This window comes from Lissotriton vulgaris, chromosome 12 (assembly GCF_964263255.1).
Source record: "Lissotriton vulgaris chromosome 12, aLisVul1.2, whole genome shotgun sequence".
Classification (NCBI taxonomy): Eukaryota; Metazoa; Chordata; class Amphibia; order Caudata; family Salamandridae; genus Lissotriton; species Lissotriton vulgaris.
In genome coordinates, this window is record NC_141700.1 from 716,823,977 (window position 1) to 716,968,155 (window position 144,179).

Here is a 144,179-nt window from a genome sequence, read left to right on the forward strand (position 1 = left end):
GGGACCCCTCCTACGGCCCACGCCGTTCCAGGGCTCGTGGACTCTCTCCTTTCCAATTGGGAGGGAGAAGCTGGGGAGTTCTTTGCGCGCCTTTTAGCTGCTGCTCAGAGGCCTTCCATCACAACAGCGTGGTTCCCTTTAAGACATTGCATGCTTTGCGATCTTAATTGGCATCCGTCAGAGAATGTTTGTATGTAGCACCTGGCACGCAGTGCCTATGCGATGCAGATGGACTGGAGGGTTACGCTGACCTGTTTGCGCAGTCAGGAGCCTATTTTTAATTGTAAAAACTAACTAAATAAGCAAGATAACCCACACAAAGGCGCACGCGCATTCCGGTAACAGATGAGATACGCAATGCACTTGAAATCGAACATGCTTGAAATAAAAAGCCAGGAAGAGCAGCTGTGCGGCCACAGAGCAGTACAAAACAAGGAAGTAGTCCCTATATAAAAAGATAACAGCCTAGCAGTGGACCTAAACTGTAGTTGGTCGGTGCTGCTTCCTACAAAACTGAAGCAAAACGGAAATAACAAATCGGACCACCAGCCAATCAATGAGCGACATAAGAACAGCAATTCCATATTTAACCAATGGCAAGTGACAAAACAAATAGAAATGCAATGGGTGGAGTTTACACCACTAATACTAATTACCTAATGCCTCGGACAGGCAGTGCATGCACTGCCTATGCGAGACCTAAAAATCACGATCCAAAATGTCTGACAGAAATCTACAGTGATGACCCAAGGCAAGCCTTCTTTCATGGGATTGAAACCAGTGTATTTGTAACACTTCATCACTGACATTAACTTGACAAGTAAACAAATCATTATCACGAGATCAAAGGTTCTTTAAAATTGGTTTTATTTGTTTAATTTGTGTTTTATGGCATGGTATCGTATCAATGAAAATTGAATGTTTATATAACATGCATTATTTTTCATTATTTTTCAAAATTAGGCTCAGGTTATGCTTCAGACATTTGCTGTTTTGCAGTGATAACCACATTGACATGAAAGTGAGCTATATATATATATATATATATATATACACACACACCACATACAATATCATATGGTCATATTACAAACATAAAACATAGAACCATATGCACCCCATCTTTGACTTTACAATAAACTACTTACCATTAAAGTCCAGGATTTTGAGATGGTTGTGATATCACATCTTGTGAGAAAGTGGCATCATTGTTCATAGTGATCTTTTTTCTTTTTTGGACCTAGTTAGGCCTGATATGTTGTTTTTAACCAAAACATGGCTGTCTCCTGATTCTTCACCTGATATCCTGGCGGCCGTCCCTGATTCTTATTACATCCTGCACTCTGATCGGCCAGCTGGGAAATCTGGAGGTGGTGTAGCGATTAATATTCACTCGAAATTCCATTTCCTGCCGATTTCTTCCTTAGTTATTCCATCAGTAGATTACATTATTATTAGATCGACCTCCACTACTGCTCCTTTAATTTGTGCCATTTTTTACCGTCCTCCGCAGAATATGCCCCTTTTCACCCATGCAATTGGGGAACTGCTGGCCTCTTTAGTTGTTAACAACTCTCGCCTCCTAGTGCTAGGCGACTTCAACTTTTGGCCTTCTACCCCCGGGAGGTTCCTCATTCTAAAGATTTTACTGACCTCCTTTGTAATTTGAATTTTGATCAGCACATACACTCCCCTACCGGTATCCATGGTCATATTTTAGACCAGGTTTGGTCGGCCAACTTAGACATTTCTACTCCAACTATTAGCCCCTGTCTTTGGTCCGACCACCATCTCATCTCCTTTACTTTTGACCTTAAGGAGATGGGCAAATCCTCGCTCCCTCTCAACACCTGGGTCCGCAATTGGGGACGTGTGGATAAGTCCCTTCTTTGTTCTTCTCTTCAGTCCTCTCGTCCTGATCTTGCTGGGTCTTCTCTCCATGACCAGGTCACGGCAGTTAACCATTGGCTTTCTTCTGCCTGTGACCAGCTGGGGCACCTCAAGTTACTGAAAACTCGACGCCTCCATGATTCTAACAGATGGTTTTCACCTGTGTTAAAATTAAAAAAAAAACTGTCTCTAAGGTAAGTGGAACGCCAATAGAAGCATGGCTACTGCCCCATTTTAAAATCTATTTATCACACCTTACTCAATGATTACAAAAAATCTATTCTTTATGCTAAATCAGACTACTTCACATCTAAAATTCTCCTCTCCTCTAATAAATCTAGGGACATCTTTTCTATTGTTCATGACCTTGCTACATCTACAAGGGCTACCCCTAAACCCTTCCCTTCACAAGCTCTTTGTAATTCCCTCAATGAGTATTTTATTGAGAAAATCATTACTATCAAAGCTAATATCCCCCCCTCTCCCAACTTTGTCTTCCCTGTTCCTCAGCCCAACCTCCAATCTTTGGACCAGTTTCCTCTCATCTCCAGGGAACATTTTTCTATTTTGCTTTCCAAAGTTAAATCGGGTTCCCCTACTGATAGTTGTCCAGCTTACTTACTGAAGGAGTTCTTCTCCACCTGTCCTGATCCCCCCCTTTCTTGCTAAACAACTCTCTCACATTAGGGGTGGTCCCTGACCTTTTCAAATCTGCTAAAGTTATACCCATTTTGAAGAAGACAGGAGCCGACCCCTATTTCTTCACTCCCCTTTTTGGGGAAGCTTCTAGAGAATGGATGTGTACGGGTGCTGCACTCACTTACTCAGTGTTTTAAACTGCGCTAGATTAGTGCCTGCCCACTAATTAATAACGAAGTATATGGCCTGGTACAAAAGTAACCAGGACTCTAGCACGCACAAACAAACAAATCAAATTCTCCAGTAATACATTCAAGTTTCGTTTTTATCACATCTTTAAAGGTGAAGCATCACAAATGCATTTGATAATTAATCAATATCACATGTTCAATACACAATTCCGCAAATCCAAGACCCTGTTGAAAGACTCACAGGTAAAACGTTGGCCCTACTTAAGGAGAGCCTAATCACTAAACTTTCGAAAAAGGATACACAAGGCTCACTAGTTCTTTCTTTAAATCTTGCAGGACAGTCTGCTCAGTTACATTTCCGATTAAGGTGAGCATGACGACATGCCTTTTAAGTTTCACACATAGTTTATCTTTCGGATTGGTTTTACCTAACCTTGGACTTTGTGCGTATTTCTCATTTCAGCTTGCGTTTTCAGCGAATATTCAGGTAAACACATTCACGCCTTAAGCTCTGGTAATTTACTACATTCACTCAATTATAAGCGGTTCTATGATGGCTTATTTATTTATTTACTTTCTTGTTGTTGCAGTTGTATGAAATACAACCACCCAGCCTTAATTTGGTTGAGAAATCTTATAAGCGCAGTAAGCGCTGATCATAATTCAACATGTAAAGCCCATACTTCCCTGTTAAGCATCGAAAGTAACTGAGTTTTCCTTTTTCCTTCCTTGTTTCCTTCTTTTTTTCTCTCTCCTAACAGACCCCTGACGAAGGGGCTTTTGCCCCGAAATGCATTGGGTTTTTTAGTTTTGATTGTGTTAACCGTTCAGTGTTGATTTATGTATATATTAATGCAATGAACATATGAATTGTGTATTGAACATGTGATATTGATTAATAATCATAAGCATTTGTGATGCTTCACCTTTAAAGATGTGATAAAAACGAAACTTGAATGTATTACTGGAGAATTTGATTTGTTTGTTTGTGCGTGCTAGAGTCCTGGTTACTTTTGTACCAGGCCATATACTTCGAAGCTTCTAGAGAGCCACGTTACATCTTGTCTGAGCCAGTTTATTGAGACCTCTAACTTTTTGGACTCTCATCAGGCGGGCTTTCGTCCTGCGCATTCAACTGAGTCTGTCATTCTTAGGGTTCTCGATGAACTCATACATGGCTCCGACGTGAATTCCTTCCAGGCCTTGGTCCTCCTGGATCTCTCGGCCGCATTTGACACGGTCGACCATGCTATTTTGGTCGACCGTGTCGAGAGTGCTGACCGTCTGGCTCTCGCATTCAGAGGTCGCTCCCACTCGCTCCTCCTCGAGCCCTGCCTTCCAGAGATAGTGCAGCTGCATAGCGCCTGGTATCACTTGTGCATAGCGCTCCTGTATAGCGCTTGGTATCGTTTTACTCTAATGAATTAATTTTAATCTGCATTTGCCTGGTATCGTTTTTCAGCGGAATAATTTAATTTATTAATTTGCTCAGTGCTCCTGCTTAGTGGCAACGTTAGCGCGTGTACTGCATTTTGGCAATTTTAAGATCGACTGTGCCCCTGCTTAGAATCGCGCTACCCCACCGTCATTTTGCTGTTGTTGTTTCTGTTTACCTGTACCCGTGTCTCCTCCCCGCTCCCGCCTCCAAAGCTGACCCTCCCACACACTAGCATCGACCTGCAGGCCCCGTCCCCCTCTGCCTCTGTGACCGTCTGGCTCTCGCATTCAGAGGTCGCTCCCACTCGCTCCTCCTCGAGCCCTGCCTTCCAGAGATAGTGCAGCTGCATAGCGCCTGGTATCACTTGTGCATAGCGCTCCTGTATAGCGCTTGGTATCGTTTTACTCTAATTAATTAATTTTAATCTGCATTTGCCTGCTATCGTTTTTCAGCGGAATAATTTAATTTATTAATTTGCTCAGTGCTCCTGCTTAGTGGCAACTTTAGCGCGTGTACTGCATTTTGGCAATTTTAAGATCGACTGTGCCCCTGCTTAGAATCACGCTACCCCACCGCCATTTTGCTGTTGTTGTTTCTGTTTACCTGTCCCCGTGTCTCCTCCCCGCTCCCGCCTCCCAAGCTGACCCTCCCACGCTCCGCCCCCCCCCCCACTATCCATTTATGGACAGATGGACCCACGCGCAGCGTCCACGCGCTGCGGCCGCGCCGAAGGTGCGCCAAAGGTAAGCCCGTCTACGCCCGTCCGCGCCAAGCCCGCGCCCAGCGCCATACCCCCTGGCCCTACCGCATCACATACGACGCCTCCGCCCTCTTAGCCCTTAACCCCGGCCGACTCCCCAACTGCGCCCAAGCCGCTCCTGGACACACCCATGGACCGTTCACATGCAACTCCTGCAAGTATGACAGCACCAACACCAACTCCTCATCCACTAATACCAAACAGAGATCCGACACCAACCACCTTAAATGCATCCTGCTCAACACCCGTTCGGTCCACGACACGCTATCGACCTGTGGAATCTACAAGACACCATCTCTCCGGACGTCGCCTTCCTAACAGAAACATGGATGAACACCTCCTCAGCCCCAGACATCACCATCGCCATCCCGGAAGGCTACAAGATCATCCGAAAAGACCACACCAAGCAAACAGGAGGAGGCATCGCCATCGTCCATAAGAATTCCATCCGCATGTGGTAAATTTTAATTACCTATACTTAATTTATGCGGTAAAGTTCAATAAGAATAACTCAGTCAAAATGAGAAGGCAGAGTCCGTGGGATTTGAGGTTTAAAGTGGGGTTTTATTCCTTAACAAAGGAATTGGCTCGAGCCAATGGTAGCATGACCCATCGCCACGAGGGTTCAGGGTGGGAATTGCAATGGACATGTACAATGATTTATTAACATGAAACCATATATATAGTCATTTCATATAGTAGCATTGAATGCAGAAGGCGTAACAGCTGAGAGAAACGAGATAAGAACAGAAATACGTAACAGAAGGCGTGCACTAGGGCGTACACGGAGGTGTGTGCTGGAAACGTCACATAAAGGTGTCATAAGTGGGTGGATCCCTAGAAGGATCCTGCAGAGTCAGCAAAAACATGTGGCAGAGATGCGCGCGCAGCAGCATGACGTATGATTGACGTGAAACTGGAGGGTGAAGGGGACTTGACATTTAGCCCTTCATGAGGAGACAGAAGTCTGGAGTGTCAGAACAACCTAAACCCAAATCATATCTATATCTTGTGTTTAAGGAACTGTATTATCTAGAAGGAAAGGTCTCTCGGGCAGAGGCTATTCTATACTGACTGCTAGTGCGTGCATATGCAACTACGTGTCTATGTGTAAGGCAAGGGGCATGGGCCTACCATGGTAACGGGAGCTATGAATTACTTGCATGGAGACAGTGAGGCCGGGCCCTTTGCTCAGCAGCTGGGAAGGATGTTTTCCTAAACTGCTAGACAGGAATGTATTTTCGAGGAGCGGAGCAGATAACTTGAAGGTTGAATACAGTCTTGGCAGGCAAGGCTGGCCGAGCCTGGCACAGCTCGCCGCGCAGGGAGTAAGTCAAGGGTCAGGAAGCAGCAGGCTGCGGCTCTCAGAGGCAGAAGGGAGAAAGAGGCTCGATGGCAGAAATCAGGGCCTAACTCGCCAGAGCTAGAAATCATGAAAAGTGCACCATATAAAGACGTTGGCAAGGCATACTTAGGAACGGAATATCCGACCCATTCATGGTGGATCTGAAAGAGGACATGTTAACGTTGGACGCAAATGTATTTGCGTCTTCATAGCTGGTTGTGGAGGGAACTTACATGTACTAGAAGCATGTACATGGAGCCGTTGGGGTCTACGTTAGGGGACACAATTGACCATAAAATTTATATTACCTCATTCCCTCCTTGTCCCCTACGGACCCTTCATGATATATCAATCCTCATTAATCTATCAATCTGTTCGTGTAACATCATTTGCTCTTCTTTCTTCTCATGGCGTTTCGAATGAGGACTCGAATGAGGAATACATGATGTGGCGCACAAGCCGCAAATCGCTGGCCCACATTGCAGACATAGGCAACAACTGAATACTATGAGAAGGCCAAGACCTAGGAAGGATAGGACTTTCCATCCCCAGGCTGACAACGTTGTCCAGAACCAACCGGACCAAGTCCAGGTGCCTGGATTCTGATGTATCAGACTTGCAATTTTATGTAGACGGGTAATAGCTTTATATGCTGAAGGTGCGTTTTGTGGAATGAAAACACAGCAGCTCGATCCGATGACTCTACAGGCTCCGCCCCTATCGGCCAGGATGACGTCAAGGACGAGACGATTTTGAAGAACAACAATCCGCATAGCAGACTGCTCCTCTGTTAAGTTACCTAGGGCGGATGTAGTTTCATTCACTACTGCTTCAAGGGTTCTAGTTAATTTTCGTATCAGTTTACTATTAAAGACAGTACCTAAGTAGGGAAAGAAACCTTTATTGAAATCTGTATACTGCTCCCATGCCGTTTCAGTATAGTCGACAATCGGGAGATCTCTCTGTGGTCTATTGTGTACTAGATGAGTGTCTCTATGATAATCAGGAGGGGCTAGGAAAACGGGTGGCAGAAGGAATGCAATGTAGCAGGTGCCATCCCAATCTAGAGGTAAACGTATATATGCGGTATGACCACAAACGAAGTAGGAATGACGTGAAGCTTTAAATGTGGACTTGCCCTTATCACTGAATTCGATCACAGTAGTACATTTACTATGACCCAGGTGTACTGAACCATTCTTTCTGACACATAATTCACCTTTAACTGGTAGTACGGACATGGCGGGCAAGACTGGTTCTACTTCGGATTCAACACTGAGAATCATGAGGTTAAGTGTAAAGTTACCTAATCCATATACTTCATTTTCTAGATCAGTTCCTGTCCTTTTGGGGAGACCCTCCTTGTCAGGGAAACATACTTTATGCAAAACAGTGTTCAGGTTTCCCCATACCCAGTTACCCTGGTAGACTACGGAGTCTGAATCCAAGGAATTAATCAAACTAAACCATGCACCACAGGACCCATTATGTGTGAACGGGTACGGAAAAAGAGGCAGAACTCCTTTGTATTTCTGATAGGGAGGGAGTCGGCCACATATCCAACAATTAGTAGCATTGCTGGTCTGATGAGAATGATGTAACATACTAATGAATGTGTTGTTGCGCAGCGCAAGTCGGTAAGAGAGTTCATGAGGGGGTAGTTCACTAAAAGAATGCTCAGCAGTGACGTTGAAGGAAGAATTTGCATATATAGGATAGTATATGTGTAGGAGCACACTTGCAGCAATAATTAGAAGGCTCAGAAAAAACATAACCAATAAAGTCACAATGCAATGGCTGCGAAGAGATTTGCAATATTCATGTTTCTTGAGCTGTTTCTGTCTATCTCTCTCTCTGTCGGGGTCTAGGGGATACATATCAGAAAACACGTTCAACCGATTCACCTAGGGGAGGACTTAAACAATTAAACTGTCTGACTTGCTAGACCTCAATTTAATTTTATATTCCTGTTGTGGAGTTTTCTCTATCAGGGGAAGTTTAGAGTCACTAGAATCTGGACAGTCCTTAGAGGGGGAGGGTGAGTCAGTCTCTGGCAATGCACAAAATTTCTTCACGTGACTGGAGTGCAGCCACCCTTTGCGGCCCTCGACCTTGATTGCAGTCCTCGTGGTGAGAAGTACCAACTTCGGCGCCTGCCACCTGGGCTCCAGCTGACTTTTCCTGTCGAAATTTCTTATAAGCACAGTATCTCCGGGAACGACGTCGTGCGGTTTCACCTCGGTGTTGTCGGGAAAAGCTGCAGCGACCTGTGAACGACATGATTGGAGTGCAGACATCAAGGAGGCAAGGTAATCTGTCAACATATTACAATCGACATCGGTAATTTTTCTGGGCAAAGGCGTCCCCCACATATTTGGTGGCCTACCGAAGACCACCTCATACGGGGATAGCCCTGTTCTGGAATGGGCGACCATCCTCATGTAAAAAAGGGCGACTGGCAAAGCTACGATCCAGTCGACACCCTTCTCCTTACAGATTTTTGCTAGACGAGTTTTCAGGGTTTGATTGTGTCTCTCTACGAGACCTGCTGCTTCAGGATGTCGGACACAGTGGAACTTCCATTGATAGCCTAGCAGGAGTGATACCTGCTTCATAAGCTCGGACGAGAATGGCTGACCGTTGTCTGAGTATACGACACGGGGCAAACCATATCGGGGGAAGAATTCACGAACCAGCTGCTTGGCAGTGGTCGGAGCAGTGTAATCTGGGACTGGATATGCTTCTGTCCAACGGGAAAGTGCACATACAATTACAAGGACATATTTGAAACCTCGACATCGTTCCATCTGAATATAATCCATCTGGAGGACTTCAAAAGGGTGATCGGGAGGATGAAAACCACCTTGTTCTACGGGAACACCTCTACCTGGGTTGAACTGACAACAAATCATGCAAGTACGCACTTTCTGTTTGGCTGCTGCTCGTAAGTGTTTATTGAACCAGAGATGTTGAATACTGTCTAACATGGCTTTTTCTCCTAAATGTGCTGGACTGTGTACTGTATTAATAATGACTTGAACCATAGAGTCGGGGAGAAACCATATAGACTTTCCCTTCGTCATCCATCCTTGTTCTGTCTGGGTCCCTCCTAGTTCGATCCATTTCTTGATTTCATCTGGTGTAGCATGTGTCTGTATGTCAATTACATCTAGGGCGGGATCCTTAACTGTCATGCAATGTGTCGGTGTCGAGACTATTATCTTTGTCAGGTCAGTGGCATGAATCTGATTCTGAGCTGTATGTTTTGCGGTTTGGTCTGCCAGGTCGTTACCCTGGGAAACAGTATCTGTAACCTTTGTATGTGCCTTACACTTCATGATGGATATTGCTGTAGGCAGATGTATTGCATCTAACAGAGTTTGAATGAGGGGACCGTGTTGAATTTTGGCACCGTGAGAAGTCAAAAACCCTCTCTCTCGCCACAGGACACCAAAGTCGTGAACAACTCCGAATGCATAACGGGAATCTGTGTATATGTTAACTCTTTTGCTCTCAGCTTGAATACAGGCTTGTGTCAGAGCAATGAGCTCTGCTGCTTGTGCTGACAGGATGTCAATACGATTTGTTTCTATGACTTCAGTTTCTGTTGTGACTGCGTAGGCGGCCACTAATTCTCCTGTACTTGTTCTCATACATGAACCATCCACATAAAGTGTCAGGTCTGGATCTGGTAATGGAGTGTCTGTCAAGTCTTGTCTGGGTTTCGTCGTGATAGTAATGACTTCAATGCAATCATGTGCCAATGGGTCTGTTTCAGTTAATGGCAAAAGCGTAGCAGGGTTCAATGTGTTGCAGCGTCTGATTTCTATGTGTGGCTGAAACAATGTCAATTCATAACCTGTCAATCTCGCTATAGTCAAGTGTTGAGTCTGTGTTCGATTTAAAAGAACTTCCACGGAGTGTGGAACTTGTACTGTCAATGGATGTCCTAACACTATTGAATCACTTTGTCTGATTGCTAGAGCTGTTGCTGCAACTGATTTCAAGCACGCAGGCAGAGCCTGGGCTACTGGATCCAATGTACTAGAAAAGTAGGCACACGGTTTGTATGAACCTGCTTGATCCTGAGTGAGTACTGACAATGCAGTACCTTCACGTTCTGTGACAAAAAGTGTAAAAGGCTTGCTGTAACATGGTGTCGCTAAAACTGGTGCTTGACATAAGGCTTTCTTTAAGTCCTCAAAAGCTTGTGTATGTTCCTGAGTCCAAGGGAGGACAGTCGATGTCGCTGCCTCCTGGGTTGTCAACTGTATGAGAGGTTTCGCTAAAAATGCATACTGAGGGATCCATTGTCTACAGTAAGAAGTGAGGCCTATAAAGGCCCGTACCTCCTTTTGGGTCTTGGGTGGTAACATGTTTGCAATTAACTGGATGCGATCGGGTGTTAGCTGTCTCCCCCATTTGGACAGCAAGTGGCCTAAGTAAACAACTTGCTGAACACAGAATTGCAGCTTCGAAGGGGATACCTTGTGTCCCTTGTCAGCCAGGAAATGCAAAACCATCAGTGACGCTTGCTCACATTCGGGTTCGCTTCGGGCGGTGATCAGTAGGTCATCGACATACTGGAGTAGGGCAGTGTTTTCAGGCATGTGTATACTGTCTAGTTGTCTTTTCAGTGCTTGGCTATAGATGCTGGGGCTTTCTGTGAATCCTTGAGGTGCGCGTGCAAATTTGAAGGTTCGTCCATTTAAACAGAATCCGAACAAGTATTGGCTTTCCGGATCAATAGGGACGCTAAAGAAAGCGTTCTTAAGATCAATAACAGTAAAGAACGCTGCCTCAGAATCAATGGCTGTCAATAGAGATGAGATATCTGGGACCACAGGATACTGTGGTACAATGCATTTATTCAATTCGCGCAAATCAATAACCAATCGGTAAACTGGTGGTGCATTGGGATCTGTACGTTTAAGAATTGGAATGATAGGAGAATTACATAAATTCGAGTTGGTTTCTACAACCACTCCTTGTGCAATGAGCTCTTCAATGATTTTCAGTAAAGCCACTACAGCATCGGGGGGTAACTTGTATTGTCGAATTCGTGGTAAAACGACACCTGACTTGAGTGTGACTCGATATGGTGTAATGTGCATACAACCTACATCAGTGGGGCCTTGCGCCCATAAATGTGCAGGTACATTCTGTAATCGGGGATCAATATCTCTCAACACATAGTGACCTTTAAAGTCACGTAGAAACAACCGTACTCCTTCCGGAGAACAGCAAATAACAGCTCCTAGAGCTTTCAGAGTCTTGATACCTAACAAGTTTTCTGGACATGACTTTGTGAGCAGTAAATCTGTAGTACGTGTTAAAGGACCAACTGCAAGGGGAAGTGGTTGCGATACTTCATTATTAATAGGCTTGCCTGAAAAACCAAGGGAAACATTCTGTGAGCCTGAGAGGGGTGCCCCTGGGACCTCGTCGTGACTTATCGTTGTTCGGCTTGCCCCTGTGTCAATTAAAAACTTTCTGTCTTTCCCTAATACTTGACTGTGTACATAAGGACCCTCTTGATCTACAGGAACCTCGATAAGAGGCAAGCCAACTTCCCTCTCTAGGCTGTTTCATGTGTATCGCTGATAATCGGGGTAATCAGTCTGGGCATACTGGTACATCTGCTGTGATGCATGTTGAGTTGCAGCAATCGGTTGGGGCTGTGGCACTGCTACTGTCTGTTGTGAGGCTTGCATAGGCTGAATATTCTGTGGTACTTGTTGTTGTACCTGGTCCTGTCTAGGAGGACGCGGTCTCTCTTTAGTTTTACCTGTAGCTATATTATGTTTCAAAACTGCACAATCATTTATATAGTGACCTGGCTGTTTACAATAGTTGCATGTCCCTTTAACGGGAACTGTTGTATTATTAGACTGTGTCGTGCCCTTTTTCTGACCGTCAGCTGGAACGGACTGAGCAACTAACATTTTCATTTTCGTGTCTTTCATACGTCTCTGTTCGTGATCATGTTCTTCTCTAATTCTATTCTGGTGGTACTGTAACATTTGTAACATTTGTGAAGGTGTATTTGCTTGCCATGTGCTCTCGACTTTCAGAACACGATTCTTAACTTGGGGCAGAGAATTTTCGACCAATTTAGATACAAAAAGATGTGGATATGACTCGCTACTTGGTTTCAGGCCACTATTAATACCAAAACATTTCTCAAAACGGGAATAAAAATCGCTAGTGTCTTCATCGGGTTTCTGTTTACAGGCTGAGATAGCATCCCAGTCCTCCTTTTTAGTTGCTAATAAACGTGGCAATACTTGCACTAACAATCCTGGTAACGCTTTAACTTTGTCTCCAAGCCCTAGGCCTGGAACTCGGGTGTTTTCTTCGTTTTCTAATGCAGCCCAATCAATCTTTGCATTTCCCACTTCCCATTCTTTTTCTTTGAGTTTCTCGTAAATACCAGCAGGCAGTAGTACTTTCAATATTTTCATAAGGTCAGGATAAGTGTAATCACCCATGAGTAACATGTCTTTTATTTCACGGTGGAAACCTGCTGGATCTTTGTCATGGCTGGGCACTAATTTTTTCATTTCCAATAATTCTATTTTAGTTATGGGCGTGTACACAAACACGCGTCTGAGCGTATTATCGGCATTCTGGACCGGATGCACTTCTCGCAAGGGGTTCTGTCTGTCTATGTAGTACGTTTTTCTGTCTATGGGTGGAGCTGGAACAAAACGTGTATTCAGAAAAGTATTGTACCTGTGTCGATGTTCTAGAATTACTTTAATCAAGTCAGTACCTAGACCTCTCCATTGTGGCGAGAGTAGTTCTATTAAAATATCAGGTAAGGGACCTGGATCAGAATGATGGCCTTTGAATAACGTAATGAGATGCTGAACCATGTATATACCAGCTAATTTCTGTTCGTCAGGAGAAAGGTTTAAAAAGGTCTGTACTAAACCATCATCACTATATGTATCAGGATCGTCAGTCCATTGTACGGCTGACCTGGCCAATTCTTGTTCATCCATGGAATTGAGTACATGGTACCCCATTCGTTCTTGTAGTATTCTGTCAGTGGCTTGGAATAGGTGTTCGGGGGTCTTTGGATTTGACATAGCAGTTCGAAAGACTCTTTTACTTTCCGGACGTACCGGACGCATTGAGTTATTATAGGGTCTTCCCTTACCTACATATGCTATCATTTCTCTGACTGGTAATTGTGCTTGTCCTCCTGTCTCTTCTGGTGCGTCCTCCTCCCCCGAGGATTCAAGTTTGTCTGAATCTACTTCTGGTGCTGGCTGTCTTTTTTCATGTATCTTTATTACTGCATTTCTGATCCTTCGGTACATATTTTCTATACAAGCTTGTTTATCATGATTCCCGTCTGCTATATTCTGACCCCATCTATGAAGTGCTTTTATTTCTTCCGGGTTTGCACCCGGCCTATCCTGTTCTCTTATTAGGCAGTTTATGAAAAACCGTAATATCTTGGCTTGGGTATCAACTTTTTGGTAAGCCATGGCCTCGCCAATACTTTCAGGGCCTACCCCTGTTTGGACAAAATGATATATTCTATCTAGATGATCAACCATTCCAGGTAGTGTCAATAAAAAGTTTGTAACTTGTCGCAATCGTACTGATGCGAGCATCATTCTATCGTCATTCTTTTTACCGGGTACTAGATCATATCTACAATCTGCAAGACGTTCTTTATATATGTCGAAATCGGCTGCTTGAGGTGTACGTTGTTGTGCTAGATCCCTATAAGTCCATCGATGTGTTGGTGGTGGGGTTTGAAAACCTATCGCCCCTCCTGACGCGCCTCCTGAGGCGCCGGATCCGAAGGGATTCGTTGGGTGTAAAGTAGGAGGAATGGGTGCGGGAAGAGGTGGAAGGACAGCCGGAACGGGAGGAGGAGTAACTTGTCGCGGAGGTGGAGGTTGACTATCTCGGGGTCGAGCGCCGCCCGTAGGGGGTGTGCGGGGCGGTGCGGTATTAACATATTCGGGGGCTACATCGTCTAGATAGGAAGAAAGGAAAATGTCCTTTGTGGTCTTGTGATATACTTTAGTCGGGAGCAAGGGAGGGGGCAGATCCTTCGGTATTTCTGGAGTGGCTTTAGGTAAACCGTCGGCCAGTAAAGGATACATACCATTCATAAGAGTGTTTCGCTGTCGGTCTACTTGTTCTGTTTTTACTCGTATCCCCTCCTCAACTAATACGTTTTCTTGGGCCTTGTCTGAATCCTCTTTATGTTTCTCTGCTTTTCTGAGTGCTTTCTCTGTACGTCTGTGCGATTCTTTACGCCATAGTTCAATGGCGTCTTTCTGAGACTGTCTGGCTTTCTTTTTCCATAATGCTTCTTCTACTCTCATGATGCACTCGGCATCCCATGTCCCAGTAGCGGGCCATCTTTGATTCTCTGCTAAATCTTTAGTATAGTCTACCCACAAATCGAGATATAATACAGCGTCTAGGCCGTGCTTGTGGTACATGAAGTGCCCTGGAGTGTCCCTAGGTGGAACAGGCACTGCTTCTTCTAGAATCCCTTTTCTAGTTCCTATCTGTCTTAGTTTGGAGAACAGCGGCATGTTTCAGCCGTGCTACTCTGGGCTTGATACTTACTCGAACTTGAACACAACTAATACAGTAAACACAATAATGCAGATCGAACAATCACTCATACCACGACATTAAAACATACTAAAACATTTCAGAGCGAACAATAATGATTAGAATAAAACTAGCTAATGGCATGATACTGGATGTACTGCTAAACAGTACAGATACACCGCTAAACAGTGCAGACAGGATATACTGCTGAACAGTACAGATACACTGCTAAACAGTGCAGACCAGGTCTGTGTACCCAAACCCGTCTTGACCGGCACAAATTAATGCGCTCGTCTAGATGCGTCCCCAGCAACGGTACTCACCGGGAAGCACGGAACGGAAAGCCTCGGAAACTTGACACTGGACTGGACTCGACTCGTGACATAAGCACTTCGGAACTTCGGAACCTCCGGATACCTCGGACTCTGCTCTCTCAGCTAGGCTCTGGTCGGGATCCTCCGCACTCCTCACCGCCTCGTCTGGGTGTCGATCGCAGCCTCAGTCACCTCCGCTGGCCTGAGGGAGATACAGGAAATCCTGCGGGTACGCGTAGTTGTCCGTCAGCGCTGGGGCAGGGGACCAGGCCTGCAACGCACCGCTGGCGCGTGAGGTGGGGGAGGGTCCCTATTCGGGCACCAATTATGTGGTAAATTTTAATTACCTATACTTAATTTATGCGGTAAAGTTCAATAAGAATAACTCAGTCAAAATGAGAAGGCAGAGTCCGTGGTATTTGAGGTTTAAAGTGGGGTTTTATTCCTTAACAAAGGAATTGGCTCGAGCCAATGGTAGCATGACCCATCGCCACGAGGGTTCAGGGTGGGAATTGCAATGGACATGTACAATGATTTATTAACATGAAACCATATATATAGTCATTTCATATAGTAGCATTGAATGCAGAAGGCGTAACAGCTGAGAGAAACGAGATAAGAACAGAAATACGTAACAGAAGGCGTGCACTAGGGCGTACACGGAGGTGTGTGCTGGAAACGTCACATAAAGGTGTCATAAGTGGGTGGATCCCTAGAAGGATCCTGCAGAGTCAGCAAAAACATGTGGCAGAGATGCGCGCGCAGCAGCATGACGTATGATTGACGTGAAACTGGAGGGTGAAGGGGACTTGACATTTAGCCCTTCATGAGGAGACAGAAGTCTGGAGTGTCAGAACAACCTAAACCCAAATCATATCTATATCTTGTGTTTAAGGAACTGTATTATCTAGAAGGAAAGGTCTCTCGGGCAGAGGCTATTCTATACTGACTGCTAGTGCGTGCATATGCAACTACGTGTCTACGTGTAAGGCAAGGGGCATGGGCCTACCATGGTAACGGGAGCTATGAATTACTTGCATGGAGACAGTGAGGCCGGGCCCTTTGCTCTGCAGCTGGGAAGGATGTTTTCCTAAACTGCTAGACAGGAATGTATTTTCGAGGAGCGGAGCAGATAACTTGAAGGTTGAATACAGTCTTGGCAGGCAAGGCTGGCCGAGCCTGGCACAGCTCGCCGCGCAGGGAGTAAGTCAAGGGTCAGGAAGCAGCAGGCTGCGGCTCTCAGAGGCAGAAGGGAGAAAGAGGCTCGATGGCAGAAATCAGGGCCTAACTCGCCAGAGCTAGAAATCATGAAAAGTGCACCATATAAAGACGTTGGCAAGGCATACTTAGGAACGGAATATCCGACCCATTCATGGTGGATCTGAAAGAGGACATTTTAACGTTGGACGCAAATGTATTTGCGTCTTCATAGCTGGTTGTGGAGGGAACTTACATGTACTAGAAGCATGTACATGGAGCCGTTGGGGTCTACGATAGGGGACACAATTGACCATAAAATTTATATTACCTCACGCATCTCAACCAGCTCAGACGTCAACCTCGCTAGCGCCGAGCACCTTCACTTCCAGATTCACACCGACCCCAAGACCACACTCAGAGGCACCCTACTCTACAGACCACCAGGACCCCGTGCACAATTCATTGAAGACATCACTGACTTCATCACCCCACACGCCCTCCCCTCCGAGGACTACATTCTACTGGGAGACCTCAATTTTCACCTAGATAATAGCAACGACAGCGACGCCACCACCCTCCTGGACAATCTCACCAACCTCGGACTCATACAACTTGTCAATACCCCCACTCACTACGCAGGCCACACACTCGACCCTATCTTCACCTCCAGCAAACATATCTCCTTCAGTCACACCACAGTTCTCCATTGGACGGACCACAGCTGCGTTCACTTTACCTACAAAAAGACCACAACCCACAACCATCCTCAACCCACTTTGCGAAGAAACTGGAACAAAATCACCATCGACCAGATCTCCTCATCGCTTCTTCAAAACCCCCCTGCCCACTCTTCGAACGCCAACCAAGCAGCCATCAACCTCACTCAATGGCTAACCAACAGCGCCGACAACCTAGCACCTTTGAAAAAACGTCAAATCAAATTAGGCAGCAAAAACGCCCCCTGGTTCAACGATGATCGTAAGAAATCCAAGAAACTCCGTCGCTCCCTTGAGAAGGCCTGGAAAAAAGACCCTAACACCAGCACCAGGGACGCCTTCAAAAACGCCACCCGCATACACCACCAACTGATCCGGACTGCCAAGAAAGCTGCATTCAAAGACCGACTAGACAACAACGCCCACAACAGCAAGGAATCATTCAACATCGTCAAAGAATTTACCAACCCCACTGCCAACTCCAACGACATCACTCCCTCTCAAACCCTTTGCGACTCCCTAAGTTCGTTTTTCTACAACAAAATCGCAGACATCCACAACAGCTTCGACAACCAACCCGGAGACCAACCCACCCAACCTTCTGCCGTACCTTCACCCCCCTTGAACATCCTTAACGACTGGAACCCAATCTCCACCGAGGACACCATCCGCCTGATGAATTCCATTCATTCAGGATCCCCCACAGACCCATGCCCTCACCACATCTTCAACAAAGCAGATTCCATCATAGCACCACACCTCCGAGACATCATCAACTGCTCCCTCAACTCCGCCACCTTCCCGGAAAGCTGGAAACACGCCAAACTCCGCGCCCTTCTGAAAAAACCCACAGCAGACCACACCGAACTCAAAAACTACCGCCCCATCTCGCTCCTACCATTCCCGGCCAAAGTCATCGAGAAAGCTGTCAACAACCAGCTCGCCGCCTTCCTCGAAACCAACAAATCCCTCGACTCCTCACAGTCCGGCTTCCGAGCCAAACACAGCACTGAGACCGCACTCATCGCAGCAACAGACGACATTCGAACTCTACTGGACAATGGAGACACAGTCGCCCTCATCCTCCTCGACCTCTCCGCAGCCTTCGACACAGTCTGTCATAGTACCCTATTACAACGCCTCAGAAACATCGGTATCCAAGGAAAAGCACTGGATTGGATCACCTCGTTTCTTACAGGAAGAACTCAGAGAGTCTGCCTCCCACCATTCAAGTCAGAGGCCACTGAAGTCATTTGTGGCGTGCCACAAGGATCTTCACTCAGCCCCACCCTCTTCAACGTATACATGAACCCCCTTGCGGCCATCGCTCGCCAACACAACCTCAACATCATCTCCTACGCTGATGACACCCAACTGATCCTCTCACTCACCAAAGACCCTAACATCGCCAAAACCAATCTACAGGAAGGAATGAAAGAAGTAGCCGAGTGGATGAAGCACAGCCGTCTGAAACTGAATTCAGACAAAACAGAAGTCCTTATCTTAGGTACCTCCCCCTCTGCCTGGGACGATTCTTGGTGGCCAGAGGCCCTTGGGAAAGCACCCATCCCGACGGACCACGCACGGAACCTGGGAGTCATCCTGGACTCCTCACTCTCGATGACCAGACAAGTCAACGCCGTCTCATCATCTTGCTTCAACATTCTTCGCATGCTCAAAAAAACATTTCGCTGGATCCCCACCGAAACTAGAAAAACGGTCACCCACGCACTGGTTACAAGCCGCCTGGACTACGGAAACACCCTTTACGCCGGTACCACCACAAAACTTCAGAAAAAACTCCAACGCATTCAGAACGCATCAGCCAGACTCATACTTGACATCCCGCGTAAAGACCACATTTCTGGTCACCTGAAAGACCTCCACTGGCTCCCCATCAATAAGAGGATAACATTCCGCCTCCTAACCCACGCACACAAAGCACTTTACGAACTTGGACCAGAATGCCTCAACACACGACTCTCCTTCTACACCCCCTCCCGCCAACTTCGCTCTTCCAACCAAGCCCTTGCTGCTGTACCTCGCATCAACAAAACCACCATGGGGGGGAAGATCCTTCTCCTACCTAGCAGCTAAAACCTGGAACACACTTCCCACTCACCTTCGCCTAACTCAGAACCACCCAGCATTCAGAAAGCAACTTAAAACCTGGATATTCGACAAGTAATTCCCCACCCTCTCCAAGCGCCTTGAGACCCTCTGGGTATGTAGCGCGCTATACAAATTATTTGACTTGACTTGACTTGACTACGGGGATCCGCCCTGGCTTGGATCTCCTCATTTCTGGAGAACCGTTATCTGGCGGTTCAGTTAGCTCGCTTTTCAGCCACAGCCTGCCCCGTCACTTGTGGGGTCCCTCAGGGTTCTTCTCTTTCTCCCCTTCTTTTCAATCTTTATATTCTTCCTCTTATCTTGGCCCTTCACAAACTGGACGTCACCGTATTTAATTACGCTGACAATCTCCAGCTTATCTTTAATATCTCTTCCTCCCCCTCTTCCATTCTCAATTTTCAATCTATCATGACCTTTATCAGCGACTGGATGAGCATGAACCATCTTAAGCTCAATCCAGATAAGACCGAGCCGGTGGTGTCCTTAGTCCTTGGTCTTCTACCTTCTGGCCCTCTTCCCTTGGTTCTCCCCCTTCCCCTTCTCACACTGTCAAAAGCTTAGGCATCAAAGTCCGCAGTGACCTCTCTATGCATCACCAAGTCAGTGCTGTGGTGTTCTCATGTTTTCTTAATTTGCGCATTATACGCAAGATTTCTCATTTCTTTTCCATTGAGGCGCTCAAATCGATTTTGTTAGATATGGTTATCTCGCTTCTGGATTACGCAAATGCTCTGTATGTCGGTACACCCGCCTACGAGCTTCGCTGTCTTCAACTTATTCAAAATCAAGTCGCAAGACTAGTTTTTAAGCTTCCTAAATCCCATCACATCACTACCCTTCTAAAATCCCTTCACTGGTTACCCCTCACTGAAGGCTCTTTGTTTAAGCTGGGTTGCCTGATTTTTAAGGCATTAGCTGGATCTGCTCCTTTATTTGTGTCTACCAAACTCAAGCCTTACATTCCCACCCGTGATCTTCGTTCCTCCACTAAAAATGTATTGCATGTCCCCCGCTTTAAATGGAAGAAACATGGTGGCCGGTGCTTTTCCTAACTGGCCCCTGCTTTTTGGAACTCCTTACCGTTCACTATTAGAACTACGGCATATTACATGGAGTTCCGTAAACTGTTGAAAACCTGGTTGTTTTCACAAGCCTTCGCTGAGTGAGCAGTTCTCCTTTTACCTCCGTCCTTTAGCGCCAAGAAACCGATTGGTCACTGTGCGCTCAATAAATTCCTTTCAATTTCAATTTCATAGTATATGCCAGCACATTACTTTATACCTTGTTCCTTGTTTCAGCATTCAGGGGAGTGCATACTGCAAGTTTGCACTTGATGGTTAGGACTGTACCAAATAAAAACCCATCGTTGATTTATGTATCCTTCAGGAGTCAGGAGCATGTGGCCTTTCCTGGGTCACTACCACTAGAAATTGGATACCTGAGTGAGAGCATCCCTTGGTCTGTGTATGGGGTCTGGCATTGATGGACTTACTAACATCACTTTGCCCAGCTGATAATTTGGTGAACCCGGCTCCCTGCTGGAGCCGTGGAGTTGGCTCCCTCCTGGGGATGTGGAGTGTCATCCGTCTGAGCCCCCAAGACGCATGTTATCTTGCAGGCCTCAGAAAAGCTGCAAGATGTCCACTGCTGTCTCACTCATATGGGGTTGCCATCCCTCATACGCCTGGTCGCTGCTCTTTTCTGCTCTTTTCTCCGGCAGTCCTAAAACGCAATCACCTGTCTAATGGTTTGCAGTTGCCTTTCAGAGCTACTCCAAAGATACTCCAGTTTGGATTTTTGCTCCTTTTTCTTTTTCATCTTGGCTGTTTTTTCCTTGGTTTCTTCCTGCTTTTCCTAGTTCATTATGTTTCCTGTCATGTGGTGTTAGACGTCATTTCATAATCCTGTTCTTTTGCCATATAAGCGCTTCAGTCTGGTTGGAGGGTGCATCAGACCGTAGCCATGTTCATTACCATAACGACCTCTACTGGATGGCCTGGACTCAATGCTCAAGAAAAAATTGCGTTGGGCTTTGATTCTTGATTTTCATCAGTTCTTTGAAGTCTTCATCCAGCAAGGAGTTTTTTTTACAGCTTTGGCTTTTTCCTTCTGAGAAGGTGGTAGCTTCTCAAGGGCACTTGCCAGCCACATTTTCTAGCATGTGGTGATATCATGGTATCCGGAAACAGTTGCTCTTACCACAGAAGACCCGGACCAGGACTGAGGGTAAGTATCCAGCGCTGAACAATCCCCTACAATGCACATGGAACACAGATAATATTGAAGTAAAAGACAAGAAAAAAGAGGAAACAAGAGTAAAGATGCTAAATAGAGACAGAAAAATTAAGGGGCAAAGAAAGAGAAGTTAATTATGTCAAAAGCAAGAAATACATACAATTAGTTTCCAGTTTTTTTGTGTTTGGTTAAAAGATAGTTATTGGCATCAATTAGGTTTTTAGGCATTCTTCCTTCTGAAAAAGCATTGACATTTTCATTTTAGATCTAACCATGGATATTTTCAGTCCTGGAATTTTGTTCAATAATCCTTAGTATAATTTTAAGCATCCATTTTCTTAAACAGAATGCCATATTTTGCTCTTAATCAAACCTTGTTACACTTCAAAGTAAAAATCTACACTGTGAAAATTGAATGAGTCATAATAAATCCACAAGTAAACAGCTGATAATCAACAATGCGGTAACGCCATTCAAAGAGTTGACAAATTATACATTCACACATTTCAATGAAGAATTTGCCTTTCAAATAGCCTAATACTGAGCACGGAAGTTTCCTATAAAAATACAAACGTAAGTGATATTTGTCCGAAATATTGATTGCCATCCTAATTTTAAAAATGTACACAGAAAATAGTCAACCCAAAACAGGATGAGAAATAGGGAAAATAGATGAGGAGCCTTTGTGTATCAGAACAGAATCACAGACAGAACAGTTTTTAACATAGGAGCCCATGGAGTAATAAAGGTACTCTAAGTTCCAAAACTGAATTTCTGTTTCTCGAGTTGAACCCGCTGCCACAAAGATTTTTTAAGTCAGTCAGTTTGAATAAATCTTGGTTTCAGAACACAACATTCTTATTCAAATTCTTTGTGTTTCTAGGGAACGGAGTTTAATTTTAAATACAGCAGGAAGGGTTTTTTAAGGTTTTTTTTTTTAAGAGAATTACATTCCTAATTGACCTCAGACCAAAATTAGATGAGTCGTCACACACACAAAAGATGTGAACATAGGTCTCTTTATTCAGGATTTCTGGCCTAAAATAATGAAAGGGGTAAGAGTCAGTAAGTAAGGCCAAGCATAACATCTTCAGAATAAATCAACTCCTACAAGTCACTCAAAGTTAGGAAACTAACACTCTAACCAGCGTGAGGGTGGGACTTCCAAGTTGCAATGTATTTCCAGGTCACTAGTGACAGAGAGGTATTTAACAGCCACACTGGTATGATACCTTTTCAAGACAATGACTCATGGTTGCATGGTCTTCCTGCATTTTGTTGTCCTGCACCGTTGTTACTGCTGTCTGTTTGGCCATCTCATTATCCCTGCCTTGTTACTTTGTTTGGTAATTGTAGGGCCAGGAGTTGGACTAACTGCTGTTACTATGCTCTCCGGTGCCAGGGTGACATGGGCGGCATTGCCAGTTTCCAGGTTGAAGTCTGCTTTCCCGACAGATACACCCACTCAAAGTTGAGGTAAGCACACTGGCCTGCGCAGTGCAAGGCTTGCAAAATCCACTCGCTTGCTCACATTTGCAAGCCAGATTTAATTAGGGCGAGATATTTTTTAGTTCCTACTCACCCTTTTCTGGCGAGTAGGAAGACAAACTGACTTTTGACCACTGTCTCTGAAAGCAGAGCAAATGTAACAAGAAAGCAAGATCTAAAGGCATTTGTATTGCTCACAAAGTGAACGAGCAATTAAAACGCTTTTAAATCTTGTCAACTTGTCACATTTGCTCACAGAGGTCAAGTGTATTACAGTTTGGTCAAGTAGATTTAAGTTACTAGACCTTGAGGTCTAGTAACAATTTTACATTTTTTTTAGCCCTGCAGTGGAATTAAACTCTGAAACTGATTGCCATTTTTTGGATGGATATTAGTGCAATTCCCTTCTGCAACATTCATACAGATTACTTCAGCCCACCTTCCAGAGTAAGAGTTGTGTCCAACCACCAGCTACCTACACTCCAGGCCAGGTTTTGCAACCTATACTACAGGCAAGACTTTGCCTTCTCCAGCCAGCAACAGCAAGTGCTCATGTCCTACAGTTTTCCTGGTATTTCCTCTTCTTTCTCTTGTAAGGTACCTCAACACACATAGTACTTACAGAGAGTGCAGCGAGAGCTAGAATTCTCAGTGAATCCGTCTCCACAGATGACTGACACAACTCCTGTTTTGCAGGACCAACAAGTATTAGTTTCCAGCAAACCACTGAGCTGCATCAAATTGGGTATGCAAAATAAGAAACAATTCTGTGGCAACTTAATTTTGTTTACTTTTTGGATGAGTTAAAAAAAAGTAACATACTTTCTTTATGAAGAGTGCCATATTTAGATTTTAAGTCTTTAAATGGCCCTCATTTTGTAATGCTTATTTTAGGCGATGGATGCCTGAAATAATCCACATTTTCTTTTAACATATTTACTTTATTGTTTTCATGAAACACATCATTTATGACGTAGAGTGTAAGGAATTATATGGTAGACAGGAGGCGGCTGCACCCAATAAGGGCTGAGTGGTGCCCCACCCCCACTGCTGGTGCAGCAAAAGTGAAAAATAAAATGGTAAACTGAGTTGATCACAATTTAATTTTTTTTCCCTGGCAGACCAAGCTGTGAGGACAGGGCGGTGCCATTGCTACAGATTGGCAGCAAAAAGGAGTGGTGCCAGTAGTTTAAAGTGCGCATGTCACTTTTGCCAGCTGAAGGCACAGGCACCCAGTACCTGAAAGAGTGCGGAGCCAGCCTCCTTCAACCAATCCTGGAGCTTCCCTCATGCTGATAAGCAGTGTCTGGGTTAGTTAGAACGTTTGTTTCAGGGCTCCAGAAGACTGGAGAAGAACGCCAGAAACCGAGGACGTGCAAGCAGTAGGTAAGTAAATATGTTACTTCAAATATTTAAACATGTATAAACACAAACTCAATTGCTAGCATGTATTGTATTAAAGTTAACTTTAAAATGCTAAAGTTTCTCTTTATGATGTTAGTGTAATGCATGACAGCAATTTAGTGACTGTTTATAGCATGCGTGACAAGCATTTTATTTAATATTGCTCAAGTCTGCAGTGGCACCCCTTTGGCCCTCTAATTGACACTGTGAGAAACTCGCAGTGCCTTCCGCCTCAACTCCAAACATCTCAGTCATGGTTCCTAATAAACACTGTTCATAACAATCCACGATCTAGAGCTCTGGCACACTAAGCCTAGAGGCATGGCTGGTTTCTCAGTGCCAGATTGCTCATCCACCACTTACTATTGGCGCTACTACCCAAGACTTAGCCATGACGATCTTTGGGTCGCAAGTGATTCTGAACATAATATCTGGATCATGGCTAGTTTATTGTAACTCACAAGCCTTTGGACTGGCCCATTTTGTCCGATGCTACTTTTTGTGTTCGATGACAAAGTTTAAAACCTTTTACATTTGAGAAAAAATAAGGTATTCTAAAAACCACTGTCTGATATGTTAAATGTATGCATAGAACAAAATACTTTAGCTTTACTACACTCCAGAGGAAGTCACTAAAAAATCTATACATTTAGCTCATTGTCTTTTGTAGGATTGAGGTATATACACATAAACAAAAAAAGTATAAGAGTTTGATAAAATTCCTATTTTAATTTTTGGCATTCACCACATAGTAAAAAAAATGCTTCATTCCTTCCAACACTGTTTCTCTATTACAACTGTTATTATAGAAGTTAATATCACACGTCAGGATGAGATGGAAACATGGCTGGGACCCTGGCTAGAGATTTAAAATTGCTTTAGAGTTGAGCAAAGTTTTACAAAACACAAACTACTAAAAAAGCACTACACATGGCCAACCATTGGCTATTGATAATATTGGCAAATATACATTTGATTCACTTTCTTTATAAATTGCACTGATTTTCAAGAACAACAGCAAAGTGCAGTCTTTCTTAATGCCTCCTCCAATTATGTTGTACCATGGCACAAGTTCTATTTATACACACCTATTTCTGCAATTGAATAGGTTTAGCCATTTAGTATTTTGGGCCTCATTCCAAACGGACATATGAACCCTTTCAACCCTAACAATGTTGCTAATTTGTGGGTAAATATAATCTTGCCCATGAAAGTTCCAGGACAATGTGTATTTGTACTTCCCAAATGCAGGGTTACAGGCCATTATGCCCTTTGCCAGTCCCAAAATTAGGGCTTTAGATTTTGTTTCCAACTACTTTTATTGAAATCAGTAGTATTATCAATTTTGCAACATTGTTTTTTTAATAACACATTTTAGGAACCTACGTTGTATTTAAAATTAATAGAACTATAAATGCTATCACAATTATGACATTTTGAATATTGCTGTACATCACTTTTACTAATTAATGCATATTCATTTTTTTCTTTAGGAGGGAACTTATTTTAAATTTAAACTTCGGAAAAATTATTTTAATGCATTTTAATATATTTCCAATAGAGTTTTATTTACAAATTAAGTTAATAGTACTGTGCCATTTATTATTTCAACATTTAAATTGAATATATATATATATATCGAATATTTTTATATGTATTTTCTAGTTAGATATCTTTTACATTGTTCTCTATACTTTGCCATAGTGAGACTCTACAGCTGGGGCACAGATCTCCGCATGGTAAAGTATGGGGAAAAAGAATAAATAGCTTATTTCACTCGAAATAAATGTTAAGATATGTTTCAGTTAAATATTAATGCCAATTCATTTTATACATTTTAACATTAGAACAAATATCAAAACTGCTACAATACATCCTAAATTTTTAATTAAAATGTTAATTAAAAAGGTAATATATTCAATTTATATTTTTCTGAAGTTTAAATTCAAAAATCAGTTTCCACCTAAAGTATACATATTTAATATGCATTATTAATAAAAGTGATGTAAAGAATTTATTAAAATGAAAGTATATATTTCAATACAATTTACTGCTACATTTTTAAAATTCAAAATAGGTTATCAAAATATTGTATAATCAAATAATACATATGTACTTTTTATATATTTTGTAACATTCATTTATATATATCTATATTTCAAATTTAAATAATGTAATATTTCCTATGGGGTTATATTTTAAATCCCTACCTCAATTATTTTCAATGGGCTGGTGATGCAGGATCAGTTGTTGCCATGTGTAGTGCTAGAATTACTCCTGTTTTCATTTGTTTTAGTAGTAACTTACACTCAATTTTTGCGACTAGCAAATAGGAATAAAGTACTCAAAAATATTATTTACTTTTGTGAAGCAGGCCCTTAGTCTTTAAATCACACAACATATACACAAAATATATACTGTATCCATTGCTATACCATTCATAAAGTAAATAGTAAAGTAATATAATATGGAAGTCACTAGTGAAATCAGATATGCCATTTGCAAAGCTATTTCTTGCATCATGAAAGAGGTAAAGCGCTTTGCATTTGGTGTCTGAATTATGGTTTACATGCCCAGCGATTGAGTCACGGTTTGTGAAACTCACCAGAACTGGGGAATTTCAAGGGTTTTTGGTTTCATTTCATAACCATAATTGAACACTAAATGTGGTTTTGTACAGATGAGCAAATTGCAATATGCTATTTATTATCATTACACAGTATACAGAGAAAATGACTCGAGAGATGACGCCTCTAATGGGTCACAGTGACCCCCTCCCCCAACAATGTTAAAAAATAGTATATTAATATCAGCATCTCTGTGATTAGTTAGATCGTGGGTTTGTTGGTGTGTATGATTTGCAAGCCGTGATATTTAAAAACACACAGTAAAAAAAGGAGTTAAACTCATGCACAGAGACACAGAGCCTGATTTAGAGGTTGGCAGATGGGCTACTAAGTCACAAAGCCGGTGGATATCTTGTCTGCTTCATTCAAAGTGCATTATATCCTATGGCACTACAATAAGGCTGACAGAATATCCGTCCCACTGTGATGGCGTATCTCACCATCATCTCCTTAAATATGCTTTGAGTATGAGCTCAGTCTATGCTGCCAAGTGTTACATGGGATATGCAAGAATTTAAATGATATTCAACAATGGTTATGACATGGAATTTGGCCTTTGAACTGTATTATTAAACATGTGAATATACCTTTATCAGTAGAGCATTTGTACAGTTTTCCCTCATGACATTTATGTGACTAAATGTCTACATCTCATGCACAAACATGCACTCTCACCATGAAATTGTTGTACTGCTTCAATTATTATGTTAAGGTAAGATGTCTTATAGAGCGCACAGCTGCCCCAGCAAATGGGCATCCCAGCGCTGATAGCAGACAGAACGGGAGGCAGCGACAGAAGGAGGCCTAAATTGAAGGTAAAAGGTGGGTCGATAGCCTTACGAAAAGCCAGGCAATTATGTAAACTCACTGATGTCGCATTGGACAGTTGAACTTCTGGTAAAAGATAACTGCAAGTGGATAAAGTTGCCCTGTGCAAGTTAAAAGCACCTGTGGATTGAGAATGATAATCTTTTGAGAAAACCCTGTAATCTGCAATGTCTTTACCTCCAGTTTAAACCTGGGTCTGTGTAGCCTTCAGCCTTTGGCTTAGCCACATAATTCCTCAAAGGTTTGACCTGAAATATCAACTCCATCATAGCCTTCCAGGGAGAAGGCTGATCCTTGAAACAGTGCTGGCTCAGGAGGATCAGCATCCTCTGTAGGACCTGAAATAGATCCATCATAGCCTTTCAGGGAGAAGGCTGATCCTTGAAAGAGTGCTGGCTCCAGAGCATCAGTATCCTCTTAAGTCTGTGCAACAGTTTTTGAGGACTTACCACATCTACTGTTACGCCACTCACCCCTGCTCAAAAGTCTTCTTTGCTTCTTGCCCAGGAGTCCTCATGTCAAGAGTGTTGACTGGGTAGACAACTTTGTTTAAACATACGTAACTTAGGTGCCCACATCTGCAGGGAGACCAATCCTGCTCAGTACAGGAATGGATCATACGAGACGCTGCTCTGAGAGTTTATAAGTCTGGAGTGTTATTCACAATCCATTAAAGGTGACACCACTGGGGTCTTGTGTATTTGGAATAACATGTTAAGGGAATAGTCCAGAAAATGTCACCTTGCACTTGATCAAACTACAGATTTGATATTTTCTTCTAGATCCATGTGTGTGTTCATTTCACTTGAATCCATTCATTAACGCGCTGGTATGAAACTATAACATTTCATAAGAATTGTCCTGAGAATGTGCTGCGTCCATTATCTTTCTTACGAATTCCATTCCACCTGAACATCGTAGGAGGATGATGCTGCTTCCTCACAGAATCACAGAATGCTGTTTGATGTCTGCTCAGTACATTTTATTGGCGATATAATAATTTGCCTAGTGAGGCATCTATTCTGGGCTATATAAAGTGTGACTCTCGCCTTCCCATTCCTGTAAGGCAGTAGCAAGAAATCCAACAAGTACGCCATTGCTTGTAGACGAACACGGAGTTGTATGAAAGAATCCAGAAACATTTAGCAGGTGAAGCGCAACAGTACTATACGAGAAAAAACAAAGGAAATAATGGGTTACATTGTGCAGGTGAAAGAGTAAAACAAACACTGTGTATGCTAAGCTTACAATCAACTAGCATGTAAAGGTGCGGGCAGTCTTTCCAAACTAGAGCCTTGGTTCTTGTGGATATAGGTATGCCTTTCTTAACTGGGTCCACTTTGAGTTCCTGGTATGGTCTTGCGGTGCAGGGGCTTACATTTCTTTAATGAGGTAGTCTTTCCCAGATCATGCTTTGGGTTTTATGTATAAGGGTTTTGCTGAGCTGGGACTTTGCTTTGCGTATATGGGATGACCTTTCTGGGCTATAGTGTTTTTTTCTAATATACTGTCTTATGAAGGTAAGCGCCTTGTCTTGTCTGTGTGAGATGGTCTTTATGTGATAAGGGGCCATGGGGTTGTATTAGTATGTTATTTAGGATTTGATATCTTTGCTGTATGTGAGAACATCACTGAGATCTGGACATACACATTTATGCATGGGATGGTTTAGAGGTCGATGACTTGGGTTTTTTATGGTCTTGATGAAATGCGGGCCGTAGGTTATGTGTATTGGCATCTAACCGAACTACAGCTCACAATGTATGTCTACACTATGGTCGTGAAAAGCTTGGTGCCCGGTTTGAATGTATTCTACGGAGTTTCAAGTAGGGATACTTGGGTATTGTGTTGGGATGTAGCATGTGAGGGAAACAACCTTTACAACACAGGCATTACATCGCATGCCATTATAATGCAGCCATTAAAGCACATGTTACTACAACGTATGTCATTACAACACAATACAAGGAATAATGAGGAATAGTAATTTTTATCCCTAAACTATCCAACACTTACCCTACTGTTGCACTCACTGGAATGGAAATGTAATTTTTACTTCTACACTATCCAACACTTACCCTACTGTTCCCCTAAGAGTAATATGCGTTGTAATGGTTTGCATTGTAATGGAATGCATAGTAAATGTAGATTCTAAAAATGAGTTGTGATGGCATGCGATGTAAAATCATGCGATGTAAAATCATGGGTTGTTAAAGATGTTGCGAAGCAAAAACTGCATTGTAAAGGCATGCGTTGTACAGGTTTGCATTATAACGTCATACATTCGCATGTGAGCTCAGGTGCTAGTTGGTATTATTGTGCCAGAGTCTTTGAACTTTGCCTACGTGATGGTCATACTGAGTGAGAGCGTCATTAATTTGTGTGTATGAAACGGTTTCTGGCACCTGTGTTCCTGGCTATTTGAGTAGGCAATAGTGCTGAACTTGATCCCTCCTGTGTATGTAAGTGGAATTATCAATTTACCCTGTTTTTTGGTCTCCAACTAGCAGCACCATTGCTAACAGCCTTTGTTTGTAGTGTGCGCAGATGCAAGGCATAGCGTAGGTTCGTAAAAGAAGATAGACTATATGAGCTAGTGAGTCTGCTGGTTGATAGATAGTATTGGCTTGCTTGTGGTGTTATTTCATTTGATTTTTTCAGTTATAAACAGACTGCTCCAGTACTGTGTGTGGGGTGGGGGAGGGAGGGAGGGAGGTGAGGGAGGACATCTGATCTGCGTCCTGGATACTGTTGGAACATTCTCTGAGCAGGAAGACTACCTATATGGGTGGTAGAGTCCTTGGCTTGTCTGGGTGGTGGTACTCCTCTCTGTACATTTGAGAACGGTCTATAGCCAAGTGGAAAAAGCTGAAAATGCAAAACAATATATAAACAAAACATTAGTAGAAATTATGATAATAAAAACGCCCAATAGTACAAAGACTAACAACCCAGGGTTGGGTTGTTAGTCTTTGTACTATTGGGCGTTTTATTATCATAATTTCTACTAATGTTCTGTTTATATATTGTTTTGCATTTTCGGCTTTTTCCACTTGGCTATAGACCGTTCTCAAATGTACTATATTTCCCTATGTATAGCAAGTGTATTACTAGTATATAGGGGTCCCCTTCTTCCAAAACTCCTCTCTGTAGGCAGTATTATTTTGCACTGTGCACCAGTATCTTTGATACTGTGCCTTTTTTGCAAGGTTATAAGAGACTCTCATAGTGCAAAGTATTATTGACAGTATTAAAGTCTGTTTTTTAATATAAAAATACATCCTCCACTTTGCATTATCTATGTGCCACCTACCGTATGCCCAGAGTAAAACTTGCCGGGGTCTAAACTTGTGACCTGCAAAATACTCTGTGCTTAAGTCAATGGGCTATCATCCAGCATATTGTAGACGGCTCTCTCACAGCTCTATACTACTGATTTGTACAGAGTGCCGGTCTCTGTCTTTGGGAGATTTTGCTTATTTGGTGGCAGATTCAATCTCAAGGAGCACTCAGTGCTTCCGAGCAGGTCATGTTGGTGATATATGATAGAAACATTGGTTAAAGATAGTAACAGTCTGTAAAGCAGAATGCTGCCTCTCAACTGGTCTACAAAGTAGACTATTCCTTCTCAAGAACAGACTTCCAGATCAAGCACTATGGGGCTTTATAACAAACCGGTCTTCAAGAAGTGACAGCATTTTATTGGTGTACAATTTTTCCCTTGAGCTGGCAAAATTGGATTGGCCGGATGGTGTCCCTAGGAAAGAGCCTTGTTCGGCTTGGTGGGGCAGTCCATCTAAGCTGATGGTATTGGTTATAGCTGGGTTAATGTAAAATCTTTCTAAGCTGTCTGTCTGGATAGTTCAACATTCTCCCATTGTAAGACCACTCGCCCTGGGTTGAAGTAAGAATCTGTATGATGGAACAATCCTTTTTTCTTAACAGTGTAGAGTAAATGAGAGGGCAGTTTCCTACAGCTGAACAGCCATTATGATGGGACAAGCAGTCTCTGAGCTTGCATTATTGATGTGTAGGGTATACCATATTCTCTGAGGTGGAAGTATGCTTTTATATGACTGGATAATCTCCCGGTGATGTCAGTCTTAGTTTGTGTGTTTAGACAATTTTCCTTGAGCTAGGAGTCCTGGTTTGAGATGGGAGGCTTAGTTTCTATTGCATAACAAGGTGTGTTAGATCTTTGACAAAGAAATCCTGTGTGCAAAGTTTTAATACACCACATCTGTGAATTAGCATCTAATTCACACAGCAATGTGAGACTGATCACAACAGTTGGTATGTCAATAAATAGCCAGATAATAGAAAAAAGATTAAAATATAACAGGACAAGCAGCACCCACTGTCATTGAAGGTGATGCATACATCTTCCAAGGCCAGCGCAGAGGCACTTTACTCCAGGGGACCGAATGGTGTTCGACTGCATTTAGTTATATACTTATTTATTGGGATGGTATATAGATTGGTCTAATTCTCCTCCTAGAGATCTGACGCTGCCATGGATTATCTTCTCTCATTTGTACTGATATTCAGATTCAAAACATAGCCAGACAGATTGAGATTAACCTGGTCAGAAAGCAGACATTTTCTCTGCCCAGTCAGAAAGCAGACATGTTATTTGCCCAGTCGGAAAGCAGACATGTTATCTGCCCAGTCAGAAAGCAGACATGTTATCTGCCCAGTCAGAAAGCAGACATGTTATCTGCCCAGTCAGAAAGCAGACATGTTATCTGCCCAGTCAGAAAGCAGACATGTTCTTTAACCAGTCAGAAAGCAGACATGTTCTTTACATGCTATGTCCAGTCAGAAAGTAGACGTGTTCTCTGTCTAGTTAGAAAGCAGGCATGTTCTCTGCCCAGTGAGAAAGCAGGCATGTTTTATACCCAGTTATAAAGCAGGCATTTTCTATACCCAGTTAGAAGGCACACATGTTCTATACACAGTTTGAAAGCAGACATGTTCGCTACCTAGTTAGAAAGTAGACATGTTTGCTATCCAGTCAGAAATGTTTTCTACCCAGTCAGAAAGCTGACGTTTTCACAGCTGCATCCTTGCAGTAATATTCCAAGCCTCACAGAGTGTTCTTTGCCTCTGGATACCCTGAGTGGTGCCAATTTGAGTTTGAAACAAGTGTAGGCAGGAAAAAAGGACACTTGTTTGGAAATTCATCCACAAACGTTTAAACAATGAAAATAAAGGACCGTTTTTAATGAACCCTCTGCTTGGCTGCGGCGGTAACTCTGCCGCGGCACGGGGGCGGCGCTGCCATGCTTGTGATGGAACCACTCCATCACGAGCGCGCTGTGCTCATGACGGAGTGGTCCCGTCACCGCCCGCTCATCAATTCTGCCGCGCAGGCGCGGAATTGATGCAGCGTGGGTGGAGCAGCCACGGCGTGACGGAACTACTCCGTCACTAGCACAGCCCGCTCGTGACGGAGTGGTTCCGTCACGAGCACGGAACGGGTTAAAATATATGTACTCTGGCCTCTGATGTGCGGTGAGCCCTTTAGTTGGGGAGAATTCCCCTATTTCAATGTTTTCACAGCACTATATAGGTTTGTCTAAACTAAACTTTTCATGGCAGCAGCAGATGGGGGCATCAGTAGTAGAACGTTGCATGTGCTCTGATTCAAATTTGAATGTGTTGAATCCATGTACTAGAAGACTCTGGTGTTTCTGAATTAAAGGCTGAAGTGCACCCTAACAGTACCTGGTGTGAGGCATGCTTTCATCAGCCATAGGTCGAGTTTCACGTTTTCTCAGGGTAAATCAGTGCTGTCACGCTGGTCACACTATCCTGGGTGTCTTTGTCCTGGATGTCGATCTGCTCATCCCGTTGTGCAGGTTCTCCAACATTTGGCCTGTCTGCACCTGTCAAAGAGACATAGACTCTCTCAACAAGAGTCACGATAAGGTCCACGACATAGAACAAGGAGTGCTGGAGGCATCCAGGACAACCATGAACAGTGTTAAGATTTTCATTGGTCCTATGTCTTTATCTTGAAACTCTTATACGCATACAACCAGCCATCTCGTACATTTATGGGACACCACTGCAACTTAGATTCACTTAGCTCTTGTACCTTAGGTCACACAATGATCATACAGCACACAAGAGCTGCAATTGATTGGACCACTGTGTCCACTTCCTGGGTACCGCATCAAACCCCGTTCACATGTGGGTAATTGGAACAACATGTAAATCACCAAAAATAGATTCACCCTAAAAATGACAGTCCGCAGAAAAAGAGCGAATTTATATTTATATTCTTTCTTACAATGCGCACCACAGCTCAACCAACACAATACGGGGCAGCTGATAATAGGGCTGGGGTGGGGGAGGGGGGGGGGGGGGGGAGGGGGGGGCAGTAGACCAGCGGGAGGCCTGCCCCTCCTGGGGGATTTTGGAGCAGGGGTGTAGCCAGAGCCCAATTGGGCTTGTTTGGCTTCACCTGGGCTAAGTTTGAGCTGGGGACTATATAGCTGGACATTTTGTGTCACAAGCCACCATTTCGGTGGTAGTGACACGAAAGCCGGCTGGGTGTGCAGGGGAGCGATTTTGTCCCACCGTCCCGTCCAGTCTTTAAGGGGATGGGGGGGGGGGGGGGACATCAAATACTGGCTGGGCTTGGTATAAGAAGTAATTTTCTCATGGTGGTCAAGTTGTTGGGAACAGGTGCACCGGGTGGGGAAGCATGTACTTTTTGGTTGTCGCTTGTAGCAGGTACTAGGGTTTGGCACATGTTTTGTTTGACAATTGGGGGCGTTTTTCCCTGGGTAATAGTTGGTAGGTCATTTTACAGTTACAGTTTATTGGTTAGGGTAGGTCACTCTGGGAGCATGTAGAAAGGGGAAGTAGCGCAGGAAGGAGAAGTAGCATAGGAACGTTACATAGATAACTAGGTTAGGAAAGGTTATAAAGTTGCAAGTTTTGGGGGTTTGTAAATGGTCGCAAAGGGGAAACTTTAGGGGAGGGGGTGGGGGGTAAGGTAGGCGGAAAATATTTAGTGAGGTTTAGTTTTGTACGACAGAGGCCAAGGAATCAGTTTTATAAGGTGCACCTGTATTCAATAAAGCAGTCTTTTTCACACTAACAAGCTGGTCTGTGGTCTGTGCTGCATCCCCCCTGTTGGCCCAAATGCCACAGGCAGTTCAAACAACCTGCGCTGGGATCTACCTAGCCATCCTTCTAAACACACTGCAAGACTCAGACTGATTTTCAGACTAAAGTGGAATCAACTCTGCATATTCAAGAACATGTTTTAGAGTGCATAAAGCGGTGCCCTAATAGCACTATTTTAAGCCTTAGTGAATTTGCTCTAAAATGGGAATAAAATGAGGGTATTCAGGGAAGAATGAATAGACTGTGGCCGATTCCTACATAAATGGAGTTTTGAAGCAGTTCATTTACGAATTGCTTCAAAACAGGTACTCCTAATCCTGGCAACAGGTCCGTTAACAAGTGCACTGCCTGCTACACAATAAAACAGACAGAATGCCATCGACATCAGTAATATTGTCCGATATATAATATGTTGTGCATCCTCAATGCAATGGTCTACTATTACTGATATGCCTCAATTACATATTTGTCCATCCTAAAATAAATCTGCTGCCATAACCATTCATTGCTCGACATTCGCTGCCCACTAAAAATCATCTCCTGACCCACAGGTAGATCGGTACCCGCACTTTGGAAAACACTGATCTAAACAGTTTTGGTTCTAAGCAGACCTATTGGCTTAGCCAATGCTGGTTATATGCATTTGGCAAGATGTGACACTCTGAGAATTTAGTGATCAACATTCTCCCTTTGAACTGTATCGCACGTTCCTTCTTTTCTCGCGAGCGCCAGCAGCTCTCGCAGGTCCAAAGAACGAAGCTGGATGGCATTTGACCAGTGAGCCATTCCTCACGATCTTAATACTCATCTGAATTTCAGAAAATCTATGCTGAGAGTAGGAAGACCCCAAGCCATTTAAGAGGCAGTATACTTTACGACCCAGTCTGACGGGGTTAAACCAAATACGAACAGATGCCTTCTACAAATTGATCAGAGTATAAAGTGGCACCATATCTGAAAAGCTCACCCGGACGCAGGTCTTTTCAGCAGTCTCCAGAGACCCGAATCCACTGCCACCGTCCATCTACTTTTGCACAGTAAACACCCTACACCGGGTTGGAATTATCACCAGTTACTTGGTGCCTGCTCTCCTACTGTGTACAGACACGGAGCAACCCTGAAGAGTCACAGGACCACTCCTTGTGAAGAAACACGTGTCGGCTGGTTGTTTTGATTTATTACAGTCGTTGCCTTGTGATAAATAACTTTTTCTAAAACTTACACCAGTGTCGACCTCCGCATTGTTAATACGTGATCACAATTGTACTAATTTTGAAATATCCCCACAACGTGTGCCCTGGACTGTGCTTATTCTACAGTGTGGATCTCTCGACTCACACACATCCGGGGGTTATCGGGTAAATCCCCCGACCTGGCAGCACCGTATTTGCTCAGATACCTACAGAACACTACGCACATCAGTTTGAGCGCCATTCTTCCTGTTTGACTAAAAACCCACTTCTAGCCTTCAATTCAAGAATTGCCTTTCCTCTATTCTCACGTTAAAGCTATGGGAAAGCCTCATTATCCCATGTCCCTTATGTCCTCGTCCCATTCATTTACAAAGTGGAGATAACCCTCCCCAGACTGAAATAGGGACCCTAATACTGCCCCTCCCACCAGGTGTACATAAGCAGTACTTACCCAGCATCCCGCCTGTTAATTTTTTCTGTCTGTCAACAGAATGGATGTGGATGTGCTGAAGCTGCTCCTGCTGGACTGGAGTGGCGGTGCTTCTTTCCTTCCCCCGCCCAGTTGCCTGGCTGTGTGGGCACAGGGTTACCTGGGTTGTCTCCCAGCCTGCCAGGCTTGCTGGGAGTCAGCAGCTGTTGGAGCCGGTTTCTTGCCTGACCTCCTGGCCTTTGAGGCTGGGGCTTGGTCTCCTGGTTTCTTCCGGGTCACGGGCTCATCTTCCCGAGCTTGGCTGGATGATGCTTGCAACATTTGGAGTGTGATAGAATTCACTTTTCAATGCCCCAATTACCCCATGATGATGTGCGAGTTAGCATCATATGACTAACTAATGCAGTTCGAATATGCACTTATACTGAATTTCTGTTCTCACTCATTGCTTATATTCAAATATATGTGTGACCATATTAGTTTCTTAGCTTAGCCTGTGTGCCACCATTTTGTGTAACCCTCTGTGCCTGCGGGCTCTGCTCGCTCATGCCCCTCCCGCAGGAATCCCGAAATATACTAAGACAGCAGTTTTCGTTTCTCGGCTTACTGTGGCCGAAACTAACAAGTCTCGTTATCAGTAATGTTCTCATGCTCTGAGACGCCGAAGCCTAGCTCCATGGCCCTGAGCAGAGATAATAATGTATCCCTTGCAGGTGCAGATGCCTGCTGTATGAGAGCATTGTTCACTGGTCTGAGGCTCGGTAACTTTCCACAAGGGGCGTACCCCTCGTTACTGTATTGCATTATAATGTATTGCTGTGATGTAGAGAGTCAGTCCTCTCGTTCGCACTCCTAGGAGTGAGGTCGGACAGGGCCCTCTCATATGAGTGTTGTTTGGCCTAATAAAGACTATTATTATTCTTCTCCACTGTCCGGCTGACTTCCTATATAGCAATTATAGGTGAGTGCGGTAAGTCACTCGGGTGGATTTGAGCCACGCTTATCAGATGGCGCCCGAATAGGGACCCCGCGATAAGGATCTTTCTCACCCGTAAGTGGGTAGCAGAAGACCGGGGACCCGCTGGTCGGCACGGTGGGCCCGGGTACCCATCTGGTGCCGAGCTTGGTTCTCGCAGCGCTGCCCCACCCTGCTGATCGGGAGAGGTCCCGGTTCGGATCTTACGCCGGGGTCCAGAAGGCGGAACTTGAAGCTGACCGTGTTGGTCCTGGCAGCCGGAGGTGGAGAACGGTAGAGGTCGGTGCCGCCTACAGAAGGTGAGTGGTCCACCTGTGATTGTTAAGGAACGGGAGTGTTCTGAGAGACTAGAGTGTCTCTAATGGTTTGAGGGGCCGGAGTGCTCCTGGGGCTAGTGTGCTCCGGGGAACTCAGAGTACGAGTTGGTGCTCTGACAGACTTAACGAGGTTGGGGACGTATTTAGATGTAATTGTTGGTAGCGATCCGACCGGGTGGCACTGTGGTGAAGGCGTGGCTCATTGCGGGCAGACTCCGATGCTTACCCCGAACTCCTAGTGTGGTGGTTCAGTGGAGGTGAGATCTGGGTTTCTCGCGGTAAAGTGCGCAGTGATCCATAGCGCCGCACGGGTGGCGGATCTGTTCCCCGTCCTCGGAACAGTTAGTACACTGTTCGGTCTGCGGTAGAGTCCAGGTTCCCCAGGACTTGGTCGACGGGCCTTGTCCCATTTGGTAACACGTGTTTGGAGGTATCGTATTTGTGTATGCGAAGAAGAAAATTCCTCTTCGATGTATGTCTAGATGTGTGTGTGTACGAGCTCGAGTTTGTGATTCAAGGTAACGTAGTCTGTGGAGAAACACCACTTTTACATCGAAATAAAGATGCCGTGTTTTAGAAAGTTACGATGTTTTGGATGCTGTTGTCGACCCTCAGATACTAGACTGGCCGAGAGCCAACCTGCACCCCCTGAAGGGACTCCGAGTTTTGATATGTATGTCAAACATGGACTGGTCCCAATTTTGTTTGGTACCTTGTGGCATCGGTACACTGCTGATAATGTGGATTTACAATGGCCTTTGACGGGTTCTTTTGATGAAGATAAGTTGGATTATTTGCAAGACAAACTGTTTGCTAGGCGTAGCCGTCAGAGTATGTTTGATTCTTTGCGAGTGTGGCAGAAAGAGGCCAGGAAGCGCAAGCTGAGAGATGAGAAAGAGGCTTATAAAAAGTCCACCCAGACTATGGCGCAGAAGGCGAGGGAGCAGGTGGGAAATGAGAACGCGCTACGCATGGAGCGCGCAGATCGACTTTGTAGGTTGAAAGAAAATAAAAGTTATGTAGTGCGAGAGGACGACCCAGATGAGATGGAGGACATTTTGAACACCCGGCCCCCTCCCCCTTATGCCCCACAGTCCTTGTACCCCTCCTTGCCACTTTCGGCCCCTAGTAGTGACGTTCCGGGTCCTTCAGCAAGTGCCCCCCAACTGTCCTCGCCCTCGACGCCCCTCATTTCTCTACTCCAGACAACTTCACCTACACCCTCACAATTTTCTTTAGCACTTCCTACTGTTTCAGCTAGTACCACTCCCAGTCAGGAGATGCTAACGCCGAGTCGAGGCGCAGGGAGCGGATTACTCTCGCAGGTACGGAAGTTGCTTACGCGTTCTACAGTTGGTTTGGATGAAAAGAGTATGGTGGCTAATCAGGCATGTCAGTGGGCCAGGAATAATATTTACTCGTTTGAAGATATTTGGTCCACTATGAAAGATTTTGAGCCCTTGATGCAGCAGCACGCTTTGTGGCACATGTCCAATGTATTGATACCGCTATGGGAGCAGGGATATGGAGGTGTGGCCCCGGCGGTTTTACGAGACATACAGGCTGGAGCATATAGAACGAACACAGGGGTGAAGGAAGTGATGAGTAGTTTGCGTGCACTATTGCAATACAGGAATGGATTACCCTCTGCCGGCGCACCTCATTTCCCAGGTCTCCACCCAATGCGTGAGGTGCACCCTATTTTTCACCCCGAGGTCCCCGAGTTGCTAGATCCAGTAACGAGGGCTGTTACCAGGAATAGGATAGATGCGCATTTCCAGGAGCAATGGGTGTATACGCCATGGAAGAGAAGTGAGGTATTATCATTGAAGGCCCAGCTACCGGATCCTAGAAAGAACCCGACTGCCTATTATAAAGAGCTTACAGAAGCGGCGTCTTCTACCGTGATGACGTTGGCTGATGTTGAATTGTTTTTCGGGCTTTTGGTCCCGGTTGATGTGTGGCGGCAAGTGAAAGGTACTGACCATACGGAAGAGTTAGGAGGTACGTGGCAGGAGTTACAGGACTGGGACAAGGAGCGTAAGCCAGGGGAGAAGCCGAAGGCTGAGATATTAGCTTTGCCAGGGCGCATTATAAAGTATATGCATTCTCTCATTCCCCCGAAAAAGGTCGATTGGGACAAGTTGACGGCTTGTAAGCAGAAAAAAGATGAGGCGGTCTCTGATTTCTTTACGAGGTTTGAGGAAACGTTTATAGATTTTAGTGGGCAGGATGTGTCACAAGATGGCGGATTGCGGCTTTTTGTTAATAGGTTCGTCATGAACTTATTGCCTGAAATTTCAGCTAGACTGCAAGCGTCGGAGAGCACGTGGACAACGTCCTCTCCTTCGGGGATACTCAGCATGGCGCAATATTATGAACACAGGGAAAATGAGTGTAAGGACAAGCAGGAAAAGAAGGCTAAGGATCTAAAGACAAGAGTTTTGTTGCAGCAAGTGGCTAGAGGTAGAGGAAGGGGTGCAGCGCCGAGTCGGGGCGGCGGCTTTGGGAGAGGTGAGAGTAGGGAGAGGCTGGGACCGAATCAGTGCGCAAAGTGTAAGCAGGAGGGGCATTGGTGGCGAGATTGCCCACTGTTTCAGTCAGGAGGCGGTCCAGGAAGAGGACGAGGACGAGGTAGTGGTGATTTTGGGAGACCGGCTGCGCGGTCAGAAGGAGGCGGGAGACCGGGAGGTAATTACTTTGACAATGGGGCGGACAGGCAACAATCGCAGAGGGGCGGTGGTCAGTACTACAACGATGATTACTCAGTGGACGATTTGACAGGGTTCTCCCACAACTAGGACAGCGTAGGACAGAGCATGGGACCGGTACTTATGGAAGTTGATCAGAGGGGACCTTATGTCGAAGCTGACTTAATGGGGTCTCAGCAGAAATTTCTAGTGGATACGGGTGCAATGAAAAGTTCAGTGGCTCGTTCTCGGGTCCCAGGGGCGGCTCTGTCTGGCAAGAATAACATCTCTGTGGGTTTTGCAGGAACTCCGGTGATTAGCCCCATTTCTAAACCTCTTTTGTTAACGATTGGTCCTTTTACTGTTGATTCACCGTTTCTATTGACATCAAATTGTGGAGAAAATTTGTTGGGTTTAGATCTATTGAAAAGATTGCATGCCACCATCTATTGTTCTCCGGATGGCGTGTACCTTACTTTGGGCCCGAATGTTGCCCGCCCATTGCAGTGTTTTTCGAAAGACGACCAATTACCACCTGAATTCCAGGGCATACCCGACAGCTTGTGGGCTGTCAATGATACAGATGTAGGTAAAATGGATATTGCCCCGGTGACCATAAGAGTGAAGGTGGGAGCGAAATTACCCAGGATCCCTCAGTATAAGATTCCTAGGGAGGGGGAGAAGGCCCTGTTACAAATAATACAAGATTTAATACGGTCTGGTGTAGTGGAAGAGACGGATTCGAACATATGTAACAGCCCTATTTTACCTATCCTTAAAAGACGATCACCCGAAGCTACTGTTAATACCCCTGATGTTTATAGATTCGTGATCGATTTGAGACATGTAAATAGAGTAGTGGAGCCACAGTACCCGGTGGTCTCGGACATCACCACAATATTGACTATGATCCCCCCCTCTGCGAAATATTTCTCTGTCCTGGATTTGAAAAATGCTTTCTTCAGTATTCCGGTACATGAAGACAGCCGTTATCTCTTCGGATTCTCATTGGCTGGCCGAAGCTTCCGCTTCAAGAGAATTCCTCAGGGGTACACTGAGAGTCCGAGCATATATAGTCAGGCTTTAAAGGCACAATTGGATGAACTGGAACTTCCACCTGGCAACGTCATGTTACAGTATGTGGATGATATCCTGATAGCATCGGACGACGAGCAGGGTTGTCGGGATGCTACTGTGAAATTACTGCATCATTTGGCCAAAAGAGGGCATAAAGTGTCCCTTCCAAAATTTCAATACTGTCGAACGGAGGTCACCTACCTCGGTCACCTCCTTTCGAAAGTGGGGAGGAGATTGACGCCAGAGCGCATAAAAGCGATCACTAAAATGCAGGTACCTAACACGCAGCGAGAGGTGCGCGCATTCTTAGGCATAACATCGTATTGTCGTCAGTGGATACCTAACTATGCGTTACTAACAAAACCCCTATTGTATCTGACTACTAAAGAAGTGCGCGAGCCCCTACCCTGGACCCCTGCATGTCAAGAAGCATTTGAGTCACTAAAAACGTCTTTGTGTTCTGCGCCAGTTCTTGGGGACACCTGATTACCAGAAGCCTTTTGTTCTTTACGTACATGAGGCGGAAGGTTGCGCGTTGTCTGTCCTAACTCAGTGTTTTGGGGGAAAGCAGAGACCTTGTGCTTATTTCTCTGCCACGCTCGATAACGTAGCGAGAGCGCTGCCGAGCTGTCTGAGAGCCACGGCGGCTGCTGCGGTCTCTATAAGACAATCGGCAGGGCTCGTGCTGGGATCAGACCTCACAGTAATGGTACCGCATGCTGTAGACATTTTGCTGAACAGGACACAGACGCAGCACTTAACTAGTGCTCGTCTTACGGGTTATGAGATGACTCTTTTTGCACCCCATGTTACGATCAAAAGGTGTGCTACACTGAATCCCGCCACCTTGTTACCTATCCCCACAGATACAGATACAAAAGACGATGACATACATGATTGTTTGTTCAGGACTGAAAAGGAGACAAAGGGGAGGGTGGACCTGACAGACAGGCCCTTGGATGAACCGGATGGGGAGTTGTATGTAGATGGGTCCTGTTTTAAATTACCAGACGGTACATCGACAGCAGCATATGCAATAACAACATTACAGACGGTGGTGGAGACTTCTAGGATACCTTACAATTCTGCCCAGGCGGCGGAGATTATTGCCTTACTGAGAGCATGTGAATTGAGTGAGGGGTTGGACGTGAACATTTATACTGACAGCCAATACGCCTTTGGCGTGGCTCATAATTATGGGCGACTTTGGGCAGAACGGGGATTTCTGACCTCTCACGGACAACGCATCCAACATGGTCCACTGGTATTACGACTGCTAACGGCACTGACACTACCCAAAAGATTGGCTGTGATAAAATGTAGCGCACACAAGACGATAGTGGATGATGTGGGAAGAGGCAATGCTTTTGCTGATGAGACAGCAAAGGAAACTGCTAGAGAAAAATTACCACGGATGTTTGTGGCAGGGCCAGCTAGATGGGTCCCAGATGTTCATATGTTCGCAGACACCGTACAGAGTGTCAAGAACATACAGGGAAAAGCGACAGACGAGGAATTGAGAGCATGGAAGGATGGGCAGGGACGACTGGATGCGGATGAATGTTGGACAGATGCGACAGACAAGAGACGATGGTTGCTACCGAATGCGTATGTTCTTCCAGTAGTGACGATGGCACATGGGCCTGCCCATGTGAGTGCCAAGGGCATCTGTAAGCTGTTAGACCCGGTATGGAGTAATAAAAATATCTCTAAATTGGCCACTAATTTGGTTCGCCAGTGCATGGTGTGTTTGAGACACAATCCTGGAAAAGGTACTCCTGTCCCAACTGGAAATTTTGCACCCCCTTCTTTCCCTTTCGAGGTGATCCAGATGGATTACATCGAAATGGAAAGGGTTAATAACTTGAAGTACGTCCTTGTAGTTGTATGTGCCTTTAGTAGGTGGGTGGAGGCGTATGCTACGAAAGACTGCACAGCCATTTCCACTGCAAAGATGTTGATAAAGGAGTATTTCTCCCGTTTCGGATTACCTAGGGTGATCTGGAGTGATAATGGTACGTCCTTTAATGCAGAATTAGTGAAACAAATATGTAAAGGTTTGCATATATCCCAGAAGTTCCACTCAGCCTTACATCCCCAGGCAGCAGGACTGGTGGAGCGGTTTAACAGCACGCTCAAGTTAAAGATGGCCAAAATATGTGAGAGTACAGGTCTCCGTTGGCCAGATGCACTTCCCTTAGCTTTGCTTTCAACGAGAGTCACTGTGAATGCAAAAATGGGCGTCTCCCCCCACGAAGTGGTATTTGGCCGTCCGGCCAATGTTTGGGGAGTGCCCAGGCCTAAATGTTTTTCTGAAGTGCCATACCCTCTGTTGACAGATTATCTGTATGCTTTGACTAAAGATCTCCGTTCTATTCATCAGCAGGTAGCAGACACTCTGAAGCCGTTGCCGGAGGGGCCTGGACATTCCATCCACCCAGGGGACTGGGTCGTCGTGCGAAGATACCAGCGGAAGTCTTGTCTGGAGCCAAGGTGGTCGGAGCCGCGCCAGGTGCTCCTCACCACGCGCACTGCACTTCGGATCGACGGCAGGAAGGCGTGGACTCACGCCTCACATGTAAAGAGAGTCCCGCTCCCGTTGCCCTATGATAAATGGGTACAGGATGGCATCGCTGACCAAGAGCATGAGTCTATCCCGAGGTATGTTCCTTTCTCGGATGCTTCACTGATTGGAGAAGAGCGTAGCGGAATAGAGAATTCGGTGAGCTCTACTACTCCTGTTGCTACTAGTGAAGAGACATCTGAAAGTCCAGCGTCTGCCGCAGATACACCTGTTTTGTTCATCGACCCCGAAGTGCCAGGGAGCACTCGCTATAATGTGAGGCCCCGAAAAGGAAATAATAAGTAACAGTGCTGAAAAAGATGGACTAGACACCGGAAGAAGGGCTTAGTGGATTTCCTGAATAAGAAGATTTAGTGGTAGGGATGGACTTATAAGAGCCCTGGTGTTTAGCCGAAGATTGTGTTCTTTGAGACTATAGAGTGGTGCGGGGCCCGAATTAAGTGCTTCCCTTGTTTAAATTGTTGAATAACATCGTTGGAGTAAGGTATGGACGGTAAAAGCCTGCCTGTGAGGCTTTGAAGGACACAGGGAGAAGATCCCTTTTAAGGGTTGAAGAACCCCTCTGGCCGGTTGAGGATTGTCTGGGACTATTTTTCTAGTAGTAGGGTGATTTTTATTTTTTGATCTTGATACTTCAAAGAGAAGAAGATTATTCAGAATGTATCCCTTTGGGCGGCCCATTCCTGATGAGGAGCAGCCCTTTGCAGCTCCCCCGAGACCTGAGCCCGATTCCCCCTGGTTGGCACTTTCCCGAAAAGGAAAGATAGTTGTTATAATTATTATTCTGATTGCCTTTCTAGTGACCCTTGGAATATTGTTTTTCCTGGATAAAGCTTACCCCGTTCATGTATTTGCACCTACACCCACTGCCGTTCCTGAACATAATATGATTACTGTTGATTATGGTGAAAGAATGTTGAGAAAGGGTTACAAGGATAATGTTTTTATTAAGACTTTGCACCATGCACACGCCACTACCAACTTGACAGATTGCTGGGTCTGTGGATTATTACCTTCTGCTGCCTATAAGAAAGACAGATTTCTTGCCCTCCCTTTGACGCCAGTGAATAGTTGTGTGGGGTGGTATACACTCATAGGCCTTGTTAAATATTTCCAGCAGCCAGATTCCCTGACCCCTCGACTGCAGAATAGGGGGTGGACTATGACAATGCGAGTACGCCCTCTGCCTTCATCATCCCTTGGACGAATATACACTGATGGACGTTTTGATCAGAAATTTATAGAGACATGTGAGAAAAAGTTGGGCCGGTTCCTGACCCCAAATGATACTGACAAACTTCGGGAAAGTTTCCTGAAATTAAATGCTTCTCTGTCCTACAGACATCCCCCGAAGGGTAACAACAGTTCCAAGTCTCTAATACCTTTAGCAGTGGTAGGTCCCTCTCCTTATTTCTGTATAGAGGGGAGGGGTCCCATCAAAGTCGGTAATAGCTCCTGCAATGTGACTGCTTCGATACGCTTGCCTCTCAGTCCCTCTTTGATTGCCCCACCTAGCATCTATTTCGTGTGCGGAGATAATGGATATTTATGGTTGCCCGAGGGTTGGGGTGGGGTGTGTTATCTAGCCTACATGATTCCTCCTGTATATGTGGCTCCCTCCGATTACCACAAAACTCATCGTCGATTCCCCAGTCCTCAGGAGCAGCCACCCGAGCAGCGCAAAAGGAGGGAACTTCAGGTAGATGACGTCGATCAGACAGACACCTCGTACCAACAATGGACTGATTTTTCTAAGGGTTTGCTTCCTTTCTGGGGTCCAATATTTAACAGTAGAGCTATTAGACGACTGTCTAGGGTAATGGAAAAGGTAGTCCTCACTGAAGCTGACATTACGACTAACATATCTGTTGAGATTCAGGCCATGAGATTATTTACGATCCAGAACAGGATGGTGCTTGATGTCATGCTGGCCGATAGGGGCGGGGCCTGTCGCGTCATCGGGACGTCTTGCTGTGTCTATATACCTGACTCAGCACCGACTGTTAACTTGGCAGTACAAAAATTACATAGATTAGCGACTGAACTACATCAGGATAATGGGACATGGTCCCTACAGGGGTGGCTCTGGGGTGCCTTCTCATCCTGGGGTTGGAAAATATTGATGGGTTTGGTTGGTGTGGTCAGTGTAATTCTGAGTTGCTGCCTTTGCATTTATTGCCTCCCTCCATGTTGCTCGATGTGTGCTGCAAATATACGTCCGAAAAAGAAGTTACATGGTCAATATGCCACTTCTATGATTACTGAAATTCCTGCTGATGCAAGTTGGTTAATGTTTATTGCAGAAGATGTTCTAGACTAAAGAAATACAGTCCTGCCCCTAGAATGGATGTCGGCACTACCTTTTGCAAATAAATGAGGCTATAGTTAGCCAATGATGCTAAAAGGAGGGTCTGATAGAATTCACTTTTCAATGCCCCAATTACCCCATGATGATGTGCGAGTTAGCATCATATGACTAACTAATGCAGTTCGAATATGCACTTATACTGAATTTCTGTTCTCACTCATTGCTTATATTCAAATATATGTGTGACCATATTAGTTTCTTAGCTTAGCCTGTGTGCCACCATTTTGTGTAACCCTCTGTGCCTGCGGGCTCTGCTCGCTCATGCCCCTCCCGCAGGAATCCCGAAATATACTAAGACAGCAGTTTTCGTTTCTCGGCTTACTGTGGCCGAAACTAACAAGTCTCGTTATCAGTAATGTTCTCATGCTCTGAGACGCCGAAGCCTAGCTCCATGGCCCTGAGCAGAGATAATAATGTATCCCTTGCAGGTGCAGATGCCTGCTGTATGAGAGCATTGTTCACTGGTCTGAGGCTCGGTAACTTTCCACAAGGGGCGTACCCCTCGTTACTGTATTGCATTATAATGTATTGCTGTGATGTAGAGTCAGTCCTCTCGTTCGCACTCCTAGGAGTGAGGTCGGACAGGGCCCTCTCATATGAGTGTTGTTTGGCCTAATAAAGACTATTATTATTCTTCTCCACTGTCCGGCTGACTTCCTATATAGCAATTATAGGTGAGTGCGGTAAGTCACTCGGGTGGATTTGAGCCACGCTTATCAAGTGTCTTGGCCGGTCTCCTGGAGTGTAGGCAATTGGGGTGGGGGCATTGTTCCTGGGGTTGGCCCCCATTCCAGCTGAGTGCTGCATGCCAGTTTTTTTCTTTTCACGTTTTTACTGTTGCTGCTGGCATCAGGGTGCCATGTCCGTGGTTTCCCTTTCAATGCCTCCGATGCGGTTCGCAGCCGTTGCCTGGCTGTTTCTTCTGGTGACAGGCTGCGGCATGAGGGCTGGTCTCTGCAGCTGCTTTCATTTGGAGCCTGGCGTCCCGGGTTTGTCTCCTGGACTGTGCGCTTGGCTCCATGTGTTTCTGGCCACGACTCACTGGAATAGGTGACTGTCTCATCCGGCGGGAGTGAGGAAGCTAATGTTGTATTGCAGAGGGTTCGGAAGGCCTGTGCTCACTGCTTCACAGACTGTTAGTGAAGGTGCTTATTTACTCCCCGAGCAGGATTGGGACCTCTCTTCCCTTGCTGTCCCAGTGATTCATACCCTCCCTGTGGCATGTTGGACAGGGATGGGTCGTGGTTGTGTCAGGGGCAGTGGCATCTTCTTGGAGTGGGAGCTGGTTTTCAGTTGCCGGTGCCCGGGGTGTTTCGGCGGGGCTGGTGCGGACGCAGTGCTATGTTATTCCGTGTGTCTCACTTCCTTCACGTTAGTCTGTGGGGTTGTCCGCTTACAGCGTGGCCCTGCTCCGCCTGCCCCTGTCCACAGTGGGGCAGCGGTTCTCTTTTTCCTGCACTTGGGGGTGTTCCTGGGGGGTAGCGCTCCCTGGTGCATTCCTTTGGCGGAGTGGTCCTGGTCATTTGGGTTTGCTGGCCTCCCTGCTGCTGGGGGTTCGCATGGCTACTCGTGCGTGCCTGGCGTGTTGGGGGGGTGCTGTGTTTGTGCCTCTGTTTTTGGCACTGGGGCCACAGCTCTGGTGGGCTGACAGTATGTTCCTGCGAGTTGCTTCTTGCCTCCCTCCCCGTCCTCCTGGGTTTGGTTCCCGGGGTGGGTGCCGTTTTTTTCCGGGGTATGGCGCCCCTGGGTGGTGCGGCTGGGTCCATGGTCCTCTTGTCCCTGGACGGTGCTAAAAAGCTTTGTCTTGTGTGGAAAGTTTTCATCTGCTGCGGTTGTGCCTCTCCGCCTCGCTGGTGCTTGCCCTCTCCGGGGTTTCTGGTTCTCCTGGGGTCTGCTCCGTGCTTTTTGGCTGGTCCGGCGCAGTCCTGGCCCTCGGGTTGTTGCTGGTGCAGTTGCTGTGGTCTGGTCTTGGGTGCGCTGGGTCTGCAGTGGGGTGTGGTTCCTCTCCTGGCTCCCAAGTGCCACACCTGGTTCCTCTTGGGGCTTCTGGGTGTCAGGCCTGGGGCTCTGTGCAGCACCCTGGCCCACTGTCTTCGGTCCGGTTTGTGGCTCAAGGCGGCCGTCGTCCCATTCTGGGGGCTGGCCTCCCTGTTTCTGGGGTTGGCGCTACGTTTTTCCCTGGTGCTGCCTCCTTTGCAGCTCTCCTGTTCTCATTCCGCCGGTCTGGGGCTGCTGGTGTTGTCCCAGTTCCTCTGGTGTGCTTGCTTTGCTTCCTGGGGGCTGGCGGGCTGTTGAGGTCTCCGGCTTCTGGCCTCTTCTGTGCTGGTTGCTGTTGTCTATGGTTGCTCCCAGCTCTGGTGCTCTCTTTGAGCGGTTCCTGGCTTCTGGGGTTTCCTTGGGGTCGTCCTTGTGTTCCACTGCTTCTGCTGCATCCCTGAAGTCTTTACGATGCTCGCTTCAGGGTTTTCTTTGTCCTTGCTGCCACTCCTGGTTTTATTCAAAAACAATTGGTTCATTGGGGAACACAAAATTACTTTTCTTATCTCATATAATTATGTAGATATTTGGAACACACAAGGCAGAATCCAGAGACCATCTACGTATTTATGTACTATTTTATCAATTATAGTCATTCATAAACACTGGTTTCGTAGATACTTTGCAAAAGAAGGCTGTACACAAATAGTGAATAGTGCAAAAGTGACTTAAAGTGCTCAGTGCTTACGGCGCAAAGGTGACTACTGTACAATTATTATATACAATGGAAGAAAGGAAAAAAGGAAAAAACTTGTGGTCTATGCGTATTACACAATTATCACAATGTACACTGTACTAGTCAGTAATGGTACATGATATGTATGCACGTAATCCACTTAATCGTCGACGTTTCGACCCTTAACTAGCAAGCATATGGAGTCAACAATGGGTCTTCATCAGGACTGTGGAGGACAGCAAAACAGCCTAGGGAATTTAAAAAAGATGGTTTGTTTAACTGTGGATTCTGCGAGGGAAAATTTTGGGCCACCTACTTAAATGCCCAAGTTACCACTCACCTTCATTTAACCACGCTGGGTTGAGGTGTGGATTAAACTGTGTTAATCTGTTCTGACGGGGTTGTTTGGAATTCTGCCCCGACAAAAAGTTTTATTATGGGGTTCAGCACTATTTAGGAGGACCATCTGTAAAAGAAGGGGCATCTAATTTATAATATGTCCGCTATGTTAAATATAAAAGCAACAGAGACCATTGACTATAGTTGCGGCTCACCTGGGAGTGGGTATGTTGATTGTACCCAATGGGATGTAAATTCTCAAGTTCTTATTCACGTTGAGCTGTGTTATTCTGCTCTAGTGGGGAATGTATGAAGCCTAAATTAGTAATGTCATATTTAGAGACGCACATATCCTTTAGAACGAAGCGTGCATACTCCATTTCTTACCTGTCGGCGTAATTACTTCTGCCCGACTCTGGTAGAAATGATAAAACTCCCTGGACTTGAATCGTAACTGAAAATGGAAATGGGCACTTATTTACTTATTTGCGTGGTCCATTTTAGCATCAGTTAAGAATAGCCCAGTCATTTTATGCTCACCTGGGTAAGGAAAGATGTCCCTACCAGTAGGATCCCGAAAGAATTGGGTTCTCCAATGAGATTGCCGGCAGTGGGGTGACTAACTCCGCACTATGAGAAGAATGAATAGTGAATTTTAAAATTTCGTTGGAAAACGAGGGGAAGGTCGCACGGTCTACTTAATTACAGCCAGCGAGCGGACCAAGGATCTTACCTTGTCTATACGATTAAATTGAAACAAAGGATACTACACGCAGGGGAGAAGGTTCTTCCTGGACGGCGTTGTTCCAAGCTTCCGGGTTGTGCGGCTTACTCTCTTTTACAACGTCATCCCGGTGGCAAATGCTAACAGGTACGCATGCGCAAGAAAAGCACCGAGCGTACGCGAGCACAAACTGTTGTTCGTTGTCATAGCAAAAGGACGCTATCTAAAAGAGATACGTCCTATCGGTCACAATTGTTGCGCATGCGCCAAAGGACCATTCGGACGTCAGCGAGCTCGTTCTGTGGCATGTTTTATGGGTAACGAACCCTTTCTTGTACACTATTTACATTATTTAAAAACATAAACCAAACTGAGTAGTAGATGGGACCTAGGCAAGCCATAATTTGGCTGACAATGACGGGATATTTTATAGTCAGTCATAAATATATAAACCAATCTTAATAAAATTTGTGTGATTGAACAATCAGTGTTTGCGATTCATCGCAAACATGCTGAAAATGTCATACCATCCACAACAGATGTGGTATATTATGCCATGAAGCATTGGGCAATAACTTTGCAATTTATAGTGAGGTGTTACACTATTACAATGTTTCTAGGAATTACAATGGAATACGTACCATCCGCGTTTAAATACAGCATATCATTTTCAGGGTACATCATGACATGACCATTTCCACAAGGGTTTCCTAGCACATCATTTTACAAAGTGTCTTATAAGTGCCACAGTCTACCCAGTGCCCCTGCGGATAACCATATATTACAGCTATATCACAATATATGGGAAGGGTGAAGGAGCTACAGGGTGGCCTTATCATATTCTACAACTGTCCCATTTGTCTGTTGGTTTCCTCAATTTCATTCAGACCATTTCTCACAGAGTCTAGCATATGTATCCATCAGCACTCCTTGTACTTCAAAGAGTGTGTGATAGAAAAAGTACACACCAACCCTAGGGGTGGGTCTAACACCCACCATTTTATCTCCTGTGGTGTATGGTTATGGAGGTTAAAATGTTCTACAAGGGGTGCCCCCTGTGTATTACACTTTACCCTGCTCATATGCTGTAAGATGCGTGTCTTTATTTTCTGTGTAGTTTGACCTACATATAGTTTGTCACATGGGCACATTATCGCATAAATGAGGTTCATACTATTGCAGTTACTGAAATCCTTTAACCTGTATGTTTTATCCATGTGAGTAAAGGTGTCGCCTTCTTTACAGTGTTCACAGGCCTTACATGCATGACATTTATAATGCCCGATGATGGGTGGCAAATTCAGCATCGTACGAAGATTTGGTTGTTTTTCTGGTTCCAGATAGGCTTGTACCACTTCATCTCTCACATTCTTTCCTCTCTTAAAGGCAAAAATTGGTTTTTCTGTAGTTTTCAATTCCCCTGCTACCAAATTCCAATACTTGGATATGATCTTCTTCACCTCATTGCTTTTGATGTTATAGGTGGTAACACACACAATATTGTTGGGATTTTCTTTCTTCTCTTTCACTTCAAGTAAGGTAGACCTAGGACTGTACCATGCCCTTTTCTTTGCACGCTTCAGTAGGTTCATTGGATATCCTCTTTCTTTTAAGCGACTTGCCAGTTCATCTGCTTCCCGAAAGAAGTCCTTTCTCTGGCAACAATTTCTCCGTATACGAAGGTATTGGCCCAGTGGGAGATTATCCCGTAGATTGCGTGGGTGGTGGGACTTATACATCAGCAAGGTATTTCGTTCTAATGGCTTGCGGTATAAGTCACAGTACAGTTTCCCCTCATGGACTTTGAAGGTTAAATCCAGGAAATTTAATGAGACAGAGCTACTTGAGAATGTAAACTGTATATCTTCAAAAGTTTGTAAGTGACTCCTGGTCCCCGTTCCAGATCATAATGACATCGTCAATATATCTTTTCCATATCTCGATGTTATTGAGGTATGGATTAAAATCTGACTACAGATGTTCCTCTTCATACTGGTCCATAAAGATGTTCGCCAGACTAGGGGCATAAGTGGCCCCCATCGCTACCCCTTTGCATTGGAAATAAAATTGATTTTCAAAAATGAAGTAATTTTTCTTCATCGCTATCTCCAGCAATTCAATTAGAAATGATGTGGGTATCCAATGTGGTCTTGTTCTTCGGTCCAGGACGTCCTTCATTGTCTGGATGGCTTTATCTTGAGGAATCGAGGTGTACAATGAAGATACGTCCAGGGTTACCAGTATGTTCTTCTCTTGATCAAATGGAAAATCTTCGAGGAATTCAATGATATGCATGCTGTCCCGTACATATGATTTGGTAAGTATAAACAGCATACTATCTTCAATCTTCACTTATACGAGTTATATGGTTCTGTGTCTCCTCAATTCTGTTGTTCTAAATGTAAGTATTTTAGTGAAACTTTTAGTGTTCTATCGCAGAGTCTATTGGGATCCAAGAACACTGACCAAAATCTTTCAATGTTAATGGAAAATAAGACTTTACATTTGTAGGGCAACCTGCTCAACCTATTTGCAGCCAGATTCATGAACGAAAAATCTGCTCGCAAAGGGCCAGACCCTTTGCGAGCACAATTTTTGCATTTGGGATTCATCATCCCAAATGCAAAAATCGCTAATTGCGAAATCGCATATTTGCGAGGAATTGCATTTAAGGAATCTCTATTAGAGATTCCTTAAATGCAATTCACTAACCAATTTTAAATTGTGAATTCGCAATATTTGGCCGCTATTTACCACGAAGTCTGACTTTGTGGTAAATAGCGAAAAAATAGAAAAAAGCACTTTAGTGCATTTTTCTCTGTTGCATGTTACACACACACACACACGTCCTTTGGACATGTGTGTGCGCAACACCTGTGTAAATTTGCATTTCAGGGGTGCTACAGGGTGTCCTTTGGACACCCCTGGCACCCTTGAAATCGCTATCTTATTTGCGATTAGCTAATTGCTAATCGCAAATAAGGAATGTGTAGGAATCGCAATTTATTTAGCAATTCCTACATGAATCCCGTTTTGCAAGTCCTTAATAGCGATTCCTTAATTATCTCTATTAAGGACTTGCAAAAAGGCTCTTTCATGAATCTAGCTGTTGGTCCCATTCTCACAAGGTGTAACTCCTCTCCAGCCAAAGTCTCTGCCTGGGTGGCAGCAGTCATTACAGAGTAGGTTTGAGTCCTTCAAAAGGTAAACATTACCAGGAACTCAACATAATTTTTCAAAAGTATTTTACTTACTTCTGACAGGCAAGGAGATTTTAGTAGTCTTAGAAGAAGGGATGTACTCTCTCTCACAAACTACCAACATATGCAGCAGCTCTCAATGGCAGAAAATGCAGCTTTCATCTGTAGAAGAGTTACTTAGGCATGCTTTTCTTCCTGACTGGTCGGATAAGCTGATCTATGATTCTCCTTCTTCCACTGTTTTAGAAACAGATCAGTACCAACTGATCTACATTATGAGTTAGTCAGTTTATTAGGAACCATAGAGTTAGAGCTGCCCGGAAGTACATTTATCTGACAATTGTTTCCTTAAGACAAGAGGATTAAGTCGCCCCTTTCAATGAGACAAGACCTCATGCATTGGGGGGGGGTGTGATGGGGAGGGGATTGCTTGATTGTTAATTCTTAAACTCATTTTCTCAATTTGAAAGCTTTATCCCAGTGTTGATGTCCACAAAAAACCCTCATCCATGGTTAATGTTTAATCATTGAACTCTGGAGCCACTCTTTTGGCTTCTGTTATTCATTCAGTGATGGCATTTACCCATTATAGTGGAGCCAAGTTCAAAAACCTTACAACCCAAGAGGCAGCCATTTGTGCTGACATTTTCCTTACTGGCAAATTCTAATCCTTGCTATGCATGGTAGCAACTAATGTACTTAAAAGAGCTAGTTATTACTTTTTTGGCCATTGCTGGTTGAAGCCTCACCCAAAATAACATGCTAAAATAATGCTTTTTGACACAAACGGCCCGATTACGATGTCGGTCGGAGGCCGTCGTGGTCTCCGGACCAACCAACTTCCGATCGGTGGTGCCGATACCGCAATTACAATGTGACCGCACATGGTGTGGTTGTACACTCCCAATTCTGTATGGGAGATTCTGTTAATCCCTCAAGGTGCCTGCCACATGCCGCAGGGATTAACAGGGGTCAACATAGATGCCCCCTCAGCCTCCAACCAGAGGCCGCAGGGAGAAGGGTGCCCTGCTAGGTGCCCCCAAACTCACTTTCCGACAAGCTTTCCATGTCAGAAAGCCTGGCATGGAAAGCCTGTCGGAAACCGAGCTTCATAATCCCAACAGCGGAAACGCCATCCATTGGGATTACGTGCCGGTCTCCGACTGGCCAATGTGCTCCTTGAGCCTATTGGAATCTAGCCAGAGTGACAGAGCGTTCAGATTTCAGTTTCGACTGCCTGCATTGTAATACCACGATGAGGCTCTTAAAGCCTATGACCTGCGTGCAAAGGCTTTCCGAGCCTCATCGGAATCAGGCCCATAGTGTTTATATACCATTTTGTTTCAAACTGCTATAATCAATGCTATTTATTTCTTCCTTTAACAATTTAATTAAGCATTACAGTATAATTATAAATGGAATGCAGCAATTTCAATTCATATAAAGTAAAATAGGTTACCAGTTTTGACACTGTCCCAGTTTTTTTTTTCCGGTCCTCGACGTAAGCGCCAGAAAATTGCTACACAAGAGCGAAATTACAATAAGAACAAATTAAAAAAACATTTGTTTTAAATGTACAAAACATACAGAATATTTAAATAACTTAAAAATATTTGTAAAATGTAACATTTTGTGAAAGGTCTGTAAATTAGACACAATGTTCTTGTCTGTACATTGATTTATTAGTCATTCTTTGCGGTCTCAATGGGATGGAACACTGTGGTTCCAAGATTTTTTATGTCAGTCTCAAATGGATGATGTTACGGTAATGTTAATGTTTTTTTACTTCCTTTTCATTGGTTGCAGTTTTAAGTTATTTGATTGCACTTTACTGAACATCGAGATGAATTGTTAAACTCAAGTTACGTTCTAGATACTCAAATGTACTCAGCGACGCCTTGGTTTGTTTTACATTAAAAAAAACATTTTTAACTTTAATTTGCATTTTATGGGATTTTGGAATACGAGATGTTCTAATCATTCGAAAGCTCATTATATTGGATTCCAGTGATTGGTAGGGAGCAAAGTCCATTTTCTCCAAAATGATCTTCATTTAATTTTTTATTTTTTTAACTAAAGGAATGCACGAGGTATGTCATGGATTTATTTTTTACTATGATGCAGGATGAGTGCTTTGAAAAGTGGGTTTGTGTAGATAGGAAGGTCCCCACAAAACAGACTATGCAAAGATATTGGTTAATTTCAAATTTTAAATATAATTCATTGATAACATCTGAAATGTCTATCTTTACTTTAGCGGCCTTGCATGAAGAATCGGGAGTTTTGAAAATCATCTTACACAAAGTAAAATTTCATAACATAAATTGCCAAGTTCAATTTTAATGAGTGCATATAACAAATTTGCAGGAGTAAAACAAAATTGTGGTAATTAGTATCCCCATGATTTGTGAAAATAACAGCATATCATTATTCTTAAATGATATTGACGTATTATGCCACAGCCTCCTGCTAATCCTGTAAAATATATCAAAACGCTCTTGGGAAACCAATGCTGTAACTCCATATCTGAAAATATTTACAAAAAGCGATTATGTTCAAAGGCCTAGAGTCACATACTGGCGAAACTGAAGACAAGCTCTTCGGAATATGGTTACATCTTCTTAAGAAATTTGAGGTTATAGAATTTTTAAAAAAGCCTGTACTCCCTGTGCTTGTGTTCCTCTGGTCTTCCAACAGTCTGTTGTAGCAAGCATTAGTCTGTTTATTGTATTCATGATACTATGAACAAAGTAAACCCATTATCATTTGTCTCTAAGCCAGGGGCCTTCAACGAGTAGCTTGGAGATACTGGTAGCTCACTAGCTGCCAAGAAATAGCTCTCAGAGGTGAATCCAGACCAATCCCTACATTCAAGTGGTCTGTGCTTCTTACAGAAGGTAACACAGCTCAACCCAAGACCACTAGATTGACAGCCACTCATACCAATTGGAGGGTCTTGTGATTCAGGCAAATACTGTGCAGACATACAGAGTCTGCCACATGACCATCTGCCTGCTATTTCATCTAGTCATAAGGTGATTGGACATGTAGTAGGCTTGATCCAGTTGTCACCCTATGCGTGTAAACAATGGGCCAGGAAAAAGGAGTGCCATCAGTAACCAATGCTGACCTACTGAAGAACGGAATGGAACAGAGATGGTTGCGATGGGTCGAAGCTTGTGTGAAAGACATCCAAAAGTATATAATGCCCTCCATTATAAGGAGTTCACCTCTCGCACAATTGTGGCAGATCATGGCATACTATCCCCCCTGATACATTGTGGGCATTTATGGTCTAGTTTTGGTATATTGCAGCCATCAGTGACATACTAAGAGCATGAAGGGCCTATTTGTATCCATCCTTCTCATACTGGTGTCCGCCTCTTGCTTAATGACGGTCATTACGGATATAGTGTGGGCATTCTGCATGTTATGGGTCCAGCCTTGTTTCAATGGTGACTCTGGTATAAGGGTGGGCTTTACTGGCATATTTGTGTCATCCTTGGTATTATGTTGAAAATATATGATCTATAAATTGCACTAAAATGGACATTAGAAGTATAAAATGTCCATGTGCCCCATTGATTACGCATTAGTACTCGATGAAAAGGACAGAGTGGTGTTTGAAAGCTGTATAGTTCCTAAAAAAGAACACTCAATTTGTGAGCAAATAAGTTTATAAAAAAAAAAAATAATAATAATTCTGGAAATCGGGCATATTTGTAGTATGTGATAGGTAAATGTTCGATTTTGGGAACCAATGTGGTGATAAAGGCAAAATGTTGTATTTAAAAAACCCACAATAGCAATGTCATAATTGGGGCTGAATTGGGGGTAACATATATCTGTGGTAATATTCCTAAAGCCAGAGGGCGCAAGCTGCTCTGGCTGGTATTCTAGCAGTATTAGGAGGTATTTCATATTGATACACTTATTTTGGCACTTCTGCTGCCTGAAATGCTTGGGTGGTCACTCTTGATTACTTTATCAAAGGTGGTCACTAGTGTAAGGCAAAACACGTGGTCCCTGTTCAACAGTGATACAAATGTATTATTTGCTCTGGTGGATTTTTCTTCAGCAGACAAAGCTCCCACTATAAAAATCGTTGGAGTTCCTCGTAATAAGACAGGGCTGCGGGCCAAAGGGACAATAGCATAGAGAGGGCAACCTTTCCTATTACAACATACAAAATACAAACACAGTCTGTCCTATGGTGGCCTGCACTCTACTTTAGGACTTAAGTATTGGGGATTCATTGGAACATCCTAAATTCTGGATTCGTTTAGGAAGTGACTATTTAGCTTCAATTTAACAGCGAATTCTCTCACTTTTTCTTGGTTAAAACTGCAAATATTTGCAGGCTATTAATAGGTGAGTTCACACGGACTAATATACCATAGAAATAAAAAGTAATGTGCTGTTAATGTTTGGTAAACCAGATAGGACTATATAAAATCAGTAGTATATTTTTAGCAAACACTGAGGCTTTTCTTGCATCAGGGTATTAACGAACAAGTTACTTACCTTCGGTAACGCTTTTTCTGGTAGATACTATATCTGCCTGTGGATTCCTCACCTTGTGAATATCCCCCTTGCGCCAGCAACATTCGGAAATTCTTTTTCGTAGCCTCGCGCCGACGTGGATAGGACGTCACAGAGACACGGCTCCGCTCGCGACTCCGCTGACGTCACCGACGCCTATAATAGGCCCACGCCGGCGTGATGACATCAGTTCCGCCTTTTTTCCGTGCCATCGAGGCACACGGACGGATCAATGACAGTAGATATATGCAAAGCCAATGAAGAGTTGATCATCCAAGCGACAGTCTTTAGTTCTGTCCAAATAAAAAGACACCGCCCTCTTAGGGTCCAGACGGTGCAACCTCTCCTCCTCCTTGGAAGGGTGTGGGGGAGGATAAAAGGTAGGGAGGGTAATGGATTGACCAAGGTGGAAAGGAGTCACCACCTTATGAAGAAAAGCAGCCCTGGTCCTTAGAACCATCCGATCAGCATGTATGGTCAGGAACGGGGGCTTGGAACTTAGAGCTTGAAGCTCACTCACCCTCCTTGCCGAGGTAATTGCAACTAGGAAAACTGCCTTAAAGGTTAAAAGCCTCATAGGACATTTATGAAGAGGCTCAAAGGGAGAGCCCATCAGAAAAGTCAGAACAAGATTCAAGTCCCACTGAGGTACAATAAAAGGAGTAGGAGGAAACTTGTTTACAAGACCCTTCAAAAACCTCAAGACTACAGGAGACTTAAAAAGAGAGGGCTGATCAGGCAAACAAATAAAAGCCGACAGCGCCGAAAGATAGCCCTTAACTGTGGCAACTGCCAGCCCCTGTTGCGCCAAAGAAAGAGCAAACTGGAGCACATCTGATAAATGGGCTCTCAACGGGTCAATATCATTCTCACCACACCAAATAACAAACCTAGACCATCTATAAGAATAGACAGTCTTAGTGGAGTCACGTCTGGCAGACAAAATGACATCCACGACATCAGGTGTAAGAGAATAGGAAATCAGGTTGCCCCGTTCAATCTCCAGGCATGAAGGTGCAATGTCTGGAGGTGGGGGTGTAGAACCTGCCCCTCCATCTGAGAGAGGAGGTCTGCCCTGAGAGGGAGACGGAGCGGCGGGTGAGAGGAGAGGTGGAGTAGATCTGTATACCACACCCTTCTTGGCCAATCCGGGGGCGACCAATATAACTTGGGCCCGGTCTTGGCGAATTTTCCTCAGAACCCGAGGAATCAAGGGTATGGGAGGAAACGCGTAAAGGAGTTGATTTCCCCAACTCAACTGAAACGCGTCCCCCAAGGCTCCTTGCATCGGATACTGGAGACTGCAGAATGACGGGCAGTAAGCATTCTCGCGAGTGGCAAATAGGTCCACCCGAGGGGTTCCCCCACGTCCGAAAGACGTGACGAACCACCTCCGGATGAAGCCTCCACTCGTGGTCGGCAGAGAACTGCCGGCTGAGACTGTCTGCACGCACGTTCAGAACTCCGGCCAGATGATTTGCAATCAGACAAATCTGGTGGTCCTGAACCCAGGACCAGAGGCGCAGAGCCTCTCTGCAGAGACACTGCGACCCCACTCCTCCCTGCTTGTTGATGTACCACATCGCGGTCGTGTTGTCCGTCAGGACTTGGATCGACTGGCCGCGAAGGGAAGGGAGGAAGGCCTTGAGCGCCAAACGTATCGCCCACAACTCTAGAAGGTTGATGTGAAGCAACCTTTCCTCTGGAGACCAAAGACCCTTGACCTCCAGATCCCCCAGATGAGCACCCCACCCTAGAGTGGATGCATCCGTCATCACCGTGGCCACCGATGGAGGTAGATGGAAAGGCTTCCCTTGCGACAGGTTGCCTTCCACGCTCCACCAAGACAGATCCGCTGCAGTTTCTCTGGAGATCTTCACCGACTCCCCGAGATCTCCGTTGTGCTGATACCACTGCCTGCGGAGACACCACTGGAGTGCCCTCATGTGCCAGCGTGCATGGTTGACCAGGAGAATGCAAGAAGCCATCAGACCGAGCAGGCGAAGGACCTTCAGGACTGGAACGACCGCTCCAGGGTAAAACAAAGGAATCATTTCCTGTATGTCGCGAATCCTTTGAGGTGGAGGGAATGCACGACAAACAGTAGTGTCCAGTACGGCACCTATGAACAGCTTGCGCTGGGAGGGCACCAGGTGAGACTTGGGTACATTTATCGAAAAACCCAACCTGAACAACAACTGAGTTGTCTCTTGCAGATGATGGAGCACCTTCTCTGACGACTCCGCTTTGATCAGCCAGTCGTCCAAATAAGGGAACACAGGTATCCCCGACCTCCTGAGATGAGCTGCCACCACCGCCATCACCTTGGTGAAGACTCGAGGCGCAGTAGTAAGACCAAACGCAAGGACCGCAAACTGGTAGTGCTGCGACCCAACTGTGAAACGGAGATATTTTCTGTGCGACTTCAGGATGGGTATATGGAAATACGCGTCCTGCAAGTCGAGCGACACCATCCAGTCTCCTTCCATCAACGCTTGAAGAACCTGAACAAGGGTGAGCATCTTGAATTTCTCCTGCTTCAGATAGAGATTCAAGATCCTGAGATCCAGGATTGGCTAAGCCTGCCATCCTTTTTGGGGATCAGGAAATACCGGGAGTAGCATCCCTAACCCCTTTCCTGCTCTGGGACCACCTCTTTCGTAACAGAGTTAGAACCTCCTCCTGCAGAAGAGACAGATGTTCCTCGGAGCAAAAACCTTGACAAGGAGGGTAAACAGGGGGAAATTCCCGAAAGGGAAGGGCATACCCATTTTCTACAAGATTGAGAACCCAAAGATCTGTCGTAACCGATTCCCAATCCTGTAGAAAATGGGTAAGCCGACCCCCAACCGGACCCACATGATCCTGAATGGCGGATCTAGGGCTGCTTTTCTGCGGCAGGGGGGTTGGAAGAGGTGGAGGAAGAGGAGGGCTGACGTCCACGAGGACGCGCTCTTTGCTTTCCCCTGTACGATCTGTACACTGAATTCTGCTGCTGCTGCTGTTGCTGCTGCTGCTGTTGGCCTTGCCGGAAATTCCGAAAGGAGCGACCAAAGCCCCTGAACCTTCTGCTGGAAGAAGTGCCCCTGATCTGGAGGCCCAAAGACTTCGCTGTTGCTCTGCAATCCGTGAATCTCTCAAGAGCCGCATCCGCCTTCTTCCCAAAGAGACCTGAGCCATCAAAAGGAAGATCAAGCAGAGTCGCCTGAACATCAGCCGAAAAGTCCGATGACTTCAACCAGGCTGACCTCCTAGTGGCAACAGCGGTGCCCATAATACGAGCCACAGAGTCAGCAGTGTCCAGACCACTTTGAATAACCTGGCGGGCTGCTGCCTGAGTGTCAGAAATCACCTCCTCAAAATCCTTTCGGTTGGCGTCAGGAATTTTTGGAGCCAGGATACGCAAGGAGTCCATTAAGGCATGCACATACCTTCCCATTAGACATGTGGCATTAGTTGACTTCAAGGCCATACTAGCCGATGAAAAGGTCTTTTTTGCCACCTGGTCCTGTTTCTTTGCTTCCTTCTCACAAGGAACCTGAGGAAAGGCACTAAGACTCTTCTTTGAACAAGCAGCCTGAATGACCAGGCTCTCTGGCGAAGGATGTGAAGACAGAAAAGCCGGGTCCTCAGGAGCGGCCCTGTACCTCCTCGCAACACTCTTTGAAACCGCAGGAGCCGACAAAGGTTTCTTCCACACTTCCATAATAGGATCAGTCAAGGCATCATTGAATGGAAGTAAAGGCTCAACCACAGAATTCGGTGAATGCAAGACTTCTGTGAGGATATTAGACTTGAACTCCACTGTAGGCAGAGTCAATTGAAGAAGCTCAGCAGCCTTCCTCATAACCAGATGGTAAGGCTGGATATCCTTAGAGGGAGCACCTGAGCCTGAGGGCAACTCCCACTCTGGAGAGAAATCAAGAGTCCCTGAATCCGCCAATTCCTCAAAACAGCTCTCCTCTAGTTCACCTTCTTCAACATCAGACTATGAGTCCATGTATCTCTGCTCCTCCAAAAGGCGTTGTGCTTCCCTTCTTGACCTCTCCTTTACACGCCTCGCAGCCGGATCCACCTGCGGCTTCGACGGATTCGGGGCCGGCGCCGGTATCGAATCCGACGGCACAGAAGAATGCCCTCGAGGATGATCAGGAGCAGGCGACGCCGGAATCGGCGTCGACGACTTCGGCGGAGCCGGGAATTGCCAATGCGGCGTCGGAGCCGGCATGTAAGTCATAAACGGAGCCGGAGGATATGAGTGAGGAACTCCCAGGCTGAATGCCAAAGGACCCGAAGGTGCACCAGAGGGGTACCACGCCCTTGAGAAGACACCATACATTGCGTTAAGAAACGCTGAAGGGTCCTGGCCTGGAGCAGGAAAGGGCGGCTGAAAACCATCAGGCCGGTCCTGAGGAGGGATCGGATTCGGCTCTTCGACAGGCGCAGAATCCACATCCTCCCGGGCCTCTTCCTCTTCTCGGGCCGGGGACGGCGCCGGAGACGGAGACGGATTCGGAACCGGAGAAGCATTCGGAGCCGGAGATGGAGACCGCCCACGCGACTCAGATGGCGAGGCCTCACCTTCATGCTCAGAGACTTCGAGGGTAACCACCTTCGAACGTACCTTCTTCGGTGACCTCGACCTCGACTCCTTACCAGACCGACGTCGGGACTCATGTCTCCTCTTCTTGTGCTTCTTCTTCGACTTCGAAACATGATCCGACGCCGACTTCGAAGACGACCTCTCTCGAGAAGCAGATCTCGACCTCGCCCTGGACTTCGACCTCGCCCTTCGAGAACGAGAACGAGACCTCGACGACTTCAGCTTTCACCTTAGCAACCAGAAGTTTGGCTTCTCTCTCCCTCAGGGCCTTCGGATTCATCTTCCGACATGAAGAACAATCCTCCACATCATGGTCGGAACTTAAACACCAGATGCAGTCTTCATGGGGGTCGGTAATGGACATCATTTTACCGCACTCCCTGCAGGGCTTGAAGCCAGTCTTCTTGGATGACATCTTCGAAGAGACAGGATACAGAGAAGCAGAATTAAGCAACAAAACGGCAACAATGTACCAGTAGGCTACAGAGATTCCCGATAACCGTTAGCGTCGACGACGCGGAAAAAAGGGAACTGATGTCATCACGCCGGCGTGGGCCTATTATAGGCGTCGGTGACGTCAGCGGAGTCGCGAGCGGAGCTGTGTCACTGTGACGTCCTATCCACGTCGGCGCGAGGCTACGAAAAAGAATTTCCGAATGTTGCTGGCGCAAGGGGGATATTCACAAGGTGAGGAATCCACACGGCAGATGTATCTATCAGAACCCTTAATACCAATGTATGTCTATTTGCTTATTAAGAAATGCTCCGAAGCAAGGAGAAACAAAGTGTCCAACCATCACAGTCACATCTACTAACTCACTGGACCTCAAGGGTATGAAAAAGATTATTTTTATAAAGTTACTTTTCCTCTAAGGTGATCAAATATCAGATGTCAGAATTAAATTAGATATTAAAATAACTTGAGAAAAAAAAAATCACTTTGATTTTTTTCTCTAAGCATTTTTCCCATGCTTAGATGAAAAATAAATATGTTAATCTCTGCTAAGCCCGTCCTATGAAGAATGTAGCTTATCTTTAACAATGGAAACAGCTTTTAGGCACTTACTTATTATGAGCAGACACTTTCTAAATATAGAGTGTGACACTTTTTTTTAAATATATTAAGTACAGGAAGGTCGTGGAAGAGAGACAAGCATACCACAAAGCTGCCTGGATATTTACAAATCAGGAAAGCTACTGGTGCAGACAAATTATAAAAAGAAGGTCCACATCCACCTACCAATACAGCCTCAAGTAATGAAATTGGATAATGACCTTCCTATTCAGATTTCAAGTTCCAAAAACCAAGTAGAAACTTGAGGAAGAGAATACTTGGACGTGGGAGAGTTTAGAACAAGAGGATACCATAATGATTATTGGAAAATATACCTCTACTATATCCTAATTCAGTTGGCAAGAATAATAAACACCAACCAAAAACAAGAAAATAAGAAAGCGGAGCATAGAACACATAAAAGATTCCGCTCTATATTATAACCAAGTAGCAGGAACTCCAACAGGCCTCCGGTACTGCAATTTAAAGCCAAATAATACAGGCTGCAATATAAAATAATACAAAAAATGTTTTTAATATAAGAAAGTATTGTCCTGAAGAAGGTGGCCAACGTTTCCACCGAACCGTCACATCAACAGTTTCTTTTTTTCCCAAATAGTTTTTATGAAATGTACTGTAATGTTTTAATAAATTGTATGATGTTTTTATGAAATAATGATGAACAACAGATCAGATCTCTTTCTTTATAATAAAATCTAATACAAAACGCAAATCTTCTTGTTAATCTCGCTTTGTCCATTTCTGCTGAATAGCTCGTATTGTTCAAAATCATCAGTATTTAAGAATTAAAAGTGAATTGTTTAATCCTAATGACACGTTTGTAAATTTGTTAATTTGTTTTTGGACTCCAAGAATTGACTAAACTTACAGGTCACCCCAGAATAAGGTTAAACAGGGAGACTACTTATCGTAGTCTTACCTGTTAGTCAAAACTAGGAAAAGGGATTTCTTTGCATTTGTTGATCACAAACCAATTCCCTTTTTCTTTAAAAGGGTGTCTCCCATTACTTTTTTACCGCATATACAGTGCAACCCACATATGACATTTAACTTCTATGCCTCTCTTGCAATATTTGATCCATTTACTACGGTCGCAAAGAAGAGTTAAATGGATCAAATGAGTGAAAATGATTTTATCAGGACGGTTGTAGGGCCAGAGCATGTCACTATGGCACGGTACTAAAATGTCACAAGACAGATAGTCATAATACCAGCAGAAATCGCATCCATAAAAAGGAATACCGAACTGAAATGGTGAATTTTCTACAACCTTGAATTGTGTCTTATGGACTATTTCACATCAGTTCTCTTCGCTACTTAGCTCTTGTGAATTCTAGGATGTAGAATGTTTTGAGGTGTACCATGCAGTGCTCTGGACTAAAATGCGCAAGCTTAGAGCATTACACCAACAGTGCGTTAACTGCTATTTAACATGTATGTTTCCTGAAGAGCCTACAAACCATGAACTGCCCTCCTGCTATTAAGTCTTGCCCTTAAAAAGATTGCCTGACTCTGTACCCCTGGAGCTTCTTCACAGGAAATGATCTTCGGATCAGCCAGCAAAGAGTTTTCTCAACTATGCTGCCTGAAATAGAGCACCCTCTGGTGCCAATGATAGGCATTGCAATTAACCTTTCAGGGCAGCTTGGAGAGGGAGAGCCAGGCTCCATGCTCCTTCACCCTGAGAGGAACAACATCATGCAACCTCGAACCTTAATATCACAGGAAGTGGAAATGACATCAGTCCGTGGATCATCAGTGTGAGATCTTTAAATCAAATAACATAATTTTATAATAAGGTGTTACAACAAGTCTCTCTTTAGAACTTGCAGAAAAATAAATACAGCATTAGCAATCTCTCTGGATAGAACATCAACCCTGTGTTCCTCAGAAGTGGCAATCATCTGGACCACAGGCTCCAGACATACCAGGGCTAGTTTCGACACACACCGACATTTGCTCGTTGTACCAGTGGTTCTTAGAAACAGTTCCTTTATACTCAAGGTCAGAGCTCTCACAAATTAACTTGAATGGACACAACGCTTTTCATTCAAAGATATTTTAAATGTAAAACAGCAGTACTGGATACTACAAACAGTTCACACCTCAATAGGTCAGGGTTTTAACACATTTATCGGTTTTATTACACACTATATTCTAATGGTCTGAATGACGTACTCATTTTGAAAACGTTGAAGCAAGAAAGTTGAAGATGGAGAAACAGCGTGGCAGATGGTCTCTCAATGCCATCAAATTGGAGAAGCCCCTTATACGTAAGGGTCAAGGAACCACATACTGGACTCTTAACTTCTACGAATGTAGTTGTACCGGTCATTGTGTGTGGGGAGATTGTCCTGCTGCTGCCTACACTGTATGAGGGTTAATGTGTGTGTGTGTGCGTGTGTGCGCGCTCATGTGTGGTTAACTGCACCTTTCCATTGAGTACTAGTCATGTGCATGTACTTTCTGTGTGTGTGCGCGCATGTGATTGCACTGCGGCCACCTATACTGTAGATGTTGTGCATATTCGAGACTACGATATATTGTTTTCACTATGTAAAAGCCTAAGGAATTTAGTTTTGTCAATGTTTGTTTTTACGTCATATGACGATGCTCAATTTGCATGGCTTGGCCAGGCAGAGACTAGATTGCAACTGCCAGGGCTGCGAACAAGACATGAAACGGTGGGGCTCATGAGACCGCACGGACAGTGCATAGGTTTGCGGTAGGTCGCAATGACTTTGTGGGTGAAGTGAACTCGGAGGCAGATTTCAGCAAAGACAAGGGTGGGTAGATTGTCAACCTCTAGCCACCCTCCCCTCCTTTCATTATCCATGCGGGGCCTTGAAGTATGCATGCATGCTACATGTCCTCACTGCCTCACCACTGACTTAACCCCTTTTACTCCAATTAGATGAATGGTTTCAAGGTCCCTAATTCAGTAACAATTTTCTGTAAGTAAACCAAACTTGAATTTCCAGGAGTAATTCACACCACTCAGAGGAAGTGTTATGATCAAGCCTCAAGTATGCTTGACTTTAATTTACTTGTGAGCAAGGAGCTGTAGTGCTGGAGACAGGACAGTTACTGCCTTGTTACTGTGGTTCTTCGGCATTGGAATATTCCATGTAGTCACACAAGACTCTCCCCACCTCACTTCAATTTCCAGCTAGAATTTCTGTTCTCTCAAATACCTCCTTCTGCTTTCAGTAGACTCTGATATATCTATACATCTGTAGCTCCAGTGATGCAAAAATGCCTTGTTCACATGTTTCCTTAAACAATGTTGGGCTATCAATAAATACATTTTTTTAAGGAGCCGTATTGTCAAGTTGCCTTGGCTCTCCTTACGTAACACAGAGGTAATATACAAAATTATGTGCACCAATGGAACAAGCACACTCTGGAAAATAATGTTTACACAACAGCAATGTTTCATTCTTTCCACGGATAATATATCACTTACCCACACCCACGCCCAAGCCCAATATCATGATTATTGGAAGTGCTACTGCCACAGGATTAGTCTCCAGCGTAGACGTTGGACCAAGGTCTTCTGTTGCCACATCTAGAAGAATGGTGAAGAAAGAGAACCGTGGTTAAAGTATGGTGTCGACCTTGAATAATGGAAATAAGACCAGAACTTTGCAACTTTTGCTCTACTTTCTCTGGCAAAAGTATTTCTGCATCAGCAGTCTTGCTCCTACTCTCAAGGTTGTTGCACCAAATGTCATGAACTCACACAAAACAGGGTGTAATGGGAGCACTGTGCCACCCAAATACCCGTACTGCTCATGAATGAATAGTCCCACACACCATGTACGAAGGGGGAATGTGTAAAACAAAAAAGAACAAAATCAATAGGGGGCACTGCTCTGTTAGGAGAATAATCCTCACTTACCAAAGGTGACATGCTTCATCATAGGGTTCCCTCCTCACACCAGGACCGCAAGGAACCCAGTGTGGGCTACAGCTCTCCAAAAGGGGCGGAGTAGATGCGTTTTAGAAAGAGATGAGCACTATTGATGTTTAGGAGCGAGGGACAGAATGCACATGTAAGTGCAAAAAGTGTAAATAAAACTATCTCCTGGTGGGCAAAAATTGTCTTTTATACTAGTGCCCCCAATGTATGGGATTCAATTTGTTAAGTGAATAGGGATTATGGATATTACCCTATAATATAAGGTCAAAATATTTCTGCCAGTAGGGAGGCATTCCTCAGGACCAAAATGTATATTTCACTCTGCTAATGTGAGAATTAAAAAAAATATAAAAAAATAACCATACAATCAGCTTGACGGCTATTCTCGTGGTCCCGCTGTCGTAGTTGGATCCACTAGATGCCTGACCGTGTATGAACGAATCAGCTCAACCATCTCAGTCACCTCTTAAATGGCAGCGCTTGTATGCTTCTAAGCACCTCCTTGTCTGAAGCACCAAATGTCATGACATAACTGGCTCCAAATCCATTCACTCATAGTGCTGACTACTGAACCACCACAGCCTCTTGCCCTTACTGCTAACCAACATATGGGATGAGGCGGAGTGCAATTAGTAGATTACCCAGTATTCCTATTGATGCTTTGGTGTACTTCTCTGTAACAGGAGGAAGCTGGGGTTCAAATGGTCTACTTCTCTCTTCTAAATAAGGGGAGACATCAAGGCCTAAGTAGGCCCACTGTGGACAAGGCAGGAGAGTGGACCATGCTAGAGACGTTCACAAGCTCCTAGGGTGTAACACTGTAGGAGCAGACCTTTTCCCAAGAGAGAGCAATTCATTGCGTAAGAAAAGAGAAGATAGAACAGAAACTGAAAAGTTAGGTGCAAGAACCTGGAATCAATTATCCAAGGAGAGAGTGAAGGTAAGACTATCAAGGATTGCTTTAATTGGACTGGAACAGAAAGAGGAGAGTGATTACCTTGAAAGGATAGAGAAGTAGATCAAGAAGGAAGTGCCTTTCAAACAAAGAAGGGAAAATGTAGACAGCTTGTGACTGGATCACGCACGGCTCACCGAAGACATGGAGATGGAATCCAGAACACATCTCTGGGCCTTTCAGATAGCAGCAGTAAGTTCCCGAGTCACTTGAAGAAACCTTCTGAAGGATCAAGGTGCCATTCGCCTTGACTGTAATTCTTCCGTCTTCAGCATTGGCCAGGCCTGGGAGCTTCTGCTCAGTCTTGGAATTGCTAGCTGTGAATCGCCAGTGTATTTCTCTCTTGTTGGGTGGCAGGCAGCACATGGGTCGCCGGAGGCATGGGAGCTGGACAGACTCTCCAGAAGCGATGGCCAGTGACTTGTTTGTGCCACAGATGAGAGAATCTAAATAGAGGAGCAGACAATTTGGAGAGCTGAACAATGCACAGTAGGTAAGAACGATATCAGAATAGTTCTAGTAGTACCAAACACTGCTGCTAAGATGGCATGCACACAGAGCAGTAACCGGTGTTAGTATCTCACCATACATCATGGCAATACTGAGCAACAGAGAGTTCCCCTGGCATCCAAGAGATGGCACTAAAGCAATGAAAGAACTAGGCCACTACCTGCCTTTTATAAACCCAGCTAAAAAACTGGAGACCCTACTGTCTCCATCTGCCCTCTTGCTGGCAGCAAGGATCCTTTATATCTGGCCCAGGATTTCTGACTCTCTTTTTGCCTCAACCATGCACACGGTTAGATCTTTAATACATCAAAGCTCTGTCTCATGCTTCAATCTCCCCTCACTATACCTTCAGTCTCAGATCATCCTTTTTGTACTGCAGCTTTCCTTTAACTGCAAAATGAATGTTCCCCTGTGCATTTTTATAACCCATGCTGTTTCCTTTCCTTGCAGAGGGTTACAGAGCTGGATCTTCTACCCCAGCAAGAATTCTAGAGCTTGTTTCCAGGGAAGGCCCTGGTCACCCTGATGTAGTACACTCTTTCTGGTCCCCACATGATATTCCAGAGTCTATTATGCCAGTAGTAAGTACTCAAAGCTCTGTAACTTGAAGTAAGCTGATAGGTTTACAAGTGTTCAGTTTACATTAAGTTCTAGGGCTGTGGAAAGGGTACACATTTCTCTGGTCTCCTGGAATCACTTCTCCGTGTTCAGTCCCTGTGAGTAAGTAAACCTGGGAAGCTACATCTTTTGGATTATTCTTAATAGCCTAAGATATTTTTGTGTACTCCCAGGGCCTCACGATTTCCACTTATATTTGTTACCTGGTTGATTTCCTTCCTGGAAGAGTTTGGAATAAAATTTCAATCCTTTGGTGTCAACTAAGAAGGTGCGTCATCTCTACCTATACCGCAAATGCATAGCACAAACTATACACATCAGGGCTCATTCGTGGTCAGTTTACACAAGCATTCCATCTCGATGAAGTCCAACAAATCAGCCAATATATCGTTTTTTTTATTACATGTGCAAGGGTTTCACTGTGAGAGCTCTGTTCTCACCTACCAATGCCTTAGCTCTGCTCACAGCCTCCTAAGACTCCCTCTACATTTCACCATACTCTTAACCTATGTGATTCCTTGTAGCAATGTAATAAAAACATTCAGATGCATTTCTTTTTAAAATGATCGTGCTATTTCTAATTCAAATCTTTCTGTTTGGAAGTGGGTACCATGTATCGCTATCTAGCTAGAGTAATCATACTCCCTATGTAGGGTTCCCTGACTTACCCACTAAACGTAAGAAAAAGACGGTGCCCTAAAGTCTAGGCGTTTGTCTCTAGGCACTTTGACATACCCACATTCTTCTGTTGGGTAGCAAAGTTCTTTGTTTATCTCATCCCTTATTCTGACAGTTATGGCCGCCACCAAGATTCAGTGCTCACGTTTCTTCTTTCAACAGACATGTGCTTTCTTTAACCAACCACACCCTGTTAGTCACCAGTTCCAAGCTGGCTTCACAGCCACAATATTGAATATTCACTGTAACCCCGCCTATCCGATTACTCATAGCAATGCTTTACTCAATTAAGTGCATGCAGTGTATATGCTTCTCACTCCTACCTGTATTCACGGTGAGCTGCACCTCTGTGCAGATCTTTCTGGCGAATGGCTCTGTGGTTAGTAGGTCACATGTATACAGTCCGTTGTCCCTTTCAGTGACATCCGTGATCTGCAGGGTAGCGTTGCCATGATTGGACCAGCCCTCTAACACAGACGTCCTATTGGTAAACATACTGTTCTGCTGCTGGTTGGCCGGGGTCTGCAGGTCATCATCGTGGACCACATAGTCAACTCCCCGTTGTCTTACCTGCCAGACCAACTCATACGTGCTTGTTGGTGGGGGTCCCTTCCACGCGAAGTTACATGGTAGTATGACAGTATCACCACAGGAGCTCACCACAGTCAGCCTCTGCATAGTGCAAATAAAAACCCCTGGAAACAAAATGGAACAAAAGTCAGAGGCTGCTATCTGTGTCACACTGAGCACCAATGACCTAGCATTAAGGTTCTCCACCAGAGCTACTGTAGCCGTCTCTATCTGCAGAAAGTAGCTCATAAAAAACTATTACAGTAGCATGACAGAGCTCAGTGTTGAGGCTGAAGGTTTCCAAAGGGGCCAAAGGCAGTAACAGAGTGACAGTAAGAAAAATTAAAATGGGAAGAGAAAGAAAAGATGAACAAACAAACCCAAGGAGAATTAAAGAAAAGGAGAACTAATGAAAGGACAAACAAAAAGGAAGAGTGAAAGAAACGATGAAATGAAAGGTGAGTTAAAGAAATAAAATAATTACAGCAAAACCAAGAAGAATGGAATGGCAAAAAGAACGACAGGACTAAAGGACAGACAAAAGAAAGAAAGAGAAAAGAATGAATGGAGTAAACGACAGATGAAAGAAAGAAACCAAGAATTAAAGAAAGGGCAAAAAGAAAGTAAAGAGCAGAGGATTCATGAAACGAGGGTTAACAAAGGAGAATTAAAGAAAAGAAAGAATAAAAAGAAAGCAGAGTTGGAGAAAGGCTGCAATAAAAGGAGAATTAAAGAAGAGGGTGGAAAAATAAATTAGGGAAAGAAAGTAAAGAGTATTGAAGAAAAAGAAAAGGAAAAATAAAAAAGCAAAAGACAACCAGGTAAGAAAAAAAATTAGGAGTCAAAGCAACCGAGGCAAAAGATGAAAAGAAATGAGGACTTGGGCACCAGAAAGATAAAGAAGGAAAGGAGAAGAATATAAAGAAGTACACAAAAAGAATAACGAGGGAGATTAAATGAAAGAATAAGCAAAAAGAGGAAGCAAGAAGGAATCAGAGGATAATTGTTATGCTAACATTCTGTGCATTTTGTGTGAATTCCGTGCCCTGTGGTGGCTGAAATAATATGGTCCTCCTTAGTTTATTGTGGCAATTTTAAGCATTGTAAAGGTCCGGCCCTAATTTGTATGTTGTTGGACCCAAAGGCATCAAGTTGCCAACCGTGTTGAATGGTGGTTTCGGCATAAACTGAACACCAGGAGCACCGCCCCACAGCCTTTCAGCACGACAAAAAAGAAATTGATAATAACACAATGTTATTGTCATTTTATTTTTCTGTGCTGTGGCAGTTTTGTGGGGTGAGGCTAGGCTGCACAGGGGCAAGGAGTGTTGGCACCCTCATACGTGCATATGAATGTTTGGCCGGTCCTCTGGGGCCAGCCAAACATTAATGCGCACTTTGCATGCTCTCCACCCAGGCTGCATTACAGCCTCGGTGGAGAACATCCCCAGGCTCTCATTCGGCATCTGAGCATCGAACCACGGCGCTTAGACCAATCACTATGCTGCATTGCAGAGTTGTGATTGGCTTAGGGGAGCCTATCCTGCTTCCTATTGGAACAGAAGACAGGAAGATGAGGTAGAGTATGGAGGAGAAGCACTGGCCTGCCAGCCGGCCGGTAAGTGATCTTTTTTTATTTTATTTTTCTCCCTTCCTTCCCCATGTTCCCCGCCCCACTACTGCACCACACCAGGCATACTGTCAACATACTAACAACTATTGCGGCTACTGCTAAAACAGTAGTGGTGATCCCTGGCATATGGTGCCCAGACATTCCTTGTGATGGACATCCTGGTATTAGGTGACATTTCGTGTTTACCATTAAAATATGATGGGCATAAATGGAGGGTGCCTGGGATATATGGGCATGTGAGGCAGATCTGTTGTGTACTGAGTACTTGATCAAAATGACAACCAGCCATTTGGAGACAAACCCATTGATATACTAAAAGTTTTCATGTGATTGACAACCCCCTCCTTCCCCAAATCAAACTGTCGCCATTTGTGAATAAAAGTTTTATTTCTCAGGACATTTGAGGTCAGAATTATTGCATTTAAATTGTACTGTGTATTAGCCACTTTTCGTTACCTGAGGACACAGTAGATTGTGATATACGCAAATGATTGCTCTATGGACTGTTTATGTACATTTTATTAATAAAATGACAAAGAAGTGCTCTTATTTCCTACACTATACTTAAAATGAGTAACCAGACCATCTGCATATTTCCTACCACCTTTCTGATATGTATATTTCCCCATACAATTTGGGAGCCACAAATAGTTTGTACCTCAAATGTCTTACCTTGTGGGAATGCTCAAAAAGCCAGAGGGGAATAAGATGTGCCCTCCTGGATCAGTGTGCAAAGGATAGCATGTCATTTGCCTATAACTGGCCTTCAAACAGGCTATCTTCAGTTGAACATAGTTATGAAACTCTGACACTACACCGGCTGTTCAAGAGGAAGAGGCGCAAAAGGAGGCTAGACGGAGGGGCATGACGGAAGGTTACAGCGAGAAAATACTTAGAATTGGATGGCATCATTTCTCCAGTCACTGGCTACTGCAAAGGATAAACCAGCCCACTCAACCACAACCAACTCAGAAAATTTCTGGACCTGGGGAAGACTCTACCCATAGAGGAAGATCTAGCTGGAAGAAGGATTTCTTCTGACTACTGCTGGAGACAAGACTATGGACTTCTGCTGTCACTGAGGAATGGGAATTGCTCGAGAAGGATTAACTGGCTAGCCTCCTGTTTGCTTGCTTCGGGGACAGAAAAGGTAGAAGGACTCTTGATTACAAGATGTCTCAGCTGACTACAGATGCCTGGAACTAGCAGTAGACATGGCTTGAAAAGAGATCGCATGCCTAGAAGCTTGCGCTGTGGACCTAGGGGATGAAGGACCAACCAAAAGAAAAATTTGCAGCAGTTGGAAAGAAGTAGGACTTAGTTTACTTTTTCCCACCTACAAAGAAAGGGACAAGGTGTTGAAGCTTTCCCAGGACGATCAGAATCTAGTCAAGTAAGAAATGCATGTTAATCCCTCTAAACTATATGCCACTTCGAAAACAGGTTCGACTGGACCTTGCAGTAAAGGTATGTGGAGCACTGCCCAACTACAGCTTCATGCATTACCCATAGGAGGATTTGACTTGCAAAAAAGTAATTACATTTAAATTAAAAACTTCGACTGGAGCCTGGTAGCAAATATGTCAGACTAGCAATGCAACCTAGCAGCCAAGAAATCCAGCTTTGTTTCGCTTGGACTTTTTGGCACCAAAGCCAGTAGCTTCAGCGGGAGCTCGAAGATTGCGTATCTGGCTTTAATGGACCACTGCAACCATAACCTTAAACAACTTTGGGCTGTGGCCAGCAGGTATATTTTGAAAACACTTTCCCTGGTACAGCCCACTTGATGCATTCACTTTCCATTATGATTAACCTGAAATGGTGTCTTGGTCTCAGTCAACCACAAACTGTATTAGAATGGCACTTTAATATTTCTAGCCACTTTTTGCCTTCAAACGTAAATCATTTCTCCAGTTTCCCTTAACAAATTTTAATGATCTTTGTGTTCAATTAAATTTGTTTCTATTTTTTGAAAATTGGTTTGAGAATTTTATTGTGTTGGGTTTTTTAATTTTAAATTCTACGTTCTTCTTGAAATTAACACACATGTTTCTAGGGACTGGCTGCCGCCTATGCCATAGCTACCAGGAGTTGAGCTGAAATCCTCTCAAAACTGTATATGGACATAACCATATTACATTGGTGAGGGTAACCCCCTTCTTAATTGTTAGCCCAATTTCTCACACTGATTATTACGGTGGACCAATTAGGGCATATCTGTGGGTTCTGTGAAATTTGCTCTGACTCCCTCAAACTAAAGTCTTCAAGCAAATGAGTTTTCATATGTTGGAGATTTTTTCTAGGGGGTTTTGGAGGTATTTAATTAAGTTTTACATATCGAAAGAACCTTATAAAGGTTACTCACACTCCATAGTAACATCCAAACTCTTGAATTGCTGTAAAACTTGGCATCTCAGAAGGTTTTTTTATAACTAAAGTTACGTGTATTTTGAGAACATGTTGTAAGCCAAAACATTAATAAGGATGTAAAGGGCTTTGGTTTAGGAGTAACATTGGGTAATACACCGACAAGGTCCTGCTATATACCTGAGCACAAAAGAGGTTTTTTGACTTTCATGAAGCAGCAGGATACTGTTTTACTAAATAAAAAAATAGATGTGGGTTGATGCTTTAAATGTTGTGGGATGAGACACATCCATATGAGCAGTTACAAGAGGCAAGCTTCACGCCATTTTAAAGACAGAGAAGAAAGAACATAGAGAGTTGGAGCAGGAATCTCTTTTTTGAATGGGAAAATGAATGTGATGAAAATTATATCTTTCCCTATTTTTTCTTTCTGCCAAACAGTAATCCTGCAAAATGTTATCATGATTTCCAGGCTAGTATTAGTAGACGTATATGGATCTAGAAGTATATTCAAATGTTTACCCAAGAACTTGAATAGAAACACTGCTAAAGCGTAAGCACTACTAGACGAAAATGTAATAAGGCCGGAGATTAAAATTGATCCTCTCTCTGAAGGTGAAGCAGAGTGTGCTTTGGGATGCTGCCTTTCTACAACTAGAATGGACAGATCCTCTCACAGCTGAAGTAGAATTGTTCATATGAAATGTTAACAAAATTTACATTGAAAGTCAAGAATGTCCACATGGTATTTACACCGCACAAACCTAGCCAAAAGGCAGAGGGATGCTTACATGGGTAAAAAGGTAAGAGGAGATGGAGCTGGGTTGAGGAGGGAAAATGCCTTTAGAAGTAGTGTTCTTTGCAAGAGGTGGGTGTTCAACTGTTACCTAACTTGGAGCAGTGCAGTGGCAGTCCTGATAGATACAGAGGGGAACAAAAGGGTGGGGGTGGAGGGGTGTTGTTCCAGATCCTGGGTGCATAGATGGAAAAGACCTGCTGTGTTTTTTCTCATACACTTCTTAATATGAAGTCTGATGGTGTCCTGGCTGTGGATGTGCCAAGATCCACCAGGAAGGTGGGCTTGTCTGCAAGGTAAGTGGGCTGCTGGTCGTGATGGCTTAGTAAATTGTTCAGCTGTTTAGAAGATGGTGCAGTTCAGCAAAGGCAGGCAATGAAGCTCATTCAGAATGGGAGTGGAATGATCGTATATTTCTTCAGGCCCTGAATGGGACGTGCTGCAGCATGTAGGATGCCCCTAATGTGTGCCATTGTGGTGTCCTGGAGGCCATGGTGTATGCCATTACCGCCATCCAGATGTGAGAGTGTAAGGGCTTGAACTGCAGTTTTAAAGTCACTTTTTGGAAGAAACATCTTGACTTGCTTTAGAAGAGAGAAATGGTACCAGTCAGTCTTTGTTTTGTAGGTAATATGTTATGTGAGGGGGAGGTTGATGTCTATGGTAAATCTAAGTGGCTTGCCATTCAATGAAAGGTAGGGTTTGAGGCCTTCAAAGTTCATGCTCTTCCCCGAAGTTTGTACTGCATCTTGTTTGTTGGTCTAGGCAAATGACAAAAATTATGTCTTGGTTTAGCTCCAGGTAGGTGCAGGACATTCAGGTCTGGATGATGTGCAAGCAGTATTTGCGGCATTGGATGTATGATGCAGAGGAGACTTTCAAGTAGACTTGTGTATGACTGGCATATTGGTGAAACCTGATGTGGTCATCTGTGAGCAGAGCACCAAGCGGCTCCAAGTATAGGTTGAACAGGACAGGAGACAGTGTATGGAGTCCTCGGGGACTCTATACCTGCCCATTTGAACATAACTGTGCTGGTTAAAAAGCTAGCAGGAAAACTAGTGGAGGACACTGCCGGTGAATCCCATTCGAGAGGTGAGATGGTTGACTATGTTGAAGGCAGAAGAAAGATCCAAAAATATCAGGAGGCAGGGGTCGTCGTCATAAGTGGTCAAGAGGGCATTTTCAATGATGTGTAAGGTAGAGGTTTCCGTGCTGCAGCGTGGTCTGAAGCTACAACAGTAGTTGTGCAAGAGGTGGTTAGCATTTTATTCAATGTTATTTTAGTTTGTTTTTTTAAATGGTACATGTTATGCACTAGGATTTAGGCAGGGCTTTCAGATAAGTATTATATATCTGAAAATATTTTTTATATAAAAGAATGGAAAAAATGTTAGCAATGGTTACAAATGTCAGGAGTAATTAATCAATAGCCTATTTAGATGAGATGGAATGGGTGTTTGATCTAGTTAGGATATTTATTTAAATATACATGGCTGTAAGTGAAAAATAGAAGAATAACTGAAAAAGGAGCACCACTCTTCGGCTACCCGTAAAGTAAAATTGTTATAGAGCTTGTACAAGAAAGGGCACTTAAATCATCCGAATGTTCAACACTAAAATCGAATATATTGCCATAATTACAGAGGAGCGTGAAAACAAATTGAGTTATGACCCTATTCAAAATGCTCCTGACAGACAATCCTGGTCTTGATAGAGCCTATATCACAAACAAGGATTTTGTGTAGGGAAATCATTAGGAGTCCCTTGTGTATGCTGTGCGCATGTGATTGGTGGGAGTGAATAGTAGTTTACCTTGTGCTGCTGAAAAAAGATCGAAAATCAATATCCACAGCATTGTTTCAATGAAAAACAGCTCCAAATACTTGTCTTCCACCAATAAACAGCTCTCCAATTACTTTAAGTTGCGGGGAAAATCCTGGTCTCCAGTGTCCTCAACACTCCAACACCTGGTCCTTAAACATAGAAGAACAACATTAATGTTTATGGTGTGTCTTTTCCAAACATTACATCTACTCAAGAGACTAATAGATCACTGCAAGTACAATCTGTGATGGTATTACTAGAAGATGCGAGATCAAATCGGGTGTATCAATATTTGATCTTACATCTTCTAGTAATACTTATGCTTTCGTGGGAAAGGGGATTCTCCCACTCTCTGAGACCAATAAGCAACACCAGAACTCTAACTCAATCATAACACCCGGACTCTAAGCCCATCATACTATGAGGCAATCTGTAATCGATGTGTTGCCTTGAGAGGCGCTATAAAACCATTGGCCAGGAAGTTTATTCGACATTCCTCCATTTGCTCCAGGTTTATCCGAAATACCTTCCTGCACCCTTCTGCTCAATGCCATTTGCCACCATCAACTTGGTACTGTTAGAATAGGCACCATATCTGCACAGATCCTCCACTACTCACCCAAAGACCTTGGGACTGAGATTCGGTTAGGTCTAACAGCACAATATCTTCAGCACAGGGAAGTGCGGGATGAACGCTCTTCCCTCCCACCCTTTTATTTTGAATACTGTGGATTTCCCTACAAAGAAAAAAAAAAAAAAAAAAAAAAAAAAAAAAAAAGAACTGGGGCAAGAATGCTGCCCAGCTCAGCTGTTCGTTGGCATATTCATTCCGCTGGCCTCCAGAATAATACTCCAGATGTTGCTTCCTGAATGGTACACAGTATTCCAGTGTCCAGTCTTCAGCAAACTGAAGCTGGCAATAGCCTGTTAATGACCCCGCACATCCTACCCTTTGGGTACAACCTCAACTTTGACAACCATTTAAATGTTTCATCCCTCTTACATTAAACCAGTTGGCTTTCCGGACACAAGTCAGGTTGGGGCCTCCAGACCCGGACACAATGATCCAAATGGGTCCTTCACAACTGGACACAAAAATTCAGGTCTCTATTATTGACTCATTATCTGGCCTCTGCAACAAAAACACGCCCGACACGTGGTGCCGGAAACTGCACACAACACCGATCAACAGGATTGGCCACAGCTCTCCAGATGTGTCCTACAAAACTGAATACTTCAGATGAAACCATTCTAAAGATGTACGCAAAATAACACACTTCTGTTTTTTGTTGTTGGTTGTAGAGTCTCAAGTTTATTACATGAATCACCATTGATGATTGTCCATCTAATGAACAGACATATTTTATGATTTTCTTGTCCAAATAGGACAGAATAGAGGTGGTCCTCTAGTCTGATCATAGAATTACAGATGCCTGGCTTGGCACCCTGTGGAGTTGAAGGACATATGCCTTGGCCACAATTCCCTTCAGAGGCACGGGCCAGTCATTCTCTAAAAGGCACTGTGATCCTGCCAATTGACCAATGACACTTAAGATCATATTCCAAGCACAGAATTTCCAGCTGCCGGTGACGCATGCATTAGGCGGGTCTGGCGTTCAACAACCAAGGTTGTACCCTATGGACCACCCTCCGACTGCTATTTGCCCCACAGCGGATTTCTCCCAGTTCGAGACCTGGGGATGTAGTGTAGCCCCGACTCCCCGTACCGAACCGCTGCCTGATTTCTTGTCCTGCTTGTAAATCCCCAATCAATCTTTATTCTTTCACCGGAGCCCCTTAAAGCACGCTTAGGCTGCTTCAAGATCTAGTGGTACTTTTTCAAAAAGAGAAAATAAAATGCAAAACAAAGAAATGTCGACATAGTTTACTTTCTATATATGATTATATTTTCGTTTCTGTGAATCTTTAAAAAAGAAATATAAATACATTTTAATATGGGCAATAGAGAATATTTGCTTCTATCAAACGTTCAAAAGCACACACCTTCATGTCAAGACAGTCAAGCATGGGGTATTACAACATGAGCACATTGGAGTGACTTAGGCGGTAAAGATGACATCCCACCATTTAGGACACTATTGCCCCCTTTTGGTGTAAATATGTCGGTGCAGGTAATTAGTAATATGTTGCATCATTTCCTCAGAAATAATAGCCACACCCCTAAAATCAGGGGAGGCAAAATTCCTGAGGGGGGCGGTATATGCTCACCTTTTTTTTGGTGCAGGAGCCTTTTCAGACGCCTTCCTTTGCAGGCTGCTACCACGTGTGTTCTTCCTGAATCTTCGCTTGTTCTGTGGAGAAGCCAAATCTGGTCTATTTCCCAATCGATCAACTCCTACCTCTTGGGATGGAAGGTTTTGGTGATTTCCTCCGAACAGCTTCATGCCAGGGAAACACTCTATAAAACTACTCCAAGATAAGGTTCGAGAAAAGAAAAAAAAAAAAAGAAAGAGTTAACATGTACCAGATTATGGCCTCTAAAACATGTCAAAACTTAGTTACCACATTTAAGAGCATTACCTTTCAGTAGCGGCTGGTACCAAACGGGGGAGGCAATAAAAAAATAAATACTTACCCGAATACCGCCCCCCATCGCCTCTCCTCCTTCCTCCCTCTAGCAGGAAGCACACAGCCTCCCAGAATCACCTGACCAATCGCAACGCTGTTTACAGAAGCGGTGTTCAGAGAGGGACTGGGAGGTTGGGCATGTTCTCCACCAACGCTATACAATACAGCCTGTAGAGAACATCCATAGTGCGCATGACAGTTTGGTCAGCTCAAGACGGCTGAACAAACAGTCATGCGCACTTAGGAGCAGCCGCCACACGTCCTCCCTGTGATGCAGGGAGCCCAGCCCCGCCCTAACAACCTGGCTACATCTGCAAGTTCAATGCAAGAAATAAAATTATAACAACGGAAAGTTATTTTATTTTTTGTATGAGCTTGCATTGGAAGTAGGGGGGCGACGCTCCTCCGCCTTAGCGGAGGAGCCGCCCCAGAACCTTTCCCCTTTGACCAATCATCATTGAAGGTCAGTTCACAAAGACCAGCTAGAGAAATCTGTGGCATCCTACTGAGCCACACAACTGGAGCACTCAGTACTGGGAATATATTGCCAGTCTACGTATGTCAAATTGACCCTAAACATTCATGGAAACCCAAACTAGGTGTCATCTCACCAGAGATGTGTCACTGCTCCTCACCATATGTGAGTAGATCCCTGGTAAGTATCATGCTACAAAAAAACAAAGGAGCAAAAACATTTAACAGTAGAAGACTAAATTTATAAACTTTCCACCTAGGCAACAATGTAAAGTTTTTTTGCAGCTAGAAATAAGACTCGATTCGTATGAATAAATATAGAAAAGTTTCAAAGAATCATATGAGTAACAAAATGCTATGTACAGTGAAAACTCGACATATTTAGAATATCGATTTTTAGTGGATATGTAGTAATTTTGAGATGTGTGCACTACAAAATAAAGAATGCTGGTACGCGGTCAGAAAAATAACATTGCATTTGAATTTAGAAGTGCATTGTTATTCAATGGTCTAACTTTTAAGAAAGTAAATTAAAAGAGAATATAAATACCATTGACTGCAACACGTGTCATCAGTCCATTGGATACCTCACCTGACCAGTGCTGTATGAATAGTGACTGACTCTGGGACCTGACTAGTTGGTCAAAGTATGTGTGACTCTCATGCATGTGTCTGTGAGGGTAGGACATAGCCAGTCGGGCCAGTGATACACAGGGTTATTAACAGAAAGCTGTTGGTGCTTCCACTTTGTATAAAACCGGGGATTGGAGAGGGGGAACCAAAACTAAAATTTGCCATTTCTTGGCGACTAATATTTTATGTCAGTCTAGAGAGAGTGCTCTGTTCAGATAAGCTTGGAATCTGGGTTTTGCTTGGGTTCTGTTTTTTAGGTCTGGCTAAAGCGATCTTTAACAGTCTGGAAGCTCTGATGCCATCAGTTTTTATAAAAGCACAATAAGAAATTCAGAGAAAAAGTGGGCTTCACCAATCCCTTTTGGCCATTGGATTTCATGTTGTTTTCACGGTTTATTATTGCTTGTATTTGGATGTCCATCAAAATAATGACATTTCGTGGGTTAGAGTTTCACATTTGTGTTGTCATTTGGATTTCAGAAAGGGGCCTCAAGTCCTTCTGCTAGGCTGCGGATTCAACAGGACATGCACCTTGTGTTTGAGAGGCAATGTGGGTTGTTGGATACATTGACATTGCTGGCACAACATTGTAACTTCTAGTTAATGGATTTTTGTTTAGAAAGTGCATGCTATTTGGTTGCCTTACCCTGTCATAAAGACACAGCGATGTTTACCATTTGCTCATTTGTATCCATTTATTTGACTTTGCTGCCAATTTAATGAGTAGTTGAATTTACAGCTTTTTTATTCAGACACTATTGACTTGTAAGGCAATAGACTTTCATAAACTGCAATGAAAATACAGGTGCTTTGTCAAAACTATCTACTATGCAATATTTTGCCATGCAATATTTTGCCATGCATGCCTTTTAATTTCACCTCTTACAACCAAAACCTCATATCCCGACTCCTTTTCGTACCACTCTTCTCTGACTGCGCAGTTTACCTCTGCTAACACAATGTGCTCAGGAAAGGGCAGTGCTCCCACATTCCATACTTTTGTATCCCAGGATGTTGCTTGATTAAAGGATTTTCTTTCTAAGGCAGCTGAATGCAAAACACACAAAGACCCCACAATTATTACCAAACACTTCCCCTAACAAACCAAGTTGCCGGTGTCCTTTTATTGCACCATAGACAAATTCGATTTTATTTAAGAGGGCGAACAAAAACCCGGAAACATTCATGCAATCAAAAGGGTGAGATCAGACATCACATTTTGTAGTGTGAAGGTGGTGGGAGAATGTGAGGACTGGGTGTGATTAAACTTTAGCTCAGGACAGAGGGGCATGTGCTAGGAAGTGTACCTAAAGTGGAACATACTCTCTATCAGCACAAGAAAGGAGACTGGGCTCCTCAGCCACCTGGTTCACTCCTCCTCGGTCAGCAGGCTGTCTCTCAGTACATAACGAGACCCTGTAAAAGTTCCACATGTTACTCTTCAAATTAGTCAAACCTCACACACCCTAATTTCCAAACTTTTTTAGCTACCTCTTATTCACAAGCAAACCTCCACCTCATCATCCCCAAATCCCTGTGCAGAACCTCATAGATCCGGACCTTTTACCTCCTACACTCTCACTAGAACACACCTTCTGTTCTCCTGAGGTCAGTAGCTTTCCTGCCCACAATGAAAACAAGCATTGGCATAGCCAATAGGTCTCGAATTTGGGACCTTAGAAGTGTTTAGCCATGCAAGAGTTGGTGTTGTTGCACCAAGGATATTCTGCTGCATAACTAAATACTTGTAAGATCCCAAAAGCAAGACCTTTTGGCTATGCCAATGCTTGTTGCATTTTGTATTTAGAATGCAATTAGATATTGAAGTTGAGGTTGCACCAAAATACAGCCCTGAATGGGCAAAAAAAACAATACTTTGTATAGATGACCGAAGTGATCAAAGAGATGTACATGTAACTCAATACCAAGTTTCGGGGGAAAAAACATCCCCAGCAAATAGGTGCACAAACCCCCTGGCAGGCGAAGATTATAAAATATATATTTTTATTACACCTGAAGGAGATATGTTGAAACGAAATTCTGATCTGAAAGTCTAAAATGGGTAGAAGACTGAACTAAGACAAACATTAAAGCAAACAAAATAAATTCAGGCTGAACTATTTCTGCAAAAATTTAATCTGAGGTGTCCTTTTAGGAAATTACTCAAAAATACAGCATTTTAAGATTTTACCTGTCTGGAGAACTTGCTGTTTTACAGGAAATCTTTCCGTCCCTACTAACTTTTCTGCCGACTGTGAGTTACTGCTCCTTCTGATACCAACCCCACCCCTCTGTCTCCTCCCACGTGGAATTCTTATCATTGCTGAAGGACGAATCCAGGCTTGTTTAGAAACCAAAAAAAGTCAGAAGCATAGCTAAAGAAAAAGAAAAATAAGAGGGAGAATACGTTTCACTTTACGTTTCTTCCTGTTGTGAGATTAATAACTAGACCCAAGACGTCTTTGCTGACACATGCCTCCTCCATCATCAGTACGTACCCCCCCTTATCACCAGACCCAAGACCCCTGTACCTGGCACTATCCACTACTGCCCAGGGACCTTCGGCCCTCCCCCCTCCCCCCTCTGTGCGATGTCATACACCCCTCTGTGCCTCCTGTACCCTTGTGTCCTCGTCGTCATGGGGGCAATCGACGAGGCCCAAGCCCGCACGGTGCCCGCTCAGCTGGCGCCTCTCCCCGCTGCTTCTCTATATGTGCCTGGGGTTCACAGTCGCCTTTCCAGTCCGTACAACCTCGCAAAGAATCGGAGCCGGATAGAGATCCTCCTGCACCGGGGAGAAGGCCTGTGGCTCCCGCAGCAAAAGCACCCTTCCCGCGTCTGTGGTTCCCTCCCCTCCTACAATAATGTTCAGTCTACCCCCTCCTCCTCCGGACTCTGCTCAACAGCCTACTCCGGCCTCCCGTTCAGCACAAGGCCCCATCTGCCCCCTCTCTGCCTCTCACAGACGTAGTAGGCCGTGCTGCATCACCGATCTCGCGTAGTTCTCGCGTGGGCAGCGAGCGCGTCCTACCTGGTCAGTGATGCAGAGGATACCCATTTCCCGGGGTGAGTCATCATGAGGCGCGCGGCACGGGGGCAGCAAGCTCGGGGGAGGGAGGGACACAGGCCAGCTCCGAGGTCCCGGGAAGTGCGGGTGCTGTAGGGGGAGGAATGGGAGTGCCCCCACCGGAGAGCGAGGGGACTGCAGGGACAAAAGCTTCGATACCGCACAAAACAACAAAATACTTTCCTAGCATGACAGCCAAACGTATTATTTCTGAGGTAAAGTACATGTGCTGCAAGACGTGATGCTTCCATGACGGTTTATGCGCTGTTTTCTGATTAGTACTACCAGAGAAGGACTAGGTCCTTGACTGATGGCGAATGGATCAGAAGTAAAATGATAAGTGCGCAACTACAAGTCCTATATTGCGTGGTTTGTTGTTTAAAAACCCAGGACTGGGCGAATGTGTCACTCATAGCCCAAAGCCACGTTAGCCACAAGTAGCTAGTTAGAACAAGGAGGGTCCATCCAATGCCTCCTTCCAGCAAGGAGAAGGAGGCAACAATGGGAGAAAAACCGCACGGACCAAAAAAAAAAAAAAAAAAAAAAAAGGGGGCGGGAACAGCTACGGAATCCCTCCCTCAGGACTCAGTGACCTGTCTCCTGGTTGCCATAGCAGCGTTTCTGTAAATCGGCTTGCGACACCAAAAGTCAGGTCACGGAGTCCTGAAAAAGGAGGGAGAACAGGCGGACAAATCATCAAAACAGGGGCATTGTCCAATGGCAGGCCTCAATTTCGCGAGGCCGGCCAATGGCAGAAGGGGCGTGGTTTCATGCCCCTTCTTGTTTACAAAACTCTCGCCTGCAGCAGCGCATGCGCTGCAACGCAGGCTTCGACCTAAAAAAACACAAAGATTTGCTTCTACCAGGACAGCACTAAAACCAAGAGTTAATAAACTGCATTACTTATCAAGAGAATCAATGGCTTTGTGATCCTTAGATAAATTCTGCAGACAATCCTTGCTCAAAGCTTGTGTACAAATATACTGTCATCGTGCACTCTCCACATCCCATCACCCCTATAATTGATGATGTTAGACCATTCCACTGCAGCCCTTAGAATATCCGGTTTCTAACCTTGAGGCTGGCAAAAAAAAAAAATTGTGAATCAGTCGTTCGTATATGCGTGTCTAAATTTTTTTTAATGTGTGTCCTGTGAAAAGGTCAATTGTAATGTGAAAATCCAATGTATCAATTATTTAGTCACAATTTCGTATTCCAACCTCACTGGATTCAAAACCTGCAACATACGCAACACTTCATTTTTGACGTACTCCATTCTTGATAGGGTGTTGAGTATCATGTATGAATATGGAATTTCTAGAAGGCTCCCCTAGCCAGAGGCAGTGGAGTGGTGCACAGGATTAAAAAAACACAAGTATAAAGTCAACTAGTGAAAGGAGAGGGGGCTGGGCTGTGGAAGAGTAATGCATTGTGATGTGTTCTTTAAAGAGGTGTTTGAACTTTCCTAAACTGAAGCAGTGTTGGGGTGGTCCTGAGGGATATAGAAATGCTCCTCCAGATCCAGAGATGGCAAAGGTGTACTAGTTGTGTGCCATATCAAGTATCTAAAATAGACAGAACAATGGAGAATTATCTTGTTGTCAGTTACCTATGTGCAGCAGCAGCAACACCACAAAATCTAAGCAAAGATGAAAGGACAATAGTAACTACTAATCATAGCAGACACCTGAGGAACTGCTTGGCCATTAAATGCCAAGGGAACGCCTTGTTTCTTTTTCACACGGATTGAAGACAAGCTATCTAAACAAAAAGTTGACATGCAACAGAGCTTGTGTGGGGATGTGCGTCCAACAAACCATCCCAGCTTCTCACATCAGAGTCCCACGACAAAAGTTTCCCAAGAGACTGCAAAGAAGTATTGATTATTTTGTGTTTCTATTTGATTGAAAATTTGTCTGCTAGAGGGGCAGTGGGGAAGTGTGTGCCGCTGCACCACTAGTTGCGCCGAGTTGTGGCTTTCTTATTCTGAAGCCATTTCTTGCAGCTATTGTGTGACCCAGGATGAAGTCTGATCGCACCAGTGCTATAAATGTGACCCATGCTGAAGTCTGGTCGCACCAGTGTTAGAAATGTGACCCATGCTGAAGTCTGGTCGCACCAGTATAAGAAATGTGACCCATGCTGAAGTCTGGTCGCACCAGTGTTAGAAATGTGACCCATGGTGAAGTCTGGACACACCAGTGCTAGCAATGTGACCCATGCTGAAGTCTGGTCGCACCAGTATAAGAAATGTGACCCATGATGAAGTCTGGTCGCACTAGTGCTAGAAATGTAACCCATGCTGAAGTCTGGTTGCACCAATGTCAGAAATGTAACCCATGATGAAGTCTGGTCGCACCAGTGGTAGAAATGTAACCCATGCCGAAGTCTGGTCGCACCAGTGCTAGCAATGTGACCCATGATGAAGTCTGGTCGCACCAGTATAAGAAATGTGACCCATGATGAAGTCTGGTCGCACTAGTGCTAGAAATGTAACCCATGCTGAAGTCTGGTTGCACCAATGTCAGAAATGTAACCCATGATGAAGTCTGGTCGCACCAGTGGTAGAAATGTAACCCATGCCGAAGTCTGGTCGCACCAGTGCTAGCAATGTGACCCATGATGAAGTCTGGTCGCACCAGTGGTAGAAATGTAACCCATGCTTTAGTCTGGTCGCACCAGTGTTAGAAATGTGACCCATGACGAAGTCTGGTCGCACCAGTGGTAGAAATGTGACCCATGATGAAGTCTAGTCGCACCAGTGCTAGCAATGTGACCCACGATGAAGTCTGGTCGCACCAGTGGTAGAAATGTGACCCCTGCTGAACTCTGGTCACATCAGTGCTAGAAATGAGCAGGTAAGGGCCAGGCTTGCATCGCCTGCACTTACTTATTCAATATAGGGAGTCTATCAGCATATCTCCGCAAGGAACATTACTATTAACAGGGCCTCGTGTGAGTGAAGTCGCAAAGCAGCTCAAACGCCAACCAGATATCAAACAAAGCAGCATTCTAGAAAACCTACTGTGTGTGATTATTAGAGTTGCAGGACTCGACTAAGAGGACTATTTTTTCTCTACACTACAACAGGAAAGTAAAGGTGCTTCCAGCAAAGAAGAAGACTGGATATCCATCCATTGCAAACACATGGCCATTATAATGTAGGGCTGTCAAAATGGGTTGTATGGCGGTGGTGTGAAGGGAGACGGGTCAAAGCCAGGGTCCCAAGGGAACTAGAAAGATAGAGATGTAAGAGACAGTACAAGTGTATCGAAGAGCCTAGCAGGAAGTAAGACTTGGAAGATCCCAGAGCCACCATAGGACTATTAAAGGGCACTATAGCAGCTAAGACTGAAGTAGATCTGAGCAATTTATACAGCTCCTTCAAAGAGCTATATCGTAGATAGGAGGCTATTGTATATTCTTGTAGTATAGAAATCCATGTAGGGCTCTGCATGATTTAGGACTTGGGAGATCACAGAACCTGCTTAAGACTGTTAAAAAGCTATTCTAAGGGAAGTTCTAGCATCCTGTACAAGTCTAATGTGATAAATTGGGTTTTTGATTGGGTGGTAAAAATACACGCACCTTGTCAGGGTGAACCACAAGAGTCACTAAATTAACAAGCTTAACCCTTTGGAGGCTTGGCACAAAAGCAGTCAGGCTTAACTTGGAGGCAAAGTGTTAAGTATTTATGGACCACTCAAACAGTAATAAAGTGAAAAACACAACACATAAAAAAAATCTCCCGCCAATTTAGAACAAGCATTTACAATGCAATGGTTTTGCCTTTGTTAAAGTTTGAGCTATTGGCAATGCTCTTGACATTTTTTTTTTAACATAAATAAATGGCATTGTCATTTGCAATGCCACTAGCTTTATCTTTCGCAAATGACACCCACAAACACCTACAGAGAGCCCCCCCAACACACACCCACACAGAGCCCCCTCCACACACTGTGAGCCCCCCCACACACTGCGAGCCCCCCCACACACTGCGAGCCCCCCCACACACTGAGAGCCTCCCCCACACACTGAGAGCCTCCCCCACACACTGAGAGCCTCCCCCACACACTGAGAGCCTCCCCCACACACACTGAAAGCCCCCCCACACACAGAGCCCCCCGCCCACACACAGAGAGCCCCCCCCTTGTCTGGCAATGTACATCAGGCCCTCAGAGTTCTATACAGCTTTGGAGAGAGTTATTCTGCAACTGTTCATTATAAAGAATATATTCGTTCCCAACTTAACATTAAAATGATATTGCAAGATACCTGCAGTTCCAAGACCTTTTTAAAGAACCCGCTTTCGGACTCTTTCCTCTAGAAGGTCACAATGCTCCTTGGTGACTTGAATAGCTCATATTACAAATGTTATGGTGGACAATATATCTCATACAAGCCACTCTCAGATGGACGCAGGCAGCTGCTTAGAAACTTCTTTAAACAACATACACAGTGAGGTCAAGGTCCTAGTATGCGAGTGCACGTATTGTTGTAAGACATCAATAAGGCACATGAGGATGACACACAGAAGCATGCATAGGCACAATCTTGCACAGTGACTTCACTAGATTGAAAAACACCATAACTTCTGAAGATTGATGTATAAAAGGTTGCATGGATGAATGATGGATGTGTGAAAAGGCGCCGTGGTGCGTTTTGAAAGTGATGGGTGCTTCAATTCATTTATGCTGGAAAGACAAATGTGGCACATGGGTGGGGCAATGCCTAAACTACCAGAGAACTATTTCACTTATGGTTTTTCTGCCACTGACCAGAGGTATAAAACAATTCCAGTGGAAACATAGTGAGGCCCACCGGCATGTAACTGCAGCACTGAAAAACTACCTATGACAGATTATATCTTACCTGTCCATGGAAACTCACTGTTGCCATTATGATGAACGCATTATGGCCAAAACCTTCTATACAAATATTAGAGCAGTGCTTAATCTAAACATATCAAAGCAGTGGCTACACTGTAGTGAACTGTTACATGTGTATAGTGCTTCATAGGCTTGACGAGGCCACGAAGCACTTCGATTCTCACTGGGTCCTAGGTGCAAGGCTGTAGAATGAGCTATGAGGGAGGAGTTGAGGGGCGCGTGGTTCGAAGACATGCTTCAGATAAGGTGTGGAGTTTAGTTTGAGGAACTGCAGTCGTGCATACCTACTTACCCTTTGTACAAGTCAGACATTGTATTGTGTTTCTAGTAAACGGAACTGCTAATTAAGTCTTTTGTACTTTGGAAACTGTAGGAGACTGTCAACATGCATTAGTGTAGCAGGCACTGAAATTCAGAGTTTGGCCGTCTGCACAGAGGTCCTACAAGTTGGATTATTTGTTCTGAATGGAGGAGCAGACAGTAACGGTGCAAATCCTGAGCATAAAGTTATTTTTTGGTGATACAAGTACAGTTTCTGTTAAGGGTTGCTCAGTGAGCTACACACATTGCTTTAAAGGCGATCTTTCTAGATACTATGAGCCAATACAAGTAGAAATGGGCCATATGGGAGGTCATATTGCATTTGTAGATTTTGCGCCATCTGGCTGCCACATTTTGAATTCTCTCAGTAGTAGGTACGGTACTCTGAAGGAGCACCCAATGGCATAGTCATGGTGAGATTGTATAGGGGTAATGACAGCTTTTACTGTTTGCAGAAACCACAGGTAAGAGACAATTTTACTTGCGAGACTGTATTACCGGAAGAGGAACTTATTGCATCAGGGATTATGCGAACAATTCCATATTTAAAAGTACTCAAGATCGGGCACGGGCTTGGTTTTCTTTTACTGACTAACCTTGCAAATTAAAGCAAGTGGTTGGGGAAAAATAACGAACACTAAAATGCACTAGAAACTTACTTCCGGCGGTCCCTAAAGGCTTTTAGCTACACTTGTTGACATCAATTAACAAGGAGAGACGAGACGGATCATGAAACCCACCTCAGAGACATATTATATAGCTGCTAGGGTGTCAAATCCTCCCCTATTGACCCCGGAGAGGGGATTCAGCCCTCCACCCCGACTCCTACCTCAGGGCACACACTCTGACACATGGAACAAGGCAAGCAATGGCTTCCCGGCCCCACTCACTTTCAAAAGAAGCCCAAAACAAACATTTGTCCTACCAAAACAAGCCCAACAAGCATTACAATGCCGGAGACACAGGGGGAGGAGGGAACGGGCACACAGTGGGAGGGGGGGGTGCGGGAACGGGCACACAGACAGCGGGAGGGGGGGCAGTAGGGCACACGGACAGTGGGAGGGGGGGCGGGGGAAGACAGCAAGCACTCACAAAAATGAGAAAAACATACCGGGCAACGGCTTCAGTTCCGAGGGAGGGGTGGGGAATTCAGCGAGAGCGGGTGGGAAAGGCGAGCACGCCCACAGTGCACTGGGGCGCCATGACAGCGGGAGGGGACTCACCGGTCTCTCCAGTGTTCCGCTGGTTCTCCTCCGGTTGGCGTCGGGCGAGGCTCCTCCTCTCCGGGGCCTCGCCGAAGACAGGGCGGCGGCTGCGGGCTCCTTCTCACGGCCCCGAGCAGGAAGGCGGGTGCCGGCAATGCCGGACCAGATTCGGGGGCGTTCCCGAGAATTTTTGGCTTTCGGCTGATGTAGCGTGACGTAGCCAAAAGCCAAAAATTCTCGGGAACGCCCCCGAATCTGATCCGGCATTGACGGACAGGCCCGTCTTCCAATGGCTAGCCTCCATTTATGGAGCTAGCCAATGGAAGACGGGGGCCGTTCCTGTCTCCCCTACTATACTCATTAGATTTTCGCCTGCGCGAAAAAGCTGCGCAGAGCGCAGCTTTCACAAGGCAAAACCTAAAAATAGAGTAAAACTTAATAGACATTAAAATTACAACAATCCAAATGAAAAGAGCCAGAGTTATCAATTGTGTAGGTATTTAGTGAAATTTAGCGCCCAAAAGACCAAACCGTCAACTGCGGACATATAGTCATGCAAGACTGGAGCATAGTCAACAGTTCTGGCTGGACTCAATGGAGCGAGGTTCAGATACAGATACAAGAAGTGAACCTCCGAACTTAGAAGAATTTTTGAAGAAAAATGCCTGAGAAGGTAAAGTTCAGTAGGGCAAGGAAGTTGGCTGTGTCTCAGGTCGAGGTGTCGCTGTCAGAGAGCCTCTGGACAAAATGCAGTGGAGACTTCTATGTTTGGACTTAGTCACTTTTTTGTAAGTTGAAAATCCTCAACGGGATGAAGCTGAAGGCTTTAGCTGATGAGTGCTCTACAAGGCCAGATACCCTTCAGAAGAGGACTTGCGGAACAGGATTTGCTGCTGTGGAGAAGAACACTGCGGGAGCTACTGCAAAGTCAGGCTTACTGTTGATACACCTTGAGTGGATGGGTGAGTGGGTAGGTCCAAGTCTCCTTTCAGTTCTCAGACCACTTTTTAGTGGAAAGTGTTTTAAGTCCCAATTTCTGGATTTTCGCCTGTATGAGTACTTTAGCTGAACTTTCAAGGGCCCAGGACTGGGCGGGCATTGGTTGAAGGGTAGGACTCACTTCAGGCATGGTCCAGGTGAAGGGGTCAAGTTGTTGGAGCTTTTTTTATTTCCCTGTAGCTCAGAAAAAGCCAGACAACTAGTCCTTGGAGTCACTCTAGATGTCACTGGTTCAAGCAGCAGGGCAGTACTCTGAAGTACAGTGCAGGCCTCAAGCAGGAGGTCAGACCTCAAGCAGCAGGGCAGACCTCAAGCAGCGGGGCAGACCTCAAGCAGCGGGGCAGACCTCAAGCAGCGGGGCAGACCTCAAGCAGCGGGGCAGACCTCAAGCAGCGGGGCAGACCTCAAGCAGCGGGGCAGACCTCAAGCAGCGGGGCAGACCTCAAGCAGCGGGGCAGACCTCAAGCAGCGGGGCAGAAGCAGGGCAGACCTCAAGCAGCGGGGCAGAAGCGGGGCAGACCTCAAGCAGCGGGGCAGACCTCAAGCAGCGGGGCAGACCTCAAGCAGCGGGGCAGACCTCAAGCAGCGGGGCAGACCTCAAGCAGCGGGGCAGACCTCAAGCAGCGGGGCAGACCTCTGTTATACAAGGTAGTCCCTAGTGACCTCCACCGGTCCAGGAGTGAACTGAAGAGTTAGTCTGAAGGTCCAATATTTATACCGGATACCAGCCTTTGAAGTTGATAAACCTTCTTGGTCTTTATGCCATACAATTCTGTAATTTCCCCCTTCCCTTGCCCAGGCTCCAAGAGGTCTAGGATCACAAAAGCCTTGTGTCAAATTAGTTGGGAGTGTGCTGAGGCAGTTCAGTTGAAATGTAAGTGGGAGAGAGACTAGCTCAGCCCCTCCAATCCTGGCAGGATGGGCCACACTGCCAACATTGTCTCCATTTTATGTCAATGTCTGGGAGGAATACACAAAGGCCAACTGCCAACAACACCTAGCCATGTGACCCACGACACAGGCACCAAATAGTTAAGACAAGAAACTGAAAACTTTCTATAAGTAGCATTTTCAGAATTGTGGCTTAAAATCCAACTTTACACTTAGATGTGATTTTAAATTACAATTCTTTAGAGATGAAACATGACATTTCTACAGGTTCCCAAACAAAAGTTATTATTTAATTAATTTAATAAGGTAACCCAATGTTATGCTATGGGAGAGGGAGGCCTTGCACTAGTGAAAACGAATTTAGGAGTTTCACTGCTAGGATATGTAAAACATAAAAGGTATATCTCTAACTCTTTAAATACAATGCAGCCTGCCTTAAGGACTGTCTAGGGTGTACCTTGGGGTGACTAGTATGCATTAAAAAGAAAGGTTTAGGCTTGACAGAAGAGTCATTTTGCACGCCGAATTGGTCATTTAAAACTGCGCACATGCTGAAATGCCAGGCCTGAAACATGTTTTGAACGCCTATATAAGTTAGTGGCAAAATAATTACCGCAGGCCCACCACTAGCATTTAATTTACAGGCCCTGGGTACATGTGGTAGCACTCACTAGAGACTTATAAGTAAATTAAATGTACCAATGGGTGTCAGCCAATTTTACCATGTTTAGGGGAGAGAGCACAAGCCCTTTTGCACTGGTCCCAAGGCCAAAAAATGAATTTCAGCAAACAAGAGGGGAGAATGTAAAAATGTTGGATAAAGACCACACTAAAGGCTGACAGGTCTAACATTGATCAATGGGCTCCATCTGGTACATAGGGAGATTGCAGAATGCCACACTGTAGATACCCAACAAAGGGCCCCATTAGGATGGCGGGCGATCACCCCCGCCATCCGTCGGTAGCCACCGCCGGCCTGGCGGGGGCGATCCGCCCGCCATCCGTGCCAGAATGACCCCCGCCATATTATTATGGCTGGGAGGTCTGCGGCGGACAGAAAGACCGTCCCCCGCTTTTCCGCTCCGGTCGCCTTGCGACCGGGCGTTAAAGGGTTTTATATGGTGGCTGTGTCTATCAGACACCGCCAGCCATATTAGAATGGGCATTTCACAATGCCTCTCCGTGGCAAGGCATGCAGAGTCTGCTATGGGGGCCCGTTGCGGGTCCCCAGGGACTCCGGGGGGGTGGGGGGGTGGGGTTAATGGGGGGTACCTATGGTACCCTCCAGCAGTTCAGGAATTTGGATGCGCCTGCCACTGTGGCGGGCGCATCATAATTGCAGGCACGGGACCCCCGCCCTTATGGCGGGCGGTCCCTTGTACTGTGAGGATGGCGGGCGGGCAAAGTCCGCCCACCATCCTAATGGGGGCCAAAGTGTCCAGTTGTAGACCGAGGGTGATTTGAGGAGCCTGTTCAGGTCTATTAAACAGTCCTAACAGACTGGGGAAGATCTAAGCTCCTTGTGCAGGTCTATTGAACAATCATAAAAGGGACAATATCCGAGTACAGGTTTAACAAATAACACTGTCGGAGAATGCAGAAGTGCTGTATAGTTCCTATAACCCTATATAGGATCTGCATGTTTAGACAACATATATTGTGGGCTTGTGTCCCAACTGATTCTGTACACCCCCACCGAATATGTCAGCCTGTATACCAGCTAGATCACAGTGCCATTAGAAATCCCTCTTACCAAGGAGAGAATAGTTCTCGTCAACTATCCGAACATGACAACTCTGTCCCCTCAGGGATCGTGGAAACAATGCTACTTTTCGCTCAGTCACTTGTCACTTTGTCTCCGAGGGAGACACACAGAATAAACGTTGGGGACATTTTCAGTAGGCATTTATTGAACCAGTGTCATTCTAGTATAAAATAGATGTGCTGAAACAACCATTAGACAATAACAAATATAAATGATTATAAGCACTAACAGAATAAAAGGAAGGTAGATTTCTACCATAGTGCTAAAATGATAATTACATACAAGTATATAAAATACATGGCAGTAATAAAAGCGTACTCATGCGATACGACCCCAAGTAAATTTACCTAAGTGTCCCTAGCATGCATGTAGGTGTGGAAGCCAAGAATCCCTCTAGGATAAAGTCAACCCCATTACCTGAAGTGAGAGACTGTGGAATCCGGTCTTGGTCTCGGGATGGACACCCCCACGAAGGATGTCACACCACTGCGAGCTGGAGTGTCTGCGTGCACGAGCCTCAGCGTCTCGCAACAGTGTGTTGGTATGGAAGTACTTTTCTCCTCTGACTACCTTAGCAAGAGATGGTGTATATATTTATCTAAAGTGATACTACTGGGGATATACCTCGCTGTGTCATGTCGGACTGGGATGACAGAAGGAATTACCCTTTTACATAGTTATTATACAGGAGATGGTAGGCCTGCTGTCCTGCTGTGATTCCAAGAATCCTCATGCATAATGAATGAGGCTTAAGCTTTTCGGAGAAAACCCCATGTCATCTCTGGACATTACCGTAACTAGGTAGAAGTTAAGTACTAAAAACCATTATGTAGTGAAATATCAGGGCAACGTAAGTGAAAGGTTCATTCAGTACCTAAACCTATATTGTGGTACCTATATGGAACATAACAGAAGATAAAAGTACCCTGTGCAAGACTATCAAAAGGTTCAAAGATTGCTTAAGAGAGATAGCAGAAGCCTCATTGGTAGGAATCCGTCCTATGGCCCTCTTATGGATTGAGGGAGATCTGAGCAACCTGGACTGTCCTTTTTGGGGCATTATTAGATAGAGTGATATTTGAGTGCCCTGGACATGCTCTGTCACTCATTCTTCCACAGTAGACGTTTTTCACCTTAAAAAAGAAGTAGATACCATGACTCTGTAACGACATGTTCGTGGGAGAGCTCCTTTAAACTTGCTATCCTCGTGACTGCTGACTCACTCATACTCATTACACAGCAAACAAATTATAGGGTCACTGCAGCCACCTGACCAGACCAGCAGCGCAGCCTGTGATTAAGCCTGCTGAAACTTGCACAAACTCCAATGAACTCCAGCCCACATTTCAGTTCCTGACAAGGTTTTTGCATAAAGGGCATTACAGTGAAGACGCAAAGGAATACAACCATATAAAAGACAACACAGACAGATATAACACCAACACACTTACAGGCAGGCACAGTCACACATACGATCAAACAGATGGGAGGAGAAACGGGGAGAATTGGTGCTAGGAAAAGGGGGGCGGGGTCCTGTCGATTTATATTTAACCCATCTGCTGGGGAAATCACATTCAAGTTCAGTAAGCAATACAGTGCCAAAGCCCATCCAATCCATGGCCTCTCGCAACTCTTCTCTAAACCTTTTGCTCCTTTTTTGAAACTTTGTCTATTCAATCTCTGAAATGTTAGCCAGAATCACACATATGTAGATCTGCATATACATTCGGACCTCTACCTGACGACGTAAATAACTGCGTTTTGAATGCACGCTATTAATCACGTTAGCAGGTTTCATTTTCCACATAAAGCATGCATTTAGGTTTTATGTTTTTTTATAATTTGACGTGTTTTCAGTTTGCTGCTTTTATAATGGCTTTAATTGCATACTTGGCAACATTCCAAATTGTGTAGCCTGCTTCGCCTTGCGACACGGTCCATAAACTAAATCTGTAATGTGTTAGAGAAGCAGACAAGAGCCACAGAGAAATGAAGGACTTCTTTCAGACAGGCTTTTCAAGTTCAAATAGTATACTTTAAGTAACCTGACCTTCCATGCAACGGCGAGTGACAATGGGGCGTTCCGAGGAACTTAGGAAAGAAGAGGCTTGCAAAGGAAATGTAAGAAAGAGGAGAAGAGCAGGAAACGAAAAATCTGTTTGTGAAAAAAAAGAATTCGAACACCGTCTCCTTCCGGGTTAAGAATGGGGCACGAGGAAGAGTGTCAAAATAATTCGTTTAAAGCAGTGTAGGTTCGCACTATACAGATACAGAGATACATACATCAATAGAATGTGTGAACAGATGTAGAAATTTTGAAATAAAGTGAAGAGAAGAGTACGAGGAAATTACACCAACTCGATAAATTCACAAAGGGGAAAATCGAAGTGTGATCACCCAGAATGGAGAATGGATTTAGTGAGGTGTGAATCAGGGCTGCAACATCCGGACCGTGGAGCTCTTCATAGAGCGGGAAGGGAATATTAAAAAAAATATATCTATCTACATATCTTTGTATAGAAGATGCCGAGACCTAAAAGGACAATACTTTAGTTCCATTTCTATGTCTGTGCCCCTCCCGGTTTTTCGTTGTGAAAATCTGGTCGCACTAGGTTAGGTATTGCATTTATATAGCCCTTACTACCCCTGAAGAGGCGTCAAAACGCTTTTTCGGCGAGTAGCACGCTACTCCGGGACCCATAGAGGATTAGTGCTGAATTAGTATAGTGAAATATGCAAGTACATTTTAAGTAGTGGATAGGTTAGTCAGTTACTTGGATTCGGAAGGATAGCAGAAGGATAGAAGAGGAAAATAAAAAAAGGTTTGTATTTATATAGTGCTTGTTACCCCAGATTGGTGTTGAAGCACAATAATCCGGAAACTCTTAAAGGATTAGTGCTGAATTAGTATGGTAAAATAGGAAAGTAATTTGAGTCAGTTATTCGGAGTGAGAAGGATAGCGGAGGGATAAAAGGGGAAGAAAGGTTTGCATTCATGTAGCCCCTGCTGCCCCTGATGGGTGTTAAAGCGCTTTACTGGTGAGTAGGATGCTACTCCGGAACCCATAAAGTATTAGTGTTAAAAATTACTATAGTGAAATATGAAGTAATTTGAGTGGTGGGTATGTTATTCAGGTATTAGGATAGAGAAGGGTAGGTTGCGGGATAGAAGAGGGAAAGAGGTTTGTATTTATATAGCGCTTGCTACCCCTTGATGGGGTTTTGAAACACTTTATTGGTGAGTAGCACGCTACTCTGGAACCAATAAGGATTAGTGTTGAATTAGTATGGTGGATATGTTAGTCAGTTATTTGGATAGAGAAGGGTTGGGGAGCGGTAGAAACGGGAAAAAGGTTTGCATTTATATAGAGTTGGTAACCCTGATGGGGTGTTGAAATGCTTTATTGGCGAGTAGCACGCTACTCTGGAACCCATAGAGGATTAGTGGTGAATTAGTATAGTGAAATATGGAATTTGAGAAGTGAACAAGTTAGACTGTTATTTTTATTGAAAAGGATAGTGGAGGGATAGAAGAGTGAAGGATTTTTCTTTTAGGTCATAGCAGTAGGAGGAGGTTTTTGGATGAGTAAAAAGGGGGTTTTGAGGGGAAGAGTCAGAGGGAAGAGTGTAGAAAGGTTTGTTTTGGGGATCGGTATTTTAAAAGAGGTGTCAGATGATGCAAGGAGGAATGGAGTAGGAAAGAGTCTAGAAAGGGTTATTTTGGGGATCATAGTAGTGATATGGGGTTTGGGATAAATGAGAGAGAGGATGTAGAGGATATATTGATAGATATATAGGGTGAGAGCTAGGGTAGTGCATTGGAAAGAGTAGTAGAAAGAAGTTTGAGCTGAGTCAGTAGGTTGGGCTAGAAGACATATTGAGAGAAGTATAGGCTGAGAAATAGGGTAGTGCATTTGAAATGCTTAATTAGAAGAAAGTGATAAATATATAGATCCAAAAGTACATTCACAGTATATAGATGCATAAAGGAGGTAAGTATTTGTAGATTAAAGATATTGATAGAGGTACAGGATGAGAAATAGGGTAGTGCATTGGATATGCTTTTACAGGCGAAAAGTAACAGACAAGCAGATCCAAGTACATGGAAGGTACATAGATGCACAATGGAAGTAAGTACATGTAGACCAAAGATGACTTATGTATTTATTTATGTTCAACAACATAATTATTCTACATGTTTATACAAAGCAATACACAAAGTTAGGTACATATATATAGTGAAAATAAATGCTTATATACACAGAGGGATATGCTGTAAATTTCTGTAGTGCGTATGGTGCTTATGTGGGAAAGAGTCAATTCTTGAGTAGTTTTCTGAAGATAAGGTATTTGTCGGTGGATCTTATGTTGGGGGTAAGGAGTTCCATAGTTTGGCTGCTTTAACAGAGAAGGATGTGCCACCCATGGTTTATTTCTTGTATCTTGGAATTTTGAGGCGAGATGCCCCTTTAGAGCGTAGGTTCCTTTGTTGAATGAGTTTGGTGATTTTATTCCTGATGAAGAGCGGTCCCATTCCATGTATTGCTTTGAGGGTGATACAAAGCAGGTTGAACGCAGTTCTTCTGGCAACCGGTAACCAATGCAGGGCTTTCAAGGCAGGTGAGATGTGGTCTGGCGGTTTGATATGCAAGAGCAGTCTGGCAGCAGAGTTTTGAATCCATTGTAGTCTTTTCATGGTCGTTAAAGGTGATCAGTGGTAGAGGCTACTGGCGTAGTTGAGTTTGGACAGAACAAGGGAGATGGTAGCTTGGACCTAGTGTGGAAATCCCAAATGAGGGAAAATTTGTAGCAGCGTTTTTATAGTGACAAAGCTTGATCTTGCTAGTTTGTCCACTTGGGCATTCATCGAAAGCTTGGAGTCCATGGTCATTCCGAGGTTTCTTACTTCCTTTGATACTTTAGGCGGTGATACCAGTTCATCAGGCCAGGCAGTAGGCGGGTCGTAATATTTCCAATCGCCACACGTGAGTATTTCAGTTTTTGAAGCATTCAATTTGAGATGGCTCCAAGTCATCCACTGATCCATGTCTCTGAGACAACTGAAAATTTGGGATTTTCCAATGTCTTTGGGGCATTCCAGATGAAGGAGTATTTGCATGTCATCTGCATAGTTATAGCACGTGAGGTGAAATTGATTGATCAGTACTGGTAATGACTTCATGTAGATGTGGAAAAGCATGGGCGAGATGATAGAACCTTGAGGGGCCCCTGCTTTTGTGGAGTATGGTTTGGACAAGAAAGGTGGGGTATGGATGACATTAGTTCTGTTTCGAAGGTAGGACGCTATCCAGTCTAAAGCAGTTCCCTCTATGCTGGCCTCATAGAGTCTTTGTTTCAGAGTGTCATGGTCAACCGTGTCAAAGGCAGCTGAGAGGTCCAAGAGGAGTAGCGCAGCAACCCCTTTGCGGTCAACTGTATTCTTCAGGTCATCCCAGATGGCAAGGAGGGCAGATTCAGTGCCTCTTCCCAGACGGAATCCTGTTTGGAAGCCTGAGAGTATGTCATTCTCTTCAAAGAATTGTGACATCTGGGCGAACGCTGCTCTTTCTATCACTTTGCCCAGAAAAGGTCCATTTGTAATGGGTCTGTAGTTGTCAGGGTTCAGCGGGTCCAAGTTTGTTTTCTTCAGTAAAGGGCGTTTATGTGATTTTTTTTTTAGTTCTTCTGGAAATATTCCGGTAGTTAAGAAATCGTTGATGATTCTTCTTACTGGAGTGGCAGCAGACGTTATTAAAAGAATTGTCTTGAAAGTTTGTGGTGGACAGGGATCAGAAGCGCTGCCGGCAGGCCTGCTTGCTTTGACCAGGTCCATACATTCATCGTGTGAGATGTGGAAGGAACGGAGAGGCTGGGTTAGAACATTCTTGGATTGTTGTTTTGTCAAAGGGTTAGTGCTGGTGCTTTGTCTCCGTTTTAAGTACCAGTCAAATGTGTCTGCTTTGTCTGTGTAATGATTTGTCAGTTTTTCTGTGAAACCTTGAGTAACAGGATGAGCTCCTTCAAGGCAATTTGGTTTGTAAAATTCGTTGAGTATTTTATAGAATTCTTTATTTGCACATTTAGCATTTTGAGTTCTGTCTGAATAGTACCTTTTCTTAGCTTTTTTGATAGCTGGCTTGTACAATATGTACATTTTTTGTAGGTGAAGTTTGTCTTGTTTGGCGTTTGTTTTGAGCCAGGTACGTTGCAGCTTTCTAATTTGTTGTTTTATGTCTTTTATTTCTATGTTTCTCCAAGGCGATTTTTTTCATTTGTGCTCTTGTGTTTTTTTGAGTGGTATCAGGATGTCAAAGATTCCTGTAGCCACTCATATAGATTTTGAACAGAAGTTATAGTTTCCTGATTTGTACTTGATGTTAGTTGTGTTTCTTAGTGTTCCAAATTGAGTTTAATCCACAGCCGATAGGTGGATGGTAGTTTTAGGTGAGTCCCTTAATGTTGTTTTATGTTGTAAAGCAAGCAAGTGGTGGTCTGACCATGTAACTGGAGTTATAGTTTGAAAGGTAACTAGTTCAGTATTAGCAAAAATGACATCTAGGATATGTCCAGCGCTATGTGTGGGTTTGTGGACAATCTGATGCAGGTTAAGGGCTTCTAAGTGGTAAAAATGTAGCAATAACTGCCGTGAGTATGCCCGCCACGCCACTAGCTCAGTGCCACTGCACCTGCTGAACTATTGATAGTTGGTTCTATATGAATGGGGATGATTCCTTTAGGAGAACAGGGGCTTGAATCAAAGGTACATTTATCTCAAAACACATTGCCCCTGACACCATGGATTACACAATTTTTCTTACAGAAGTCCCTTTTATTGACTCTGTATATATTCAAATATATTTTTTCTTTTTCTATTCTTTTATCACATTCCAATTATCCTTTCACCTTACATATGATACATTACCAATATTTACAACATTTTTAGCATACTATACATTTATATACATAAGATTGTTGTCTCTTTTTGTACATTTGGAAGAACACAACTCTTTTCTATACACAGTGTCCTACTTAACTTAGAAATGTCAAGATCTAACAGCCTCTTGATCTTATCCACATTCATAAATGGTGGTCCTAACTCATGTGGTCAAAAGCAGTGTGTTTTATGATTTAACTCTTGGTATTTATAGTGGAAGATGTGTCTTTTTCCACCGACTGCTAATAACAATATCTAACTTTCATTTATACTTTATGACCATTATATGTCGCGGACGCGTTTCGACCTTGTCGTTGTGGGACCTGCACACTTGTTTATATCAAGGTCTTCTTCAGGGCTGTGTTTACATTGCTGTAGGACAAGCTTCTCAATCTATAAAAATAAATTGGCTTTTTTTAGTATTGGGCATTTGAGTCAAGGGGTACTGAACTACAAAAATGTAAGTAAATGGTGATGACACATAGTAATGTAGTTCAGTACCCCTTAACTCAAATGCCCAATACTAAAAAAAGCCAATTTATTTTTATAGATTGAGAAGCTTGTCCTACAGCAATGTAAACACAGCCCTGAAGAACACCTTGATATAAACAAGTGTGCAGGTCCCACAACGACAAGGTCGAAACGCGTCGGCGACATATAATGGTCATAAAGTATAAATGAAAGTTAGATATGGTTATGTTATGTTAATTTATTTCTTTTATAGCGCTCGGCTACTCACCACGGACCTTGCGGCTCTGTTCTGAGGAAGCACAGAGGGCGCTAGAGAGTGGTAACAGTGAGCAGCGGGAGCGGTGGCGAGCAGCGGCAGAGGGAGGAAGACGGAGAGCGCTGTGGTGTGCGGCGCACAGCAAGCAGGAATGCCGCCGCCGCCGGGATCCGAGATCAGATCCGAGATCCAAGATCTGAAAGGCCGATTTGAAGGGCCGTAACCCGGGAGCCGGACTCCGGACCCGCCGCCACCCCAGCCATCGTCACAGTCCCCGCTACAGCCCACAGCGGAGGCGAGGAGAACGAGGCGAGGAGAACGAGAAGAACGCGGCGGTGGCGGCACGCGGAATGCAGGGATGCAGTAAGCGGTAAGCGGAGACCTGCACCTTTACTGCACTGCACCTGCACCTCACCGCCGCACCGCCAATCACCACGCCAATTGCCACATTTACCCACATATTTACTCGCCCCTCCCCCGGCGTCAAGCGAAAGATAGCCGGCTGCAGAGCAACAGCAAACAGCAAACAGCGGCAGCAAACAGTGGCAGCAAACAGCGACCAATTAACCACAAGTGCACAAGTGCAGCAGCAGCAGTAAGCGAGAAGCCTACCAGCCTACCAACCCACCAACTCACCAATTTAAAGCGGCCAAGCAGCCAAGGCGAAAATCAGCGCTAGGTGTGAGGCGCGAGGACCCTTCTTGTAGCCAGCGGACCCCACTGAAAAGCGTGTGGCAAGAAGCAAGAGGCGACGCCAAGAAGAGCAACGCAGCCCCCCCACCGCCTGTACCCTCCTGAGCGGACTTTACCCAGGTCCTCGCCTGGGGGCCTTGGCTTCCTCCAATCGAGTAGCAGTAACCCAGGAGCCGGCAAATCACCTAAGCCACCTAAGCCAACCCAAAATGAGGACCAGAAACTCTACTCTAATCCAACCCCAGGAGAAGCCCCGGCCGCACAGCTCTGCCTAGAGAAGGAAGGCAAAGCTATTTTACCCCCCAGTATTAGAGCTAGGGGGACCTTACCAAGGCCCAGTGCCCTGAGATGAGGAACATGCAGGGGGAGCGGGAGCGACTGGAGCAACTCCAACCTTCCCGGGACAAGACATCGATTTCATCGTGGAACTGCCGGCTCCTTCCCTCCCAGCCCACCCCCCATCTGATATCAGGGGGAAGCCTCCTAGCACCCCGAACCCAAACATGCTCAAGCCCAGGCTCAGCATTAAAGACCGCTCAAACTGTCCCGCCGGGAACAGAGACATAAGAAGTTTTTTGAATCCCAAAACATCCTCTACCCCCACTTGCTCCAGCTCTTCGGACAGCTTGCTCGCTATCAAAGGAACAGAGGAAGAAGAGTTGATCTTAACACTTGCAAGCCCCCGGGCAAACAGGATACCTCTCTCACCAACAATACTTACCCTCCAGAGTGGCATGCGCCCCAAACCCTTGATACTGGATATGGAGGCACTTGGGCCCACCCAACCAAACATCACAGCCCAGACTCTTCCCCCTTCAGCGGACTGCCAGCGGAGCAGCCCTTCCGCAGCTACAGCGAGCATATATGTCACTTCAGACAGCTCCCATGCCGACAAGAGAGGAGGCACAACCCCCCCCCCCCCCACCATACCAATGCACACAGAATTGTTCTATGACTCGCCGGCCATTGAGGAAGGTGTAACCCGACAATTATTCGACAGGACCCCAAAACACCTACTGAACTTACCTAGATCGGGCCTCCAAGAAGATGATAAAACGGCCCCATCCCCGCCCTCGGATAGCGGCCCTGTAAATACTAACCATCTATCATCAATCAGTGAAGCCCTTGTCTCAATGACCGGCGCAGCGATAATGCACGCGGACAAGCTTGATGTGCAGATCAACATTCTACAAATAGTGGCAAATCTGATATCGGGGATAGACTCAAAACTGGACAACTTGCACGCCCTGATACGCAGAGCGCAGGACAGCACACAATTCAAACAAGAGTCATGCAGTTGTAGTCCGATTCTGCACAGTCTAGAAAAACTCCCAAATATTATGACCACTCTAATAGAGGACCTCAAGGGTGAAGCAAATAAAAAAAACGGTTTGAAGAGCATGCCTTCAATTACACAGGGTCTCGCCATGGCAGACTCCGCGGATAACAGCCCGGCCATCCCCTGCCCAAGCAGCTCGGAAAAGCCAGCACCCTTGGCCTCGCCCTCCGCTGGCGGCACAAGATTAACCCTGACAAAGGCTGAACGTCAGGACCACCAACCAACCTTCAAGCCGTCCAGCCCAGAGTCACAAAACCTGTCAAGAAAAAACAAGAAAAAACTAAGAAAACTCAACAAGGAGAAGAAAAATAACGCATACGCCACCAGCGTTATTCACTATTGGTTACGACCCAATAAGCAGCCTACCCTGGCAGCCCCCATGCATACAGCAGAAGTCACAGGATCATCAACCGAAAACTTACACACCTCCACTTTAGCCCAGGACCCAAGCTTGCTAGCTCTGCCCCTGGCTTCTCAATCCGCGACAGCGCCAATAACACAAAAACATGCGCATGAATCGCAGGCAACCAACCATGATAAAGCCACGCAACACCTGCAGGAGCCTCGCCAAACCAGATCTGAGAACCCAGCGCAAACCAAGTTCACTATGAGCGAAGCAATAGCCCCCGATAATCCAAAAACTATCAATGTCACCATTGGAGACTCTCAGAGCGTCCCCTACGAGCCAACTCCCTTTAAACCGGAGCAAGCCGTCGATAGGCAACGGAATAAGCACTGCTCCTCCAGCACAACGCCCATGGAGGCACCTCAAGCGACAATAGGACCAAACCAGCAGACAAACTCTCACCTGCCCGGCTCGAAGATGACACCTCCAATCAAAATCCAGGGCAAAATTTGGCTTAAAGTGGCCATTCCAAGCCAAGCAAATGCAGAGGACCGGAAAATACTGTTATATCCATAATACACCTCTCAAGGAAAATGGGACATCCTGAACCGAAGTAATCTCTTAACACTCTGCGCAAACCTGCCGGGATTGGAAGGTATAAAAACCAAAGACATCGAAACCATCTCTTTCCTGCCCCCAGATGCAGAAGAAAAAAATGAAACAACGGAATTAACCTTCACCAGACCAGACCTGGCGGAGGCACTGAGGAGCCAACAACCATTACTAGAAAGCTGGGGCATAAAGATAAAGGCAAAGCCGACCCAAAAATATCACTTAATCTTAAAAGCATCGATGCTACTCCCTAAGCCGGACAATCAGGCACAGGGCATGGTTGACTCTACATCCACAAACGCTCCTTTCACCCATCGGCGAAAAATTGCGTCCGTTCTCCAGAGGTGCAAAGGTAGCATAAACAACAGCCCAATCGACGGCACCCCAATTAAGATAACAACAAACCTCACTCAAGGAAAACGATTGTGCACAACCAGGGGTCACTCATGCAACGACTGGTCCTGGCTGTCATCTGCACTAAATCCCAGCTCCTAATACAGCCCGCCCCGCAAACTCAGTTCGAACATCTCAACATGCTGCTAGCGAGCGAGAAAAAAATCTAAAGAAAAAAGAGAAATTCACAGAGAGTCTAAAAATATTAACGTGGAATGTCTCAGGACTCAAAAAGCTGCTACTAAGCCCAGCTGCGGTGAAATTCTTGGAGGAAGCAGACATTATTTGCACACAGGAAACCTGGCTGACCCAACCACTCTCGCTAAGAGGATATGCAGAATATAGTAAAGCGGCTAAAAAGACCAACATATTCGGAAGACCATCAGGGGAAAAGTGCGTCTATATAAAACATGCCTTGAACATAGAATTCTTGGAACTACATAATCTACTAGACACCCTACAGGCGGGTATTCTGAAATTCCCCAACTCCACCAACGGAATCCCACCAATACTACTAATCAACATCTATCACAATTTGCAGGAGAATACATTTAACTCGCTCACACTCGCAAATCAATTAGAAACTTTACTGCTAGGCTATCCATCATTAGACTGCATTATCCTCGGTGACTTTAACATTCATAACATAGGGGTTTCAACCAAGCAAAAACAACACCGCGGGGGGACCGAAGCACTGAATGAATTCTTAAACTCTCACAAACTGGCGACGGCCCACACATTGCTCTTAAAGAACACCCCGGGAGCCTTGATCGGTCACACGTATAACAACCAAACGACGATCGATTACATCATTTTAAGCGATAACATGCAAGACAAAATGATAAACTTCATGGTTCACCAACGTAATGATAGCGATCACGCAGCCCTAACAATAACCATGAACTTATCGGTGCAATCACGATATCAGCCGATATGCGTGGGGGCATCGGACGAACAAAACTGCCCAGAAGAATAAAATGGGGGCAGGTAGCCACAGCAACCTTTAACAACTGGGCAAACACGTGGGCAGGCTGGCCCCCGCGTAATAGCCATATGGGAAGGAATCACCTTGACCCTAGCGGCAGAACTTAGGGGAGGTGGAGACAAACCCAGGGCAATCCGCTGGCACCCTCCGACCACACTCGGATTCAACGCAGAAATTAAAACCAGTGCAAAGGACTTAAACAAAAAACGTAAAGCCTACAGTAAAAACCGCACAACTAAAAATAAAATCCAACTGCAAGAGGTCGCAAAGAGCCACTCCATAAAAGTGTGGGCCGCAAAGCGTAATCATTGCGAGGCTCAGTGGCTGAAAATGTTCGATCTATTGAGCCCCGGAAAATCACAAGAGTTCTGGAGTAACATCAGTCATCTTGGTCGAGGCACAAATCATAGAGAAAACTCCCGTGAGGCATCTGTCTGGGTCTGCCATGTAAAAGCGCTTTACAAGGATGAAGGATTTACCATCAAGCCTCACAACACGACCCCACAAAAACTGGACCCGGCTTTAACTACTAACACAACATCCCCTCCCGGAAAAGCTCTAGTGTCCAAAATATTAAAAAAAATCCGAGCAAACGGCGCACCGGGCCCCAACGCTCTACCAGGCCACCTACTCAAATCAAACATCGAATTCTGGTCTGAAAACCTGACCTACCTATTTTCTGACTGTTGGCTGTCGGGGGCTGTGCCTGACTCATGGCGAGGCTCGCTCCTGCACCCAATTCATAAAAAAGGGACCAAATCAGACCCAACAAACTACTGCATGATCGCCCTGTTGGACATTGAGGGTAAAGCTTACGCAAGTGCCATCCTGAAAGACCTCACAGACTGGGCAAGCGAAGAAAATCTCCTGCCATTCTGTCAAACCGGTTTCAGACCAGGGTCCTCGACCGTGGATAACATCACAGCACTCTCTTACCTAATCAATCGAGCATGGCTGCGCAAAAGCCTCCCCTTATTTGCCTGCTTCATCGACTATTCTGCTGCGTTCGATGGGGTAGACCGTACCATCCTATGGAGAAAGCTGGTCCACTGGAACATCGATCCTTCCCTGTTAAGAGCGATACAATCCCTGTATCAAAACACCTGGGTAAGAATCAAACTTTCAAACGACTCTGCAACTGATAAGATAGACACGAACCGCGGTTTAAAACAAGGGTGCGTGTTGGCGCCCCTACTGTTCAACTTATATACAGCAGACATGGAGACAGCCCTGCTGGGGGCCACCTTAGTAACACCAAAGATCGGGGCAACTAAAATACATTTCATGCAGTACGCGGATGATCTCGTAATTCTGGACCACACAAAAACAGGACTCCAAAAGGCACTCACCGCCCTGGCAATATATAACAACAAAAACAGGCTGGTAGCAAACCCGACTAAATCAAAAATAGTCATTTTTGGGCACTACCCCAAAAAAAAAAAAGAGCAAAATGGAGCCTCGGCCATTTAACCTTGGACAGTATCCAGAAATACTTCCTTCCATGAATCAGGGTCGTGCGGTACCCACTTAAAGAAAATACAGGGTAAAGGTAAGTCCATCACCTTTGCCCTATGCAAACTACAAGCCCTTATACACAGTCCATCAGCAACGGCCATTCAAAGAGTCCTCAAGGCCAAGTTAATGCCGGCCCTTAACTACGCACAACAGGCGTATCCAGGCAAATTAAATAAGGAGTTGGAAAAAATCCATTGCGGGGCATACAAGAGACTGTATCACCTGCCGAAATGCACAAGAAACACTCTAATCCGCCTGGAATTCGCCCTTAACCAACAAACCTTGGAAGAGATGGCAGCCCTAAGTAAATATTATTACCTCACAACAGCGGCACGCGATAACACACTAAAGGCCATCCTGAAACACATTTTTACTGAACCAGGGAACCCCTGGTCAGCTACCATCGAAGCTGCCATGACGCAATTGAACCTGGCGATCGAGTCGTGGAACCCAGATCTTGTCAACTACACGACCATCAAACACGTGATAAAGAGGCAAGTGTGTGCATGCTCCCGGGAGCTGGACTTGGAGTCCCTCAGGAAAAGAGCCTTCTATGAGTCCTTATGCTTGCCACACATCGCGCACAATCCTCGAAACCATCTCACGCAGGCCGTGGGCCTCCCAGCTCTCCACAAGATTCTCGCCTACAGATTGCACCCCCTGCCGCTCAATGAACTATATCATCCGGAAAATGCAGGCACAGGAGTTCGGGATTGCAGACTCTGCAACTATAAACGAGAGTCACTGGCCCACTTACTGTTTTGCTGCCCCGCTCTACGTGCACCGCGCACACTCTACCTTAGGCCCATTCTCAGGGACGCTGGGACACGCACAGCCAAGGAAGCAATCCATCATCTATATACCTTGAGCGTAGTAAAACAGATGGCCTCATTCGGAAAATTTATACAACAGACTCGGCTCGAGTTGGTAGCTGCAAAGGCCACGCAGGAATAGAGACCTTGCTGTAGGACCCCCGGTGCCCCTCCAGGCCCCCGACCGCGTGTGCCCGTATGAACTTTGGGAACTTCTTATAAACGCTGGTCATCAGAAATTCTGTGGTTTTTTGTCCTTATGAACTTTGGGAACTTTTTAACATACGCCTGCCTACAGAAATGTTGTGGTTTTTTAACTTTTGTAATTTTATACCTTGGTCTTAATGTAAAAGTTTTAAGTAACCACACAATAAAAGTTATTCATTCATTCATTCATTCATTCATTCATACTCCAAGGAGCATCCCGGCGCTTTGGAGAAGAATATCAGCAGGTAGAACAACAATAACAACAGCTAAAACGCAGACAAAGGGAAGAGAAAAACTATTCAGTAAAAAGCCACGTTTTTAAGCCCTTCCTAAAAACAAGAAGGCTGGTAGCCTGTCTCAGGGACAGTGGTAGTTCGTTCCAAGCCTTCGGGCTAGGTAACGAAACGACCGACCTCCCTTTCTTACGCGCCTAATGGCAGGAACTGTCATCTTGGACAAGCAGGATGATCTCAGGGTCCTGCTAGGTTGATACAAGGAAAGGCGTTTCCCAATATACTTGGGGCCTATGCCATGTAGAGCTTTGAAAGCCAGTGTCAGGCTTTTAAAGAGAATCCTCTTTGAGGTAGGTAACCAATGCATGGTATTCTGTAAAGCAGTGGCACCTGCTCTTCTCGGGAGTCCATAGATGGCTCGGGCTGCCGAGTTCTGCACTACTTGCAAACGGGTCAAAAGGTATTTCGGAAGACCCAGAAAAAGAGCGTTTGCGTAGTCCAGTCGTGATCCAATCAAGGCCTGACCAATTATTTTCCTGTGATAGAGTGACACTAAAGGAAGACATTTTCTCAGCATCCGCAAAATGCCGAAACACTTTCCTGCAAGGCACGAAATATGTGGCCCAAAGGAGAGTTCACTATCACTCCCAGGTTCTTGGCCTTGAAAGACACACTGTCAGGAGGAAACATATCTTGTGGCCACCAAGATTTCCAAATTGGCTCGGGAGCGCATCCAAAGAAGAGCAGTTCCGACTTGTCGGAGTTGCACTTTAGGCCATGACACCTAAACCACTCAAAGACCGCACCAAGACAATCCCTAATCCGTAAGCCATCAAACGACCCGCCCGTATCACATGTGAATAGGAGCTGGGTGTCGTCGGCGTAGGATATGATCTGGGCGCCAAAGGACTCTGCCACCTCCGCCAGAGGGGCCATAAAGATGTTAAAAAGCATGGGGCTTAGAATGGAACCCTGTGGGACCCCAACCTCTAGCGGAGTCATATCAGCGGAGAAAGGGGGCGCCCAGATCGTTTGCCGGCGGCCGGCCAGAAAGGATTTGAACCAGTTCCACACCGTTCCTCGAAAGCCACATTCCCAGAGTCTTAAAAGGAGGCCATCGTGAGGAACGGTGTCGAAAGCCGCCGACAAATCAAGCATAACTAACATGGCCTTTCCCCCAGTTAGCAGTCGGTGGAAAAAGACACGTCTTCCACTATAAATACCAAGAGTTAAATCATAAAACACACTGCTTTTGACCACATGAGTTAGGACCACCATTTATGAATGTGGATAAGATCAAGAGGCTGTTAGATCTTGACACTTCTAAGTTAAGTAGGACACTGTGTATAGAAAAGAGTTGTGTTCTTCCAAATGTACAAAAAGAGACAACAATCTTATGTATATAAATGTATAGTATGCTAAAAACGTTGTAAATATTGGTAATGTATCATATGTAAGGTGAAAGGAAAATTGGAATATGATAAAAGAATAGGAAAAGAAATAGAAAAAATATATTTGAATATATACAGAGTCAATAAAAGGGACTTCTGTAAGAAAAATTGTGTAATCCATGGGCAATGTGTTTTGAGATAAATGAACTATTGATAGTTAGCACCAGCCCCCCTGAAAAGTTCACGAGATAATGGTGTAGACATTCTAAACCCCATTTCACCTTCAACACTCCCTCTCCCGCGCACTGCGGCAAAGTGACACTCGTGTGTCAACGTTGAGAAACAACTGTCATCTCGGAAAGGAAATCAGTTTACAATCAAATTTAGTAAAACGACAGTCCTTCCTACCTCTATGGTACTCCGCTGCTTGTTCCAGGGACCGCAAAGCGCAGTTCACACCGAACTGCACGAAAACGCTCTCGCCACCGAAGGACACAAGTTGATGACTCGGTAGGTTAAAAACAGTTTACTCCACCAGCCAGGCTCACCGTCTGTGCACTGTGAAAGCACCCCAAGCCCTGCACCTCTGCCGATGGGGGTGCAGTGAACCACCAATCCTGTTAAACTTGGACTCAACAGACATCTGAGAGCCCCCAGCGCAGGGGTACTCACAGCGTCTGTCCCGCCAGCCTCACTCGGCCGTTTAAGGCTCTCGCACACGGAAATAGCTGGGGGCGGAAACCAAAACAAACTATTTCAAGAGGCGCGGCCTGTAGCCAATCAGCTTTCAGAAGGACAAACGTGGCATACGTTACCAGGAAAGAAAACCAGCTAAACACCTCAAAAGTTAACATTTTAATGTTGGCAAGAGAGTGAGTCTAGCTGTCTTTTAAAGAGAGTTTTTTGTGTTCTACGAGGGACAATAAAGACACCATGTTAAAATCGTGTTCAGTTTTGTATTTACAGTTTAAATGGTTTAATCGAACGTCGTCAAATAAACAAGCTCACATAAAAGGAACACGCGTTTTAGTTCCCAGTGGGTGTCTGTGGCAGCAATGCCACTTTATGTTATAAAGTATAATCCGAACGTGCTGCAAGCCCTACAGTAGCTTCGGTTTTGTCCGTGGCACGTGACGTGCATCTTCGTTTAACTGTGCACTCTGCCAATTGAAATAGTGTTCGCACGTGTTCAAAATCAGCTGTCTAAGAGGAGCAACTGTGAGTTAGATGTGCCCTCCCAACCTGCCAATGCTTAATTTGTACTAATAAATAAATAAATAAATAGTGCCACAGCCAAGATAATGAGGAGGGCACCGCTGTTCATGCCACACTAGGTCCCTGCCAGTGCTGGCAAATAGCAGCTCCAAAAACTCCTGCTTACCATTGCAATCCTACAAATGTTACAATTTGGACTGTACTAGTTGACCCAAACTGTAAGAATTACCTGAGCACCCTGGGATTATTTTTTTAATCTAAAAATTGGATTATTTACATTTTGCTCATGTGTGTTTAAAAAAATATAATAATAATAATAATAAAAAAAGAATCCGCTGCAACAGCTCCTCCATGTGGTGGACTGCCATAAATATGTGCAGGTGTTACAAAGTAAGTGCGGGTGCTAAGCGACAGCAAACATAGTACAAATTAAGCTCTGTCATCTGCTCTATTGTTGGCTTTTCACGGCTTGAAACAGCACTCTCGCACCTCCTACCGTCCGGAAAGGACTGAATTCTCCAACATGAAGTCCTGAAACATAGGGAGAGTCCATCGGTCTGTTTAAGTAAACAAGAGAGGTAAAAATAGCCATGCACTGTGCACTGATCCCTGATTAACCTTGTCTGTGTTTTTCTCTCTCAGCCCTTTATTCCTGAGTGAGCTTTCATTGGTGCACATACAACCACTTGCCCTCACAAAGAAAATTGAACAATCAAAAAAGAGCGCCCCACCACTTACATTTGCGACCACATTTACGGAAAGTTGAACACGCTGCTTGTCGTTATCAACTGGGTATTTTTATTTATACCGAAATTTTTTTTTAATTAAGCTCTGTTTGTCAGAAACAAAATATTGTGGACAGACAAAGACATGTGTACAATGTAAATTTGAACTAAAGTAAAATCACTTTTCTACACAACAAAGTGTCACAAACTGAATATCGTCATTATTTACGAAAAATGAAAAACAATGTGAAACAGACAGTGACATTAAATATGCATGGCATTAAATGATATACACACTTTCAAATAAATAAAGCATTGATTGAAGCAAAGAAAAATAGAAAAGGAGGGAAATTAGGAAAGGAGCGAGAAAATAAATTTGAGATTCTTTATCGACCAGCTAATGCTGGTGTACGATTGTTCCTTTCTAATTGGCCGACGCGTTTCGAATCCAGGTACTTGTTTTCCGGATTCTCATCAGGGCACAATTACTCTGTCTGTGGAAGGTGAAAGGAGGAGAACTATTTTAAGTATTTTGGGTAGAACAAGGCAAGACTCCCTATATTGTGACACTCAGCAAAGGGACCTACCAGTTCTTTAGCGAAACAAATTCAGAGAAGAAATGTCGGTGCAGACTCGGTGAGCTCCATGAGGAGTCCAAGGGACGGGGCCTCCTAAAACAAGGTGAGTTTCCATTAGCACAGTTTGAACGTGTTACTGCCCTAGTGTGCAGTATTGCCAAAATGAGTGAAAACAAACGTACCGTCAACTGTTTCTTAACTTGACGGTGACGGCTGCCTTTTATGTAGAAGAAAAAGTTCTTCTGCGGGCTCTCAATGAGATTGTGGCCAGTGGCGCTGTGTGCAGAAAAATAAGTGTTGGTATTGGGTAGCCGGGGATATGAGTTGTCGTTAAGTTCTATGCTGGGTAGCAGGGGACGTACCTTTTTAGTTTGGTCAGAGTCGGTGCGAAGGGGTCTCTTGATTTCCGATAAAACTTTTTGGATGTCGGCGTGTAAATTTTCACCGTGCTCCGTATCCGCTGATGGAAAACGGAAGAAAATTTGGTTAGTTTAAAGCGTTGACCGCGAGTGAAACAAAGACCAGCGGCAGAGTGCCACGGGAGCATCGCTTACCTCAGTGTTGCTCGGTCAAGGCCTCCAGCGTTCTGCGTGATTCCAAAGATGGACGCTACGATTGTTGCCATGGAGATAAGCACTAGAATGTGTGCTATGCCTTATGGGGTTTGTAGTTTGCGCTATTCTGTGCTAATGTTAGGAGTGGACAAAAAAACGTTTTTGTCATGCTTGTTGATTGAATATGAGGAGAAATTGAGACGCGACCTGAACGGTCATCAGGCACCAAGACATTATTGGGTCAAAGTCTCGCGACTTCGGACAAACTGTTGAGGCCCTTCTGTACACTATTAAATTTGAGAATTAGATATGCTTCCTTTTTAAGGAGCATTCTGTCCAAGTCTGCGTTGTTCTGTGATGGACGTAGTGTATGTAGTACCGTCCATCTGAGGTCGTTGACATCATGGTTGGCATTCAAGAAATGTTCAACCATGGGGGCAGTCATGATTTTGTTTTTGATCCGGGACCGGTGTTGGCAAATGCGTGTGTTGACTTGTTGCCTGGTTTTGCCAATATAGATCTGATCGCAGGGGCATTGAACCAGGTAAACAACATTCTTGGTTTTACAGTTCGAAAATTCTGTATGTTTCCATCTGGTGGCCCCATGCTGGAACTCGTCGCCCTCGATAGTATTGGGGCACACGACGCAGGTCCCACACTTGTGATGACCTGTGATCGGTTTGAGGTTCCACTGGGTCAGTAGGTCGCTTTTCTTTTTCGGTATTGACACGTCTGCCCTCATGATTTGCTGTCCCACGTTTTGATTTTTCTTATAGGCGAACAGAGGGCGTGGAAGCGGGCATTCTAGATTCGCCATTAAGTGCCAGTTGTTCAACACAGTTTTCCTTAGTTTGTGTGTGTCTGGTCCAAAGGTGGTGACACAGACCAGCCTATTGAGTGCAGGTTTGGGCCGTACTTGTAAGAGAGTTTCGCGGGGGGTGAAGTGCGCTCTTTTAAAAGAGTGCTTCAGCAGTTTCTTTGGGTACCCCCTTTCTTGCATTTCTTGACAAAACGTCGCCGCGTGGGACGTAAAGTCTTCCAAGTGAGAGGAGTTTCTCCTGATGCGCAACAGTTGCCCTTTGGCAATAGCAAAGCCAACCGGTGTGGCTAGCATGTTTTGCTGTATGCCAGCCCTTTAGGCGTTGCCAAAGCTGCCAGGCATGCTGCATTTTAAACTGGCCCTGCAGCTGAATGTGATTGCTGGATAATCCAAAGGGACGTTCCTCCAACGTAAATTATTAAAAGAATAGTTCCACAGCATTCCTGAAAAAGTATTTGTTTTTCCTAAAAGTTAGTGAGTGTGTCTTGAAGTGAAAAAAGATCAGCTAGTGCAAATGGCTTGGTGTCACTCATAAAATACAACATATTTGCACCATGAACTAGTATAGCACCTTCAGAGAACCTGAGACCACACTGAAATGTACTAAAGAAAAAAAATACGACTAAAGCGGCCAAATGCTTGCAAACTGTGCCAGTGAATGTAACTCTCACTGCATATATCTGATCCCACCTGCAGTTTACGACTTCATCTCCAGACAAGACCAACTCAAACTTTCATCCATCAAAGGTCTTGAATTGTGATCTATTACTTTTGATAGTAATAAAACCTGTTATTTACAGCACTTAAAATGGGGAATGTTTGATATGAAACACTATATAAACCAGAGGCGCAAAAAAACCTTAGGCCCCCCCCCCCCCGCAATTACCCCACTACGTGCCGTTTTCAAGCATTTTACCTCTGTAATTTACCCCAAGAAATCACAAGAGTTTCCTGGATCTAAATAGCTTCATGGAGATCAGCGTGCTCTGCAGTCAAGGTGACGTCATGACATTTCAAAAACGCTTTTGGTGTTACTGATATACAAAATGGAGGTTCAGGTACTGGTCAGTACAAAAATGTATATCATGGCACCCATTAAGAATTTTTTTTCCATGGGTTTACTTTGCGAAGGATGCGCTAAAACGAAGGATAACTGTCAATCATTCAATCAATCAGGGAATTGTAAGTGCGCTACTCACCCGTGAGGGTCTCAAGGCGCTGGGGGGGCCGGGTTTTAGCAGTTCCCTTCAGCCGAAGAGCTAGGTCTTGAGAGCCTTCCTGAAGGCGGTCAGGGATGGGGCACATCTGATGTCGATCAGGAGCTGGTTCCAGGTTTTGGGCACGATGTAGGAGAAGGGTATTCCCCCTGATTTGGCTCTGTGGATGCGTTGGGTTTCGGCTAGGACGAGGTTGGTGGATAGGAGGTTTCTTTTGGGTGTGTGGAGGCTGATTCTATTGTTCAGGTATTGGGGTCCGGTGTTGTGTAGGCATTTGTATGCGTCAGTGATTATCTTGAAGGTGATTCTCTTCTCGATGGAGAGCCAGTGGAGCTTCCATAGGTGTTGGCTGATATGCTTGTGTCGAGGGATAGCGAGGACGAGTCTGCGGCGGTGTCCTGTATCGTCTGGAGCTTGCGGCAAGCCCGTCCACGCCTGAATGGTGCCAGGGGCCAGGACCCCTAATTGTTTCGCAAGGGACACAGTTTGCTACTCCTCATCAGAGATTCTGGCTCTCAGGAACAAAGTTGAGGGTGTTTCCGTAGTCTAGTCTGCTGGTGATGAGTGCATGGGTGACTGTCTTACTTGACTCGGGGGGGGATCCATTTGAAAGTCTTACGGAGGATGCAGAGGGTGTTGAAGCAGCTGGAGGCGACTACGTTGACCTGTCTGTGCATGGAGAGGGAGGAGTTAAGTATGTTGCCGAAGTTTCTGGCATGGTCCGTGGGGGTCGGGGGCTGCCGAGGGAGGTGGACCACAAGGTGTTGTTCCATGCAGATGGGAAGGTCCTGAGGACGAGGACTTTTGTCTTGTCTGAGTTGAGCTTTAGGCAGCTATTGCTCATCCAGGCTGCAACATCTTGCATTCCTTCTTGGAAGTTTAGTCTGGTGGTAGTGGAGTCCTTAGAGAGGGAGAGGATGAGCTGGGTGTTGTTGGCGTAGGATACTATGCTGAGGCCGTGCTGTCGGACGATGGTGGCAAAGGGGGCCATGTAGACATTGAAGAGGGTTGGGATGAGCGATGAACCCTGTGGAACTCCGCAGTTGATTTTCGTGGATTGGGAGAGGAAGGGTGAGAGTCTGACCCTTTGGCTTCTGCTGGTGAAGAATGATCAGAACCAGTTCAGGGCTTTTCCTTGTATGCTGGTGTCATGTAGTCTGGCTGCAAGTGTGCGGTGTGAGACGATGTTGAACGCTGCTGACAGGTCAAGTAGAATCAGGTCTTGGCGCTGTGGTTGGTGTGGAATCCGGATTAGGAAAGGTTCGAGCATGGCGTTGTCTTCGATGAAACTTGTCAGTTCTGCCTCGATGGTCTTCTCAGCAACTTTCGCCACAAAGGAGAGGAGCAGATGGGCCAGTAGTTTTTGAGGTCCGTGGGGTCAGCTGAGGGCTTTTTGAGCAGGGGCTTGACTTCTGCACCTTTCCAGTTGTTTGGGAAGTTGCCGGTCTCGAAGGTGGTGTTGATGGTGCGTTGTAGTTCGGGTGCGATGGTGGTGGCTCTGTGGTAGATGTGTGGTGGGCAGGAGTCTGTGGGGGCCCCTGAGTGAATGCCTTAAATGGTTGAAGCAGTCTCTTCCGTTGTGACTGGTGTCCAGGCAGAGATGGTCGGCTGTCTGGCGTTGCCAGAGGGCGGACAGGCCACGGCGTATGGTCGCTGAAGTTGTCATAGAGGTTTTTGATCTTCAGGTGGAAGTAGGATCTTCTCGCAGAGGTCCTGGGAGGGGTTGATGTCTGTGGCTTCGCTGCGGGGCTTGGTGAATTCCTGGATGACGCTGAAGAGCTCCTTGGCGCTGCTGGAGTTGGCAAGGATTTTGTTGTGGAAGAAGGTTCTTTTGGTGGTTCTGATGCGTTTGTGGTATTCCGTCATGGCGTTTTTGTAGGTGGTCTGGTTTACAGGTGTCTTGCTGTTTCTCAGTTCTACTCCAGACGTCTGCAGGTGTGCCTGGCTCCTTGGAGGTCAGTGGTGAACCAGGTAGCTTTCTTGGGGAGCTGTTTGTCAGGGTTGCGTATCGGGGTGAGCTTGTCTGCGCAGTTGGAGATCCATGTGTGGAGTTCCCTGGCTGCAAGGCTAGCGTCTGTTGCACCAGTGGGGGTGTTGCGGTTTAGGGTGGAGTTGAGGTGTTTCTCTGTAACTTTGCTCCAGTACCTTTGGGGGGTGGGGATCGGGTTTGGGTGGCTTGGGTTTGTTGACGAGGAAGTGTACGCAGTGGTGGTCGGTCCATGGGGGTTACGTGGTGTGACTGAAGTGGACGCTGTTTCCTCTGGCGAAGGTGGGGGTCAAGGGTGTGTCCTGCCTTGAGGGTCAGTGTGGTGACGAGTTGTTTTAGTCCGATGTTGGTGAAGTTGTGGAGGAGGGTGGCAGAGTTGAGGTCATTGGGGTTGTCGAGGTGGAAGTTCAGGTCTCCGATGAGTATGTAGGCCATGGCTGAGGTGGTGTGGGGTGTGATGAGGTCGGTGATGGTGTCCGCGAAGAGGGCCTGGGGACAGAGGGGTCTGTAGGCGAGGGTGCAGTGGAATGTGGAGTTGGGGCGGGTCAGGACCTGGAAGTGGGGGTGTTTGGCGGCAGGGAAGGTTTTGCTGGAGGTGGTGAGGCGAAGGCAGTTCCTGTGTGCGATGGCGAGGCCTCCTTCCTGGTGGTTGGGGTGGTCCTTCCTCTGGATCTTGTATCCGTCCGGGATGGCGATGGCGATGTCGAGGGAGAGGAGGCGTTGGTACAGGTCTCTGTGAAGAAGGCAATGTCGGGTGAGAGTGAGTCCAGGAGGTTCCAGATCTCCATGGCGTGCCTGTGCATGGAGTGCAGGTTGAGGAGGATGCATCTTAGTGCAGCGGCGGTGTTGGTGGCCAGGGTGGTGGTGAAGGTCTGGTGGCAGTGGCGGTAGGAGAAATGGCCATGGGTAATGTGTGGCGTGGCCTGTTGGCAGTTGTTCCTTCTTCTGGGGTCAAGTGGGAGGAGGGCGGCTGAGTCCAACTGTGATTCCTTCCTTCTTCAACCTGTATTTGATTTTTTTACAGAACCATGGTGTACCCTGTGGTTGACCCATGTACCTCTGGTAAAGAAACACTTTCTGTATTGGATGAGATATTGCCTTATAACTGAAGGGACAAAAATACTTGATTTGGGCAAGTCACCAAAATCGGCAAACCTTGCTAGGTCACAGAGGCTCCCACTATGTTGGTTGCTTCACGAGCCAACATTGGAAGTGCTTAGAGGTGAATCAGTGTGCAGTTGAGGAAGAAATTCCACACCCATGCCCTAATGAGTAGGCAAGAGGGCTATAAAACCTACTTTGTACCGGCCCGCAAAGCAATATCAGGGAGAGCAAAGGGAGGGTTGATCATATACAATGATCTCAGGATACAGGGCAGATGGATTGGCATAGATTGGGACTCAGATATTATGCAGGGGCTCAGGTTTTATAACAGGGTCACAAGTTAGTCTTCAAACATTTTATAATGTTATGCCACCGGGTCAGGGCACTGTAAGTATGGATGAGCTGGATAGTAGGCTCACTCACATACAGGAACAAGGGGCGCTGGCGCCCCACTTGGTTTTAGCTGGCGACTTTAATAGCCACCTGTGTCCAAATCTGATAGTTAATTGTGGGGATTGGTCATTGTGCACACTGGAAGAGGGCCCTCACATGGAACACACCAAGGAGGGAAGGGCACTAGGCAAGCTATTAAATACGCACGCCCTCACACACACCATGGATCTGGTTGACGTTGGAAAGGACAAAATGATCCACCCCACATTCAAAGGCAGAGGATGTGTTTCATTTATTGATTTCATTTTTGTTTCCGTAGCAGTAAAAAACTGGGTGTCGGTTTTAGAATTTGTTGGAGTACTTTCAGTGATCATAATCCGCTTGTTATGTCCCTTGTCGAGTTAAACCTTTGTAAGAAACCACCTTGTGTGGGGTGAGGGGTGGTATGTGCCACAGATCAAGGTAGGAGGCTGAGATGGTCACAGGCCAATGGCAAAGCTTTTTATAGAACACTATTGAAAGATGGTGAACAGCTCATTGCGAACTGTTTAGACACAAATATGGAGGGGGTCGAACTATTCAGGGCCTTTGAGGGTGTCACTCAATTAATTGATGGTCTGCTCAGAACCACATCATGAAGAGCCAGATCGGACAACCCAAGGTGGTTTGACCAACAGTGTTCTCGTGCTATGAGAGAGGTGAAAGCTGCTCGAAAATCTTCCCCAAGAGACAAGGGTAGGGTGACCCTTTGTAGAACAAACTATAAGTTAGCTGTTAAAGGTCGTAAAACAAAATTACAACAGCAAGCCTGGGAAGATATGAGGGAGGCAATGCAGTTAAAGGACACAACCGCCTTTTGGAAAGTTATAAATAATCCTTGTTTGCAAGAGACAAACAAACCCAGGCTAGCTAATAATATCTTGCAGGGGGAATGGCGGGAGTATTTTTATGGGCTCTACAATCACCGCTCAGATGAGGCTCAGTCGGAGGATAATAGGAGGAAACGGAATATTACCCCAACAAGCTTCACTTTGGATGAGATTAAGGTAGGGATTGAAGGTTTGACCCAAAATAAGGCCCCAGGTCCCGATGGGATACCACCAAACCTTTTTTTGAGTAAGGTAGATCTCTGGGCGCCCATTCTGACCAGGGTTATTAATGCAGCAGTAGATACAGTTATGCCACCATCCTGGTCCAGAGCCACAATTGTTCCCATTTTAAAAAAAGGTAACAAGGATAGCCCACTTTGTTATCGACCAATTTCCCTAATTGACATGTCAGCAAAGGGCTTAGGGCGGGTTATCCTCAGCCGACTAATGGGTTGGGCTGAGGGTCAGCACATTATAACTGACACCCAATTTGGATTTAGGCCAGGGAAGTCAACCACCGGCCAATGCCTCAACTTATGTCTACTTGTAGCCAAGTACACCATTGCCAGCCAAGGGACTGTGTACATGGCATTTATGAACTTGACGGCGGCCTGTGACTGAGTCAATCAAGGGAAACTATGGGAAATCATGAGTGACCTTGGTGTGGACCCGGGACGTATTAATATTCTAAAATCCTTGCATTCGAATACTACCGCCGCGGTGAGATACAATCAGGAGGGAAGTACCACAGAACCATTTTTATGCTGTAGTGGGGTCAGAAAGGGTTGCATTCTGGCCCCATTTTGTTTACATTGTATATAAATAGACTGGATCAAGCACTTAGCACTTTAAAGGTTGACGCACCAAGGATTGGCTCGAGAGAGATCCCCGTCCTACTTTACGCGGATGACGCGGTTCTCCTTTCACGCACTCCCAAAGGGCTGCATATTTTGATAGACGGCTTTGTTTCTTTCATGGAGAACTTAGATTTCTCCCCCAATCTGTCTAAATCATATATCATGGAAGTGGGCAAAAAACCTAGCAAAATGTACAATTATACTATTGGTTCACAAGGTGCACTCTTTTTCATATTTGGGGATTTTATTTGATGGGCGTCTAAATTTTAAAAATGTACTTGAGGAGAAATGTCATACTCTAGCAAGTTGCTCTGGGTCGATCATGAATTTTGCATAAAGGTTAGGTCGATGGTCACCTGGGTAAATTTTGAGATTATATAGCTCCATGTGTTGCGCCAGAGTCCTCTATGGAAGTGGGGAATGGGGTGTTATTGACGCAAAGCAACTACAAATAGAGGAAAATAAGTATCTTCCACGTTTGCTCAAAGTGCCGCAGAGTACGCCATCCTACATCGTCCACGAAGAACTTGGCGTTTGCTACATGAGGGACAGGTTGGGAGTTAAACCCCTAGTCTGCTGGGTCAAAATCTGGGCAAACGTGGAGGTGACATTCAGTAGGCAAGTCATAGCAGACTGCCTCACCCGAGACCGGGTGCTCAATATCCCATGGCTAAAGTATGTGATGGAGACCCTCGAGGGAATAGGATGTGCAGACCTTTTTACTAACCCTTCTAAAATATCTGTGCAGGATAAGGCCATGGTTAAGGACCGGTGTTTCAAGCATGTTACAATACTTAGGGAAGACAGGGAGCTGATTAAACCATCAGTGAGAGAACACCTTCTAACCAAAGCATCCGGGGGCATTGAATATTATTTGTCTTATTTTCATAATGCCCATGATAGATTTTCAATGACATGGTTCAGGTTAAACCTTCTGCATCACATACTAGATGACCCGGCAGGATATACAGCATCTATAGAGATGAAGGGAACATGTCGCTGAGACCAACGGTCCCCACAGGTTACCCTTCACTTTGTTGCATTATGTCTCTTCTATTCACAACTAGGTGCCTCTTTTTAAAGAGAATTTTAAAGAAAGCTAAATTTAAACAGGCAAGGGTGGCATTGTTATTTCTAAAATTGTCCTCAGATGCTTTGACCCTGTTTTGTACTGTAAATTTTTTAAGGGCAGTGGTCAGGCTTAGAGCAACAAGGGGCATTGGGAGAACATAGGTTGCCTGTGATGTTATTCTTTTTATGGTTTTATGAATGAATTGGCTGAGGGGAGGGGTACTTTATTATTGATGTATCAAATATGTATCTTGTAGAATTTTAGATTGTTGATCTGGTTTTGTTTTTTAACTTTGATGTATTTTAATTTTATGGTATTCTTTTATATCGAATAAAGTAATGTGATTGATTGAGTAGGCAAGTCACTCTCATATCAAATGGAAGGGGCAGAGATGGCTTCTTTTTCAGGAACATTTGGAAAAACAATGCTCTACTGTGCTTTTTACCACATAATTTAGGAAAAGAAACATCTAGTAATTCTTAGGTTTAAAAGATTGTTTGGAAGGGTGCTCATGCTGTGTCATTACATCAGTGTGTGCCCCAGCACCCATAAGCTGCATTTCGCTTAATTAACAAATCAAACATGCATCTTCAAAAAAATTGTGTACTGAATAAAAACACTGGATGCTTAAAAATCAAATATGTGTCCCACAGAGGGTGCAGTATTTGCTACTGTGTGCCATTACGGTTCTCTTGAAATATATTAGGTCATCATAGCTTATAGTAGCAAATCTTGTATTATTCTATTTTCTTGCAGACAAATTTTTACATACCATAAAAAGATTTCTGAGTAATACCAATATGTATGCATGCTTCTCAAGTATATCTGTTTTCTGTCCACAATTTCATATGTGCTACTCATAACATAATGATCATTGTGTCAAACAGTCTGTCAAGGTTCCTGCTTAATTAACTAGGTGATTCTCAGTGCAGAAGTGTTACCACTGAAATATAGTTTAGCTGCTTGTTATGCCTAGATCTGCCCAAGGTTCCCTTTCTAGTGACTAGCAGTCTACCCTTGTGCAACAATTTTTGCCAGGTCTGCAGCAGTTTAAACCAAGGATTGCAGCTATTGACATGATACTGTTCGGGCACCCACTACTACAGCATACATTTCATTTCAATGCAAACTATCTATTAGCACAAGGCTCAATTGAAATGTCCACAAATTTCACGTACATTGAGCAAAAGCACATTATCCAAATTTCGCGCATCCCTACTTTGCAACCTGGTGGACACGTGAGCAGCCAAACACACAACAAAGTCACAAATATATACAACTAACTACTATTGAAACATATGACTCCCACGGGCACTTTCAAAAAGCATGCCAGATCCTTTTGAACACCTGAAGGGAGTACCTGTAAATTGGCAGGAGGTTTAATATCCCTTTTTGACAGGGGTGTATTCAAGCTCAATAGTGAAACACATGCTTAAAAGTGCTTGGAAAGGAGAAATACTTAGCTACCTGTAAAGATCCCAGGGCACAGGCATACGGCTGCAAGGATATAATAGACGCCAATAAGCAAAGTTTGCTGTTTTATGGTTGTTGCAAAGTAAATTTGCAATGCAGCAGTACACCATGTAACCTGTCAGAGTTCTCTCCATCTTTCAAAGTCCGCACTAGTCATGGTCACAGAGGAACTCCGACGGCAAATTGATAGTAGTGGCAGGGTGGTACTGATCCTGTTGCTCCTATACGCCGCGTTTAACACGGTGAACCACTCCATTCTCACGTGGCGTCTGGGGACAATCGGGATTCGGGATTGTGCTCTGGCCCTCCTCACCTCCTTCCTGACAGGGAGTGAACATAAGATCTGCTGGGATAACTTCAAGTCAGTCAAATTCTGTCTTGCTTGCGGAGTCCCTCAGGGCTCAGCGCTTTCATCCACACTGTTTAATATATATGTGACTCCGTTGGCGAAACTGGTTAACCGCCATGGCTTTTCGCTTGTGTCATGTGCTGATGACACACAAATTATAAATTCCATATCCTCCTTAGGAAATGTGCCCTAAGCCAGGTTTCACAACTGTCTGGCTCACATTAGTCAATGGATGCACCTCAACTATCTAAAATTGAGTACTCAGAAGATGGAGGTGATGGAATTTGACTCTGGTCCTCCCACCCAGAACCCTGACTGGTGGCCTGCAGAATCAGGAGCATGTCCACTCCCTGTGACCAAAATTAGAAACCTGGGCGTGGTGTTTGGCACCCAACTCAGCTTTATGGGACAGATAAATCAGGTAACCTCCACGTGCTATTTCATCTTAAGTATTTTGCGGAAGATCTTACCGTTTCTCCCGATGAATTTGAGAAAAACTGTGTTGATAGCACTCGCTCTGTCTCTAATTGACTATTGCAATGCTATCTATCTTGGGGCGGATAGGAGATAACTGAACAAACTGCAATCCTTACAGAACGCAGCTGCCTGGGCCCTATTGAATCTTCCTAAATATAGTCATATATCAGGGGCCATCAGAAAACTACATTGGCTTCCAGTCAAGGAGCAGACTGAATTCAAGGCGTTATGTTTGGTTCATAAGACCTTACATGGTGGAGGACCCACAGAATATCTTAAACTATTCCAATGGTACACTCCAGGTCGCTCCCTGACGTCAGCAAAGCAAGCACTGGTTAAGGTCCCAAGAGTCAAGAAGGCTAAATGGGGTTACAGAAGTCTCTCCCATTTAGCTCCCAATCTATGGACCAAGTTAATATCAGACCCCTTTCAGTCCACACACATTTCCGAGCCTGTCTGAAAACTTGGCTCTTTCACACCCAGTTACAACCTTTTCATCCTGGGCTTTCTTATATCTCTGTCATCTCAGCGCTAAGACGCCTTGGCAATCGAGCGCTTTATAAATTTTTACTTACTAAACCATCATCTCTATGTCTCCGTCGCTAGCTCTCATTCCTCCATCACCTTTTCTCTTTTGATCAGATCAATCATTTCCTCATTTTGCTCTTACCAACAGATTTAGGCCCCCCATTACCTTCACTGCTGTCATCTTCTTCTATCATTCTCAATGGTGTCATTCTGTTTTCTTTCCCCTCATCCTCTTTTCCTTCCTTTTCTAGTTCCCCTCATAATTCCATCCATTTTTCTTATTATATCCATCTCTTTCAATTGCACTTCACATCGAGAGGTCTATGTCTCATTCTCAAACATCTACAACGCTCCTTCACACCACTTCTTCTATTTCATTCACATCGGCAACTAACCAGCCTTTGCACTTGCTTGTGTATCTCTTGAGTTTCTTTGTGCCTCTGTCTTCGCTGTTAGTTCACCCCATCTATTCAGGTTTGCTGCTTATCTCCACCCATTGCTAATTTGTTAAAATGTAAGTGCTGGTCCGCAAAATTTGGGAGGCGTGACCTACTTTCTTCATTTTCTAACTAAGCAGCGGCAGCATCACTATCCCCTAACCACCATTGGTCACTGCCACCCCATTGACTTAGCAAGGACATTGTATGGGAATGTGAAAATCTGTCCTTTTACTTCCACTATGGTTTGTTAAAATAGGAGAGCTGCCATTATCGAAAATGTTTAGTTTTTTCTTTCATTGACTCTAATATATAGGATTCTGTAATCCCAATATAAACGCCTGTCTCTAATTTCTCTATATTCCGCAACTTGTGATGCCAATTATAAAGAAAAGAAATCAGTAGACAAACATTAGAAGTTATTACAGTCGAGTTCTGATGGCACAATGCCTACTGCCGGGGTCCAGCAGCCAAGGTAAAAGGCAGGTCAGGTCATGGAGCATACCTGAAGCAGCTGTTTAAAGCAACAAAAAATAATATTTCTTCTCTTTCTTCTGCTCTATTTTTCTAGCTTACGACAACCAGGGAGAACATGTTTATTTTTTGCACTCCTTAGATAATTAGAAAAAAGCTAGAATATTTCTCATGTTTCTATTCCTTCTGAGCTACATCCAGCTTTTTTGTTTAAACAAAACTGACTTGTATTGAACTGTTTCTAAAATCTGTTTGCAACAAGTATCTAATTGGTTTTTGATGTTGGGGGGGTTTTAAACATGAACTCTATTATTGTTTAAAACTATGACTTTTGAAACATGTCTCTCAATGCAGTAAAGTAACCTTCTATACTAAGGTGGAACACTATCACATGTTAAAGAAATATATATATTTTTTATTTTGATGTTTAATTCACAAATTACATGCCAAATATTCTCATGATGGCCAGCCATAGGCTCTACGATGTACATTTCCCAGCTCACCCGTCTCTTCATTAGCTTTCTCCTACAAATCACTCTCTCTGATGGGCTATTTGGCCCACAGCTACCTCCAGTCCAGAGATGCTGCAAGGAAGTGCCCCCTACCTCTGCTTCTTTAACCTGCCCAACCTGGGCAAGAACACTTGAGTCCTGCTTTGTTAGCCCAAATTCTACTCTGCATTTTGTTTTTGTGTTTTTTACCAAATGGGAGCGCACTAGTATTGTTTCAAAATATTCTGATTTTTCTCTTTCCCGCCCTCTCTCACCCTTACATTTCGCACTTTTAAGAAGACAAAAAACAGATGTGTATAACCGGTTCCTCGGCATTGCCTCGAGGGCATTCAAGTTTCTTCCCATGCATGCTTTCGTTTTTCTTTTTTTTTTAAAACTGAACATACTTTAACACAAATAGACCGGTTCGAAGTTTGAAAGGCATCTGGACCTGTTGAGTACTGTCTACAACAGAAAAATGTGTTTACCGCAAGTTTTATCAGGTTCACTTTCAAACTAGTGCAGCATAAAATCCCCACTGGTTGCCTCTCATGGGACATGCTCTTTACCCTACAGACGTCTTCATTTTTCTGCATTTTCCTGCAGTTTTTCCCATGTTAAATATCGGAAACTTGTTCCTGGTGAAATCTGACAGGTGTAGGATGGAGGTGGTATAGCAATTTCAAGACTCGGAATTTCGGTCAGTGGGCTCAGTCCTGTTGGCCTGTGGTTCAGATTTCATTAGACAGCTTGTTATCGATGCCTAAAACGCAAAGAGAGAGGCAAGCAAGCACAAACTTTAAAATGCGACTATTTGGGGAGTCACCGTCTAGAAAGTGTTAAAAACGCATGGCCAAATAGTTCTTCATGCAATGCAGCTCCTAAAAGGTATTGACAAAGGTGCTTTATGTTAGACAGGCCATTTGAAAAAGGGCTGAAGACATTTTCCAATATTTCAGGTTCCCATTACACAGGACCATTTTTTGACCTTTGACAATGAAGTGGTCCTGTCAGTTAGAAACAAGCATTAGGAATGCATTAGGGCTCGGGTTTGTTTGAGTTAGGGATAATGGCATTGTAAATGGCAATGTGTTTTAGGCATGTGTTTTGGAGTGGAAACATGTGGTGTGTGTTGGAGATATGTGTGTTGGATTGGAATGTTATCAATTGTGGCATGCTGCACTTTAACGCAATATCTTTAAAAGGTAAAGTGCGGCATAGTGCAATATTAATTGGTGGATGCGTTATCAATTGGTGTGTGCATTGATGTGTGGTGGATGTGTGTGCCTGTAGGAATTGTGCAGTGATGGCTGTTGGTGTGTGTGTTTGGTGGAAGCGTGTAGTGGTGGCTTGAGGTGTGTATGACTGGTGGTAGCGTGCAGTAAGAGCTGTTAGTGAGTGTGGCTGTCAAGCGTACAGAGCTGGATGGTAATGCATGTGGTTGGTGAAAGGGTGCACTGACAGCTGTGGATGATTGTGCCAATTGAAAGAGTGGCTGGTGCACTGTCAGCTGTTGGTGTGTGTGTGTGTTTAGTGAAAGTTGCACTGACAATGTTTGTTGTGTGCATGAGTGTTTAGCAGCACTGATGCATGGTCGTGTTTGTGTTTGGTGAAAGCGTACATTGATAGTTGTTGGTGTTTGTGCCTGGTGAAAGCATTCATTGACGGCTGGGGTGTGTTGTTGTGTGCGTTGTTTTCTGTGTGGTGGTGAGTGTGTGGTGGTGAGTCTGTGGGGGTGAGCCTGGGGGGGTGAGTGTGTGGTGGTGAGTGTGTTGTGGTGAGTGGTGACGAGTGTGTGGTGTTGAGAGAGTGAGGTGTGTGGTTTGTGTGTGTGTTATGTGTGTATGGTGTGTGTGTGTGTGGGGTATGTGTGTGTGGTGTATGTGGTGTTTTCTGCACACTCACACACTGCCCCTACACATTCACACACTGCTCACCCGAGCACTCCCAATGTCACCCTGGATAGTCACACACTGTTTATCCTGCACACTCATTCTGCACACTAACACAATGTGCACCCTGCACCCTTACACACTGTCTCTGCAGTCACTCTGCACTCACTGTCAATTTACACTCACTCTGCACTCAGTCACTCGGAATCTGCACTCTGAATCTGCACCCTGCACTCTGCACTCACAATCTGCACTCTGAATCTGCACTCTGCACTCACAAATGCACTCTTCACTCACACTCTGAATCTGCACTCTGCACTCACAAATGCACTCTTCACTCACACTCTGAATCTGCACTCTGCACTCACAAATGCACTCTTCACTCACACTCTGAATCTGCACTCTGCACTCACACTCTGCACTCACACTCTGCACTCTGAAACTGCACTCTGAAACTGCACTCTGAATCTGCACTCTGAAACTGCACTCTGAATCTGCACTCTGAATCTGCACTCTGAATCTGCACTCTGCATTCTCAATCTGCATTCTCAATCTGCACTCTGCATTCTCAATCTGCACTCTGTACTCTCAATCTGCACTCTGCACTCTCAATCTGCACTCACAATCTGCACTCTGCACTCACAATATGCACTCTGCACTACCAATCTGCACTCACAATCTGCACTCTGCACTCTGAATCTGCACTCTGCACTCACAATCTGCACTCTGCACTCACAATCTGCACTCTGCACTCACAATCTGCACTCTGAATCTGCACTCTGAATCTGCACTCTGAATCTGCACTCTGCATTCTCAATCTGCATTCTCAATCTGCACTCTGCATTCTCAATCTGCACTCTGCACTCTCAATCTGCACTCTGCACTCTCAATCTGCACTCCGCACTCTCAATCTGCACTCACAATCTGCACTCTGCACTCACAATATGCACTCTGCACTACCAATCTGCACTCACAATCTGCACTCTGCACTCTGAATCTGCACTCTGCACTCACAATCTGCACTCTGCACTCACAATCTGCACTCTGCACTCACAATCTGCACTCTGAATCTGCACTCTGAATCTGCACTCTGAATCTGCACTCTGAATCTGCACTCTGCATTATCAATCTGCATTCTCAATCTGCATTCTCAATCTGCACTCTGCACTCTCAATCTGCACTCTGCACTCTCGATATGCACTCTGCACTCACAATCTGCACTCTGAACTACCAATCTGCACTCACAATCTGCACTCTGCACTACCAATCTGCACTCACAATCTGCCCTCTGCACTCACAATCTGCCCTCTGAATCTGCACTCTGAATCTGCACTCTGAAACTGCAGTCTGAATCTGCACTCTGCATTCTCAATCTGCATTCTCAATCTGCACTCTGCACTCTCAATCTGCACTCTGCACTCTCAATCTGCACTCTGCACTACCAATCTGCACTCTGCACTACCAATCTGTACTCTCAATCTGCACTCTGCACTACCAATCTGCACTCACAATCTGCACTACCAATCTGCACTCACAATCTGCACTCTGCACTCTGAATCTGCACTCTAAATCTGCACTCTGAATCTGCACTCTGAAACGGCACTCTGAAACGGCACTCTGAAACGGCACTCTGAAACGGCACTCTGAAACTGCACTCTGAATCTGCACTCTGAATCTGCACTCTGAATCTGCACTCTGAATCTGCACTCTGAATCTGCACTCTGCACTCTGAATCTGCACTCTGCACTCTGAATCTGCACTCTACACTCTGAATCTGCACTCTGCACTCTCAATCTGCACTCTCAATCTGCACTCTCAATCTGCACTCTGCACTCTCAATCTGCACTCTGCACTCTCAATCTGCACTCTGCACTCTCAATCTGCACTTCGCACTCTCAATCTACACTCTGCACTCACAATCTACACTCTGCACTCACAATCAGCACTCTGCACTCACAATCTGCACTCTGCACTACCAATCTGCACTCACAATCTGCACTCTGCACTACCAATCTGCACTCACAATCTGCACTCTGCACTCACAATCTGCACTCTGAATCTACACTCTGAATCTGCACTCTGAATCTGCACTCTGAATCTGCACTCTGAATCTGCACTCTGCATTCTCAATCTGCACTCTGCATTCTCAATCTGCACTCTGAATCTGCACTCTGCACTCTGAATCTGCCATCTGCACTCTGAATCTGCACTCTGAATCTGTCTGCACTCTGCACTCTGAATCAGCACAGACCTGTGTTTCCACAGTTCCCAGTAAGTTGACTCTCAATCTGCACTCTGCACTCTCAATCTGCACTCTGCACTCTCAATCTGCACTCTGCACTCACAATCTGCACTCTGCACTCACAATCTGCACTCTGCACTCACAATCTGCACTCTGCACTGCCAATCTGCACTCACAATCTGCACTCTGCACTCACAATCTGCACTCTGAATCTGCACTCTGAATCTGCACTCTGAAAGTGCACTCTGAATCTGCACTCTGAAAGTGCACTCTGAATCTGCACTCTGCACTCTGAATCTGCACTCTGCACTCTGAATCTGCACTCTGAATCTGTCTGCACTCTGCACTCTGAATCAGCACAGACCTGTGTTTCCACAGTTCCCAGTAAGTTGACTCGGTTGGTTAATGCACCTACGGCAGAGGGGGCTGATTGGGTAACACGCATGCGCAATACCGTATTTTGTTGGTTCACTATTGTCACTTTTGTAATGCACCGTTTGCTACCTCTTGTATTTTGTTGGCTCACGATTGTCATTTTTGCTTCATTTAATGTAACATTTGCTTTTGTATTTTGTGCACTTGTAATGTTCTCATGTATTAGTTCTGTTCCTTTTGTGAAGCACTCTGACACCTTCGGGTAAAGTCTGCGCTATATAAAAACGCATAAATAAATAAATAAGTCCTCGGTAAGAAACCTAGCTGGGTCGGTTCGTGCTCCTCCTGCAGAGGGCTCCATGCACAGGCTCCAGCCCTACATATAGTTTGTGGTGTTAACGCGCCTGCTGCTCTGATGGCGCTCTCTGTCTGCGTCTGGTTGAAGTCTGCAGTTACCTTGAGTGAGAGTGAGCGAGACAGCTCAGCGGTTGATGCCCCTGCTGCTGAGATCTCTCTGTACCCTGCAGAGCACTGTGTGCACGTCCTCGAAGGCCAGCGACAAGTTAACATTTATGTATGATGAAAGCAAACTCATCATGTTTGGTAAAGTATATTGTAAGGGCTTTTACATGCTGAACAAAATAGGTCTTTCTCCAACAAACTATTATCACTACTTTGGACTATTGTTCAACAACAAGCTGTCATGGAATCCAGAAAAGTTAACAGGTTCTCGTTGCACAACATGTCGAACGCTTTATTGAGATTCCCTAATCATTACAACCATTACTGCTGATTCCGGGAGCAAATGTGTACATGGCTGAAGTGATTCAGGTTGCATCTTCTGTCCTGAGGCCTAATTTGGACCCGCTTTCTCGAATGAAGGCAATTTATTCTTCTGTAGTGATTAGGCTAGTGTTGAAATAACATTGAGCTGGGATCCATCTTTACAGGCAGGTTTACTCAAAATTTCACTACAGACACTTTTTAACATTGGCTCCAAACAGATGGCAATAAACCTGGGAATTCTATTTATTCAGCTTCATGCCCTTCTGCACTACATCAAAACATTAGGAATGGAACAAACTGTTGAAATACCTTCAATCTGAACTACGTTGTTTAAGCAATGACTAAGATATTCAATCAAGGGGCAATCTATTAGGCCGACTTACCGTGCCTTAAAACAAAATTCTCATGAGTGACCTATTGTGCATATTCTGCCAGCAAATTATTTTTGACTGTCTCTTCATTTAAGGAGCACCTAAAACCTAGCCTTCACACAGCAAAGAAAAACAAAATTGCGATAAGCCTGGCATCTGCCTTCAATTACCGGCACCTCTGACAGCTGCTAATTGAAAATTTATGGCATTCTTCTGGACGGGGAGACAGCATGCGCGCACTTACAGCTCAAGAAAACTACAGAGTTGTGAATGCGCAAACGGACCCTGACATCTGGTAATTGGGAATTTATGGCATCTCATGCACGTTCTGGCACGGAATATGCAGGAAGTCGATAGAGAAAAATTCCTAGGGCCTATTGCGTGAACACTTACAAAAACACAGCCATGAAAGGACCAATGACCATGCAGATGGCACACAACACCACGAAAAATTCTCGCGCACTGAGGAATTTTTACTGCACGATTCAGAGCCCCTAAACAATACGGCTCGGAGCTCCGCCCCACTTCTGACGAAGTGGTGACATAGGCCGAGCCCTAAAAAGGGCACCAGGTAGAAAAACTGAGTGCATAGAAGGCATTAAAAACAAGCAGTGACAAAGTTAGTTTTTTTTTAGTAAAAATGTATTCTTGCAGGAGCTGATCTGCCTATAATATTTTTTTTAAAACATTGTCTGAAAGCAAAAATATCTTTTGGCATCAGAAAGCACATACTGCCACAATCGTTCAGGACACTGAAGGGAACTACTTTGGGTTTGGATGTGCTCTTTGTGACAGTAAAGTTAGACATTGACTGAAGTGCGTTAAACAATTGCCCCGTATTGTTTGCTGACCATGGCAGAAGAAAATGTGAGCACCACAGTAAGCGTCCAATGGATGAAGAGGCCTGGCCAAAAGTCCCTATAAATAGGAGACTGGTTCACACAGAAAATGTCTTGCAAGGCGTGTAGGTGACGAGCTAAGAGTCCTCAATGTCCAGTGATATATACACATTCTATGAATGAAAACAGGGCATTTATTCTAATCTGGCCAAGGGTTATACACAGAACGAAACACAATTCTGCTTTTAATTGGAAACCTGTCCAAGGCTACAGGGTTGTTAGAGATGGTGGATGTTCTCCTTATTCCAAGTATGCATCACACATGTCAGAATCTGCACCCTTTCAGGCAGTGGAAAAGTGGCGAAAAACTCTACATGTAGCAGAGTTTTGTTCATCCTTCTGGCACAGATTGAAATTGGTCTATTGGGGTGGCGGATTTTCTCCCCAAAAGTCTAAATCAGGCCTTTCATCACATTTTATATAGGGGTGGGTGTGACTCGTGTAATTCAATGTAGCGTGATCACGTGGAATTCTGCAAGATCCTGCATAATTTAGCAAGAAGAGTCATTCTGCATTTAGTGCTAAATGCAACAGAACACCAATAGCGACATCGAGCAGTTGCTCATCCTCGCTAAATGTGCTTTTAATATAGGATTTTTCACCAGCGCACTCCCCACATTTAGCGCTATTTTCCAAGTGCAAAATAGACCATCACATCCAAATTTAATGCGAGGATTCACACCATGAAATAGCACTAAATGCAGCGAACACGTCTAGCGAGCACGAGCCGCCGCTCACACTGGCTAAATGTGCTCTTGGATAGGAATTTCCCCCAACATACTTCTGGTATTTAGCATTATTTTCATAACGCAAAATGAACCCCAGGGTCAAAAATGGATGCAAGGATGCATTTTGCTCTAAGAAACAGTGCTAAATGCTGCCGAACACGAATAGCAAATGGACACTTGTGCTTGCTAAATGTGCTTTGGCAGTAGGCTTTTTTTTTACCCCCAAATAGCTCTTAATTATGCAAGCAGCAGATATTGCATTATTATCGGTAATACTGTGTCAAAGAGTAATGCAGAATTACCAAAATTACTTTGATTACTCTGGCGTAATTAAAATTCCATCCAGGCTGAATTTTATGTTAAACTGATGTATTGTTTCTACATCACTTTCATCCCGGGGGAAATGCAAAGCTGCAGGAATATAGAGACATGTGTGATGTATTTTCTGACAACAGCAATCGTTGATTGTGAGAGCAGATAAAGTTTTATAAGCAGATGAAAATTGTTAAAACATTCCAATAATAATGGTATTAGGCTCGATTTCTATTGTGCTTATTGTAAACTCTGGTGATTTCAGCATTCTAAAAGTAATTTTACATCTAATTTTAGACCTAACCTGAGAAAACTTTAGACTTGACAGAAGGAGGTATACTTGACTCTTAATCATGACTGCTTATGTCTCTTCGACATGATAGACCGTTTTAAAGCACTGAGCTGACCTGGTGGTTCCATATTTTTTAAGGAAGTAGACCACTTTGAGGTTAATCAGGACTTTTTCATTGTGGGTACATGTTAGACCTGTCAGTCTTGGGGTGGTCCTACCCAAACAGTTTGCCTTTACCCTCCACTTTTTGCAAAAATTCATTTTTGTTGGCTCTAGGACTCTGTGTACTTTACCGCTGTTAACCTGTGCTAAAGGGCTTGTGCGGACTCCCTAAAAACATGGTAAAATTGGATTGCACCTGATTGGCATATTTAATTTACTAATAAGTCCCTTGTAGAGTGATATACCAAGTACCAGGGCCTGTAAATTAAATGTTACTAGTGGGACTCCAGCATTTATTGTAGCATCCACTTAAATAGCCCCTTAAAACATGTCCTATGTCTGCCATTGCAGTCTGAATGCAGTTTCAAAGTGCCAATTAGACTGGGCACTATGACCCCTTTGCTAAGCCTTAAACTCCCCTTTTGTAACATATGTCACCCCATTATTCTTGCAGCTAGCTTGGTGCCAGGGCAGGGGAAGCAGGAATCCTAAAGCACTTCAAAGGGATTTCTATTCAAACTTCTACTTCAAAGAAGGAACCAGGTATAAAAATAGGACTCTCAGACCCACTCTTCAGCTCACTTTCTGGACCTGCAAAAGAACTCTAGAAGGACTGGTTTTCTATCTGAAGCCTGCCTTGAACCCTCAGAGGCCAGCCCTGCTGCTTGAGGCCTCTTCCACTTCTTGAACGCAGGACTACCAGAGTGACTCCAAAAGTTAGGTTGCTGGCTTCCTGATCAGAGCCTCAGAGATATAAAAGCTCCAACCATCTTGAATCTGCACCTGGACCCTTCCTGAGTAAGTCCTGAATCCCAAAATTGTAACCCCTCAGGCCAGGACCCCTGGTTGTGATGTTTAAGGTGACCAGGTAGCCAAAATCTATAACTTGGGACGTATTACATTTTTGGATAAAAACTGCTCTGAGTACAAAGAGGAGTCCGGAACCAACCTGCTCACCTATCCACACTAGGTGCATCGATGGTCAGCCGGATTTCACGACCACTCCCGTGTTCCTCTCTGCAGCAGTTAAACCTGCTCAGCCGTCCTTCATCAAAGGGATATGCTGCCGCATGGAATTCTCTTCAGCTACAGCCTCTAGTTTCGTCCCGCTGTAGATTTTCAACTTCCAAAAAAGAGACTACTTCTGAACTTAGAAATCTTCACAGCAACTTTGTCCAGTGGCTCTCCGAAGATTAAGCCTCCTCCTCAGACACTGCCAACCGCCTTGTCCCTCAGATTCTCTACCTTCTCAGGGACTTTTTCCTGAAATTTCTCCTAAGTCTGAAGTTAAGCGCTGACCGGGCCCAATACTCTTTTGGTATCTGACTTTCGCTCCATCGCGGTCTGCCATATATTTCGACTTTACCCGGTATTGACTAGATGTCTGCAGTTGGTGCTTTGATTTCTTAAGTGCTACCTTTTACCATCAGTTTGAAATATTCATAACTCCATTTCTGCTAATTGGATTTTTGTCATTTTTGTGGCAAATAATTTATTAAAATGTATTCTATTTTTCAAAATTGGTGTGGGATTCTTCTTGTGTTCTGTTTTCACGTTTTATTACTGTTTGTGTGCTGCATAAATACCTTACACTTTGCCTGTAAATTAAGCCTGACTGCTTTTGAGCCATGCTACCAGAGGATTAAGCACAGGTTAATTTAGTGATGTTTGTGGTTCACCCTGACAGGTATTGTGGCATTTGATTGAACTGGGGTTACTCCCATTTAAACAACAACCCAATTTCTCACAGTACCTATTTTTATTCAAGTATGTTCAGTCTTCTTTGGCCTTCTGTCACAAAGCCTGAGATTAAGATCAGATTTTACTTCTTTAATTTACGTACAAGGGGGTACCTGTCTCCCATTCTCCCTGACCTTCTTGCAAACCCTTTCATTTTGCTTTACCCTATCTTTGATACTATTCTTAATTCTCACCCTACCTAGCCCTTCCCTTTATGCTAAAACTTAAGCCAACCGTTGGCAGAGTTTCACTCTGCAGAATCATGTAGAATTACATAAAAATTCTGCAAAATTCCACAGAATTCCGCTGCGGGCGAAGTGGGCATCTTGTGCTATTTTCATAGCACTAAATGCACCCTTGCGACAAAAATGGATGCAAGTGTGCATTTTGTTCTATGAAATTAGCGCAGCCAAACATACCGAGTGGTATGAAGCCACTGCATATATCACTCAAAGCCTTTACAATTCTCTTCAATGATTAAAAGTTCATTACTGCAAGATATTCAATGGCACCAAGAAGTATGCTGTGGATTCTAAACTTTAGAAAATAGTTCATACTTTAATTACAACTGCGGTGCGGCAAAATGTAATTAATCAGGTAATTACGCATTACGTGAGTAACACTGGATTACTAAAATTCTGTCTACACCATCAGTGAAATTAAAACCTCTGCCCGGGTCTAAGTAATTTCCTTTTAATGCTTTGTTCTCCCTTTTTAGGTCGAGGTAATATCCGGTTTGCCGAAGGCAGAACCGGAAGTACCGAGATTTAATGTTTCTTAGTGTGGACTATTTGTCCCGCCTCTGTTTTTGCCTCTCTCCCATTGGCTGGCTTCCTAAACGGAGGCCAGCCATTGGAGGAGAGAGTTGTCCCTCCGAATAGGCTCCGTCCTTTTCGGATTTGGAGGTGTGTTCGGTGTTCTTCTTTCCACTTTTAGGCCACGCCCATTCTGAGAACACCGAACACGCCCCCAATCCGAAAAATTTGGAACGTTGTGTCCGCCGTTACTGTTTGACAGTGCTAATCCGGTCGCCGCCGATTCTTTTAGTGAGTGCTTGTTTTTTTCTTGCCCTCTGCCTTCTGATTGTGCCCGTTCCCGCCCCCCCTCCAACCGCTGTCCGTGTCTCCGTTCCCGCCCCCCTCCCGCTGTCCATGTCTCCGTTCTCGGTGCCTCAGATTCCCTTCTTTGCATCTTCCCAGTGGTTGTCTGTTTGGTTTGCGAATCGTATCCACATTACATTGTTGCATGCTGTTACAGAAACACAAGCAAAACAATTACCTGAAAAGCAAGAGGTGAAAGTAACCTCGCAAAGAAACGTAATGAGGCAGTGCTCAGCAGCAGGAATAAACACAAGATTGATGAACTGCAGCACTAATAAGAAGCTGCCAAATGAGTGCCCAGGAAAGCCAACCAATGGTAAGCATTGTCTGCTTCAAGCCGGAGTGTCTCGCGACAGCAAGGCATGCACGGTCTAGTCGACTTCCGACTGTTGAAAAGCAAGCGGTGAAAGTAACCTTGCAAAGAGACATAATTAGTCAGTCAGTCGTGGAGCACGGTAACTATTCCCTTTACATTCAGGCACTGAGCCGTGAACAGCTGTGATGAAGAGCAGAGCAATTTATGTAGGTAGCTGGTGACCCCTCCCCACCCCCCAATGTCCAGGATCAAGCTGTAATCTGCTGACGTGTTGTAACTCTTCTGTCGGTACTCTGTAAGAGCTCCCATCTTGTATGCAGCAGAGCAGCTCTTCTGTAGGTGCCCTAAAGGAGCCCCCATCTGGATCGCTCAGACGAGTTGATGTGCATTGTGCATGAGTATAAGCTATAGACTGCTTTCCACAGATTCCCTTTTACAGCGCAGGTCTTGCATGGAGTGTCTCTTCTTTAGGTGACCTACAAAGAGCTTAATAATAATAATAATAATAAAGGGGGTTTTATCATGCGCAAACTTAGCCCAATGGGCATCAAGGCGCCTAATTCCAAATCCAGCTCATAACAAAAAACCCTGCAGCTCAACCTGTGTAAGCTCTGGAAAAGCACCACGTTTTTAAGGCCTTTTTAAACAGCGCTAGAGAGGGTAGGGTCTTCATCTCCATCGGCAAGGTGTTCCAGAGCTGTGGGGCAACGACAGAAAAGGCCCTAGCTCCCCATCTGGTGAGCTTAAAGCGAGGGACAACAAGTTGGAATAGTCCCGAAGATCGCAAACACCTTGTCGGGTGATAGCGAGTAAGCAGGGAACTGATAGCGCCTTTAGGTCCATCCTCGAGAGCTCTGTAGGTCAGACACAGAATTTTAAAGTAAATTCTGTGCTGAATAGGCAGCCAATGAAGGTCTCTCCTCGCAGCAGTAGCAGAAGAAGCCCTAGGAAGATCTAGGACAAAACGTGCAGCAGCATTCTGCACGATTTGCAGTCGGTGTATGAGGCCCTTGTTGGATTCCATGTAGAGAGAGTTGCAATAGTCTAACCTGGAACCAACAAGGGCGACTGCAATCTGCTTGCGTGCTTGAAGAGACAGATAGCTGCGAATTCTGTTGAGCGTCTTGATCACGCCCCAGCAGGTCGCAACAGTCCGATTCACCTGTAGGGACATCGAGAGTGAAGTATCGAACACCACACCCAGATTTCTGGCAGATTGAGAGGGAGTGGGGCAGATGCCAAGAGAGGAGGGCCACCACTCACTCGACCAGATATCTTGGTCCTTCCCAAAGACCAAGACCTCAGTCTTGTCGCCATTTAGCTTCAGGGAGTTGGTAACCATCCAATCAGCAACATGTTGCATACAGGACCTGAAGCTAGAAGCAGATGTTATGACAGAGGACTGAGTGAGTGAAACCATGATCTGGGTGTCATCGGCGTATGATACCACCTCCATCCCCTGCGATCTTACAAGCCTAGCAAGGGGGGCCACGTAGATGTTGAACAGGGTCGGACTTAATGCCGACCCCTGTGGCACCCCACATTGCAAAGACTTTGCTGGGGAGAGGTGGTTGCCGAGCATCACTCTCTGTTCCCTATCAAGGAGAAAGGAGTTGAGGAGACTCAGGGCCGAGCCAGTGACACCTGCCTCCCTAAGCCGAGATGTTAGGATGGCAGGAGACAGGGTGTCAAATGCGGCCGTGAGGTCCAATAGCACAAGGACAGTAGTTTGTCCAGCATCAACCTTGCGTCGGATGTTATCGACTACAGAGGTGAGAGCAGATTCCGTGCTATGATGTTTTCGAAATCCATGTTGGGTAATGTCCAGATACTCCGAAGCTTCAAGGAAAGAAGATAGATGGCGATTCAAGTGTGCTTCTAAAATGTTAGCAGGTGCAGGGAGCAGGGAAATGGGTCTAAAATTTTTCAGGAGGCCGGGATCGAGTGAAGGCTTCTTGAGGAGCGGCTTCACAATGGCCTTCTTCCATATTGCTTGCATCCAGTATCGATCGGAGCCGGTCATCGGAGGGCTCTGTAAGAGCCTGCATCTAGGATTGAGCAGCTCCTCTCAAGAGAATGCTGTTCAGCTCCACAAAATAACATGGTGATCCAGAGCTGCTCGAGTCTCTCGGCCCACATAGTAAATTCTGGAAGTAGTCAGTTGTTTGTTTTACATTATGCTTTAAAAAAAAATCTTCTTGCTTTCTTATTTGATTTCTTTCATCTTGATTATCCTTTCCCTTGGGCATATAACATTTATGATTTGCTGACCCTCTTGTGCTGCTCACTTTAAGGTAACTACTTTTTTTTCTTTCATTAAGCTCTGCGTGAGTGCATGTGTTCCAGCTCCCTTGTATGTCGTTCTCCCACTGTCCAATATCAGTCCACCTCACTCTGTTATAATATCCCTTGTGTTTGGTGCTAACGTTTGCTTCTCCCCACCCCACATGGTCCATGTTGTTGTGCGCACTCGTGTACTGCTTTTCTCCTCAGTTCTAGATTCACCCCCAACCTCCTCACCCCACACTAGCTCCTACTATTTTTTTTTTTGTATTTCTTGTAGTGTCCTTTAGCTGCCATTTGCTACTGGACTGTCCAGATTGCTGAAATGTGCTTAATTGCAATTATTTATTGCATCAGGTGGCGTCCCCTCTTTAGGACCAATAAATAATTGCAAATATGATGCAAGTGCCATTTGGAGAGCATGCATGGTGATGCATCCTACTGAATGACGCTGGCGTCAGTAATATTTGGACACACATGCGCTTATGCCCAGGTGTCTTCAGTACATTGGCTTCCTGCACTATGTTGTGGACTTGTAATAAGTCATAGAACATTAAACATTATTTTTTTTTGCACTAACATTTCTATAATTACTGGTAGTGGTCCAGCAGCAGTAGCGTTCCATTATCTTGGCCATTTGAAGTAATAGCTGGCTTCCGTCATTGCAAGACTTGAAAAGCAGCCGTCGCCAGGAGTGAAATCACCAAATCAACGTTTAGATAGGTAGCATAAGGAGTTACCTTGCAGTAGCATCCTGCAGTCTGCAAATCGAACAGCGTGCTTTCAGTCTGTAGCACTTTGCTTAGTATAGACTAGGCAGTCAATGGGGGTTTGCGCCCTTCGAGGGAAACCTAGGGAAAGAAAAGTACGCTGTAGGGGATTATGTAAAAAGATCCTTAACTACTTAGTCTGGCGCTAGCCAGGACCATTTGATTTTACTAAAACTGTGTAGTATACTTATAGGCTCTTTCAGCCAGGACTCTCCATTCACTGGTCAGTTACGGTCTCATTCATGTTTTCTTTCATTCAGTGCAGCTTAGAGCTTGGGGCAATGGGTCAGCCCACTTAAACCATTGGTTAACTTTACTGATTGTCTGTATTCTGCCCTCCAGCAACAGAACTGCAGCAATTTCAGTTGAGTTGGCACTTTCATGACTGTTCTGTTGGTAGTCATAGTGGCTTCCCTTTTTTTTTTTTATGCCCCAAAACTGACCATTGCATATTACCAATATAAGGACCAGGGTCGCTGTTTTGATTTTTCGGAATGGGTCTGATGTAGGAACTCTTGATTTGTCCCACTTCCAAGTTTTATTTGAGTGTCCAGGATGACTGCGTAATCTTTAGGGAGGATGTTCTCAAATGTAGGATGGACATGACTCGCAACTTTTAGGCAGGTTGGAGAAGTCCTACAAAGATTATGAGAGGTTGTTAAGGAGAGTAGCTCTAGCCCTAGTCCTGGTCTAGGTTGAAAGGACGGATGTGAGGCTCGATGGATTTATCTTTCCCTTTTGATGTAGAAATACTTCGCAGGTAAACAATACTGGACTCCGTAGGATGTCATGCTGAATATATAAATTCTGGGTCCTCAGCAAACTTTTTTTTGAAGGAGGAACATTTGAATGTTTGTACATGTTGCACTTAAAACGATTTCTGGAGGTTGTTTCTGGTAAAGGGGTATTCTGGCCAGCGGGGGATTGGTGACATCAGTTCTTAAAAACAAATGGTTGAAAAAAGGACCAAAGCACCCTCCACGCCGCATTTGTTGTGATGGAAGAGTTGTTCCTGTGGTGTCCACGTTACCCAAATTCACACTTTGTGTTATCACACATGGCAGAACTGCTGCCCATTGGAATCTTCATGCAGAGCTCTGTATGCCCAATGTGATAGAGTACCCTTCAGTGTGCATGGTTGTATACCTCACGGGGTTTGAGATGCCATGACTTCTGCACACTTGGAATTGTATCCTTTGTAGAGGCCTGAGCTCCCATGTATCAAAAGCGTGCGTGCTCTGCTTACTGTGGGGCGTGAGCTCCCCTACACGGAATGCACTTCGTTGTGCCTCATGGGCCTGCTTTGTGTTTTTCCTTGTATGGAGTGTGATCTGGCTTGCAGTATGCACACTTGGAGTGGCCCCCTTCTTTCACATACTGTAGAATAAGGGGGTTTACCTCCTTCCCCAGAGGAGCCTCTGAGTCCAGCTGCACATGAGGATGCAGTCAAGTGCTGGGAGGCTGTTAAAGCTTCCCTTGAAGCACCAGAAACACTTAAGCTGATTAAAAGCAGACCAAAGGCATTACACCAAATTAGGCGCCTTGCTGCACATCCTGGTCTTCTCAGAGCAAATGGCTGGAATACAATAAATAGGCCAGTCCAGGCTTCGATGCCATCCTGTATGCGTTTGGGTCCTAGACTGACTTGAATCCATTCCTGTGCGTTCCCTTTTTATATGATGTTTCTCTCTCAAATACCCTCCTACGTGCTCAGTGTTACTACTGCGTGTTTCATGTGCTTGCTCTCCTGCCCCCTGGCTGTGCTTGCTCTCCTGCCCCCTGGCTGTGCTTGCTCTCCTGCCCCCTCGTTCGTTGTGCTTGCTCTCCTGCCCCTGCCCCCTGTGTATGGGTGCTAATGCAATAGGTCTCGCATATGCAAGCGATTAGGCTATTGGCAATGTAAATGACAATGCCATTTATTTATGATTTTTTAAAAAAATGTCATGAGCAATGCCAATAGCTCTACCTTTAATAATGCAGAGACCATTGCATTGTAAATGCTTGTTTTTCCTCCAAGGGTTTCTATCCCAACTCGTGATCTGGTAAGTTAGACACCTATCCTAGAGAAAAATGCCAGTCATTGCTATGCAAAGGCCAGTAACACTTCTGTAAACCTTTGTAACAGGAGCAATCTGCCTGTGTTTACTTTAACTATTAGTCAGAGATCACTAATGCAACCCTAGAGCAATACATGGTAAGAAATATTAATAGCACATTTAAATATGCTCTAGAGCTGCTTCAATGAACTCTGACTAATAAAGTAAACAAAGACGGAAAAGTAATGGTAGAAAATACAGCACATTTGTAACAAACATAAATGACCCCGAAATGCAGCCAAGAGAGCGAGTATCTGCTCGCTAGGTAGGCGGTGATCAGCAGTGACTGATTATCTGTGAAACTGGCTTCCCCAGAATGCCGCCCGCCAACCTGGATAATAACAGAGCAAGCTGCATATGTAAGTAGGAACTGCCTGCTCTGAACATCCGGGACCCCTCTGAATCCAGGAGGTCTGCAGGGCCGGACTGGTCGTAGCAGGCACTGGGCGTTTTCCCGGTAGGCCAGAAGGGTGAGGGCCTGTTTTGGACCGGTGGGGGCTGTTAATGTTACCGGGGGCCAGTTATGCAGCATTGCTGCAATATTGGCTCCCTGTAAAAAAAGCACAGCAACAGTGTTTACTACCAGTTTTGTTATTTGGGCCCGTTCTGCCGCAGTGCTGCAATATCAACCCCCTGTAACAAAAGTACAGCAGCAGTGTTTACTACCAGTTTTGTTATTTGGGACGGTTCTGCCGCAGTGCTGCAATATCAACCCCCTGTAACAAAAGTGCAGCAGCAGTGTTTCCCACCAGTTTCTTTTACTAAGGGCCGGTTTTGCCGCAGTGCTGCAATATCGGCCCCCTATAACAAAAGTGGAGCAGTAGTGTTTCCCACCAACACTCCCCCACCCCACTCCCCAGGCCTGGCCGGTCCGACGTAATTGCCAGGGCTTTTTTGCGGTCCCAGTACAGCCCTGGAGGCCTGTAAGAGCAGTTCCCTGCTGCAATGTCCCGGTGCCACCCACAGTAATCTGCTTCTCTGCACGGGCTGCTAATGAGGGTGCCGCTCTGCTGCAAAGAATGGCAGTTTTTTTGCTTGATGCATGCATTGTTGTGGAAGTGGTGTGCTTGTACTGTCTGAGCACCGGAGAAAGTTGGGGTGTGCGCCCACACTCTACAGGAATCACTAAAAGTATCGTTTCTGAGAAAAAAAGAGTTGTCATCCCCAGCCCAGCTCGCCGCTAAGCACATAAACAGCAAGGGTACACACTCATGTTCAGGCCCTTTGTGCTCTTTGGCGCTTGGGGAAGGTCAGGCCACCACCACTACATTATTCCTGGTCCACCAGCTCATAGGTGTCATTGTGGAGCTTTGGCCCATAGGCCACATACAAGCTGGTATCTGTGTGTTTGCTGGGGCAGCTAAAGTTGACTCAAAGCTGTATCACCTGTTATTTGCAGACCATAAACGTCTCCTGATCATCGTGATGTACAAACTAGATCACTATCCAGTCACCATGGGTTTTGTAACTACCACTCCTCCCACCAGGAGAGTATCTCCTTCCCTTACCAGTTCCATCCACAAGCAGG

The 144,179-nt window shown here is 44.8% G+C and overlaps 1 protein-coding gene across 2 annotated transcripts; it reads right to left on the reverse strand.

Moving 5' to 3' along the window:
• Nucleotides 1-27,013: 27,013 nt before the first annotated feature.
• LOC147678104 (cell adhesion molecule CEACAM3-like) lies at nt 27,014-111,387 on the reverse strand. 2 transcript variants are annotated; one of them, XM_086945963.1, is made up of 9 exons: nt 111,076-111,387; nt 79,877-80,074; nt 77,636-77,796; nt 70,778-71,149; nt 68,786-69,094; nt 67,238-67,339; nt 55,011-55,070; nt 33,528-33,688; nt 27,014-28,965 (listed from the first exon to the last, which is right to left on the reverse strand). In XM_086945963.1, exons 3-8 carry the CDS (start codon nt 77,676-77,678, stop codon nt 33,567-33,569), a joined length of 1,008 nt encoding a protein of 335 aa, XP_086802089.1. In that variant the 5' UTR covers nt 77,679-77,796; nt 79,877-80,074; nt 111,076-111,387; the 3' UTR covers nt 27,014-28,965; nt 33,528-33,566. The 2 variants fall into 2 exon arrangements, 1 of the variants encoding a protein (XP_086802089.1); XR_015302479.1 differs by having other exon boundaries at nt 27,031-28,965; nt 33,528-33,710.
• Between the last annotated feature and the right edge of the window lie 32,792 nt (nt 111,388-144,179).

Bases quoted from the DNA above. Each gene is read 5' to 3' on its own strand.
- LOC147678104 (XM_086945963.1), bottom strand. From the start codon at position 77,678: ATGCTGTGGATATTGATTTTCGATCTTTTTTCAGCAGCACAAG. The intron at 71,150-77,635 runs GTAAACTACTAT...TTTTGTTTCCAG, and splicing joins TCTTTTTTCAGCAGCACAAG to GGGTTTTTATTTGCACTATG. The intron at 33,689-55,010 runs GTAACCTATTTT...TCTCTTTGACAG, and splicing joins CTGGGACAGTGTCAAAACTG to GTGCAGACAGGCCAAATGTT.